The sequence below is a fragment of the Onychostoma macrolepis genome, chromosome 23 (genome assembly GCF_012432095.1).
Source record: "Onychostoma macrolepis isolate SWU-2019 chromosome 23, ASM1243209v1, whole genome shotgun sequence".
Lineage (NCBI taxonomy): Eukaryota > Metazoa > Chordata > Actinopteri > Cypriniformes > Cyprinidae > Onychostoma > Onychostoma macrolepis.
In genome coordinates, this window is record NC_081177.1 from 4773436 (window position 1) to 4900545 (window position 127110).

Sequence of the window (127110 nt, forward strand, 5' to 3'; positions counted from 1 at the left end):
CATGAAAGCATCCTAGAGCTTTTCACAGTGAAATGACTGTTAAAAGCCCTGTTTCTCTGCAGGCATTGCATTGTATCCCATGTTTCTCAACAACTTTCACTTTGAAATAGTTTTCTTGTAGCTTCTTTTCCTGGGAGCTGAACTCTAAGCATCAAATTCACCTTTCATGAACTCATTGGTATTCAAATTGTGTCCTGTTTTCTAAACTTCAGAGGAGAGATAAGCTAAAAAGAAGGGAAATCGAGTTTCAGATTGGCTTGCCAGCGTGTGCTGTAGGTCTCATCTGTTGTCTGACCTCAGGGAGTGTTCGCCGGTCAGACTGACGGAGCGTTGCGCTTCTCCAGGAAGAGTTTGAGGCAATACATTTCTAGGCCATCAATTTTATTGTCTGTTTCCTCATGTCCGACATAACAGCCACCAGACACAGAGGAATAAAAAGGAAAGTGAATTTTATTAAACTGCGGCTTTGAGCAGGTGTTTGGCCACCTGAAATGCTTAAAGCTGAAGAGTGTCGTTTTCCTTCTGTGTTGAAATACTATTCTATCCTAGTTTAAAAGCATAGTTCACCCAGAAATGAAAAAATTGCTAAACATTTACTCACTTTCAGGCCATCCAAGATGTAGATGAGTTTGTTTCTTCATCAGATTTGGAGAAGTTTAGCATTTCATCACTTGATCACCAATGGATCCACTGCAGTGAATGGGTGCCGTCAGAATGAGTCCAAACAATGATAAAAATATCACAATAATCCACACGTAATCCACACCACTCCAGTCCATCAGTTAACATCTTGTGGAGGCGAAAAGCTGCGTGTTTGAAAGAAACAAATCCATCAATAAGATTATTTATTTATTTTTTAATCTTAACTGATCTTAATCTTAAACCATTGCTTTTGGCCAAAATATGATTCCATAATCCATAATAACACTTCTCTGTTGTTTTCTCATTAAAAATTGACAAACACATTCGTTTAGAACTGGTTTGGACTGGTTTCACTTGTAAACGGTGCTTGATCTGTGTATGTTTCTTTAATTCTTTTTCAATAATAAAAAAAAAAAATCCATATTATGGATAGATGACTCATTTTAGCCTGAAAAATTGCTTTAAGGGTAAAAATATCTTAATGAAGGATTTGTTTCTTAGAAACACACAGCTTTTGACTTCTCTGGACATTAATGGATGGACTGGAGTGGTGTGGATTACTTGTGAATTATTGTGATGTTTTTATCAGTTGTTTGGACTCTCATTCTGATGGCACCCATTCACTGCAGAGGATCCATTGGTGAGCAAGTGATGCAATGCTGAATTTCTTCAAATCTGATTAAGAAACAAACTCATCTACATCTCGGATGGCCTGAGAAATGACGCACTTCAATGACGCATTTTCAGCATCACAGGAATTAGGACTCTATAGTGCCTCAGAAATGACGCACTTCAATTTTAAGAATCAAGACCACAAAAAAGTAAATATACTGTATGTTTAGAATGACATGAGGGTGAGTAAATGATGGCAAAATTGTCTTTTTTTTTTTTTTTTTTTCAGGTGAACTATCCTTTTAAATCTTTTAAATTGGGGCCGAGAGGAAACATTTGTTAAACTCTGCAGTCATAATTCATGTTTATTGTAAATTCATCTTTACTGTGTGAGGGTCACAGATGATCCGCAGAACAAATGCAGCTGGTTTCAGTCCAGTTTATTGGGCTGAGAGAAAAATGTGTCTAGATTGGGCGGAGGCGGTTAGGTGAGTATGCTCACCGGTTTCATTAGTTTTCATTAGAGGTTTGAAGTGCGAGTCTGACTCATTGTAACATGCTCTCAAATATGTATTAATGATTTTTCCACCATCAATGGTCTTTTCTGGATGTGCAGTGTTTAATTAGTGATGCTTGGATTGCAAGACCCATGTAACGTGAGGGATCTTCATCCACAGTTAATGATGCTCTGCCCTTGACGAGACAGCAAATCATAACGAGGTGATCATGTTTCTATCTATCTATCTATCTATCTATCTATCTATCTATCTATCTATCGATCATTCTATCGATCATTCTATCATTCTGTCGTTCTATATTTTATAAATATTATGGATAATAACTTATATAAAGCATAACTATATGATACGAATATGATTATTAGAAACTATAACAGATTTAAAAGTAAATGACATCTACAAGCTGAGTTTACTCGAAATAATGCCATTGAATAGGAACAATGATTCAATTTGTTGCATTTAGTTAAACTTGTAAGTTGTAAATATCCTGTTTGTTGTAGATGCATGCCTTAGATTTGCACTTACATTTATCCGGTTAGCAGACATTTAATCTGAATGAGGAACATAAGCAATTTGTCATCAGTATTCATAGCATACAATCTTAGGTTTATTTAAAAGCCAGATTAGGAAGCAAGCTGTGAAATTCATAAAATAAAGTGTGTGTGTTTGTAAGTGCCTTTTTCAGTTTTTCAGGTTGTGGTTAAGTGCCTTTTCCTCCTGCACAAATCAGAACATCAGACTGAAGCTGAACCGCAGTGACTCTCATCTTGCCCATTGTCTCATTTTGTAGCCATTAAGGAAACATTTCAGTGCATTGAAAAGGTCTGCAAGCGCAACAGTCTAAGATAATGACTGTGAAATGTGTTTACATGAGAGACGCTCCCCGTCTTTAACATTAGAGTTTGTCCTTGGCGGGATCAGGAGTTCTCTATCCGCTCTTGTTTTCTGTGTACTTCTGCAGTTTTAGAGTTCTAATGCTTGTCTCTACATGTGACAGTTTTTTGTACATTAATACACAAAATACCTCAATATGAAATAAAAATGAGTCCTATTTGCTTTCTAACAGCACAATCTTGGTGTTATTATGCATGCTACTTCAAAAAAAAAGTTTCTATTTTGTCATCTGCCAATTTTGAACTTTTCATAAAATATTATTGTCACAACACAGGCAAGGGACACAGAGGTAAATGATCAAACACAGAGATTTATTGACAGATGAGCGAGGATGAATCTGGTGCAGACGAGAGGTGAGTATGGTACTGAGTGTTAATGTCCGAATGGCTTAGCTTGCAGTAATGGATCTTTGCTTTGTGGTAGGAGGATCGAGCATGAGCCGGAGCGGAGGAGAACTGGAACATCTAAGCTGAGTAAACACAGGTAGAGAGTCTGGTTTGGGTCAGGGTGTGAACGGTAGACCGGATGAGGAAGGAGTGTAGAGAGTGTGCAGATAAAGGGGACCTTGATGAGCAGCAGCAGGTACGGGTGATTAATAAACAGGTGATTGAGATCTGGTGAACATGGGTGCTGATGACTGTTGTGACTGTGATGACATTAACTCCCTGACATTACCCCCTCCCCCAGGGGTGGCTCCCGACGCCCTTTCACGACGATGGGGACGGCCATGTCCTCTGGGTGTGGGACGATCGGGCTGATTACGATGGAAGTCCTCCAGAAGCAAGGGATCAAGGTTCCGTGGGTCCTGTGGTGGAGGGAGTGACAGGTTTAAGGAGTGAAACGTGGGGTGAATGCGGTACCTGGCTGGGAGCTGGAGCTGGTAAGGGACACCGTTGATCTGCCGAAGATTCTGGTTTCCGGGATGGTAGGTGATGGTGAAATTGAACCGTGTGAAGAATAGAGCCCAGCGGGCTTGAAAGGGGGTTGAGGCGTTTGGCATCTCTCAGATACTGTAGATTCTTGTGGTCGGTGATCACTGTAAACAGGGATGATACTCCCTCCAGCCAGTGACGCCACTCTTCAAGGGCTAACTTGATGGCCAGCAACTCCCGGTTTCCAATGTCTTAATTTTGCTCCACAGGGGTCAGTTTCGGGAGAATCAAGCGCAAGGATGGAGGCGGGAAGGCTCACCATGGTATTGTGACAGCACGGCCCCAACACCGGTAGTGGCGTCCACTTCGACAACAAAAGGAACTTGTGGATCTAGGTGGTGAAGGATGGGGGCCATGCTGAAGCCCATAGACTTGGGTTGGCCACGCAGCATGGTCGGCCAGGTTCCGGGAGTATATGAGGATGTCATCAATGTAAACAATCACAAAGCAATGGAAGAACTCCCGGAACACCTCATTCATAAAGCTCTGGAAGACAGACGGGGAGTTGGCAAGGCCATGCGGTATTTGTAGTGCCATGCTGGTGTGATGAAAGCTGTCTTCCACTCATCACCTTCCCGGATATGAACAAGGTTGTAGGCGCTCCGCAGTTCCAGCTTGGAAAATATGCGGGCTCCACGGAGTTCCTCGAGGGTGGCAGGTACCAGGGGAAGTGGATATGGCAGTTTCACGGTTTGCGAATTCAGAGCTCGGTAATCAATGCACGGGCTCATTCCTCCGTCCTTCTTGCCCACAAAAAAGAAGCTCAAGGCGGCAGGAGATGTGGAAGTTCGGATGAATTCCTGATTAAGAGCCTCCTGAATGTACTCCTCCATTACCTTACGCTCCGGAATGGACAGAGGGTATAATCTACCCTTGGGGAGCTTGGCCCCAGGCAGCAGGTCGATGGCGCAGTCCCATGGCCTATGCGGTGGAAGACAGGTGGCAGCCTGCTTACTAAATACATCCTGGAATGCCTGGTAGTCAGATGGGATGCGATGTTCCTCCTGTGGTTCAGGGCTTTCCACAAGGGTGGAGCATACTTGGAACTGAGGTGTCTTCGTGACCTGCTTGGATACCTTGGAGAGACAGTTGTGAAAGCAAGCCTCGCTCCAGCGAGTAATCTCACAGGGATCCCATCTGACCTTTGGAGAATGTTGGTTTAGGCAGGGGCATCCCAGGATGATGTCCACCGTGGGTCCCTCCAGTACCAGAAAAGAGATGGTCTCCTCATACAGGCATCCAATCCTCAGTGTCATCGGTGGAGCGCGATATTGAACCCTTCCACGCCCAAGTGGTTTTCCCTGGATCGTCTCGACTCGGAACTCTCAAGGCTGACATTTTCTGGGTAAGTTGAGCTGATTCAGATGAAGTTCCAAATCGACGAGTGAGGATACTGCAACGGAGGAATCTGGGGTCAATAGTTGGACAGAGAGGAGAGATAACGAGGAGATTTCAGGTTCAACTTGAATAGTACTCACCACTGGGCGTGGTGCACGGACGAGACAGGTCCTGATGTAATGGTCGGATGCTACACAGTACAGACATAGTCCAGCCACAAGGCGGCGAGCACGCTTCATGCGTGATAACTGGGCGGAGTTTACCTGCATGGGTTCTGGTACTGGGGAACTAATTTTTTAATTTTTTGCATATTTGTCACACTTAAAAGATTCAGATCATCAAACAAATTTTAATATCACACAAAGATAACCTGAGTAAATACATAATGCAGTTTTGAAATAATGATTTCATTTATTAAGGGAAAAAAGCTGTCCAAACCTGCCTGGCCCTACGTGAAAAAGTAATTGCCCCCTAAATCTAATAACTGGTTGTGCCACCCTTTGCAGCAACAACTGCAATCAAGCGTTTGCGATAACTGGCAATGAGTCTTTCACACTGCTGTGGAGGAATTTTGGCCCATTCTTCTTTGCAGAATTGTTTTAATTCAGCAACATTGGAGGGTTTTCGAGCATGAATGGACTGTTTAAGGTCATGCCACAGCATCTCAATTGGATTTAAGTCCAGACTTTGACTTGACCACTCCAAAACCTTAATTTAAATTTTCTTGAGCCATTCAGAGGTGGACTTGTTGGTGTGTTTGGAATCATTGTCCTGCTGCATAATCCAAGTGCGCTTGAGCTTGAGGTCACAAACTGATGGCCGGACATTCTCCTTCAGGATTTTCTGATAGAGCGTAGAATTCATGGTTCCATCAATTATGGCAAGTCGTCCAGGTCCTGAAGCTGCAAAGCAGCCCCAGACCATCACACTACCATCACCATGTTTGACTGTTGGTATGATGTTCTATTTATGAAATGCTGTGTTGGTTTTACGCCAGATGTAACGGGACACACACCTTCTAAAAAGTTCAAATTTGTCTCATCAGTCCACAAAATATTTGTTCAAAAGTCTTGGGGATAATTAAGATATTTTTTTGGCAAATGTGAGACGAGCCTTTGTGTTCTTTTTTGTCAGCAGTGGCTTTTGCCTTGGAACTCTCCCATGGATGCTGTTTTTGCCCAGTCTCTTTCTTATTGTTGAATCATGAACACTGACCTTAATTGAGGCAAGTGAGGCCTGCAGTTCTTTAGATGTTCTGGGTTCTTTTATGACCTCCTGGATGAGTCGTTGTCGAGTAATTTTGGTAGGTCGGCCACTCCTGGGAAGGTTCACCACTGTTCCAGGTTTTTTCCATTTGTGGATAATGGCTCTGACCGTGGTTCGCTGGAGTCCCAATGACTTAGAAATGGCTTTATAACCCTTTCCAGACTGATACATGTAAACTATTTTGTTTCTCATCTGTTCTTGAATTTCTTTAGATCACGACATTATGTGTTGCTCTTTAAGCATGCTTCACTTTGTCAGACAGGTTCTATTTAAGTGATTTCTTGATTCAAGGGGTCTGGCAGTAATCAGGCCTGCTTGTGGCTAGTGAAATTTAACTCAGCTTTCTAAAATAATGTGGTTAAAGGAACACTCCACTTTTTTTGGAAATAGGCTCATTCTCCAACTCCCCCAGAGTTAATAAGTTGAGTTTTACCGTTTTGAATCCATTCAGCCGATCTCCGGATCTGGCGATAGCACTTTAGCATAACAGCATAGATCATTGAATCCTATTAGACCAGTAGCATCGCGTTCAAAAATGACCAAGAGTTTCGATAGTTTTCCTATTTAAAACTTGACTCTTCTGTAGTTATATAGTGTACTAAGACCGGCGAAAATGAAAAGTTGCGATTTTCTGGGCCGATATGATTAGAACTATACTCCCAGTCCGGCGTAATAATCAAGGAACTTTGCTGCGGCAGCAGGCGCAGTGATATTACGCAGCGTCTGAAAGTAGTCCCCAGCTATATTATAACTGGGTACCTGGCTGGGGACTGCTTTCAGGCGCTGCGTATCACTGCGCCTGCTGCGCCATGTTACGGCAGCAAAGTTCCTTGATTATTACGCCGGAATGAGAGTATAGTTCCTAGCAAAATCGGACTAGAAAATCGCAACTTTTCATTTTCCGCCGGTCTTAGTACACGATGTAACTACAGAAGAGTCAAGTTTTAAATAAGAAAACTATCGAAACTCTTTGGTCATTTTTGAACGCGATGCTACTGGTCTAATAGGATTCAATGATCTATGCTAAGCTATGCTAAAAGTGCTATCGCCAGATCCGGAGATCGGCTGAATGGATTCAAAAACGGTAAAAGTCAACTTATTAACTCTGGGGGAGTTGGAGAATGAGCCTATTTCCAAAAAAAGTGGAGTGTTCCTTTAATCAATTTTTCACATAGGGCCAGGTAGGTTTGGACAGCTTTTTTCACCATTAAAAAACTGCATTTTGTATTTACTTGCATTGTCTTTGTGTAATATTAAAATTTGTTTGATGATCTGAATCTTTTAAGTGTGACAAGTATGCAAAAATTGTAAAAAGGGGACAAAAACCTTTTCATGGTACTGTAGACTAAACTGTATGGGCTCATATTTTAGCCTGAAAGCAAATGTTTGAGGTTAAAAATATCTTAATGATGGACTTATTTCTTACAAACACACAGCTTTTGGCTTCACAAGACATTAACTGATGGACTGGAGTGGTGTGGATTACGTGTAGATTATTGTGATGTTTTTATCAGCTGTTTGGACTCTCATTCTGACGGCACCCATTCACTGCAGAGGATCCATTGCTGACATTTTACAAATAACAGTGAAATTTCAGTTGGCAATGAATAAAAACAACAACATGCAGTTGGATTTACTGAGATCTACAGAGGCATGTGTATGATAAGTGATGCAGTTCAATCCCAAGAGACAAATAAAAACCACATGTTCCTCTGGGTTGACCTATTTGTTTCCTAAAGGCTCAGGAATTTTCTTAATGTGAATGTCAAACTTATAATATTGTTTATAGAGTAAAGTGAGAACATTTCTCAACCAGCTACTTACAGTGTGTGCAAAATTACTGTGTTTCCCAGAATAAGAAAAAATCCATACCAGCCTCATATTTCAACTACAATCATGGAAAAGTTTGTTTTCAAGAGGAACAGAAGTAAGACGTTAATTTTTTGGCGACACCACTTTCCTCTTTCCTCTTCTGCGTTCTCTCCCTCTCTGGCTCTTCACACATCTGGAAGGTAATACGGCTGACCGTGTCTCTCCAGCGCTGCTGGTCTTATGATGCGTTTGGGCTGTTTTAGGAAGCTTTCATACACTGGACTTTGGCTTTAACTCTGTTGGATACTTTCAGAAGAAGCGGAGGTATGAATTTATACTTTTATACTTTGCATACATGTTGTTTCCCTTACGATCCATTCAGTTTCCATAGCATGTGAACTGATTCCAGTTGTTTTTGATGTTAAACAGGTGTGCCAGAGGTTATCTAGAGTCATGTGTTTTTCATAGTACCATATGTTTTAGTAGATGACCTGAGGATGATGTTCTTGAGTTACAGTCAGTGTTGCATAACAGTGAACTTTATGGAAACCGTGAACAGATGGTCTGTTTTGTTTTAGAAACAACATTTTATGCATTAATATGAGACTTTTATTGTTTGGCAAAGAATTCGAGCATTAAATTTGCATAGTGTGGTCCAAACGTTTATTAAAAAAGCTTCCTTTTTGTATTCTTTTTGAGCTTTTCTTAACAAATTGATAATAGTTTGAGTGATTTTGAGAACGTCTTAGTATTTGGTGTCTCTTTTGCTTGATTATGTTCTCCAGCATGATTTGAGATGTTCAAAAGAGCTTCAGGGGAAGAAAGGGAATCACATGGTTAATGTCTTCATGATCAATTTGTTATTTACAATCCTAAAAAAAGGGCGATGTTTCCCCAAAAACCTTTTAGTGAGAAAAAAAAAAAAAAAAGTTTTTATGAAGGACATTTTAAAAATCTAAATAACTTTTGGTAACACTTTATTTTAAGGTATCCTTGTTTCTCATGTTGCATGTACTTACTATTATAATAACAATAAATTAAGTATAATTACATGCAAGTAACCCTAAACCAAACCCTAACCATATAAGTACATGTAGTTACCGTAATTAATATTACTCAGTACTTAAGTGTATAATTACATTGTAACAGGGACACCTTAAAATAAAGTGTAACCTAGGATTTTCCAAATAACTTTTTGTGAAATGTAGAGATCCTATGGATGTTAAAGGTTCTTTATGGAGTGGATTTTACATCACCAAATTTCCTTATTTTAATTTATAATGATCTCTTTTGGACCTCACAGTATATAAACTGCCTCCTGTGCATGTGATGAGTCACTGAAATTGATATTTCAGTATGCTAAATGTGATTTTGCCAAGTAGAACATGTTCCTGGATCAACATCCTTGTTGTTACTGGAATAACATTCCTGTCAGATTTTAAGGTCAAGATTGACCGATGTTCACATCAAGCTATCATTTCCCTTGGTTTTAGTTAATGGTTGCAGTTGGGAATACAGTTACAACTATGCTGTTTGACTAGAATGTTGTAAACAAATGATGTTGTAACATGGACTATTTGCAAAACGATGGTCATGAGAGGGTTGGAGCAGTGTTATTATTGTTAAATAAAACTGAAACATTGAAATATTTTTAATGAACAAACTTTATGTTGGCTAGAGAAAGCCATAGATAGATAGATAGATAGATAGATGGATAGACAGATAGAGTCTAAATAATTTTTCAGATATTTAATTGTCATTTTTAAGAAAATGGTAAGTCCGATCAGTTAGAAAAGATAATAATACTAAAATAAATAACACTGGAGCTGCTGTAAGAATATTCTTTCCTCACTGGTTATTAGACTGAGATTTTTCTAGAAGTGTTTTTCCCCAGGCGCCCACTTCAGTCGATCTCTTCCAGCTCTCGTGGCGACGTGAACCGTGTTTATGTTAGACACCTGTTTGTGATTGTTGGAACTCATTCCAGAATTTTTTCCCGGCTCATTTTCCTTCCAATTTCTTAGTAGGACTTTGGGAAACTGGGCTTCAGGCGTGGAATGCTAGGGTTTGTATGAACATGTTGGAGACGACTGCTCTCAGATCAGGGGTTTGGTGGTGTTTTCATGTGCTGGATGAACCCAGAGCTGTGTTTAGTTACTGAGGCGAAATAAACCACTTTATCATTTGGAGCACCACAGTAATTTCTGTTGTATATGGCTGTTCGCTAATGTCCAAATATAATCACAATCTGTCCTGTATCAACCCAATTTAAACTGCAGATATACAAATAAATACTCTTGTCTGAGAAACTAAAGGAATAGTTCACCCAAAAATGAAAATTTGGTGGCAGCGGTGGGATTTGAACCCACGCCTCCGAAGAGACTGGAGCCTCAATCCAGGCTCCAGTTGGGGGCTTGTTCACCAAGTCAAAGCAAGCGTGCTACTGCGGTGCCGTGAGCTGAAAGCCCTATTTGGTATAGTGTGAATACTTTTGTTTGTTGTTGTTGGGACTGTTCACTTGTAAATGATTCTCCACAGTTGGACTATTGGACTTTCGGTGCACCTGTAAATAAACATCACCATACTCTAAAGAGTACTTGCGGGTTGAGCCATCCTTTTTTCCCCCCTTTTTGGGCCTTAACACGCCCGCAGTAGACCCTGCCAAAAATCTACTGCATCACATTAAATTTAATTTACTTACCTTCAGGCCACCTAAGATGCAGTTTGTTTCTTCATGGGAAGAGATTTAGAGAAATGTATCCTTACATCCTCTGCAATGAATGGGTGCCGTCAGAAAACAGCTGATAAAAACATCACAATAATCCACACCACTCCAGTCCATCAGTTAATGTCTTGTGAAGAGAAAAGCTGCATGTTTATAAGAAAAAAAACAAACAAAAAAAAACATTATTAATGTGTTTTAACATTAAACTGTCACTTCTGGCCAGCATATGGCAAACAAACCTGGAAAATTATATTGCTCAGAAGTTGCTGTAAACTTTTGACTAAAAATAAGAGTATAAACATATAAATTGAATTATGATAGTGTAAGTAATTTGTTCTTGGATATATCTGATCTGGAAAGCTTTTGTCATTTTATTTTTTAACATATAGAGAAAAGTCACTCAGTGAATCCAGAAAGCATTAATTATTTTGAATCACAGGTCACAAGTTACTAGCTGGATCTGTAAAAACCATTCAGAGTCAGACGAGGGTTTTCAGATCTCGTTTGGCCCGAGTGAAAGCACTGAAGCCCGGAAGCGATGGGTCAGCGGCGCAGCCTGCTGGAGCTGCTGTGTTTGGTTCTGCTGGGCTGGACTCTGGTTCGAGGTCAGGTGGAAACAACGGACCTAAAGCTGGATGACGAGGATGGAGAAGCGGAGGACCTACCCGTAAAAGTGAAAAATGTGGAGCTGCAGATATCTTGTCCGGAGAAATGCAGCTGCAGCGAGGAGGGAGCGGTGGACTGTAATGGAGTCAGTCTCACTGAATTCCCACAGGATTTATCCGAACAGACCCGTCAGCTGTCCCTGCAGGTGCGTGGGTTTGTTTGCAGATTCTGATTGCTTCCCCATGCACACTTTTCCTGAATATTTTGCTTCTTGTTTATTTGGTGATAATATCTGACAGAGATCATCAACTCAGCTGTAAGCATCTGAAATGCTTGGGAAGAGTTGTAAGATTTGGGAGGTCTGCTCCTCTTCAACTGATCAATTTATTCCTAAATCAAAATGTGTTTAATTTATAAACAAATTTTATCTTGATTTTTTTAATGTTTTTGAAAGGTCTCTTATGCTCAGTAATGCTGCATTTATTTGAACAAAAACACTGTAAAAACTAATATTGTGAAATATAATTGCAATGTAAAATAACTTTTTTTTCTTCTATTTGAATATGTTAAAATATAATTTATTCCTGTGATCAAAGTTGAATTTTCAGCATCATTACTCCAGTCTTCAGTGTCACATGATCCTTCAGAAATCATTCTAATACAGGTGCATCTCAATGAATTAGAATGTCGTGGAAAAGTTCATTTATTTCAGTAATTCAACTCAGATTGTGAAACTCGTGTATTAAATAAATTCAATGCACACAGACTGAAGTAGTTTAAGTCTTTGGTTCTTTTAATTGTGATGATTTTGGCTCATATTTAACAAAAACCCACCAATTCACTATCTCAACAAATTAGAATATTTCATAAGACCAATAAAAAACCTTTATGACCTTCTGTGATTTACCCTCTTTGTGGAGGGTGTCAATGTTCGTCTTCTGGATCATTGCCAAGTCAGCAGTCTTCCCTCTTATTGTGGTTTCAAAGAACAAGAGATACCTAGAATTTATACTGTAGGGATGGTAATTTACTGAAACTCAAATGTAAATATTCTAATATTTTGACATACTGATTTTTGACTTTCATGAGCTGTAAGCTCTAATCATCAAAATTAAAACAAAACAAAACTTTTGAAATGTTTTACTTTACATGCAATGAATCTAAAATATATGAAAGTTTCACTTTTTGAAATAAGTTACAAGAAAAAATTTACTTTTTCACGACATTCTAATTTATTGAGATGCACCTGTATGCTGATGTGCTGCTCAAGAAACATTTATGATTATAATATTATCAAGGAACAACATTTATTTGAATGAAATAGAATATAAATCCTTTGTAACATTATAAATGTCTGTTCAGTCTCATGCTGAGTAAATAAATACATTTTAATTATTGTATATTTTAAATTGCATTAATATTTGACATTATTACTGTTTTTACTGTATTTTTAAGAAATAAAAAGAATGCAGCCTTGATGAACAGAAGAGACATCTTTCAAAAACATTAAACAAATCTAAATTCTGAATTCCGAAACAAATTAATACATATTTTTCAACACATTAAAGGAATAGATCACCTAAAAATGTCCCTCACCTCATGTTATTTCAAACCTGTATGCTTTTTTTGTTTCAAGAAATACAAATGAAGACTGCAGAATGTCCAGATTATTTTTAATTACAAGGCACTATATTTCAGTCCTTCGGATGCCATATGATAGCTTTTTATGATAAACATAAAAATCATATCAATGTTCACTGAGAATATATTATGGGTGCTTGTATTGTAACTAGGCCTTTCAATTTAATGGTTATTTTAGGGTAATTAATAATAAAAACACTAATAATTATCATACTTTGTGATGTTTTATAATTTATAAGTTGCTTTGTATAATAAGGTCTGCTTAATTAACAATTTACATGTAATTAAAAACAAACTTTATGTAATTAATCATTAGATTTGCACAACAATTCTGTATTAAGGGATCCTTCTGCTGTTTAAGCAACTGACACTTCAACTCAGTCAAACTCTTTTGTAATTGTTTACATAAATAACTCATTTAAAAAAAATTATAATAATAATTGACAGTCTGATAACTGATAATGATGCACTAGTTTGAATATGGAAATGCAATTAAGATTGGAAAGCAGACTAAATTATTTTATGGCTCCAGAAGACTTAAACATAGCGTATAAACAACTTTTATGGTGCTTTTTTTGTCCTTTTGGAACTTGAAAGCATCCATTCCCATTCATATAACTTTTATTATTGTATAGAAAACAGCAGCTGGGACGTTCTGCTAAACTTCTCCATTTGTGTTTCACAGAAGAAAGAAAGTTGTACGGGTTTGGAACAACATGAAGGTGAGTAAATTATGACAGACTATCTCTTCAACCCTTTGAAAGCCTGACATATGAAATAATAATCCGAAAAATTACATTTATTGAAATGAAACAGTTTATCAAAACTTTAGCAAAATATCTGAAAGAAAAGTTTGCATATGTGTTTTTTTGTTGAGTATCATTTGATCCATCGTGCTTTTAGGTCTCATATAATATAATATAGTAAGAATATGGAAGGGAAAAAGTATTCAGAGCAAAAATACGCAATTTGGTGCAGATACTGATATTTATATGGACAAAAAGTAAGATGAAATTCTGATAGCTTGTAATGTAAATCAATGAGATGTATATCAGTATAGCAGATATTTACATAAAATGACAGTCATCACTCTATATCTGCCAATAATATGTCTTAGTAAGATGATATTTAAATGCTTACTTTTATGATCAAAACATAATGCAATGCATTATGCAATACAATGATGATTGATGTATGTATAATCAAGTAAACCCAAGTTGCTATAAAAGTTATTCTTACATTTACTTTATAATCATCAGTATAGATTTGACAGCAAAAAGACATGTGAAGCCTGAGCTAAATGTGGTTGTTTGTACAATTATACTAAAAGGCCTTTTACTTGCTAAAAAAAGTAAGAGCTACCAATCAGACGTCAGAAGGCATGTGGTAGATTGTGTGCAACAGGTTTTTCAGCAATGGTTTGATCATGTTGATATGTGGCTTTACTGGCGTCACAGGGTTAAATGTGATTTATTTTTCTGTTCTGCCCCAGAATAACCAAATCACTGAGGTCACGCTGGAGCATCTGTCACGTCTTCAGCAGCTGGAGACCCTAAACCTACAGAACAACCGGCTCACGACACAAGGTACGGCTGATGAAAGGGTCAGCGGAGGACAGCAGCTGAAAACAGCACAGAATAATCTGTTACAGAGGGTCAGGATGAGAGAGAGAGAGAGAGAGAGAGCAGGATGGAGGGATGCAGAAGGGAAGGGTGCTGAAAGAGCTGCTGGCTTTGGATCGCACTCTTTCCTGCATGTGTGGTCAACATGACTGTTTGAAGTGGAAATGCTTTTCTTTAAATAAATCGGCAGAAACATCAGATTTCTTTTGTTTAAAGCATAAGTGTGGCCAATAATTAAATTCCTGATATTATTTACTCCCTCTCAAGTTGTTCAAACACAGTTCTATACATGGACACAAGGATGCATTAAATTGATCAAAAGTGACAGTGAAGACATTTATGATGTAACAAAATGTGTAGTTCTTTTAAACTTTCTATTCATCAAAGAATCCTAAAAAAATATGAAGAGGCACAACTGTTTTCAACATTGATAATAATCAGAAATGTTGATTGAGCAGCAAATCAGCATATTATTAGAATGATTTCTGAAGGATCATGTGACACTGAAGACTGGAGTAATGATGCAGAAAATTCAGCTTTGATCACAGCAATCATTTACATTTTACAATATAAACAAAAAGAAAACAGTTATTTGAAAGTGTAATAATATTTCACAATATTGCTGTTTTTACTGTATCTTTGATCAAATAAATGCAGCCTTGGTGAACATAAGAGACGTTTAAAAAATGTCCAAACTTTTGAATGGTAGAGTGTGTTTATGTATGTATAGCTTATATAAACATTAATAATTCTTGAATACGTGTGTGCGCGCGCGCGCGTGTGTGTGTGTGTGTGTGTGTGTGCCTGCAGGCCTTGACGATGAAGGGTTTCATATTCTGGAAAGGCTGAGTTATTTATACTTGGCAAATAATAAGGTGAGTCATCGATATTTATTCTCAAACTCTCATCTCTCCCTCCCTCTCTCTCTCTCTCTCTCTCTCTCCCCTTTATTCACTAACTTGAATGCAGATCACAGGCTCAGATGTGAAGTTGTCATGGCTTGAGTTTAATGAGGCATATATCCTACATTTTCTCCCTGAACACATATCATTTTAAGAAAAGGTTTTGCACCAAATCAATTGTAATTTAGTTTTCCATCACTGTTTTTCCATGCTTAGAATTAGTTGTTTTTGCTACTCTACCTTTAAGACTTTATGCAAATGACCTCTGTTATGATTGACCTCGCATTCCAGCATAATTCACTCCTTCCTTCATCATTTTGTAGACTGCATAGCTGTTCACATGTAAATGTGGCCGGTCATATGTTAATGAGCTAATGATTGTGGAATGATGACCACAAGTATTTTTGCAACCAAATGTTGACTTTTATATCTCCTCATTTTCTCATTGCCGTGAGGCTAGAGTAGTTGGCAGGGCATTGCTTTGTGGTTGCTAATGTGTTCACAGCGTGTATCAGCATAATGCTACCCAGATAACAGGGAACATTCTCAGTACTTTGGTTAACGTTCTGGCAAGGTTATGAACAAACATTTTTCCAGTAACATTAATAGAATTTTTGTTCAGTTTAAATGGAATTTCTACATCATGGAACTTTTTCATGAAATGTTTTAGTTGGACGTTTGTCTAACGCTTTTTAAATGTTCCTACTTGTTTTAGAATGTTCATAGAACATTCAAAAGTAGCATTCCAATAATGTTTGCAAAATTTGAATTTTAACGCTCACATGACCCAGAAAACATGTTTTCAAGACATTTAAAAAAAACTGGACATTTTGAACAAAAAACTAAATCTGTATTGCTATTTATCATGTAATCAGGCTTACTGTGGTATGATTTAATTGTGAAATTTTTGTTGGCAAAGTGCACGCTTTTCACAGCAAACTAAAAACAGAATTAGATAAGTCTCTACAAATAAAACCTCTAAAATGTAGAGTTTCGTTTAATGCCAGGGGTTTCGGTCACGGCCCCTGAGAGTGACTCACTAACATTAGTTTTCCAAGACCGAAGCCTTTTCCCAGGTCTGTTTAACGCTGACTGGTGGGAACTGGAGTTTGATGTTTATGTTGGTCATGAGACAGTCGGTCGTGTTCTGATATTGGCAGCCAGTTTGGCATGAGCATCTCCCCTCAATCCCTCGTTCCGTCAGTGCTGTGGATTGTTCTTATGCCAGCTGGTAACAGCGATGGCAAGGCTTTAACGCGCACACATGCTCTCTGGATGTACCGTGCCAGATTTCCCCGTTAATCACCCAGCTGTGCGCGCCAGGCGGTGGGAGCTAAAGCAGTCCCGGCGACCTCCAGAGTGTGCGCTGGACAGATTTGTAGCTGATGGACTTAAAAAAGGATAACGGCAAGAGAAAGAGATCCTACTGAGATTTTATCTGACACTGGCCAGTGTAATCTCACAGTCCTGCTGGAAAAGCAAGACACCAATGAAAGCATGTGCGCCAATGTGAATGTTTGCCGTTGATTGCGTTGGACGTGTAACATTCATTCTTGCCATACTGAGTCAGTGAATTTGGCAAAGTTTGCTAGCTTTGTGGCTTAAAATAAATGCAAGGTATTCAGACTTGTTCGAGGCTCTTAATAACATGTTTGTGAGCAGAAGTATATTTATTATCCAAGAAATAATCTGTACTTTTTTACTTTTGTGCATATTTTGACCAAGCCTATATTTTCAAAAAAAATTATTATTTTTTTTTTTCTGTACAAACTGCTACCCCAGTCTATTAAAGGAATAGTTCAGGCAAAGATTTACTCCCCCTCAGACCACCCAAGATGTAGATGAGTTTGTTCTTCATAAGAACAGATTTGGAGAAATTTAGCATTTCGTCACTTGCTCACCAATGGATCCTCTGCAGTGAATGGGTGCCGTCAGAATGAGAGTCAAAACAGCTGATAAAAACATCACAATAATCCACAAGTGATCCACACCACTCCAGTCCATTAATTAAGAGTATTTTGAAGCCAAAAGCCAAATTGTTTGTAAGAAACAAATTCATTGTTTTCACTTCAAACTATTGCTTTTGGCTAAAATATGAGTCTATAATCCATAATAACACTTCCTTCAGTGAAAAAGTCCATCTCCTGATGTCCTCTCATATCAAAATACACCCATATATTTGTTTAGAACGTGTTTTGCTTGTAAACGGTGCTTGATCTGTGCATATTTCTCTCCTGATTCAGATGAGACAACTTTTCACTGGAGAAAACAATATTATGGATAGAAGACTCTATAGTTTGAAGTTAAAAACGTCTAAATGATTAATTTATTTCAAACACATAGCTTTTGGCTTCACAAGACATTAATTGATGTACTGAGGGTGAGTGCATTTTCAGTGAAAAATCCAGAATAACCTGCTCTGGTTCATGACTTCCTTGAGCTCTGAATGGAATATTTATTTTGCACACATAACTTTAACATAAATAAAACTTCTTCTTTTTTCTTTTTAAAAAAAAAAAAAAAAAAGACATAAACTTGAAGAATGTTAGAGTTGCATGACAATACATTATTTATTTATTTATTTTTATGGTGCCTGGGTGCATTAAAAAAAACTCTTGAAACAAAAAAATCATCAAAATCTCATGGGAAATCTGTATCTCAAGGTATTGCTATATTTCACCTCACAATGCTGTATTGATATCCTTTTTTGTGACTTTTTTTCATATATTATTTTGTGAGGAAGGAGTACCAACAAAAATAGAGCTTTGAATTAGTAAAAAAGAAAAGAAAAAGAAATTAATACTTTTATTCAGCATTGTCCTTTCTTACAAAAATATAATAATAATAATAATAATTTGTTACCCTGGTTTCCACAAAAATTTAAAGCAGAACAATTGTTTTCAACATTGATAATAATAATAAAATGTTTCTTGAGCATCAAATCTGCATATTTGATCATATGAGTTCTGAAGACTGGAGTAATGATGCTGAAAATTCAGCTTTGCATCACAGGAATACATTTCATTTTAAAATATATTCAGATTACCCTATTTTAAACTGCAATATATTTTACAATATTACTGTTTTTACTGTATTTTTATTCAAATAAATGCAGCTTTGGTGAGCAGAAGTAATGACTTTTAAAAACATTCAAAAATCTTGCCAACTGTAAACTGTAGTTTAGCTCTCTTTCTTCTCACATAATGAAATAATTTCAACCCAAATAAATCTTTCATGTCCATTTATTTATCTATTTGGTAACAATCCATATATATATATATATATATATATATATATATATAAAAAAACATTCCACTACATTGTGTTCATTTTGCCATAATGACTGACTTGTTTTGACATTGTTCTTTAAACTTGTTCACAGCTCACAGCAGCTCCCAGACACCTCCCTCCCTCTTTGGTCAGCGCTGATTTTGCTGCTAACCAGCTCACTAAAATCTACCCCAACACATTCGGCCAGAAGCCGGCTCTGAAGTAAGCCCGAAGCGCTCTCTCGACGGGGTTTGTGTGTTGCTTTCTGACTCTGTGTTAACGGTCTGTGTGCTGTGCTTCAGGTCAGTGTATCTCCATAACAACAAGCTAACAGATGCCGGTCTGCCAGAGAGCATGTTTAATGGATCAGACAACCTCGAGATCCTCATTATGTCCAGTAATTTCCTCCGTTATGTCCCTAAGGGTCTGCCCACCGCCCTTTACCGCCTACACCTGAAGGTAAGACCACTGCGAGGCTCATTAAATGGCAAAAAAATGAGTTCAGTCATCATGTACTCAGTCTTATGTCATTTTAAACCACTTACCTTCTCCTAAGAAATGCAAATATGCATTGTACAAGGTCTAAAGTGGTATTTTCTCACAAAAAGCACCATAAAAGTGGTGGAAATATAGCACTATATTTCAAATCTTATGAAGCTATAGATAGTTTAGTGTGAGGAACAGAGAGTTTTGAACTGAAAAGAGCAGCAGCTATTGGAATGAGAGACTGATTGCGCTCTTACATTTAATAGTTCTTGTGTCTCCGCCCCCTCATTCTCCTCCACCAATCAGAATCCTCGGCTACTCATTGGTACTGTTCTTCCAGTATTGTTTATGGAACATTTGTTCAGCGTTTCATCTGTTCTCAAAACGTTAGTGCAAAAAATTATATTTATACATTGTACATGGAATGTTTCATTTCTGAAACATAGAATGTTTAGTTAGATGTTTTGCTAACGTTATTTAAATGTTTCAAAACATTCAGAGAACATTCAAATTAAAACATAAAAAAATAATATTCCCATAATGTTTGCATGTGCCCTTAATGTCTATATAAGCAATAAATAAATAAATGCTTAAAGAACTGGACATTTTGAACGTTCAGAGACTATTCAGAAATAACGTTTTTATAACTTAATGAAACGTTAGCAAAACATTCATAGAACATATTTTTTGTTCGCTGGGGAGTTGTCTAGTCTAATAATGTTCTCAAAATGTTAGCACAAAAACGTTATTTAAACATTGTTCATGAAATGTTTTAGTTGGATGTTCATCTGATGCTTTTTAAAAAAAAATGTTACTGCTTGTTTCAAAACGTTCAGAGAACATTTGAAATTTTAAAATGGAATGTTTCCTTAATGTTAAAAAAATATTTTAAAACGTTTAAAAAAAGAATTTTTGAATGTTCACAGAACATTCAGAGAAAACATTTTCAAAACTTTCTTAGAACATATTTTTTTTATCAACTAGTAGTTCCATCTTTTGAACTTGATCTTTTGGTTTAGGCCTCTATTTAGAGGGTGTTTAGTGTCTCTTCGACACCTTTGAGAAAACCATTGTGTTTTAAATGGGAATAAAAACCAAGGTGGTTTACTGTCGCATTACTATGAATAGGAGAAATTGGAGCTCACAATATGGCCAAATAAGTCCCGCCTCCTGCATAAAAGAGCCAATCACCAACTGGTAAATTCGCTGCATCACTGCAACTGCCGTTAGAAGCTCCGGATCCCATAGAAAGTGACCAACCTGAAATAAGCTTTTTAATGCCGTTATAGCATATTAAACAACACTTATGAGATGTTCATTTAAAATTTGATTGAAATATGTTATTGAGATTTGACTTTGGCAAGTAGTTTTTGAGCTTGAGATTCTTTCGTTGGTCCAGCATGAACTAAAAAGCTGTCTGGATGCATTGCACATATGGCCGCCAGGTAAACCATCTTTTTGTTTAATTCCAGATGGTTTCCTTTTGTTCAGCGTGCTAGAATGACCTGAATGCAGGTTGTAAATGAAGGACTTGGATCTTTTGAATTTTCTTTCAGCCAAATGAACTAATATTTATTCATGTCATTTTGTACATTTGCAGAGTTAAATTAAAATGTTGTATTTTCAATTGCCAAATTCCCCAAGCACATCCCCATATGCAATCTTTGATAATAGTCTGAAGTAGGTAGTCATTGCAGTGCAGCCAAAAATAAATTAAAAAAAAATTATGAGTTCCCCTCCTGATTCCCTAATGCAGCTTCTGGTTCAGATCTCACATCTCATTCATGCTCAACACTGACAACACTGCCTCATGATGTGGTTGTCTCATTGTTAATGTCAAACTTGCGTGCTTTGTCTTGACTAGGGTTTCATAATATGTCACCACCATCAAATGTGAGCCAATATCTACCTTTAAGAAATAACTTTATGATAAAAAACTGAGTAAGAAATTGTTTTAGCTTATTTTAAAATTAAAATTTATTCTTGCATCATTTAGTACTGAATTAAAAGGAAAACTATATATTATGGCAAAGTTTAACCATTTTAAGAACACATGTTGGGTGGAGCATTTTTTGTGCACTAATAAGAATCTCTTTTATGTTGCACATTTCAAAAGAAGCATTTATACATGTTTTATTCTATAATACTAATGATGGTAATGAATATAGTGATAAATTTGCTTGTGCAGTATCTTGCAGTTAAGGTTTACTTTGCTTTACTATTTTTATTTATTTTTTTATTTATTTATTTTTTTTAAGTTGTAGAATTAAAATATTAGAAATTGTTTAGTTATCAGTCATGACATAGAAGTAATTATCTATTGAAAATTTAAATTTTTTATTTTATGAAAGTCCTTAATTTCTCTTTTCAATTTGAGATATTCTTCAAAATTTCAGCATTGATGCATTGCTAGTCTTGATGCACCATATTTGAATTAAACAAGATTGTCAATAATGGCAAATGTCATTGGTTTATTGACATTGGCATGCTATGTTTTGATGCAATTTGTTAATTTGGGTTAACAAACTAACTAAAACCTCCTTCCGACAACAAGAGAAATGCAGCAGGACATCAAAAAAAAAAAGCAAATATAAAAATATATATAATGGCATCATTGCATAAATGCCTCAAATGAAGTTATGATGATTGTTTTTTTTTTCTTGTCTGTTTCTATGCAGAACAACAAGCTGGAAAAGATTCCCATAGGTGCGTTCGATAATTTGTTCCATCTTCGAGAACTTTACCTGCAAAACAACTTCCTGAGTAATGACGGCATGGACAACGAGACCTTCAGGTCAGCATGACTGAACAAACCAAGAAAAACATAATTTACGCACTTTTGTTGTTCTGCACAGCTCTCTCCTTCCTAACCTTCTTGTAAAAGCCCTACCTGAGCTGTAACTGATGAAAACTCTCCTGCCTTCTCTCATCAGTCACTTGAACAGTCTGGAGTATCTGGATTTGTCCAATAACAACCTGACCACGGTTCCTCTCGGGCTTCCTCGAAATCTCATCCTGCTTCACTTGGAGAAGAATTCAATCCAAAGCATCACAGTGAATGCATTGACATCCATCCGAAATCTGGAATACCTGCTCCTCCACAACAACCATCTCCGCTCCCGCTCCATCCATCCGGCCGCCTTCCTGGGTCTCAAACGTCTCCACACCGTCCACATGTACAACAACCTTCTGGAGCGGGTTCCCCGCGGCCTTCCTCGCCGCGCCAAGACCCTCATGCTGCTCCACAACCTCATCAGCGAGATCGGACGCAACGATCTGATCACTCTCTACACCCTGACGGAGCTCAACCTCAGCTACAACCGCCTCACAAGCGCCAAGCTCCACAGAGAGGCCTTCAGGAAGCTCCGCATCCTGGAGACCTTGGATCTGTCGGGAAACAAGCTGCAGACGCTGCCGTTGGGTCTTCCCAAGAGCCTCCAGGTTTTGAAGGTGAAGGACAATCAGATGACAGAGGTACCGGAAGGAGCTCTGAAGGGAATGAGTTCACTGAGGGAGCTCTACCTGACCAACAACCAGCTGAAGCTGAACTCCATCTACCAAGGAGCCTGGCAGGAGCTGAGTGCACTCATGGTGAGAGATCATCAGTCACTCAAGAAATTTTATAATTGTACTTTAATGATTAGAACAAAATGTGGCAACCATGTACTGTATGAATGAAAATGTGTGAATGTATATTCTTCTTACGCATGGGCTTGTGGTGGTGCTTGAGACATCCTGGTAATTCAGTTTTTATGTAAAATAATACTACAAATAATATGAAACATGATCAATTCTGACAGACTGCTGGGCTCATGAATAATAAATGGGTAGAAAAAATGAGGTTTCTTAAGTGATCACCTAGATTACATGATTTTTGTGCATTATAAATAGACCTCATGAAAATAAATGCTTTTTTATTTTGTTATATATTAGTGCTGTCAAATGATTAATCGTGATTAATCGCATCCAAAATAAAAGTTTTTATTTACGTAATATATATGTGTGTACTCTGTATATTTATTATGCATATATAAATATACACACATGCATGTATATATTTAAGAAAAATATGTTACGTTTATATATTAAATATATTTATATATGATATAAATTATATGAATATAAATATATACATGTAAATATTTTCTAAATATATGCTGTATGTGTGTGTATTTATATATACATAATACATATACACAACACACATATTATGTAAACAATATTTTTTGGATGCGATTAATCGTTTGACAGCACTATTATATATATATATATATATATATATATATATATATATATATATATATATATATACAGGTGCTGGTCATATAATTAGAATATCATCAAAAGTTGATTTATTTCACTAATTCCATTCAAAAGTGAAACTTGTATATTATATTCATTCATTACACACAGACTGATATATTTCAAATGTTTATTTCTTTTAATTTTGATGATTAGAGCTTACAGCTCATGAAAGTCAAAAATCAGTATCTCAAAATATTAGAATATTACTTAAGACCAATACAAAGAAAGGATTTTTAGAAATCTTGGCCAACTGAAAAGTATGAAAATGAAAAGTATAAGCATGTACAGCACTCAATACTTAGTTGGGGCTCCTTTTGCCTGAATTACTGCAGCAATGTGGCGTGGCATGGAGTCGATCAGTCTGTGGCACTGCTCAGGTGTTATGAGAGCCCAGGTTGCTCTGATAGTGGCCTTCAGCTCTTCTGCATTGTTGGGTCTGGTGTCTCTCATCTTCCTCTTGACAATACCCCATAGATTCTCTATGGGGTTCAGGTCAGGCGAGTTTGCTGGCCAATCAAGCACAGTAACACTATGGTCATTGAACCAGCTTTTGGTACCTTTGGCAGTGTGGGCAGGTGCCAAGTCCTGCTGGAAAATGAAATCAGCATCTCCATAAAGCTTGTCAACAGAAGGAAGCATGAAGTGCTCTAAAATTTCCTGGTAGATGGCTGCGTTGACTGTGGACTTCAGAAAACACAGTGGACCAACACCAGCAGATGACATGGCAGCCCAAATCATCACTGACTGTGGAAACTTCACACTGGACTTCAAGCAACATGGATTCTGTGCCTCTCCACTCTTCCTTCAGACTCTGGGACCTTGATTTCCAAATGAAATGTAAAATTTACTTTCATCTGAAAAGAGGACTTTGGACCACTGAGCAACAGTCCAGTTCTTTTTCTCCACAGCCCAGGTAAGATGCTTCTGACGTTGTCTCTGGTTCAGAAGTGGCTTGGTAGCCCTTTTCCTGAAGACGTCTGAGCGTGGTGACTCTTGATGCACTGACTCCAGCTTCAGTTCTCTCCTTGTGAAGCTCTCACAAGTGTTTGAATCGGCTTTGCTTGACTGTATTCTCAAGCTTGCGGTCATCCCTGTTGCTTGTGCACCTTTTCCTACCCAAATTCTTCCTTCCAGTCAACTTTGCATTTAATATGCTTTGATACAGCACTCTGTAAACAGCCACACCTTTCAGTAATGACCTTCTGTGACTTACCCTCTTTGTGGAGGGTGTCAATGTTCGTCTTCTGGATCATTGCCAAGTCAGCAGTCTTCCCCATTATTGTGGTTTCAAAGAACAAGAGATACCCAGAGTTTATACTGTATGGATGGTCATTTATTCAAACTCAAATGTAAATATTCTAATATTTTGAGATACTGATTTTTAACTTTCATGAGCTGTAAGCTCTAATCATCAAAATTAAAAGAAATAAACATTTGAAATATATCAGTCTGTGTGTAATGAATGAATATAATATACAAGTTTCACTTTTTGAATGGAATTAGTGAAATAAATCAACTTTTTGATGATATTCTAATTATATGACCAGCACCTGTGTATATATACAGTCATGGCCAAAAATATCGGCACCCTTGGTAAATATGATCAAAGAAGGCTGTGAAAATTAATCCTTTTGATCTGTTATTTTGATCTGGGGGGGGGGATCATTATGAAATAAATGTTTTTCTCTAATACACATTGGCCACAAATAACGGCACCCTTTTATTCAATACTTTTTGAAACCTCCATTTGCCAGTTTAACAGCTCAAAATTTTCTCCTATAATGCCTGATGAGGTTAGAGAACACCTGACAAGAAATCGGAGATCATTCCTTCATCCAGAATCACTCCAGACCCTTTAGATTCACAGCTCCATGTTGGTGGTGCTTCTCTTCAGTTCACTCATTTTCTATAGGGTTCAGGTCAGAGGACTGGAATGGTCAGCAGAAGCTTGGTTTTGTGCTCAGTGACCCATTTTTGTGTTGTTTTTGAGGTTTGTGTTTGGATTATTGTACGGTTGGAAGATCCAAACATGGCCCATTATAAGATTTCTAACAGAGTCAGTCACTTATTGATTTTTTATCTATTGGTATTTGATAGAATCCATGATGCCATGTGTCTAAACAAGTTGTCCAGGACCTCCAGCAGAAATATAGCTTTCCTGTAGCTCAAATAGTAGAGCATGGCGCTAGCAACGTCAAGATCATGGGTTCGATTCCCAAGGAAAGCAAGAGCTGATAAAATGTAGAAGCTGTAACTTGAATGCAATGTAAGTCGCTTTGGATAAAAGCGTCTGCTAAATGCATAAATGTAAATGTAAATGTAAATATAGGCCCACAACATCAAAAATACAGCAGTGTATTTCATTGTACACATGGGGTACTTTTTATCCCTGTGTTCACCAAACCCATCTTGAGTGTTTGCTGCTAAAAAGCTAATTTTTTAGTTTCATCTGACCATAGAAGCCAGTCCCATTTGAAGTTCCAGTCGTGTCTGATAACTGAATATGCTGGAGTTTGTTTTTGGATGAGCGAGGAGAATTTTTCTTGAAACCCTCCCAAACAACATGTGGTGATGTAGGTGCTGTTTGACAAAATTTTTTTAAGGTTTTCTGACCCCGAGATTAAACTATTTTCTGCAATTCTCCAGCTGTGGTCCTTGGAGAGTCTTCAGCCACTCAAACTCTCCTTCTCACTATGCATGAGGACAATATAGACACACGTCCTCTTCCAGGCAGTTTCCTAACATTTTATGTTGATTGGAAATTCTTAATTATTGCCCTGATGGTGGAAATGGGAATTCTCACTGCTCTAGCTCTTTTCTTAAAGCCACTTCACTAATTTGTGATGCTCAATTATCTTTTGCTGCACATCTGAAATATATTATTTGTTTTTTCCCATTGTGATGGATGATTAAGGGAATTTGGGCTTTGTTTTCACTCCTATTTATATTTCTGTGAAACAGGAAGCCATGGCTGGATAATTTCATGTTCATAATCACCCTGGAGTGCTCAAAATTGTGAATATGAATGGGAATATACTTGAGAGATATTTTGCTCATTAAAATTTCTAGGGGTGCCAATAATTGTGTCCAACGTGTATTAGAGAAAAACATTTATTTCATAATGATATTTCCCCCCATTTTAAATTCTTCTTATCCAATGAAAGGTTAGATTTTTGTGATTTCTTTTTTAAAATAAAAGATCAAAAGGATTAACAATGCAGATTAATTTTCACAGCCTTCTTTGGTCATATTTACCAAGGGTGCCGATATTTTTGGCCATGACTGTGTATATATATAATAGTTCTTCCACCTCATTTTATATTTAATTTTATATTTTATTACTTTGTTTTATTTTGCCTGTGGGGTATGCTTTTTTTTTCTTTTTTATTTTTGTTATCAGCTGCATAAGAAAAGCAGACTCTACGCTCTTAATAAATAATAAATATATATAAAAATGAGGTAAAGTTTGTCATGTGATCAACTAGATTGCAGCTGTTTTTGTGCAAGTAACCTTGACTAATGTAAGTGGACCTCATGAAAAGAAGTAATTTTTATTTTTGTAATATTTTATTTCATATTATTTTATATAATTCTTTATGTAGTTTTAATATATATATATATATATATATATATATTTCCTATTTGTATAGTTTATTTCTTTTCAGTTTTTATTTCATTTTGTTTTGCCTGTAGGTAAGCTTGTTTTTCTGTTATCAGCTGGAAAGGAAAAGCAGACTCTACACTCTTAATAAATAATAAATATAAAAATATAGAAAAATGGGGTAAAGTTTGTCAAGTGATCAACTAGATCACTGTTTATGTTATATGTGGTAAGATTTTATTTTATTTTATTATTATTTTGTTTTGTTTTGTTGCCTGTGGAGTAAGTAATCACAGAAAGAGCTTGTTTTCTGTTATCAGCCGGATGGGAAAAGCAGACCCTCTGCTCTTACATGAGGAAAAAAGATAAGATATTAAAAGAAGAATGCATGTTTTCCTAAGAGCTGTTTCCAGCCAAGGAAAGATTCAAGTCCAATTACACGTTTCAAAGGCTTGGCCGAATCCCCCTTTGATATATGGAGAAAGAGGATGATTGAACTTGTTTTATGTGTGTTTCAGACGCTGGATCTCTCCGGTAACATGTTGTCACATGTTCCTCCTGACCTGCCCGAGTCTCTTGAGTTCCTTCACCTGCAGAACAACAAAATCAGCTCTGTTTCTGCCACAGCCTTCCTCAACACACCCAACATCAAAGGGATCTTCCTCAGGTGACTCACTGATCATTTCCTTTTTGTCTTTTCACTCATGTTTCTGTGTCTTTTGCGTCCTTTAGGTAAAAGTCATAAACAGTTTTAGCAAAACCTGATCAGCATATACAGTATAGACTTTTGTCTATTATCCTGATTTTGCAAACACATTTTAGACGTGCAGAAACACATGCAGACACTGAATGGTTATATTTTGGTGTCAAAACTGACGAGTTCAAACTCTCATATAAACATGGTTTTCTCGCACGTTGGGTTTTATAATGAGCTCATTTTAATAGCTATCAGCATTTTGTTGTACATATAAACACACTCACTGCAAGCAGATCATTTGTGTGCTCAGATCTGGGTTTTATTGTGTGTTTTTTCTGAAACTGCTTGGATCTGCTCTGCTGTAATGAACTCAGTATTGAAGCATTCACAGCTGCACTTACTGCCACAATAATGTGAGGCGAGAATATTTCCCATAAAATCATACAGTAACAGCGTTCAGACTGTAAAGAAAGACTGAGAGGATGTGGCGCGAATGAAAGAAAAGACAAAATAGTTTTCTCATCTTGACCTGATTATCAGTTTCAGAAACATGTGGAACAGAGATTTGGACTGGTTTAAGTGCTGGTTGCATGTTTTCAAAACCAGCAGGTGCCACTGCAGAAGAACAAAATTACTTTCTATATGGTAGTTATTTGGGGGTTAAATGCAAAATTGTTTAATAGAATATATGTATATTAAAAAGATAAACACTCTATTTATGTGACATTTGAAAACTTTTCAGCAAATAGGTCACTATGTTAGAACAATAAATTTTGTCTAGCACATAATAAAATAATATAAACAATATGTATATTTCAGACACCAGTATGGTGCAATAAAAATCATAATGAAAAACAAATAAAAAAATTGAGTCTTAGTGAAAATATTTACTATGACGAAAACATTTATCATTAAAATAATAATTCATACTTGTAATAAAGCCACCATATGGTTGCATAATTTTCAATTGTACTGAACTGTGTTATGTATTACAATAATGCATTTCGAAGATGTATTTTTATGTAGAATGACTGAAAAAAATTTAATTTATATTTTAAAGTAATTTATTATTATTACATTTTATTTATATATTTCACACTCAAGGTCATCTTACAAATAAGAACAATAAAAACAATTATTATTATTATTATTAAACAGTTTTACTGAGAAAAAAAACAAAAAACATTACCTGATTGTTTTGGTCTTTCAACTTTGTCACTTTTTCTTCATGAAAAGAGCTTTATTGAAAGAAAGTGATGAAAATATCATGTCATTTCAATTTACAATTAAATGGATAGAATTTTATGTTACTACACTGTACAAAATCTGTAAAACAGGGCACAATATACTGTATTAATATGAAGGAATTTTCCATATTTCTTTTTTTACCAGAATTTTTAATTTTGCATTTCATTGCATTGTGCATTGTTTTAGAGTTACTAGAAATGTCCATAAAATTATTGGATAATGTCCTGGAAGAAAAATTAACAGTACATTTTTTTTACACCAGTGTAGACCTACATTGTTCTTTATTCTGTTAAACGTTTTGGGACTTTTATAATATTCAAGAGAGAAAATAATTAATAAAGCAATACAGCTTTCCAGGAGCAATATGAAACTCAGATGTTCAAGAAGCATTAACAGAAGTGAACATAATGAAAACTGTATAAATGCGACATTTGATTCCAAACCTAATGTTCCTGTGGGAGAGGCGGATTCCTCTCGCACATCGTGTCCTCAGCTCTCTACAGTCTCCATCAACAAAAATATGGAGGTTAATGAAAAAGATGGATTCATGTGCGTCAATAAAACACTCTGTGCTCAGTCTCAAGTGGACGAACATGAACTCAATGGACGTTTCTTAATGGACATGCCTGAGCCATTACAACTCATGTCAGTGTAACTTTTTGGCAATTTAGCTAGTCTATTTATAACAGTACAGGCTTGAGCGCTTCTCTTCCTCACTGAACTTCCATTTGATTTGAGAACATGTGACGTTTCAGGATGAAGCCACTCATCTTTTCTGAGAAATCGCTCCACTCTCCGTTTAAAACAGAATAAGACTGCATGCTTGAAAATGTCTTCCTAATTGCATTTGATTTGCAGGTTTCACTTGTGATGTTTCTGATAAGTTGCTTTTAAATCGGCCTTGATGTGATGACTCCTTTGCATTAACTCCTTCTCTGCCTCTCATTCTCTTTCTCCCTCAGATTTAATCGTCTCTCAGTTCATTCGGTGGCTGAAGAGTCTTTTTCTCACCTGTCCAAGCTTCAGGTGTTGGACATTGGCCACGGTAACATCTCTCCCAACCGAGGCCAAGCCGGAGAGCAGGTGGAGGAGGAAGAGGAGGAGTTACCGTATGAAGAAGAAGAGGCGAAACATTCATGAGTCACGGATGGAAAAAAACAGTAAAAAAAAGAAAAAATCGTGCCCTGAACTTTCCCTCACTCAAAAATAAAATAAAAATGACAACCAGTTTGAGATTATAAATGCTTTGTGGCTGCTGACAGAAAGTGATTATTTTCAAACGCAGTGTTTGATTACATCTGAGTGCATTGGGAGATATTTTTAAACATGAGAAAGAAAAATACTAATTGTGCTACTACTAATGTCTGTCTACTAATTTCAAAAATTTTGCTTTATATTGTAATAGGATGCAATTGTAAGAAAACCAAAGTCATATACATTAGTATCTGGTGCAGGATGCCGGAAAATTGTATTGGTTGTCTTTTATTTTTGTTTTTGTGGTGTTTGCTCAGTCATGGCTCATTGCTCATTTTGTTTACAAGAGTAAACTCTTTTGTGCTATGAAATTATAATTTCTTTCTCCAGAGAAAAGGCTCTGGGTTATTTTTTTCTGAAGTCATAATATTTTTGTGAATTTAAGTAGAAATGCTCTTACATCTTACATAGAACAATGTGCTAAAAAAGGAAATGTTGTTCCATTCCAAACTTTTGCCAGCATCCAGACAATGTTGGCAAATTATCCCTGTTCACACGGATCCGCAAAAATAACTTAAAATGCTGGCAATGCAAGCCAGACCAGTAGTTGGCAATATCAATTTGTAAAGAAACACTATGCGAACATGTAATACGCATGCACATAACATCTCCATTTTCACAAATTTGTGTTTTTGTAATTTACAAAAAAGTTCAGAAAGTCTTGAAATTTGAATATTTTGTAGGCCTTAAAGACAGATTTATAAGCTGAAGGGTTGAAAAACACTTCATTCCCCAGAATGCACCCACAATTGGCATTTCTTTCAATTAAATGAAAATTCCACTTGCTGTCATTTCAATTCAAACTCTGGTTGAACTTCTTGTCAGGTTACACCGATTTTATTCAAATCAAAAACGTTTTTGGTCGTTATCTAGAGAAGACCTGCACCTGCGAGATTCTTCAAAAATTCTCCTTTTTTTTTTTGGACTCACTGGAAAACGGGAACGATATGAGTGTGAGTAAAAAATAATGACAGAATTTTCACTTTTAGGTGAATCAACAGTTTGACAGCCGTTATCGTCATGTTCAGGAAGATTTGAGCACTATTCATTTTGTTCAGACACATCTAGGCTGTTCTTCAGTGTTATTCATCAGGTTATTTTCTTGGAAAATCTTTTGCAGAGCTTAACGAACGGAAAGTTCTTTTGAATGTACTGGCAGTCGTTTCCTAGAAATATCTTAATTATTTTCATTTCCTGTCTGAACTAATGAACGTAAAGCGGCGGGTAACTGTTTATGACATGCAACGCAAACACGTAGACAAACACATCCTGTGAAGACAGAAATCTCACAATTTGCTCTATTTATTCCCTTCTACTAAAAGCTCAAGATTGTAAGCCTGGACATTTCATTTAACATGTTTTGAACAGGGTAAAGGTTTGATTTTGACAGCAACATTACAGCAGCAGTTTTAAAGATGTTTTCTTTGACTACTCAAAAGAGAATATAGCAAAATATAACTTAATTTGTGTTTCCTGCTAGCTAAACTTCACATAAATAAACAAAAATCTGTCTCTAAACATCTTTTCTTTATTCGAAGTTGATCGAGACAAGTATATGGAAACTATTCAAAGCTCTGTTAATCCTAAAGCAGTCTCTCTTAAATTTACTCTTAAGGTGTAAATTTATTATTACATTTACATTTATTAATTTAGCAGACGCTTTTATCCACAGCGACATACAATTGAGGAATACAATAAGCAATTCATCATAAAGAGGCATATAAATGCGAGAAGTGCTTGCAATATGGGCTTGCAATGTGGCTGTTCTATATGCAAGCATCAATGTCTTGAACTTGATGCGAGCTGCAACTGTCGTGTCTTTTCTTCCTTAACAAGCAGTAATGACCACTGACGACTTGATTTGAAATAAAACGAACTGTTTACTGAAGTTTACGAACAGGATTACACAGAGACAGCGCACACACATGTAGTCATTCACTTTTCTTTCGTCTCTCTATGTTTTTTTCTTTTTCGCGCTCTCGCTCCCTATGCATTATGGGAGCACTTTTCTTAAAGCTGAACAACCTTGTAAATAACAAAACTTTTTCTGTTATTATTAAAGATAATTAATTAAACATTTCTAATCTAATTAATTCACAACATCCTCCCCCCATGAACAAATGTTCATCAACTTAAATCTCTAATGCATAAAGCAATTGAATGGGTCTCTTTAACACAGTCCCTGTGGATGTGCGAACAGCACAGGATCTAACTTTGCCATCTCGGCCTGGAAACAGCTCTTCCATTTTTCCTAATTGGCATGGCATGTTAGCATCTCCTATAAGAACAATGTCACCCATCTTCAACTCGGTAGGTTTCTGTGTGTTGCAGGAATGTGCAGATTTCAGGTCCAGTAGATAGTCCTTCCTCCAGCGATTCCACAGGTTGGTCATGAGTCGGTTCCTGTATCTCCATATTTTTGTCATACCTTCTTTACTCACAGTGGGATGATCATAGTCTGCCGGAAATGGTTTTGGAGGCAGTGAAATGAGTTGTTCACCAACCAGGAAGTGTGCTGGTGTTAGTGGCTGTGGCTCGTCGAGCTCATTGTGGGCAAAGGTGAGGGGTCTGGAATTCAGTGTGGCCTCTACTTCTGCAAGGAGTGTAGACATTTCTTCAAAGGTGAGTGATGCCTTTCCTAGCACCTTCCTCAGGCTCGTTTTCACAGACCTTACAAGCCTCTCCCAAAATCCGCCCCACCAGGCTGCTCGTTCTACAATGAAACGCCAAGTGATTCCCTTCCCTAAGAAGTACTCCAGAATTTGTGGATCTTTGATGGCTTTCCACAGCTCACTAAGGTCTTGGTTTGCTCTCTTAAAGGTTTTGGCATTGTCCGAATAGATGACTTTGCACAACCCTCTTCTGGAAACAAATCGCTTGAGTGCTAACAAGAAACATTCTGTTGACTGACTTGAAACCAGCTCCAAATGCACTGCTCTAGTGACCGCACATGTGAACAGAGCAACATAAGCCTTGCATGGTGCACGATCAGTCTTCACATACAGTGGACCTGCAAAGTCTATGCCAGTTACTTCAAATGGAGGGGTCTCTGATATTCTGTCTCGTGGTAATGGAGCAGTGTCCTGCTGTGCTGGCTTTGCTTTAAATCTTTTGCACACAGTACATTTTGCCAGAATACTTTTCACAATTTGTCTGGCTCGCAAAATCCAGTATCTACTTCTAATTTGTACTAGTGTGTCTCTTAGACCAGAATGCATGATAAATTCATGATTGTGCTGAACCACCAGCTCACAATATCTGTCTTTGTTGGGCAGAATCCATGTATGTTTTTCTCTGTAACTAAAGTCTGACTGTTGCAATCTGCCTCCAACACAGAGCAATTCATCTTCATCAAGGAAAGGTTTTAGGTCTCTGATTTTTTAATCTGCGTTCAGTGTCTTACCAGCTTTCAGCAAATTGATTTCATGACTAAAGCTGCTATTTTGTGTCACCTTTATCCAGTACTTCTCGGCCTCAAACAGTTCATCAGCAGTCAACTCACCTCGCATCTTGGAGCTTGATCTTGCATTGTGCACAAACCGCTTGATCCAAGCAGTGACTCGCAGAACTCGCTTCAGCTTACTGTACTTCAGTAAATCCAGCACAGGCTCCATTCCCCTTTCGTCACTGCCGCTACTGAGTTGCACGATGATTGACTGACCTTGCTTTAGCTCACTAGTCACATCTTCATCGCCTTGATCTTCATCGCTTTGATCTTCATCGCTCTCTTCCACTAGATTCAGTGCAGTCAGAAATGAAGGTCCTTTCCACCACAGTTCACTTTCCTTCAGGTTAGCTGCAGTCTGACCTCTGGTGGGCAGGTTTGCAGGATTGAACTTGCCTTTACAGTGAGACCACATTGCAGGATTGGTTAAAGACTGGATTTCTGACACTCGGTTTGACACAAACTGTTTCCATTTGTGAGCTGGACTGCGAATCCACTGCAGCACAATCATCGAATCTGTCCACATATGAACTTTATCCTAGTCTTGCTCCAATCACTGCTCCCATCAGCTCAAGACGAGGCAGAGAGATCTTCTTCAGGTGGGCTACTCTGGACTTTGAAGCAACAAGGCATGTGGTCTTTGCTCCATCATCAGCTACTCGCAGCAGGTAAGCGACAGTACTATACGCTTTCTCGCTTGCATCACAAAAGACGTGGAGTTGATGTGCGTCGTGTCTGTGCACTGATTTTATTCCATACCAACGAGGAATGTGTATGTGGTGGATCTGTGGAAGTTCTTAACACCATCCTTTCCATTCTTGTGCGAGATCTGTGGGCAGCTCCTCATCCCAGCCGAGACCTCGTATCCACATCTCTTGGAAAAGGCATTTCACTCGCTCAGTGAATGGGGTAAGAAAGCCTATCGGGTCAAATATGCGAGCAGAGAGCTTTAGAACAATTCTTTTAGTATTCTCTCTTTTCGCTACAGCATCCAGCAATGCAGTCAAGACAAAGAAAGTTGTTGCCGTATGCCTCTGACGCAACACCCAGCGATTCTAAGCTACGGATCTGAACTTCACATTCATCATAAAGTTGTCTCAGAGCACTGACATCGTGTGATTTCTTTACTGGGCAGAGATTCAACAACTTGGTCATATGCGCATTAATGAGCAGATCCTTTCTTCTGAACCGGTTCTGAAGCAGATCGATCGCGTGATTGTAATTGCCCTCTGTCATCATCAGTCCCGCTATTGCCTTTGAAGCTGCGCCGGTTACATATGTCTTCAAGTAATTAAACTTTTCTGTTTTGCTCAGCGCGTCGTTTCTGTGAATAGCGGTTTCAAACTGATTCCAAAAGTCTTGCCACAAGCTAATTTCACAGCTGAACTTGCTGATAATTAACTTTGGTAACTTAACTGTTTGTCCGCGCTGCAATGGCACTGTGTCACACGGCCTGCTGTTAGTGCTTTCCCGGATTCTCTGCATCACGCGCTGACGACTCGCTCTCTATACTCCTCCGCATTAGCAAATTTTCCAAATCCTCAATTTCTGTACACTCCTCTGTTTCGCGATCTAACTTCAGCAGCGTTTCCTCTTTTGCAGATAACAGGGCTAACAGTTCACATAATCTGTAAAGTTCTCATAATTCGTAAAGGTTTGACAGTGCATGATGGAAGTCCTGCCAGAATAGCATTGCAGTAGTCCAGTCTAGAAATGACAAGGGCCTGGACAAGAAGTTGTGCAACATGCTCCGTTAGGAAGGGCCTGAACTTTCTGATGTGCAATGCAAACCTGCAAGATCAAGCAGTTTTGTGGTCTTTGAAAGTCAGCTTTTCATTGAAGATTACAACAAGATTTCTGACCGAACTTGAGGGGGTAATTGTTGATGAACATAACTGGATGGTGAAATCATGCTGTAGAGTTGAAGTGGCAGGAAAGACAAGAAGCTCAGTCTTTGCCAGGTTGAGCTATATGTTTTCATCCATGCCGAGATGTCCGCCAGGCAGTCTGAAATCCATGCAGCTACCGTTGGATCATCTGGTTGAAATGAAAGATGGTAATGGCAGGTGGTAGGTAGGAGGTAGGAGAAGCCATGTGCTTGTATGATGGGACCCAATGATGTAGTGTATTTGGAGAAGAGGAGGGGTCCAAGAACTGATCCATGAGGAACTCCAGTGAGCAGCTGATGTGCTTTGGAATCCTCCTCTCCTCAGGTCACCTTGAAAGACCTATCAGGTCTACTGCCTACCATTATTATTATTATTATTATTATTATTATTATTATTATTTAACAATAGTTAAACCATATATATATATATATATATATATAATAGTTGAACTATGATAACCACAAATTAACCATGGATTTGCTACACTAATCATCGTTTAACCATGGAATTTGCATAAAACGGTTACACAAATGGTAATACACTAACAAAACCATGGCTACTACGCTTTTACTATAAAAACCATGGTTAATTTTCGTATGGGATTTGTGTGTATCCTGTCTTTCTTTTTTCATTTATTTGTTTTTTATAACTGTAGGCCTACTGCCTTAATGGTTTGATGTTTTGTACTGTTTCCTAAAAAAAGAAAGAAAAAAAAAGGAAATAAGATTCACGATACGCTCCAAAGTCCTGGTCTGAATCAACTGATTCACGAACCCACTGTGAAATCCTGATCTAAATCAAATGATTCGCGATACGCGCTCCGAAGTTCCGATCTGAACAAAATGTTCGCGAACCTGCTCCATTCCGATATGAATCAAAAGATTTGCGAACCCACTCAGAAGTTTTGATCTAAATCAAATTATTCACTATCCTGCTCCAAATCCCAATCTGAATAATGATTCGCGAACCATCATTTCAGATCGGGACTTCGAAGTGCATATCATAAATCTTTCAATTCGCGAAATGATTCACGAACCCGCTCGATCCGAAGTTCCGACATGAATCAAAAGATTCGTCCCAATCTGAAAGTCCCAATCTGAAATAATTTGCGATATGCACTTCAAGTCCCCATCTGAATCAAATGATTCGCACTACGTGATCCGATTGGAGTGCTTTGAAAGAGTGAATCATTTTGCGACACAAACTGATTCGGAGTTTCAAAAAGCAGTTTCGCCCATTTTAAAACACATAGCCCCTCTTTATATGTACAGTATATATTTTTTGCTATTGAATCGATTTAGAGTTTGAATCAATCGGAGCATTCCATGACTCACTCAACTGAATCGGTTTGCCTGTTTCTCTGCTTTTTGCGGCTTTAGCCATGTCTATATGACACTGTCAGTATTACTGGCTAAAGCTAGTTTTATAACATTATCTGAAATTAGCGAAAAAGGCTGATGTTTACAAATAGACATACAACACAAATCTACGAACATATTCAGGTGAGGTAAGTGGTTTACTGATAATAGTGAATAGTAAATTGTTTTGAACCAAACTGTAGTAAAGTACTTGAATTAATTTGTTGTGGTAATTCTATAGTTGTTGTGGTAATATAAAAACTATAGTAATATAAACAAATTTCTTTACCCAATACTGTACTAAGTTTTCTACCACTATAGGGTAGCCTATATTATACCACAATACACTACAGTTTACTGTAGTGAAAACTAAAGTAGGCTATACTACAGTATGTATTAGTTCACTATAGTTAATGCTACAATATGCTGTAGCATTCATTAACAAAGTGTTGTAAATACGTACTATAATATATACAGTATAATGCACTTTACTATAGTATGGTTCAAAAACACTATAGTATTTACTATAAATGACTATAGTATTTTTTAATATGGGTTAATATGACGAGCTGGACCTCAAAATGCATTTAGATGGAAACATTGTACATTATCGAGATTGTAGCTTAATTCACTATATTTTAAATAGTTTGACCGCAGTTCAGTTGGTGACAGCTCGATAGGAAATAAGTTGAAAGCATCCAGTCATCTCTTACCACAGCGAATGTTCAATTTATCAGGATTTATTATATATAATTTAATGGTATGAGATGACTGGATAAATATATTGTAATAAATATGAGAAATTACTGTTGTATCTGATTGTATTAGGGTGATAGTCAATGTGAAAAGATCAAATGGGAGAAGCAGATGAACACAGTATTGTACCTTGTCTTTCTCTTCAACAGCATAGGCCATTAGGCCTACATTTTGCAGTTTTAATTGTAATAAAATCACTTAAGAAATAACAGCTGAGTGAAGCAACATTAATATGCATTAAAAACAAATGAGAAACCTTTTAGAGTTGATTGTCAAGAATGTTTTGATTGTTTTATTATTGGTTTCTATTTTTTAATTTAAATTGAATAATTCCTCCTCTCAGCTAATAATTAAATGCACAAAAATATGTATCCTTTACACAAATTAACGTTTATTTAATTTAGTCTAGGTATATTTTATTTTACTGGCATGTTTTCAGGATGCATTAGCCATTAGCATCTAATTTCGCAAGTTGCAAACAAGTGACAGATAAATACTTGTCAAGATGTTGTGTTTGTTTGGACAAAACCTTTGACACCACCAACAAAAGGTAAGTAAATTTTGAAATTTAAAATTGTAATAATCCTCCCTCTAAATTTATTTTGCAATCCCATCTGTGCATAATTATATGTTTGTGTTTAGCATAGCAGCCCTGCTATTTTTCCTTCAACAGGTCACATATTTGAGCTATGGTTCTTGTTTTTGTCATCATGTGCATACTTGAGGTTAGTGGTTTGTTCAGATCCCCAGAATTGTGTGAATACTGCTACTAACTTATCATATTGTGTAAGTAAGGTTTGGGCATTACCACACATTTATCAGTGATGTTTATTAAACAAGGATACATTATTTGAAAGGAAAGAAACATGGAGTCCACTGCATTATTGCCCAATTAATCACAAACAAAATATTGTATATAAAATGCTTTATTGATGCATTATTTTCCACAGTATTAACAAAATATTGGCCCATGAATTCTATCATTAATACTTTACATAATTTTTATTGGTTCACAGATGTTCCATAATGCACCATACCCAGGGTCCAAAAACAACACTCGCTAAACAGCAAAATGCCAGTAAATATTGGATTTGGTGACTAAATTAAAAATGCATTTCCTGTTTTTTTGTAGGAACTTCAATGCAGCAAAATATTGTGCTTATACCATATGAACTGAGCAAAAGTCATTTTAAATATATTGTCTTCAGTATTATCATGGTCTAGAGGTAAATAATGATGTTTCTTAGCTCAATGTATCTACGCAAGCAGAAACCATGTCTTTTAGTGATGCACATCCACATCAGTGTCCAAAACTTCAATTTTATCACCAACAATCTCTCTCTTTAATCTGCATGATTAAATGCAGCAGATCAGAAATGGTGAGTGATGAACTATTTAATTTATTTCCTTATGAAAAAGTTGATATCACAAAATAAGACAGAAAAAAAAAATAAAAAATTCCATCGCTTCTTTAATTGCGCCGTTTACACGTTTCCAATAAAGCACCCTACATAGTTGAAGCAGAATTGAAGCATTTTTCTCTGTGCATGGAAATCCTGTCTGCGTTTATCCATGGAGAACAGATTCTGTACCTGTGCATCAATGTCAAATGCTGAGAGAGGGATTTCAGCCTAATTCAGTTAATCACAAAGAGCACATGGAGCACTCTATATATGTCAATGAGAAAAGCTGTGAGTACAGCTGAGCGCTTTAATCAGCTCTGAGAGAAGACAGCAGCCGGCCATGAACCGCCCTGCGTGTCACGGCTTTACTGAGATGGGCCTTCGTAATCAGCACAAATGAGAGTGGGCCGCGCTTCAGCAGAGATTAGAGACCATAACGGACCACGACCCACACGTTTGACCACAGGGCGAAGCCTGAAATATACTTAACGCAAAGTATTTGAGCACAACGGTTGGTTTTTCATTGGGCAATGAAATGTGTAGGTTCCATATTCAGTATTTCCACAAGGGGTGCTATAGTTGGTACTATCTTATGGTGCAGTTTTTGCCCATCTACTTTATTATTTTCTCTGAAGTAGTAACAATATAGTTTTGCATTTCTTTTTTAAGTCATTTAGACCTTATGTATAAATTCCTCTGTTTGTAAATATACAGACTTAACCACAGTAAAAATTGGTAGAAATTGGTTCTCTAGTAATGACCCTGCTGAGTTCCCAGAATTACGCGGTGCGAAAGACCCTTATGTATTTGGGCCAGATTGCCATGATCTAGTGAAAAACGAAAAATTAGTCCTGTTATATACTCATTTGTTCAGTTTGCATATCTGAAAATAGTTTTGAAGCACTCAGCATCACTTGCTCAGCAATGGATCCTCTGCAGTGAATGGGTGCCGTCAGAATGAGAGTTCAAACAGCTGATAAAAACATCACAATAATCCATAAGTAATCCACACCACTCCAGTCCATCAATTAACATATTGTAAAGCGAAAAGCTGTGTGTTTGTAAGACAAGACATTTTTAACTTCAAAATGCTGCTCCTGGCCTGAAATACAAGTCTTCTATGAATCCATAATATTGATTCTTTAGCTCATTTCAATCAGCAGAGAAATATGCACAGATCAAACAGTGTTTACAAGCAAAAACGGTTCTAAACAAATATGTTGGTGGATTTTGATGTGAGAGTACAACAGGGGATGCACTTTTTCACTAGAAAAAGCGTTATTATGAATTATGGATTTATGGAATTATTTTGACCAGAAGCAATGGTTTGAACTTAAAAACCTTGATTTATTTCTTACACACACGCAGCTTTTGGCTTCACAAGATGTTAATTGATGGACTGGAGTGGTGTGGATTATTTGTGGATTATTGCAATGTTTTTATCATCTGTTTGGACTCTCATTCTGACGGCACCCATTCACTGCAGAGGATCCACTGGTGAGCAAGTGACGTAATGCTACATTTCTATAAATCTGATGAAGAAACAAACTCGTCTACATCTTGGATGGCCTGAGGGTGTTAATTTTCAGCAAATTTTCATTTTTGGGTGAACTACTCTTTACATAAAGATTGATGTATCCAGTTTTCCAGGCGAGCACCTCTTACCTTGAGTGGTTTTATGAGAACGGGTTTAACAGAACAGGGACAGGAGAATAAAACATTCAATATCACAGTCAACGTTGATCTCCACGCACACCTGCGAGCTATACAATATATTTTACACGGCCTGCTTAAAAAGACAAGACATAAGGTATAAAATTATATATAAACTTGAGAAATAAAAAAAAAACACATTAGAGTACATAGCTATGTTGTATTTACAGTTCACTCATGCTTTTTGACAGTCTTGCATTACGCTACAGGAAATGTTTCGCCCTCAAGGCCTTGAATGCATCACACTACGACCCTTGAAACAGGCTGGCTTGGTGTTGTGGACCTTGACCTGGTTTCTCATCCCATCCTGGCATTATCTAATGCACTGAATGGGTCAAATGGGATGTGCTGCCAACAATGGCATTACTGGGGCAGTGGCCCATATGTGCAGGGTCAGACCATGTGTTGCCTGTTAGAGAAAAACGGAAAGGAAATAATACATGTCCCGTCATCTGTTCTCATGCAAGTGGATTTGTTTTGTCCGATTGATTTCAGTCTGCAATTTCAATGGTCGCTATACGTTAGTCTCCAGACCGTTCATGTCGATGGCACAATGGTCCTTGTCTCTGTGTTTCAGGTGCCGTGGTGGTACAGGTGGCTTTTTCCGATCGGGAGGCGGCGGACGGACCCCTTCCTCAAGCTGCATGAGACGGGCCACATCTGGAGGGATGTGCTCAGGTTTGCCCCCTGGTGGCGGGGACTGGAAATTACCATTGTTCTGCTGACAGTTCGGCAAACCCTGGTTAGTCAAGGGCTTTGTTTCGCAGATGAGAGGGACCTATGGAGAAACGGGGAAATGCTAATTCAGTATTTATTTTTATGCACCGTTTAACTGAAATCTCTTTTTGAGTGATTTGGATTGTCAGAATACCAGGGCTGTATTGTTATCGATAACTATATTTATTAAAGAAGATTGTTGTTAATTGAAATAAAGCTAAAATAAAATATAAATAGTAGTTGAAAAACTAAATGGAATTGGGAAAAGTTGCCTTGGCAAGTAACTGAAATAAGTTTAAATGAAAATGCTCCTATTTTGCATTTATCATTATTCAGTATATTACTAGCATAACATATTGTGCAACCATTTCAAATCGAAAAATTAAACATTCCTTTTAGATTAATAATAAATCGGCAATATATAAAATATACATTTAAGTAGTGATCTAGAAATAGCGAAGATATTATATTTTATATCTATTTGATGAAGGAACGAAGGTCTCTCTAGCACTGTCAGAATACAAAACAGTGTTGTTATCATTGACAAAAATATTTAAGAGCATTTTTGTTAATTTAAATAAAATATAAATGTTAGATAATCAAAGTGCTAAAATTACTAACTGAAATAAAAATGAAAATGGAAAACAAATGAAATAAAAATAAGTTTAAACAATTTAGATTTTTTTCGTAAAATTAATAAAAATCACATAACAAAATGATCAAAAATTAAGCTAAAATATATTAAAAAATAATAATAATGAAACATTTACATTACATTACAGTCTTTGTTCATTTTCTGTCGTGTTTTTGTCCTAACAGCTGTACAATAAAGTACAAGGTGCACAATTTACTGTTTTTCTCACATACATGTACATGAGAAACATTGAGAGCTTGGCTGAAATAAGCAGCTGGTTATTCAAATATGTGTCCCAAATTATCTTTTTATGAAGCGGAAATTTTCTGGTCCAATTTTTACTTTGAGTGTATATTTTCTTTAATAGCAATATATTATATTCTCAAAATTAATGTTTGATTACACCATTATTTAAGCTATCAATACACAATAAACAAACATGCTTCACATCTTTTGGTGGTGTGGTGTGGTGTGATGTAGGGGTTAAATCTCTTATGTCGTAATCAAGATTCATGGTCTGTAATGAGAAAGCCATAAGATATCATCATTTTGCTCTTGAGCTAATTTGTCAGTTGAATAGTCCCTAAAGTAAGTGTTCTACAATTGCTTCTTGGATTAAATTGTCTGCTGAATAACCACTTAATTACTAAGAGTGGAAAAAAAAAATTAAGATTGTCACAGAAGCACTCACATGTCCTGAAGAATAATTAGAAACGGCCATCAGCATATGGTGTACATATGCCTTCAAGATAAATATGTTTTCCAAGCCATTTCTCCATAAATTGGATGCCTGTGTGTCTATTTTGGATCCGTTTGTTACATTTGTACATACATTTTTCTCACGAAACCATGTTTTTCCCCTTGTCGTGACTATCCTGTCTCTCTGTTTGTCGATATCTACATGTAATAGTCACGATCTCTCCTCTCATCACTAAGTTTGTCCTGATGTACAAAACCTCAATATCCTTGAGATGTCTTTGTGATTATTGCACACAGTCTTAAAGGTACCATTTAAATGACCTGTCCTGTTTGTTAAGGAAAAAAACATTGAAACCAACTATAGTTTTCTGTGTTTTGGAGAATTGCGTTCATTGATTACTTAACATGCTTGTTTTCCATTCACATGTGCATCTGCCTTTATTCATCTGTGTAAAAACCTGTGGAAATTAAGTTTACACTTATACAGTGTATGTCTTCATGAGACAATGACAAAGACATGAAATATCATTCACCGTGGTCTGTGTCCATGCAACTTGCAATTTTAGGTTCAAATGAGTTCAGTGAAAACTTTATTGTGTGTAATGCTTTGCACTATTCATAATATTTCCAAAGCAGCTTTATAAAGAATAGCACTTCACAAACACCACAGAGAAGACATGATGGGAGGGAAAAACTCCTTAAGATGTTTAAGAAATAACCTTGGGAGGACCAAACTCAGTCTTTGTTTTTGTGTGTAATTGTGTAAATATTAATATATGCAGGTGTAAGTGTGTTTTACTCAGTAAAAGTTTCCATGAGGCCATTCTGTTGCATTTAAATCCAATACATTAAATTATCATTGGACATGCATTCAATTTACAGATGGATTTTGGTTATTACATGAAATTTCAAGCAGTGTGACATGCTGGTCTGTATTGTATATATCAGGATTTCCCAAATTAGGGTTTGCAAAGTTGATGAAAAGCTAATAAATAAATAAATAAATAATAAAAATGTAAAATAAATAAATGCATTTTTTTTTAAATCAATCAAAATAACACCAAAAAATTTGAAATATTTTGTTAACCTGCATGTCTTGTGAGTATTAACTGACATTGTGAATGTATTGTTAAATTCCTGAAATATTAATATAAAATTTCAATAAATACTTCAAGTAAATATTCAAAGTCAAAGGGGTTCAGCTGACAAAAAAGGTTGTAAATCCCTGTTATATATTATCCTTTAAAAAAATGCATTTTCACACTGCAATATTATTCATGTGTACTACCAAAAAGCTAAAAGTCCAATAAAAATTGTGAGGGTAAAAAAACAACATGGATATGGTAAACTTTTATAGCAGCAAAATACTTGTGCCTTCACTGGCATATACAGTCCAAAAGTCTGAAATTGATATATAATTTTGATAGATTCATTATCATTACCCATTTTGCATTATTGTTATATTATGAGTATAATATTTTGAACAATAATTTCAAACTAAGAAATTAAACTTTTTGGTTTAAGCACTTGAAGCTAACATCAACAAAGCTTACAATTCACATTAAAGTAGTGACTACAGATATTTTTAAATGATTAAAATAATTTATTTAATATTTTAAAAAATAGTAATGAAAAAATATATTTTGGTCACTACTATAGATATACAATTTATCTTCATTTCAAATAAAAACATGTTAACATGCTCCGTAACTCACCCCATCTCCTTCTTTAATGAAGTCTTTTCTGCAGATATGGGCCATGATTCCCGTGGCCAGAGCATCTCCCATCACATTGACCATGGTGCGGAATCGGTCTCTGAAGAGGTGAGGACAGACATGATGAACAGAGTTAAATTAATGCTTTTTAAAAACAGCGGTGGATAAAACATAGTCAGGATAAATACAGATGATAGATAAAAATAGATCTTGATGGGAAATCTACAACAAGGTCCAAGAATGACTGATTGTTTGTCTTGCAACCTTTGTGTCAAACTCTAATTTTTAAAAACTCTGATCTGTGTGACACTAGTAAACTCACTTTCATGATAATAGTGACCATTAAAGAGTGAAATGCATTTTTGTGAGTTCATTTCCTGTCTAAGAGGCCATTCACACAGAGCATGTTTTTGCATTTACAAGCGCAGCATACAGGGCAGCGTAATGAAAAAATGCAAGGTCTTGAGAAAAGTTGAACTTGTAACTCAACACATTGTTTCAAATATGAAGCATTCTTGCAGCTAAAGAGTGCAATGCTCAAATATGTGCACCTAGTGCATTTTTAAGTAGAAAAACAATGGAAAAACAGCACAGCAGAATGCAAAAACACATTGTGTGTGAACAGCCTCCAACGGTGCACTGACAAAAAGTGTTTTCTACCTAAATGTCCAAAAATATCAAGCACATGTCGATACTTACAGGGCCCAATCAACAGCGATAATGAGAGTAATGTCATCAGTGGGCAGTCCGACAGATGTCAACACTATTACCATGGTGACCAGGCCGGCCTGTGGGATCCCAGCAGCACCGATGCTCGCTGCTGTTGCTGTAATACTGGGAAACATGGAAAACTAATCATTGCACAGCAAGCAGAATGTTACGAAGGACAAACAACCTCTGTCGCATCTAGAATTCACGATGTAATTTTCATTTGAGAAGAGCTTTTTCTTTAAAAAGCTAATTTAGGTTGGCAGATCAGGCTGGATACATTTGCAAAAAATGCATATGCATCTCATGCACCCTCGCAGGTATAGAAGAACATCAGTATTGTAAGCTTGTTTGGGGTTTAATGCGCGCTCCTTTCTGATGCTGCATAAATGTGCAGTGAATTCTGTAAACTGTTAATACAGACCTTACATGCTGCTGCTGCAATGCTTACATGTGCTAAGTGAATTCTGTAACCTGTTAATATAAGCACTGTAATAAATGCATTCTGCTGTTGCACTGCACAGGTGTGCAGAGTAAATTCTGAAATAGATGTCGCAATAAATGCATGCAGCAAATACACTGCTTACATGGGCTGAGTCAATTCTGGAACCTATTAATATAGGTGTTGCATTAAATGCATGCTGCTGTTGCACTGTGTAAATGTGCAGTAAATTCTGTTACCTGTTAATATAGGTGTCTCAGTAAGTGCATGCTACTACTGCCCTGCCTAAGTGTGTTGAGTGAATTTTGAAACTTGTTATGATAAGCCCCACTATAAATGCATGCTGCTTTTGGACTGTTTACATTTGCTGAGAGAATTCTCTAGCCTGTCATTAAAGCCGTTGCAATAAATGCATGCTGCCATTGCACCGCTTGTGTGTTCTGAGTGAATTCTGTAACTGCTAAATACAGGTGTTGTAATAAATGCATGCTGCTATTGCCCTGCTTACACATGTGATTTGAAACGCACTCGTTCAACCCCAACACTGGCAACAGAGCATATGAAAGCTAGAGATGAGAGACAGAAATGGCTGATGGATTTTGGGAAGACCGAGGCGGGGGGGCACAATTGAAAATTGCATAATAATCCTGCTGTAAGACAGCCATGTGACAGCGGCGTTTATCCCTGTAACAGCGCTGCCCAAATGCTCTCTGGCTCTCCATCCCTGTCTATATCTCTACACCCTCCATTTCTTCATCTGACCTTCCATTTGCAAAATTGTGAGGTCTTCGCATCACTCTGTGATGTAGTGCACATAGTGAACTATGAAGTATGTGTGTTGATTTATGCGCTTGATGTTGCTTTTAGTCGAGACGGGCTGACAGGAACATTTATGACTGTGGCATTCCAGATCTGAGGACACCAAAGCTCTGAGATAACGCTGCATGCCAAATAATCTCTTGCATGATGGTTCTGTCAGGCACGCATCGCCACATCTGTACAGTGGCGGATGTCTTGTGCATGCATAAATACACCACACGAGCCTGTGCACGCGCTCACATGGATGGAAGAAATGGAAAGTAAACGATTTAAAAAAAAAAATTGAATAGAAAATAAAAATTTCTAAACGGTTCAGTAAATATTATATTGTATTCTATTCTTTACACCTTTTACATTTCTTAAGCTGGTACAGTAAATGCATATTTGTAGCTTTTCACAGTCAGCACTTTTGCGGGGAACTTGCATCAAGCTTGACAAATGTCTTCAAACAATGGCTGAGTAGTTCACTTCAACAGTATATATTGCTTCATGAAGAGTTTCTGATATGCATTGCACTTTCAACATGTTTTCTGCTGATTTCAGCAAAAACAGTCACCGAAACTCTGCTATGCATTAGCATTCTGCTTAAACAAGCAGTGTGATTATTTTAAACTGGTAATACAGGTATAGCAAAATAAATACACACAAGTGTAAAACCAGGAAAGATCAAATATGGCAATTTGACTGATGAAATTACCATGTGCAGATGCATAGACTAATTACTTGTATTATGTGTTATTTATCTCACAAATTTTATTAATGTTAACATGTGTCTGATTTACACAAGATGCAACGGAAAAAATAACGCGGGCTTCTAACACCTGCAAACACTAGAGCGTTAGATTATAGAGTATGAGAATGCATGGCAGAAACACTTTACTTTTGTTTACAATGAAAATGTTTCCATTAATGTCATGAGATGATTCTATTGCGCATACATTCAGATCCATCGGATCCTTAAGAGGTCTTGAGTTCTTTTCATGTGAATATCAACAGCATCTCTTTGTACAGTAGCTCAGAATGAGATGTATGAAATATGAAACTTTGGTATGTTAATGAAATACAGTGGGTACGGAAAGTATTCAGACCCCCTTAAATTTTTCACTCTTTGTTATATTGCAGCCATTTGCTAAAATCATTCAAGTTAATTTTTTTTTCTCATTAATTTACACACAGCACCCCATATTGACAGAAAAACACACAATTGTTGACATTTTTGCAGATTTATTAAAAAAGAAAAACTGAAATATCACATGGTCCTAAGTATTCAGACCCTTTGCTCAGTATTTAGTAGAAGCACCCTTTTGATCTAATACAGCCATGAGTCTTTTTGGGAAAGATGCAACAAGTTTTTCACACCTGGATTTGGGGATCCTCTGCCATTCCTCCTTGCAGATCCTCTCCAGTTCTGTCAGGTTGGATGGTAAACGTTGGTGGACAGCCATTTTTAGGTCTCTCCAGAGATGCTCAATTGGGTTTAAGTCAGGGCTCTGGCTGGGCCATTCAAGAACAGTCACGGAGTTGTTGTGAAGCCACTCCTTCGTTATTTTAGCTGTGTGCTTAGGGTCATTGTCTTGTTGGAAGGTAAACCTTGGCCCAGTCTGAGGTCCTGAGCACTCTGGAGAAGGTTTTCGTCCAGGATATTCCTGTACTTGGCCACATTCATCTTTCCCTCGATTGCAACCAGTCGTCCTGTCCCTGCAGCTGAAAAACACCCCACAGCATGATGCTGCCACCACCATGCTTCACTGTTGGGACTGTATTGGACAGGTGATGAGCAGTGCCTGGTTTTCTCCACACATACCGCGTAGAATTAAGGCCAAAAAGTTCTATCTTGGTCTCATCAGACCAGAGAATCTTATTCAGGTGTTTTTTAGCAAACTCCATGCGGGCTTTCATGTGTCTTGCACTGAGGAGAGGCTTCAGTCGGGCCACTCTGCCATAAAGCCCCGACTGGTGGAGGGCTGCAGTGATGGTTGACTTTCTACAACTTTCTCTCATCTCCCGACTGCATCTCTGGAGCTCAGCCACAGTGATCTTTGGGTTCTTCTTTACCTCTCTCACCAAGGCTCTTCTCCCCCGATAGCTCAGTTTGGCCGGGCGGCCAGCTCTAGGAATGGTTCTGGTCGTCCCAAACGTCTTCCATTTAAGGATTATGGAGGCCACTGTGCTCTTAGGAACCTTAAGTGCAGCAGAATTTTTTTTTTAACCTTGGCCAGATCTGTGCCTTGCCACAATTCTGTCTCTGAGCTCTTCAGGCAGTTCCTTTGACCTCATTTGCTCTGACATGCACTGTGAGCTGTAAGGTCTTATATAGACAGGTGTGTGGCTTTCCTAATCAAGTCCAATCAGTATAATCAAACACAGCTGGACTCAAATGAAGGTGTAGAACCATCTCAAGGATGATCAGAAGAAATGGACAGCACCTGAGTTAAATATATGAGTGTCACAGCAAAGGGTCTGAATACTTAGGACCATGTGATATTTCAGTTTTTCTTTTTTAATAAATCTGCAAAAATGTCAACAATTCTGTGTTTTTCTGTCAATATGGGGTGCTGTGTGTACATTAATGAGGAAAAAAAATTAACTTAAATGATTTTAGCAAAAGGCTGCAATATAACAAAGAGTGAAAAAATTTAAGGGGGTCTGAATACTTTCCGTACCCACTGTATGTATTATAGGTAGAGGTTAAATATTTTTTATTAAATATGCATCATAATGATTTTACATTTGCAAATTCATTAGACTGTCATATCATTCCTACGGTAATGCAGTTTGAAATTGCAAACAAATTAAATTCATAATACACACACACACACACACATATATATATATATATATATATATATATATATAAATTATAATATACATAAATTAAATTAAACTAACATAAATTAAATCAAAGCAATTGAACTTGTTTCCTTCTTTAACAGGGTCACGCCAACGTGGAAAAAGTTTTGAATTGGTAAAAAAGAGATATTTGTTGTTATTTATAAATCTTTATTTTATTGTATTATTTATTATTAATTTGTTTACTTTTAGTGATTATTTTAGCATTTTTGTTAGTTTTGTTGAAACATTATTTGTTTTAAACTATTATTTTTATTAATAAAAAAATATATTATTTGTTTTTATAATTTTTTTAAATTTAAATTTTAGTTTTAGTTTTTTTACAGTGCATGAAATCGAAATGAAAATAAAATAAAATAAAATAAAATAAAATAAAATAAAATACTGTTTATTTAAAATTATTTCTATAAAAAAAATTCCTTCAAGTAACAAAAATTTTAATCAAATGTAAATGAACTATATTTACACTACTAAATGTCTGTCTCATACGGTCAATACATGAGCATTTCATTATGTGTGCAATTAATAACTAAAAAAACCAACCAAAAAAAAAACCAAAGAGGTCAAATGTTTTTAAAATTTAAATTACTTACATTTTCAAACTTAGTCATTGAGACATGTTTCGTACCTGATAGTGATGATTTGGCCGAAGTCAAGCTCGTAGTTGTTGACCTGGGCGATAAAAATGGCTGCCACAGCCTCATACAGCGCAGTGCCGTCCATGTTGATTGTGGCTCCGACAGGCAGCACGAAACGAATGATCCGCCGGTCTATGTGATTGTTCTCCAGCAGGCACTTGAAGGTGATAGGCAGAGTGGCAGAACTGCAAATGAAAAATAATCTTTTGTTAAAACTCCCAAAAGTGTCTCAGACGGGTCTCAGTTTTACCCAAATACCAAAAACTGCAATCAAAAAGTCCAAGATTTCAATATGAATTCAAACATTTCCCATTATATTCAAACCCTTTCAGACTGGTTTATTCAATATTATTTCCAGAATATTAACAGAATTTGCAACACATTTAACTGTGAAAATCCCCATATTTATCATTATCATCAGTGTAAAAAATGCTAATCATGACGGAGTGCAAATTCTGCAAATATGCAAACACTTATATGATGCAACTACTGCAAGAAAGACTGAAGTAAGACATCATTGTTGTGAATAAATGACAGATGAGTGTTGTGCTGTGGAGCTGTGTTTTCAAGGAGAAAATATCCACCATTATGCATTGTGTGTCTGTGTGTGTCTGCATTTTTCTTTTAAGCAGACGCAGTGTTAACTGTAGCTACTGGCGGAGTGAGTTTACAAAAGGGTAAAGTATTGATGAAATTCCTCATGTTGTTTTCCCTTTCTCTCTCTATACTGTATTTTCCTGAGGCAGGAACCATGGGATGGGAGAAAACATATTGTTTGTCAAGTCATTATGAGTGGTAAATAAAATAAATGTATTGTAATTTAAATAAAAAATCTAGCTTGGTTACTTGCGCAAAGGCAAGAAAATGAACAGGATGGAAACTGTTTTAAGCTGAGGTTTTTAATATTTACACTACCGTTCAAAGGTTTGGGGTCAGTAAAATGTTTTAATTGATTGATCAAAATTAATAGTAAATTTACCAAATTCTAATTTTAATTTTAAATAAATGCTGTTCTTTTGAACGTTCTATTCATCAAAGAATCCTGAACTAAATTGTATCACAATTTCCACAAAAATTGTCAACACTGATAATAATCAGAAGTGTTTCATGAGCAGCAAATCAGCATACTAGAATGATTTCTGAAGGATCATGTGACACTGAAGACTGCAGTAATATGATGCTGAAAATTCAGCTTTGATCACAGAAATAAATAGCATTTTAACATATATTCAAATAGAAAACATTTACTTCAAATTGTAATAATATTTCACAACTTTTCTGTTTTTACTGTATTTTTTGATCAAATAAATGCAGCCTTACTGAGACTTATTTCAAAAGTATTAAAAAATCTTAAACTTTTGAACACTAGTGTGTGTATATATCTTGAAAAATGTTTTGCAATCAATTAAACCAGGAAATAAATCAAAACACCAGAAAATCCATCAAATTTGTTACCGCCAAAAATGATGTCACTTCTTTGAGGATGATGTCATTGAAGAACTGGCTTTTGTTAGTTAAAGGGATTTTGCAGGAAGAATATGAAGGTTTTGTGTGTTTCAGATGGTGTTGTACCTGGAGGACGTGGCCAGTGAGATGAGCAGGGCCTGCAGGATTCCTCGGATGTAGACGATGGGGCTCTTCTTGGTGATGAAGAAGTACATGCTGGGCAGGATGAAGAGGCCGTGCAGAATGAGGCCCATCACCACAGTGATGGCGTAAAAGCCCAGCTTCTTCCCCATCGCAGATGGGTCGCTCATCTCCAGGATCTTTCCGGCCACCAGAAACACGATGCCGAACGGGAAGTACCTGCACAGTAAACTAGCTGTAAGTATATTCACAAAATATCCTCTCATACTTTATTACTTGACCCTATAAAGCCTATCAAATTTGATCAATATTTTGCAGAAAAACCTGTTGCACACAATCTACTACATGACTTCTGTCTTCTAAATGATAGTTTATACTTTTTATTTCATTTTAAGACTTTCAAACAATTACTGGACTGAACTTAGGCTTACTTGATTATCCATCATTTTTTAGAAAAATCATGTTCAAATGTGAGTATCAAATATGGTCAGGCTTTTGAGGAGCGTTTATTGTTTATCTCTCAATCGTCATTGGATTGCATTGGATTATATGTTTTGATTATCAAACTAGGCATTTAAATATCATTTTACTGAGACATTATTGGAGATATAGAGTGACGTCTGATATTTATATCATTATATGTTAATATCTGCTACACTTTACTGATTTACATTACAAGCAATCAGAATTTCATTACTTTTTGTCCATATAAATATTAGTATCTGCACCAAATTATGTATTTTTGCTCATTTTGAGTCTCTATTCAAAACTTAATGCTTTTTTCATCTGAATTTAAGCTCCATATTGTTAATATATCATACTATATGAGTCATAAAAGCCTGAATTAAGTTTTTACATAAAAGGTTAAATATAAAATATATTTATACACTGAGGCATATACAGTATATATATATATAAATATATATTTATGACTATTATTATTTTATTACTTAATATGTCTGGATCTAGAGGCTTAAGTAGATAAAGTTGTATCATTTATTTATGAGTTAAATTAATAAATTATTTACTTATAAAATTTAATTATAAAAAGAATTTAAAAATATATATATACAAAATAAATGTATTGTGTATTTTGTATGTATGTGTGTATATATATATATATAAATATAAAATATATATATAAAAACATGATAGTCTTACCAGATGACAATAGCAACGATTTTCAGCACTGCTTCATTGAGACTTTGGCAGAAGTTCACCAGAGCGCTGCCGTTAGGGCCCATCCTGCCTAACATTATGCCTGCGCAAAAATGAGCAGCGATATGCAAATGTGAGGTGTGATATGAAAACATTAACACATTTATCATCCAATGTGGGGTTTTTTTGTCTCTGTGCCAGTGTTCGCACCCATGGTGGCAGAGAAAATGACGATCCCCAGGACGTTCATGCCCTCGCTGGTGCCAGGAAGTGTCCGCATTACCACGTCAGGAGGCGGCGTCAGATCCAGCTGGAAGTTCTGGATGTCCGTCCCGTTATCGTCCTGAATCCCGTAGATGAGAGCACGCCGAGTGGTGGTTTCTGTCAGACTGGTGGCCACTGTCGTCTTGGGGGTCTTCATTATGGGCACACTGTTGGTACGATACTACAGAGAAGAAGCACAAAATTAATCTTGAATGAATGAAAATTGGCTAAAAATGTCCTCACCCTCAGGCCATCCAAGATGTAGATGAGTTTGTTTCTTCATCAGAACAGATTTGTAGAAATGTAGCATTCCATCACTTGCTCAGCAATGGATCCTCTGCAGTGAATGGGTGCCGTCAGAATGAGAGTCCAAACAGCTGATAAAAACATCACAATAATCCACAAGTAATCCACACCACTCCAGTCCAGCAATTAACATCTTGTAAAGCAAAAAGCTGTGCTTTTGTAAGAAACAAATCCATAATTAAGACGTTTTTAACTTCAAACCATTGCTTCTGGCTAAAATATATTCTACCCATAATATTCTACCCCAGGAGATGGACTTTTCCACTGGAGGAAGTGTTATCATTGATTATGAATGATATTTTGGTCACTGGTTTGAAGTTAAAAAAAAGTCTTAATGAAGGATTTGCACAGCTCTTTGCTTCACAAGATGTTAACTGATGGACTGGAGTGGTGTGGATTATTGTGATGTTTTTATCAGTTGTTTGGACTCTCATTCTGATGGCATCCATTCACTGCAGAGGAGCCATTGAAAGTGAAAGTGACATGACATGTGGCCAAGTATGGTTACCCATACTCGGAATTTGTGCTCTGCATTTAACCCATCCAAAGTGCACACACAAAGCAGTGAACACACACACCGTGAACACACACCCGGAGCAGTGGGCAGCCATTTATGCTGCGGCGCCCGGGAAGCAGTTGAGGGTTCGGTGCCTTGCTCAAGGGCACCTCAGTCGTAGTATTGAGGGTGGAGAGAGTGCAGTACATTCACTCCCCCTACCTACAATCCCCGCTGAGACTCGAACTCGCAACCTTGAAAATGATGAAAAGCTACATTTGTATAAGTCTGTTCTGATGAATAAACAAACTCATCTACATCTTGGATGGCCTGAGGAGGAGTTGTTTTTTCAGAAAATATTCAGTTTTGTATTAATTATTCCTTTAAAAATTGCATCTAAACACATCATTAAATAAAAAAGATCAAATGTCACGAAGTCTTGAAAAATCAGACTAATAAACATAATCCATAAGCAGATTGCCATATCTTAAATGGTAAAACACAGCATTATATACCAGAGACGATGAATTCTTGATTTTTTAATCGGCTGGCAAATATTCCTAGTGATTCATTTTATAAATCTATGGAAATGAAGTTATTCCTGTTTCAACTAAATTTTTTCCAGACACTTTTGAACTAGTAGAAGCATGTTGGGTTGTTTCTAAGCAATATACTTAACCAGCAGTTTTGCATACAAAATAATACAATAATAATTTAATCTGGACTGTTCCGTTATTGAATAAAATTAATTAATTCAGTGGTTCATTGTCCTTTCTTCCTTATGTATAAGGAGAGTGACTAATAATTCATGGCTATCTGTGGATTCTTACCTGTTGAAATGTGGCTTGAACGAGGTTGGCTGGAAACATGTTTCTGTGTGGAGACAGAAAATATTTCACAGTTATACACATGCATAGAGTAGCATTGAACTGCTCTGAATACTTTCAATAGGACTTTCTTGAAAACATATATTGTACACAACTTGTAGTAACCTTCATACAACCATCCTTGCCAGTTCCTTGGTGTGTGTAACTATTTTTTTATATATTTTTAAAATCATTTTACATTGTCACGAGGACAGAATACAACCACATCAATAAAAGAAAAAAAGACTGGAAGGCCAAAAAATACCTAATGAAAAATACATTTTCTGCTGTTGAAGGATGTTGACATTTTCAAAGATGGACAAAAAAAGAAATAATTCATTATTCATTATGGGGTCAATTCAATCTTGTGCCTGTTTTGTGAGGTACTTCAGTGCAAAAAAAAAAAAATGCATCCTATTCACAAATAATAATGTTTTCAAGAAACCTATTATCTATTGTTTTATGGAATAATGTTGGTGCAACTTATAACTTATAAATAATCATATTTAATTTAATTTGATTTAATATTAATATTTATATATTTATATATAAAATACATATTATCAAATATTTATTTCGTTGTTTTTAATTTTTTAGCATTTTCACACAAAACAGGAAAGAAAAAAAATGTTATCTATTTTTGAGGCTATTTGTTTTTTTGAGGATTAACATTATAATTATTTCTGATCTATTTCAGATCTTTAGGATATGGACCCCAGAAGCAAGTGTTGATTCTAATGGCAACAAATGCAGTGAGTACAAACAAAAACTCTTTTAATAATACACTACAAGCTTTTCCAAAGCCAGAGTCTGGGATTCCTTTAAAATCACGCATGATTTTTTTCTAAAGAAAGATGATGTGCGATTAGTATCTGAACGTATAAAAGGGAGAATCTACAACACATAACATTTGTACTTTTAGATATGCAATGTATACAGATTCTTAGATTTCAAAGATTTTATTTGTTTTATAATAAATGAGGTTCAACATTGAATGTTTACTACCATTAAATTTAACATACACTGACTTGATTTATTATTTTAAAAATATCCAATAGGCATAAGAACCTTTATAAAAACACACACAAGACAAAAAGCAGTAAATAAGTATGGTGTATACTTCAGATACAAATACCTGTGAAAACTAATGAGACTAGCCTGGATTGGAAGTATAGTCATATTGTGCTGTATGAAAGGATGAGATTCATTCATTAGCATCCAAACACAATCTGTGCATGTGAGAGCCGCTGGAGCAGGACCAGATGTGCTATATGATGCCAGCACACTATTCACATCAAGACAATGTCCTGTGTCAATATCTGGTTGAGTTTCCTGCAGGTGGATGCTGTAATAAATCAATATGCTGTTAGTTTGGGTCTACATAAATAAAGCTGGCCCGGCTCCTGTGGCCTTTTCACACTGAGGCATAAGGCAACGGTATTGTTGCAGGAAAATAGCTGAACCCAGAGAGTTTTTCCTCTTATGCTTTAATGGAATTTAAGTAAAATGTTTATAACCAACTCTCAGTTCCACACTCCAAGACTGTCAGTATACTGCACATCTGAAAATATAAATATTTTAATGGAAAATATTTGCGTGAATGCATTTTGCATCTGTTTGTGTGTTTGTGCGACCTTTCTTTTTTTTCCGTGTAAGTTCTTACTACTTAATGGAAAATAGCTTTGTTTGTGCATTATGCATCTGTTTGTGTGTTCGTGCATGAGTGTTTTTTTGGGGGGGGGGTTGCACATGCAAGTTGTTATCTCCCCGTGTGAAAATAGCATTTTGCATTTGTTCGTGCACAAGTTTTCTTTGTGCATGCAAGTTCTTATTTCTCAATGAAAAATAGCTTTGCTTTTGCATTATGCCTCTGTATGTTAATTCGGTGCACAAGATTTTTTTCATGCATGCAAGATTCATTTCCAAAAGAAAAGTAGCTGCACATGCATTTTGCATTTGTTTGCTAATTCTGTGCATTACTTTTTTTTTTTGTGCATGCAATTTGTTTTTATTTCATAATGGAAAATATTTGTTTGTATGCATCTTGCATCAGTTTATGTTCATTCGTTCTGTGCATTATGGAGGTTTGTTTTGTGCACGTATGTTTTTATTTCTTTGTTTTGCTTTTTTAGTGCAACGATATAAAGACCAACATGTGCATGTTAGACGTGTACTTGACATTTTCATTTTCATGCTTCTCTCGCAATTAAAATGAGTATGTAGTGTTTTTGGCAAGCTTTGTAGCTTTTCTTCATCATTAGAGCACAAAATATGTACCAACTACACTAAATAATCAATACTCAGAATCAATGAGTTCACTAATAATTTATTTTCCTTTCTTTTCCTTTCCTTTTCTTTTCCTTTCCTTTCCTTTCCTTTTTTGTTTGCAAACTTTCTGACATATTTTCTGTCAAGTAACCTGCAATTAAATATCGGTGTCTCTAACCGAGTCCAATATCTCATCTTGAGGTGGTTTGAGTCATTCTCTGCTCTCAGTCAAGCAGTTTCATCAGTGCACATGCTAATGTCTTCAGTCAGCACACATATTCTCTGGGTAATAAGGGCTCATTTGAAAGCTTTTAGAGGAAGTGAGGGATAGTAGATGTTATTATTAAGCTGGTCTTCGGTCTAATGAACTCACTGGTCTATGAGGTCATGAAGCATGAGATGTTGCACTAAATTTAGAATCAGTGAACATGAACATCCATAGCGCTTTTTGAGGTTGAGTGTTAATAATGGTGATTGTACTTACAAAGGCATGGACTAACATCTGTTAGCTGTGCAATTACTGAATGAGCACTGCGATTCACTCTAAAGCAACCGTAAAACATGATTTTATTTATTTATTTTTTGAAGTTGTCAATAAAACAAAAAATAATGGCACACATACTATTACTATTTTCTTTTCTAATTTATTTTACAATTAAAATGTATTTAAAATTGAATTCAATTGGCAAACATTTTAAAAGAAAATACTATTTCAGTCTTTCTTCTTCAAAATGTCATGTTTTATTTGTTTGTTCTAATTATTTCTGTATAAAAGATTTTAGAGTAATCATACACCAAATATTTTTCAGTATCATTTGCGTATTCTTCTTTTATTCTTATGTTTTTAATACATTTAATTTTTAGAGATTTTTATATTTTATTGTTAATACTGTTTTCCTATACAACTGTTTTGATTATTTCAAGATTATTTTTTCAGACGCTCAAGTGCTCTCAGATAGGTCATGTGAGATTATGACGGCAATGCCTTCAATCTAAACACAATCAGCTCGGCTGGAGATTGTGTTCGTGATGATGGTTCATTGGTTCACTGATAGTTACAAGTAATTCATAAATCAAAATCAGTTTTTATTGGCATATATTATTTATGATGAAAAAGACACTAATATCATGAGCTGTGTTGAATGACTGACACAAACACACAAACTCCTTTTTTTTACATTTACTGTTAATTTGTTTCTTATGCATCTGTTTTGATTATGATTTTTAATAACCATTTGAACCACTCTGAATATATTTTTAGACTCATTGAGATACTATTATAGTTTTATCAAATTTTAACATTTTTAATCATTATTAAAATCATATAAATCTTTACTTTTATTGCTATTTTCTTATACAGTTTTCGTATACACCTATTTTGATTGATTATTGAATGTGAAATTTGATGAAATTTCAAGTTTTGTTTCAGTATCATTTAGATACTATTATAGTTGTCGTTCATATAAAGTAAATAAAAAGAAAACAGAATAGTTTTTGATTTTCATTTAGTTTTGATTATTATTATTTTTTAATTTGATGAAATTTTATTTTAGAATAACTGAGATGCCATTACATTTTTTTGTTAACACTTTTAATTTGATTTTATTTAGGTATTTTTGTCTTTTGAATCCTTATTTGTTTTTAAGGCATTTAAAATTGATCATTATTAAAAACATATAATTTATTGCTATTTATATTCTTATATACTGGTTTTGTTTATGATTATTTCTAATAACTATTTGTCCACTTAATCATTGTGTATAAAATATGACAATGAAATGAAATTAAAATGAGTTCAAATTAAAATGTTTTTTTTTTAATGTTTTTTTTTTTTAGTGTCACTGAGATATTTTATTTTTTCTTAATGTTTGTTTGTATATTTTCAGTTTTCACTTTAATTGTAATTAAATTTAGTTAAGGTTTTAGTGATTTGTTGTGTTTTATAATTTTTATTAGTTTTTCTTCTAAATATCTTGATTTTTATTAATTTTATTTTCTAGTTTTAGTTTATAATGAAAAATGTTGCTTTAGATTTTATATTTTAGTTTATTTCAATTAAATTTTACTTTATTTTAAGAAACAAATTTAATTAATTGATTAATGTATTTATTTATTTATTTGTTTTAGTTTTAGTTAACTATAATAAGCCTGTTTGTAAGACGAGGGTGAGTAATATGACTCATTTCTAGTGTTTGTGTGAGTTATCCCTTTAACCCGTGTTTCTGTTTTCTCTCTGTGTTGTCTATAGGAGGATGATGAGGACCGTCTGACCGTATGAGATCCAGGAGAGCGTCAGCCGAGCTCATGATGGGTTTCCCGCTGTCCTCAGAGTCCTCTTTCTGTGCCATTCCGCCCGGATGGATGATTAACACCATGACGATCCCCACCACCACGGCCAGGAAAGTGGTCCACAGGTAGTAAGAAACGGTGATGAGACCCAGCCGACTGGAGCACTTGGCATCCAGCGCAGCCAGACCTGACATCAGACTGACGGACAGCAGACAGACACAAGTTTGTGTGTTAGATACGGGCCAAAGATGATTAGACAAAATGTTTTCAAGCATCGGAACAATAAAAGTTTAATAGAGCTTAAATTTGAGTTTTTCCCCATACATTAGAAAGTGTCCTGGTTAATTGTATTATATCTGAGCAAAAAGTAATGACTATCATACATTTTTGACCATGATTTACAGAACAAAATGTAATTCAGTGTAATAATAGCTCATATACAAAAAAAAAAAAAAAAAAACTAGTCAGGAATATTTAAACAAGAATCATTAGATGACATTGAAAGACTCTATTAAGGATCACAGTGCAGCCCCAAAAACTCATTAAATGTTTACCAATTTACCAAACTTTGCCGCTATCCTTCAAATCCTTAGGTTTTACCCATTTGTCAGCAAGAAGTTTTAATAATTTAAAATGTAATAAAATTATTTTTATATATATATATATATATATATATATATATATTTACATATTTAAGCATTTTTATATTACATATAAAATATTGTTATATACTGTGTGTGTGTATATATATATATATATATAATATAAAATAATTTTATTACATTCCAAATTTACCAAACTTTGCCGCTATCCTTCAAATCCTTAGGTTTTACCCATTTGTCAGCAAGACGTTTTAATAATTTAAAATGTAATAAAATGTATTATATATATATATATATATATATATATATATATATATATATATACACACATATTTAAGCTTTTTATATTACATATAAAATATTGTTATATACTGTGTGTATATATATATATATATATATATATACATAGTTGTGGCCAAAAATATCGGTACCCTTGGTAAATATGATCAAAGAAGGCTGTGAAAATTAATCTGCATTGTTAATCCTTTTGATATTTTATTTTAAAAATTCACAAAAATCTAACCTTTGATTGGATAAGAAGAATTTAAAATGGGGGGAAATATCATTATGAAATAAATGTTTTTCTCAAATACACTTTGGACACAATTACTGGCACCCCTAGAAATTCTTATGAGTAAAATATCTCTGAAGTATATTCCCATTCATATTCACAATTTTGAGCACTCCAGGGTGATTATGAACATGAAATTATCCAGCCATGGCTTCCTGTTTCACAGAAATATAAATAGGAGGGAAAACAAAACCCAAATTCCCTTAATTATCCACCACAATGAGAAAAACCAAAGAATATATTTCTGATGTGCAGCAAAATATATTTGAGCTTCACAAATTAGTGAAGTGGCTTTAAGAAAAGAGCTAGAGCAGTGAGAATTCCCATTTCCACCATCAGGGCAATAATTAAGAATTTCCAATCAACATAAAATGTTAGGAAACTGCCTGCAAGAGGACGTGTGTCTATATTGTCCTCATGCATAGTGAGAAGGAGAGTATGAGTGGCTGAAGACTCTCCAAAGACCACAGCTGGAGAATTGCAGAAAATAGTTGAGTCTCGGGTTCAGAAAACCTTAAAACAAATGTTGTTTGGGAGGGTTTCAAGAAAAATTATCCTAGCTCATCCAAAAACAAACTCCAGCATATTCAGTTATCAGACACGACTGGAACTTCAAATGGGACTGGCTTCTATGGTCAGATGAAACTAAAAAATGAGCTTTTTAGCAGCAAACACTCAAGATGGGTTTGGTGAACACAGGGATAAAAATTACCCCATGTGTACAATGAAATATACTGCTGTATTTTTGATTTTGTGGGCCTATATTTCTGCTGGAGGTCCTGGACATCTTGTTTAGACACATGGCATCATGGATTCTATCAAATACCAACAGATAAAAAATCAATAAGTGACTGACTCTGTTAGAAATCTTATAATAGGCCATGTTAGGATGTTCCAACCGTACAATAATCCAAACACAAACCTCAAAAACAACACAAAAATGGATCACTGAGCACAAAACCATGCTTCTGCTGGCCATTCCAGTCCTCTGACCTGAACCCTATAGAAAATGAGTGATGAACTGAAGAGAAGAAGCAGCAACATGGAGCTGTGAATCTAAAGGGTCTGGAATGATGAAGGATGAAGGAATGGTCTCTGATCTCTTGTCAGGTGTTCTCTAACCTCATCAGGCATTATAGGAGAACATTTGGAGCTGTTAAACTGGCAAATGGAGGTTTCAAAAAGTACTGAATAAAAGGGTGTCGTTAATTGTGGCCAATGTGTATTAGAGAAAAACATTTATTTCATAATGATATTTCCCCCATTTTAAATTCTTATTATCCAATGAAAGGTTAGATTTTTGTGAATTTTTAAATAAAAGATCAAAAGGATTAACAATGCAGATTAATTTTCACAGCCTTCTTTGATCATATTTACCAAGGGTGCCGATATTTTTGGGCATGACTGTATATGTATGTAACCATTTAGACAAAAAGGTTCTTCTATGGCATATATATATAAGTCTTGTGCTCACCAAGGCATTTATTTGATCAAAAATACAGCTTAAACAGTAATACTGTGGAATATTATTGCAATTTCAAATATGTTTTTGAATATATGTTAATATGTAATTTAATGCTGTGATCAAAGCTGAATTTTCAGCATAATTACTCCAGTCACATGATCCTTCAGAAATTCATACTAATATGCTGATTTGCTGCTCAAGAAACGTTTCTGATTATTATCAGTGTTGAAAACAGATGTGCTGCTTTATGTTCTTGTGGAAACCATGATACATTTTTGATACAAGTTCAAAAGAACAGTATTTATTTTTATAAATTTTAAATGAATTTATAGGAATTTTTTGTTACATTATAAATGCCCTTACTGCCACTTTTGATCAATTTGATGCATCCTAGCTAGGCAAGGCAAGGCACATTTTATTTATAGAGCACAAGTTTAACACAACCGTAGTTGATCCAAAGCGCTTTATAATAAAAATTTAAAAGAGAAAGGAGGGGGAGAACAGAAAATAAAACAAGTATCAAAAACAATTAAAATGTAATTTCATAAAACACCAATTAAACTATTCAAAGCACTTACACAGCATCACTCAAATGCTAAAGAGTAAAAATAAGTCTTTAAACTAGATTTAAAAGCATCCAATAATGGAGAAGCTCTGATGTTCAAAGGTAGACTGTTCCACAGCTTTGGGGCCACTACTGAGAAAGCTCGATCACCTTTTGTTTTACATCGTGAACGGGGGATGGATAAAAGTAACTGATCACTAGATCTTAATGACCTAGAGGCTGTATATGGCCTAATGAGGTCACAAATATAATCCGGGGCAGAATTATGCAATGCCTTGTATGCAAAAAGAAGGATCTTAAAGTCGACTCTAAGTTTTATAGGGAGCCAGTGCAATGAGGCAAGGACAGGGGAGATATGATCCCTTTTCTTAGTTCCTGTTAAGAATCTGGATGCTGCATTTTGAATCATCTGTAATTGAGACAGTGTAGATTGAGGTATAGGCCAATGCACAAAGAGTTACAGTAATCCAAACGAGAAGAAATTAGTGCATGAATTACTATTTCAAGGTGTTTACTAGAAAGAAAGTGTTTCACCTTAGCCACAGATCTGAGATGAAAAAAGCTACTCTTTACAACTGCATTTACATGCTTGTCAAATTGGAGAAGAGGATCAAAATGGACTCCAAGATTTTTTGCATGATTGTGTAGGTTATTACCTAGAAAACCTAACTGTGTTTTAATGGAGTTGTTAGTAGCAGCAGGGCCCAGTAGAAGCACTTCGGTTTTATTTTCATTCAAATGTAGAGAGTTTTTTGTCATCAAGGTCTTGACTTCATTAAGGCATAAGAAAAGATGATCTAATGAAAAGTCATTTCCTGGTTTGATTGGAAGATTGGAGGTCATCAGCGTAACAATGATAATTAATATTATGTTTCTGGAGTATTGAGCCCAAGTGGAGCATGCAAATGGAAAACAAAAGAGAATGGATCCCTGTGGAACACAACAATGGATAGGCGCAGGCGGTGAAGTAAATGACCCGATATTTACAGAAAAAGTCCTCCCCTTTAAGTATGAGGCGAACCACTCTAAAGCTAGGCCCTGAACCCCAACAAAACACTCAAGTCGTTTCAGAAGTATATCGTGGTCAACAGTATCAAATGCGGCACTTAAATCTAAAAGTATCAGGATAGCAGATGACCCAGGATCAATGGACAACAGAATGTCATTTGTAACCTTCAGCAATGCCGACTCAGTGCTATGAAGTGCTCTAAAACCAGATTGAAACGGGTCTAAAATATTAAAAGTATCCAGGTACGAAGTAAACTGTGAGAGTGCAACTTTTTCCAAAACCTATGAAATGAATGAGAGTTTAGACAGTGTTTAGCACAGTGGGGTCAAGATGAGGGCCTTTCAATAGGGGTGGTAAGATAGCATGTTTAAAACTTTCCGGAAATATCCCATTTATTAAAGAGCTGTTTATGATAGCTAAAAGGGTGGGGCTGACTGTGTCTAAAACCTCTCTAAACAGACCACCAGGCAATACATCGGATTGACAAAATGTAAATTTCATCCGAGAAATTATTTTGAGTAATTGAGATGAAGACACTGGCTGAAAGTTTGTAAAGCTACTGGATAAATGAACCAGATGAGAGTGATCTAAGTCAAAAGGAGAGAGGTGTGATCTAATATCTTGGATTTTCTGAAAAATACAAGATATTAGATGATACAAGCTAAAAATTAATGAATTATTTTTAATATATACTAATTATTCATTTAATACATTTTAAAATGTGATCTCTCAGGGCCTTTAAAGTAGACTTCTTCAGGAGCCTATAAAAACCCCAGCGTTGTGGTCCACACGCGCTCATCTCTCTGCGAACAGAGCTAAATCTCACTACAACACGAGCAGTCAGTCAGTCAGTCAGTCATCCACACAAAAGCTGCCAGATTAACGTGAAAGAGAGAGAGCGAGAGAAGGTGCCCTCTAAACAGCTGCTCCATTAGCCACAGATTACATATTAATGACTGCAGCTGAAATATTGCTTTTTCTCATTCACGTGATTTCCTTTCTCAGTGAATGGCTTCAGGTTTGATGATTTTGAGTACAGTAATTTTTTGATACAGTCATACAGTTACAGATGCGGATGTTGAACTGTGAAGAGAAAGTGACATTGATATTCTGGTCTCGCCTTTAATATTTATATTTTATATTTTATCCTTTGACTTGGACTGGTAAGAAAGCACCTAGCAACTGCACAGCAACATCTTGACATCTGCATGACCAGATGATGCTCTTTCAACCTTAGTACACATCTCACTTATGTTTCATTTTAATATATATTTTGTCCTGCATTGCTTAATTACTAAATATAGTCACACACGAGTCAATAGTTGTCATACAGTATAATATTGAGATATAAATGAATGTGGATTGCAGGGATGGGACAGTCCTAAATAGACACCATTTTTTGCCTTTTTCTGTGTATTGCAGCTGCAGTCGAGTGTTTGTGTCAGACATAAAACACACATGCAAACAAAAGAGCAACTGAATAACAGAACAGCAAAAACTAATCTCTGATGTAAAATTGAACCTAAACTATTTCAATGCTCTATATCCACTTTTTAATGGCCTTGGTTCCATATGTATTTTACACATTAATCCTTCAGTAAAAAAATCAAAGCCATAAGCAAAACCAACCAGCTCCGAGAAGAATCGCTGCATAACAAACTTTGATTTAAAACACAATGTATCTGAAAATCAAAAGTAAAGAGAAAGGTACAAGTCTTTTATGGAAGGAATGAAATTCTCATCCCATGAATCACTGTGAGCGATGTACACTATTGATCAAAAGTTTGGAATAATTAAGATTTTTTAAAGCATATGTCTCATATGTCCACCAAGGCTGCATTTATTTGACATTCTTTTTTTCCTTTTTTTATAAAGAAATGAATACTTCTGTTCAGCTAGGATGCATTCAACTGCTCAAACGTGACAGTAAAATTTCTGTATTGCAAAATATTACTTTTTCAAAAAATGCTGTTCTTAAATTTAGATTCATCAAAAAATCCTAAAAAATATATCAGTTTCCACAAAATATGAAGCAGTACAACTGTCGTCAACATTGATAATAATCAGAAATGTTTCTTGAGCAGCAAATGAGCGTAGTAGAATGATTCTGAAGGATCATGTGACACTTAAGACTGGAGTAATGATGCTAAAATTTAAACTTTGATCACAGGAATAAGTGGCATTTTCAAATACATTCACATAGAAAACTGTTAATTTAAACTGTAATAATATTTCATAATATTACTGTTTTTAATTTTGGTTAAATAGGGAATGTAGGGAAAAAATAAAGAATTATGAGAGATAAATTAGTAATTGCGAGAAAAAAGTCAGAATTGGAAGATACGTTTTCTTCTTATTATTATTCCTCGCAGGAAATAACTCTCAATTTTAAAATTTGACTTGAGAGATATAAACTGAATTGCAAGGGAAATGTCAGAATTGTGAGAAAAAGTCCCAATTGACATTTTTATTTTTATTTTTTTTTATGGCAGAATAGGATTCCATAACAGACTTCTGTGTTTTATAAGTATAAATTAACATTGCATTTGAAATTCCTGTAGGATCAGTGCTGAGACCATGACCTTCTCATTCTGACGTTAACATGGCACAGCTGATGTCAGGTCAGTGTAAATGGGCATGTTTGCATGCGGTCCATCCTCTTGTTCAAGGTTGTGACCCTGATGAGCATTGTGGGTAATCCGTATCCAGCCGCAGTGACGTTTCAATCTGGACTTGCGTGCTGATGGATTTATTAAGGAAATATCAAATCTCTTTCTCTTGCTCTTTATCCGCTCCTGTTTACAGCGTGAGTTTAGACACTCACTGACCCTTATCAGTGAAGAGGAAACAATCGTCATCAGAAATAGGAGGCATATGTTCATTTTATTCTTAATATCAGAACTAGCATCGTAATCTCCATGAATGGATGCACAATACACTGTAGTGCCAAAAATGGTTTGGGCACTTAAGCCACACTTCAAAATGCATGAATGTCAGTGCATTAGATGATAACATGTTAAAATGAGAGGCATTTATTTTAATGGAACATTGTGCAAGCACTTTTTAAGCAAAACAATTATCAAAAAGAAATTTTTAATTTCATAAAACTACAAATGTAGTGTACAAAACGCAATGCGATGATGTTCCATCATTTTTAAGTCTCTTCAAACAATTGCTCCGGCATAACAAAAGTAGGAGGTGAGTCTTGCAGCAATGAGAAGAATGTCACGCAAATCGCCGTATACATTGTTGAACAAAACAATAGCTAAATTAAATGAATTTGCATAGATAGAAGTGTTTGTGGACTTGTATAAAGTTATGTTCTGGGCCTAAGTTTTGATGCATTGCAACATTCCACTTTCAAGGTCTAAAACAATACAGTTATACTGTAACACTTGATGGCTGCTCTGTCAATTTTTCGTCATCAGTTAGGAACCTAGGTGTGTTATTTGATAGCAATCTTGATAGCCACGTTTCTAACATTTGTAAAACCCCATTTTTCCTTCTCAAACATACAGTATATCTTAATTACGATCTATGCTCTCAATGGCAAATGCAGAAACTTTAATTCATGCATTCTTGACTTCAAGGTTAGATTATTGTAATGCTTTATTGGGTGGCTGTTCTGCATGCTTAATAAACAAACTCCAGCTGGTCCAAAATGCAGCAGCTAGAGTTCTTACTAGAACCAGGAAGTATGACCATATTAGCCCGGTTCTGTCAACACTGCACTGGCTCCCTATTAAACATCGTATACATTTTAAAATCTTTGCTAATTACCTATAAAGCCCTGTATGGCCACCTAGAGATGACCTCTACAGCCCTGAATGTGAGCGGAGACCATCATAACTATCCCCAGAGACAGATCTCCAGTGAAGACGGCCTTCGGGACAAGACCGCAGGAACCAGATAAGTCCTCTGCACAATCTGACTTTGTTGCAGCCTAGAATTAAACTGCTGCTTTTGTCTGGCCAGAGGAGAATGGCACACTATTTCGACACACTATTTCCCTGTTTAATACTGTAAAGCTGCTTTGTCACAATCTGCATTGTAAAAATCACTATATAAATAATGGTGACTTGACTTGACTTGACTTAACCCATTAAAATTGAGTTCCTTGCACAGGTCTACTTACACATAATGTACTTTGTGCTTGCAAACACCTTGTGCGGCTGCATGGCATAACTGACAGCATTTATATATATCTTTGCATGTTTCTGATAGATAAAAGGATTTTTTTTTTTTTTTTTTGTGTATTATATTTATTATGGTATTTTTGAATTTTCAGACACATAAACAGTACAATCACAAGACAGGACAAAACACAACTACATAAACAATAAGAAAAAAAAACATCACCAAGTAAAGGCAAAGGGGGATCAAAGCCACTTTTTGCACAATAGCACATCATAGACGAGGCAAAATAATTTTGTAATAATAACAATTATAAAATAATAATAGGTAACAACCTAAGCCTTTTTACCTCACAAGGACGTTACTTAAGGAAAATGACCATAGTAACAGAGAGCGAACAGATTTGCAACAGTGTCAGCATTGTCACTAGTTTTGACAAATAATTGAGGAAAAGAAAAAGTCAAATATTAAAATGAATTTTAGAAAGAAAAAACCTGAGCATATTAAGATTGACACGGAGGTTAAAGAAGATAGCAATTACAATAGAAAATTAAATTTCAAATAGTATCAACATTATTAGAAGTTTTTAACAGGTGATTGAAAAGAGGCATCCAAGAGGCATCAAGCTGATCTATATTTCCAGAAATACTATATATAAGTCTTTCCACATGCAGGGTGGAGGAGAGTTCTGACAACCAAATTCTGAAAAGTGGCTTCGACTTTTTCTTCCACACGCAAAGAATACATTTTTTTTGCAATCATCATACCATACTGTATAGGCAGTCGGAAAGCATGCCTAAGACGCTGCAAGGATGCTGACCAGCCAAGAACAGCAGTCACAGGGTCTAAAGGAAGCTCACATGCATAAGCATCAGAGAGAAATTTAAAGACTTCTGACCAGAATTCACAGAGTTTTGGGCATGCCCAAAAAAGATGACCAAGAGAGCCCTCCGCAGATTCACACTTATTGCAGAGAGGGGTAATAGTAGAATAAAAAGTGTTCAGTTTGACCCTTGAGTAATGTAATCTATGTTGCACCTTGTACTGAATAAGCTGGTGTCTGGCATTAATAGAGCAGGTGTATATATTTTTAAGACATTTTGCCCAGTCCTCCTCAGAAACCTGAATTGATGGATAAAAGGATTTAAGAGAAGATAAGACATTCACATGTACTTTTAGGGCAAAAAAGATGCTTTTCATGTTTCCTGTAAATGTCACATCCCACAAATCTCCACAGAGAGCAATGCACAAGGCCTCTTTCTTGTAAGAGGGAAGAAAGCCTGGCACACCTTCATCAGCATCATCTCGCAGTCAGCGGCTGATCGTACGCCTCAGTGGGTCGACTTCAAAACAACAAATCCCCTCTGAATCCCTGAGCCGCCTGTCAGCCAGATCAGCGGCGTGACGTGACCCGAGATTTAGCTTCCACAAATATCTGCATACTCACTCAAATGAAGCATGTGGCTGGAAAGACAGCCAGACAAACAGGACAGCTGCCTTTATTTACTTCCCTATAAATTGTTTTGAGAACTGTGTTTAAGGTATTTCACTTTATTTATTTATGTGTGTGTGTGTGTGTATTGACTGGCAGTGTTGGCAGTATATATATAATTAAAAATCATTACTTGTTAGATCATGTTTTGAATAAAAATTAGGAAGTTACTGAGCTACACATAATTATCACATTTTATTGGAATGTGTCACTAAAACTGTCAGCTTTACAAAATAAGATTTCATACTGGACCAACATAAGGGTGAGTGATTGTGAACTGTGAATATATATATATATATATATATATATATATATTACAATATTACTGCATTTCTGATTAAATAAATGCAGCCTTGGTTAGCAGAAAAGACTTCTTTCAAAAACATAAAAAAATATTAATGTTTTTAAGCATTGCAATATTTCATTATTTTATAGTGTCAGCACAATCACTGTGAATATATCATAATAAATACTCAATATATGTGTATTGTCCTATCGATAAGCTCAGCCTTGGTTGCAAATCCAGTGAGAATTAAACTTTGAACAACATATGATTCTTCTTTTGAGTTAGATCAGTCCATTGATCCAGTTAACAGTCAGAATGCTTCGTTTATTACTTCTCACAGACTCAGTGACCAATAATTTTAATTGAAAAATGACATACATATTGGTCTGCTCCTCACATAAAGCCATCATATAATGAATGAGTTGCATGTGCCATTATGATGATACTCTGAGCGTTTTGCTATGAGCTTATGGGTCTTATTTAAAGCTTAAAAGAATCAATTGCGTGGAAAATACTAACCTACAAATAGTATTCTGTGTGTGTGTATGTATGTATTGCACAGAAGAAATCTTAGATCAACATGAGGATGAAAAAAAACGTTACAGATCTCATTTTTATGTGCAACTCTCCCTGTGGTATAACTGTAGTGTGAACTGACCCGTGCAAACGTTCAGTTTTCAAAAGTTTTCATTGTGAATCACAGTAGTGAGTGACAGAAGATCTACAGCATGTCATCATTGTACAATCAAACTTGATTACATTTATCAATACCAAACAACACAGATGCAACACATACCATTTACATACATCGCTCAAGGCAGTGACTGAACTGAGGTTCACTGCAGTGTCAAACCGGATCTATAGATGAATGGAATGATTCTGAATTTGTTCTCAATGGCTCCAAAGCATCTCCTCTCATTGTTAAGGGGGTCACACTCTCATATACAGAATCATTCGTAAGGTTTATCATATGCGCTTCTAAAGTAAGGCTTTGTGTGTTGAATAGTTGACATGATTGGTGTAAATAACATAGAACAAAGAAAAATGATTTAGTATCTTTTTATGTTGTTTACAGACACTATCGGATCAAACCTTGAACTGAACTGAGCTGTATTAAGGACACTTGTGTCTTCATATATATATATATATATATATATATATAATTCATTGCCATGCAAATAAATAAGTATATTCAATATATTACATTTTTATTTTGTTTTATTTTATGTTTTGTGCCAAATAGGCCTACATTTCACTTTTAAGAACAAGCGACTGCATTAGCATCTGCTGTACTGAATGGAGTAAGACTGCCTGTTAAACAGTTTACAAGACCAAAAGCCACTAGATTATGGAAATGCGTCATATCTGCATGTTTTGATTAGACATGCTCAACTGCCAAGAAGTTGAAATCAGATTTACCGACAAGAGTTACTGGCTTTCACAACGCCTTGGAAGATATTCATCAATACCACTCAGAAAGAAATAATAAGAGAGCTGAAATGTACTGCAGAATTTTCCAGATAAGGTTCTTGTAATCTGATACTTGTGTACCTTACAGTGCACTATTAAAATACATTACATTCAGTTATAAGTTCAGAATGGAAATCTACAATACTGCATTCGATTTTTTAAAAATGAAAGTGTACAAAAGCACACATTTCAAATACTGTGACCTCACATAAAGTTATGATCTTGTTAATCATGGTTATTTAAAATCTAATTTTGTGTAAATTTGTCTTACCTTCTGCCACATGATCGAATAATCATGTTAAAAGTCAAGCCTGACATTATTTCTGATTCATCCATTACAATGGAAAGTAAAGGTCATGTGCTTTTTTATATTTGGATACATAATGTAGTTTTTATATTTCTGCCTGTGTCTTTTTCTATTTACAGTTTTCAGAGAAAACTAATTAAATTTTAGCTGTAAAGCATCTGCATAAGACGCCATTATTCAGCTCAATTTAGTTGTTTCAATTCATTTCAATACAGATAATCAGTTAAGAAATGGTTTCAATTCAGCAGTACACAGCTTGACAGAAGACAATAGTGTTGTTATTCAGCTCAAATCAGTTCAGTGTTGATTCAATTCAGTTTAAATTTCATTCTCATCTAGTGTCAGTTCTGTCAGATCAATGACATTACTGAATATTAATTGTCTTTTAAGAGAGAGAATTGTAAATTGAGCACACAAATTGCAATCTGAAGACTTGTAATGCTTATTTAAAAGTAATCTGTGAAAACTTTCCTACTAATTAAAGCCCTCGAGCATTCGGTATTCCTTACAGGCGGGTAATTGACAGGATCTTGCTTCATTACTGAGGCCAGACATTTGGTAAATAGCCTGTATTATAAAAACGATCTGTTCTTGTTGATCCATAATGTCAATTACTCACCAAATCCAAAGCTGAAAGTTCATCAAGCTGCCATGAACAACATGTGCAACCGCAACATGGATCATAAAGGCAAAGGTAATTACGCTCAATCTGACAAGTTTTTATGCAAACAAATGCATAAATGATGGGCATTTTGGTCTCAAGACTTCAAGTGCACTTGTGGTTTACAACAAAGACTTACTACATGTCAGAAGCTCAAATGAAAGAGAGAGTTTCAGTCCATTCGTGCAAGCTGCATCAAACAACATATCATTTTGTTTCTTAGAGTCTTCACATTGATTTTATAATTCATCTAATGCATCTGACAAATGTTCAGATGGGTAAAAATAATCTGGTTGGTTTCCTTCCATCCCTGTTTCATAACAGACAAACAGAACAAGACAAAAGTCATGGACAAAGTGATGCAAAATTGACGTAAACCAATTGAAAACACAGATGCTAATGGAAGCCTGGCTACCAAATCTTCCGGAGACATTTTAAGGTCATTAAATTGTACATTCTGTGACTGAGACAGAAAATTAGCAATTCAAACTCAGGGCACATATTGTACAGTTTAATGAAAGGTTTGATGGTAAAGGGTCAAATGTCAAAATGTTCTCAACCTTTAGTTGCATGCATAGAGCATCACTTTTCTACATATTGATAATTCTGGTAAAAGTGCCTTCATACTCACACTACTAACATTTGCAAATCAGTTAATTTGGACAAATTATGTAAATTTATACATATTATAGCCTAGTTAATTTAATTTAATATAATTTAATTTAATTTAATTGGCTCCATTTAAACACTTTAATGCTCGAACACTAACAAACTATTTCCCAGCTGATTGATTATATTAAAAAAAGACACATTTTTGTATTACACATTTTTACAAATTCTATGCTTAAACATGCAAATGAGGCATTATCTAATTAAATATGAACTCTTCTTTAGAACATAAATGTGAATGTTGGATAAAGCCAGGTCAAAAATGATTGTTTCTTTTTCCTTTTTTTTTTTTTTTTTTTGACATAATAGAGTTAAAGTTTTTTCATATGGAATTTTGGATATCTCTTTCTATCACTCTATAAATTGGAAGGCAGTCCACATCCAAGTAAATGAATGAATGAATGAATGAATGAATGAATCAATGAATCAATCAATCAATCAATCAATCAATCAATCAATTAATCAATCAGTGTCAATCATGTATGAACAAACCCCTTTGTAAAACCTTCAGAGTAGATAGGAATACAATTGTTAAGATCAAATCTAACCTTAAAATAAATAACACAGAGATTACTGGAGTACATTTTACAAGAAAATACTATTTAATTTTTTCTACTTCAAAATTCAAAATGTTTAATGCAATGTTACTTGCTGTTCCTTTGCAACTGTTTTTAAAATGCATTAGCAATTTCTGAGTGAAAATTGTTTCTATATACCATTTTTTTCAGTACTCAGCTTTAAATGTATCTATTGTAATTGTATTGTAAACACTTAAAAGTGCATTTTATTTTTATATTCTTCACTAGTCTGAAACAACACTTGAAAATGCATGAAAAGCCAAATAATCCAAAATCTAAAAATTGACCAATGCATGTTTTTGCCTGTAATATATTGCCCTAAAAACAATATTCTTCCCATGACTGCTGCAGTGCTGTTTTGTTAACAGATTGAATCTACACAGATTGTACTGTAGCTCTCCAAACTGTGGTTCTAGCAGGTTTATTAGCACATCAAGTATTAAAAATTAACCAGACTAAAATTACACAAATCTACACACTACAGTAAGCTAAACATCAGAAATATTTTAGAAAAGCTAGACTGAAAGAAGAGAACAAAAGGGTGTTCATTTACAACCCGGATTCAGGAAAATTTCGGACGTTTTTTTAATTTTATTAAAATTATAACTAAAAGACTTTCAAATCACATGAGCCAATATTTTATTCACAATAGAGCATAGAGAACATAACAAATGTTTAAACGGAGAAATGTTACAATTTTATCCACTAAATGAGCTCATTTCAAATTTGATGCCTGCTACAGGTCTCAAAAAGGTTGACACGGGGGCAACAAAGGGCTGAAAAAGCAAGAAATTTTGAAAAAGCAAGGATCCCATTCCCTCTGCCCCTTCATCCTCTTTCTACTCTTCCCCAACACTCCGTTCAACTATTTCATAGCTCGTTTGTGGCGTGGTCCTAGTTAGTGAAATTTAGCTTATTGTCAATAATTTCCATTCTGATGTAAAACACAATTTTTTTTTATTTCTCTTGTTGCATATTGTTGTAGTCAGAAATACATTCATTATGGAAATAAAACTGGTTAGGAATGCGTTTCATGTTGATTTTAAAGTCAGACACTTTTGTGTCCTGCTTGGCAAACTGTTTTGTCCCACATACTGGAACAAGAACATTACACTTTTTAATAACGGTTCCTCAATTTAGGACAGAAACTTTTCAGACACTGATTAATTAACATCAAACCATAAGTTTTTAATGAGTTCTTCTCAGAAGATGTGAAATGAATGTCTGTATGAACATGAGGCGTCCAGTACAAGACCTAGATCTAATTGAACTAGTCATACTGGCACTTTTTAATTTGAGGCTCATCAGGAGAAAAGGAAGAAAATCCTAGAGAACTATTATACAAGTACATTCTGATCAAATACAGTGTTCTGACTGCATGATTAAAACATTTCATAAGCTGAAGAGAATGCTGCACATAATTAAATTAAATTTCAGACAATAGAAACTGAATGTGTTAAACAATGTTTATGGCTCTCCACATTATTTCTCTTTGACACATTAAAAGGTCATATATCATGGAAAAAAAAAAAAAAAAACGTGTGGGTGTGTGTTTAAAAGGGTTCATTCACTGAAGTCCGTGGGCAGATGGATGTGCTCTTCTTCTTACGTACGCAAGACACTCAAAGGAAATTGGCTAACATATTGAAGGAAATATAGGCTGACATGTTAAGAGCTCTGTGCTTCCAGGAACTGAATGGGATGTTCTCAGAAATGGTGTGGAAGGACTAGCTCCTCTTTACATTGATGCCAGACCCTTCAAGCCACTGCTGTGCAATTCACACTCCTCTCTGCATCAAATTGGCCAATGCTTATGTTTTTGAATTGGACGTTTCAAGTTTATGGCTGTTTTAAAGGGGTCATGAACTGAGAAATCAAAATTTACTTGATCTTATGACATATAAGAGGTCACTGTACTATATATACATATATATATATATATATATATAAGCATCCTCAGAACTCTAAAAACAGCTTTTATTGAAGCTGATCTTCCAATACAACAGCTTATGGAATGTACCACTCTATGATGTAATAGCGTGGCTAAACACCGCCTCCACAGAAGAAGATCAACGCCTGCTTCTTCATCACTGCCTGTTTAGCCCCATCCACCAATTCTACATCATTGCCTGTCTAGCCCCGCCCACCGATTCATGTACGTAGTGTAAATAACGAGAGGCGAACGCAGATCCACACAGAAACCAAATGATAAAGATGGCTCCAAAGACAAAAAGATGCTGTGCAGTGCCAGGTTATGTAAAAACAGTCTTTGCATTGCCTTCCTACTGATCCCAATGTTAGTAAAGAGTGGATGAACTTTGAGACCATGTTTGAGAACATGAATAAAGTCCTCTTTCGCAAAGTCAAGGATGAAAATGAGAAGGCTAAAAAGAGATAACCTTTCCTGAACTCTTCAGCATTATATGATGTTAGCCGTGTGCCCTCACCTTAAATGCTTTTCAACAAACTCTCATGTCAGATTCTCAGAGTATCTGCTGATATGAAAACCAATGCAGACTTCAAATCTATCACTGATTTCAGTTTTAAATGTTCAAATGAGGACTTTGGGATGAAATCTACATCCCAGCTGAGCATTTTTTATTTATTTTATTTTACAGTGGAATTTGCATGCATATCTGTCTGTATCTTGATATAATGTGCTACTGCAAAAGAAAAGAAAAAAAAACCATGCACATGTTTTTTGTTTTTAAGAATGTATATTTAAGTCAACATGACATTAAAATTCACCCTAGTTACTTTCTTAATTCATGTTCCTGGTCCATACCGTGTCAGTAAGAACTTGGTTCTTTGTTCACTTCATTTTACTGTGATTTGTTTACAAACAAGGCACAATTCAACGCAGGATTTTCAGAAAGACTGAAACTAAAAGACAATGCTTTGCTGACTATATTGAATCCAACAGAAATGTCGCAACATCCATCCATCTGTGAAGGATGTATGCTGTCAAACATGCACAACTGTTAGCCAATCATAGCAGTGGGCGTTTACTTCGGAGTCTACAATCCGCCACACCTATTCAAAGAGAGTGTTCTGATGAGGGGGTTAAAAACAGGACAGAACATAGCTTATTACCTCTAAACTGTTTTTTTTTTTTTTTGATGTACAAATCTTGATAACATTGTAAGTGGCTTAGAGAACAGTACAAAATAAAAATAAAAACAACAACGGCAGTTCATGACCCCTTTAAACACAACATCAAATAATCTTTTTCCATTTTTTCTTTTAAGATCTTTGCTTTCAAAATTTCCTAAGAAGGGCAGCCATATCGCACTAAAACCATTGCACAAAAACTAGTGGCTGCTTATTTTTGCTGGTTTTAGTGTGGAATGTTGTTTATTTTTTGGCTTGTTTTGTCAGATCAGGTTGCTTACTTTTTTAGGCCCTGTCTACACAGAGACACATTTAGCTGTATACGCAAAAAATTTGTATCGGATTGCCGTTTCGTCCAGACGGATCCGGCGTTTTGGGAGAGTGAAACTGCAAATTTTTTAAACCGGGTCCCAGAGTGGATAAATCTGAAAATGACACCCTTGCGTTTTCGTTTGGACAGCGAATCCGTATATTTTCTGAAACAACGATGTCATCACCCCAAGTCTTGCCCCTATTTAGACAACGCTATGTCACGTAACGTAACAGCAACAACAACATGAATAAACACTGAACAATTGTCTTTTTATTAACATTAACACAGATTAATAAATGTATTGTTCCATGTTCGTTTGTGTACCGCGCGCAAGGTTTATGCGCATAGTCCAAGTCTTCTTCTCCGTTTTTAGTGTATCTCTGTGGCAGAATTACAGCGTCACATACTGGTCTGGCATGTATACTATCGTTTTGTGTCAGTTTCGTGTGTACGCAGATATTTCTTGAGACGAGGAGGAAAAAAAGATTGGATGGGGAAAGCTCTGGCTTCGTGTGGACGCAGCCTTAGTGAGATGGCAGATACAGTAATTACAATGCAGTGTTTGTGAGCGATGCGCATGGCTAAATCAAGAAAGTCTCTTTATTTAGCACAGCTGGGCGAATTTCTTTAATGACATAGAAATTGGTGTATTAAAATGAGTTGATGGCAGGCATGTGAGATGAAGAAAGGACTACTAGGTTTGTTACTATTCATAATGATATGAATTCATATGAAAGCTACCATTTATATAACTTGATATTTATATGAATAAGTTAATGAATGTGGGTGAGGAATCCCCAAATGTGATTAAACATGGATCGTATCAGCCTCAGACATCACACCCAAAGATCGCTGACTGAACGTCTTATTCATACGGCACACTTAGCTGGAAACCCTTCAGGAGTTTCGAAATCGTCATCAGATTGGTTAGTTTATACAGGATTTCCGGGAGACGTGTGTTGGTTTCTTTAAAGTTCCACCTGGAAACAAAAATACTGTGGTGCCAAACCCTCACGAAAAAAGAAAGCCGTCATGTATACAACATATACAACTGTATGTGAAAAATTTTGTTTGTGGCATAGAATCTTAAAATATGATTGGATGTTCAGTTTAGTGAAAGAGTCTGTGCCTGAGAATTAAAGTGAAAGTCATAAAAACAATAAGTAAATGCAGGCGGCACAGACAGAGGGCTTTTCTAATGTTACGTGATCTTACCCAAGCATTCCAATATGCAAATATTTTCATAACAACATGAGCCGCTTAAAATGAAGAAAGTTATCTGCGTATATCTCATATATCCTTGTTTTGGTTTCTCCTTTTAAATGATGAATATATTCTATTGATTGCAGCTGTTGTAGACAGCTAATTCCTCTCATGCAGTCGCAGAACGTATGTGTTAGTTTGCAGTTGGCTGTAATCTGTGCGGTGTATTCAAGCGCAACTTTTTGGTCCAGACGCTGACAAACGTGAAATGACAACAACATCGGCTTTTGTCGCCGCTAGTTCTTTGGGGTCGGCTTGGTGTGTCCCACCCTTTTAACAGGCACTCAAGGTCGAACAGACAGTGGCATTCATCTCAGAGCGCAGCTGAGCCCAGGACTGTAATAGTGGACAACTCCATAATCAGAAACATCAGTAGCAGGACTACAACTACATGCTGCTTTCCTCAAGCAACCGTTTCTGATGTGAACAGGGAACTTCGGAACATTCTAATGAAGCACAAGACTGCAAATCGAATCATCATCCATGTGGGGAAGAATGATATTCGTAAAGAGCAGTCAGAACTGCTCCGGGTGTGTGTTTACTGTGTGTGTGCACTGTTGTGTGTGTGCACTTTGGATGGGTTAAATGCAGAGCACAAATTCCGAGTATGGGTCACCATACTTGGCCGTATGTCACTTTCACTTTCAACTCCTTAAGAAGGATTTCGGTGAACTCCTTGAAACACTTAGAAGACTTAAAGTTCAGTCGTTCATCAGTGAACCACTCCCAGCAAGGGAAACTAACGTTTTCATGGTTGCTTGGGCTAAATACATGGCTACAAAGAACCTGCAATATAAAAGATGTGAACTTCATTGACAACTTTATTCTTTTCTGAGACCATAGACTGTTTAAACTGGATGGCCTCCACTCAAACAAACTTGGTGCAAGTGTGCTAAAGGACAATATCTACTTCTCCCTCCATCATCCTTCAGTAGTGTGTGCCAATCCACTCAAACTGAATGGCACACATACACCTGGACAAAGTATGAATGGCCACAAGACTTCACATCAGCTCCCAAATCGTAATGTGGTTGACACATCCCACAAGGACTCTGATAACACCACACAGCCACAACAAGCACTGCTCATGGACACCATCCAGACTGAGCCCTGCCCACAGATCTCATCACAGACAGACTGTGACGTATCAGAACAGCTCCAAGACTCAACACCCGAAGACGACTTTCTGGAAAACAGCCAGGGAAGCCAGGACAACATATCACAACCACCAGAAACACCAGAGCCACAGCCCCTCTCACCAGACACATTATCCCTTCTCTCCAGCATATCTGCTTCTAAGCTTCTCAGAGAAAATGGAGGAACGTGTATGCTGGGCCCAAACTCTCCCACTCTATTACTGCAAGCCTCCAGATATCAACAACAAAAAATGGCGGGCCCCACAACCACCAAAACAAAAACAACTGATAACGGCTCTCAGTGATATTTGTTGGGTCTCCACTATGATAGCAGCAACATTCACAAATGTTTACAGAACAAGTGCCTGTAGCTTTCTCTATTTCTGTTTTATCATGTGCCTTCTCAAACTGTACAGCTGACCCATCTAATCTGTGGCCTATTATGAGTCAATATAAGATTGCTGTGGGAACAAAAAGTAATGCCATCAAGTTAGCATTTTTAAACATTTGCTCACTAAAAAATAAATAATTTCTGATTTAATAACCACAAACAACCTGGATTTTATGTTTCTAAATGAAAAATGGCTCGAAGACAGCTGCAGTGCAACAGTCCTCAATGAAACAGCCCCTCCTAACTTTTATGAGTGTCTGCAGAGCTGTTAGGAGAGGTGGAGGTGTAGCTGCTCTGTTTAAAGGGGTCATATGATGCAATTTCTTGTTTTCCTTTTTAGTGTGTTACGTAGCTGTTTGTGCATGCAGTGGCGCCTGCAGGTGTACGGCTGTATGCACTGTTTGTACCATGAGCGCTAAGACTGACTTGAGATTTGTCCCGCAAACATTTCAGCAGTAAATTATAGGCCCGTGTGTCCCATATTTCTGTCGACTGAACCAGCCATACCATTAATAATAAATGTATAAGTCTTTTGCATACCAAAGTCAATTTCTGCTTATGAACATTACGTCAAATAGAAAGAGAAAATCGTGCTACACGCACTTTCGTGAGATCGGGTTAGACTGCAACAATTAATTTGTAGCCTATTTTACAAATGGGAATACAACAAATTCATGACAATGTTTTACATTCAAGCTACCGTAAAATTTATAGTGAAACGTTCTTTAAAATCATCTGGAATGCAATAAAGTAATTTTTAAAGCTGTTTTTAAAGCATTTGCTGCATGGATTACAAAATAGGCTAATAAATAATTCACATATCAGACAAAATTGTGTTGCAGAAAATCCTTTAAATTTTAAGGAATTCAGAGCAGAGCAACATAAAAATCAGAAAAAATATAATCGGCCTGTTTTAGGCTTTTCCTTATTTTTATATTTTAGACGGTGATGAAAAATGACTCGCCATCTCCTCATTGGACGTGCCTTTAGAGAGAAATGCATCTTTACGGATTACATAATGAAAGAGTTCATTTAAAATTTCATTTTAAAGTAGTAATTTAAAGCAATCTATAGATATATTTATCATATTTGTGACTCAATTCGTTGAGTTTCAGTTCATCATTGTGAAGCGCTCCTATTCAAGATGAGACGGCAAGCGTATCTTCTGTTTTCCTATTTATTTTATAAAAGCACAACATTTTGTTGATATTGTGAATGCACACAAATAAAAGTAGACCCTTTACAGTTACAAATGATGTATTACTCTTACCTTTATGAGCAAAAATTACGGCATATTTGAAGTTGTTTCCACTATCAAGAAAAAAATGCAAGTTAGCCTGGCGCCTCCATGTCCTGCAAAGTGCGCTTCAGCTTCCACTCTTCACACAAACGATTAGATATGCACCTAGTGCACATTTATATAGTTCAAACATTTAAACTAACATTGTGATATGCTTGAACTGTTTATATCCATAGATTTTATTTTAGGCCAGTCGTGATGATTTGAGAAGGCTAAATTGATCAAACACATAGGCTATGATCAGCTCACTGTCTGCCGCTGGCCGCTTGGATATTACTTTAAAAAAAAAAAAAAAACGTACATTTAACGAACAAAAAGTGCTCCAAACGTTTTTATAAATTAACTTTATAAAAAACGAAGCGAAATATAATCACTTTACCATTACATACGACCCCCTACAAAAAAAATAAAAATAAAATAAAACTGTGCGTACCCTCTGAAGAAATCCTGCAGGCGCCCCTGTGTGCATGTATATGATCTGCAGAGTTACAAAGTTCAAAGTCTCTCACAAAAGGATTTATTCTATCTAAAAGAGAAGGCTGATCCAGACCAGGCTAAAACGCCTCATAAAAACACACCCTCACAATGTCGATTATGGTAAGGGGCATTACATTTCCGACGCGTGCTTGTGGTGTTCGGCCAATCACAATGCATTGTGTCAGCTGGCCAATCAGAGCAGACTGTACTTGTCGGAAGGAGGGGCTTTGTAGAAAATGACACGTTTGAGAGAGGCGGGGCATAGAGGAACTACAATAATGTACAGTATTTTAAAAATAATGTGTTTTTTGAACATTGAAGCATGTCAGCATATTCTGTTACACCAAATACACAAAATAATGATATTTAAAATGGCATCATATGACCCCTTTAAAGATGTCTATCAATGCAAGCAAATGTAATTTGGTTAGTATTGTCTTTTGAATACCTAGGTATTGTGCTGAAAGGTGCTCCACGCATTCTGTTTATCATTATTTACAGGCCTCCAAAATACTCTCCAGCCTTTGTTGGAGAGTTTACAAAACTGTTATCAATGATTTCCCTAAGAGTTTGACTGTTTTGCTATTGCAGGGGATTTTAATATTCACATAGATAATGCAGAAATCAATACTATAAAATAAATTATAACTGTACAATTTTTTTGACCTGATTCAGCATGTGCATGGACCCACACACAATCGTGGACACACTCTAGATTTACTCATCAGTAGGGGTCTAAACATTTCATCCATTGTTATTAAGGTATTTTCTTTGATATATTGACCTTTGCTACCACTGAATCTAGATCTGTCTCTGTCAGAAAGAGATGCATTAACGAGAACACTAGTGTGCTATTTATGAAGGCTATATCTTTAACACCAATTAGACTCCATTGTTCTTCTCCTTGATTCCTTTATCTCAAAAGTTAAGAATGTTATTGATGATATCACTCCTGTGAAAGTCAGTAAGAAGACTGGTTCGGACTTTCTGGGATGGTCCTCAAACGGTTCAGGTCATACTTAGAAGGGAGAGGTTATTATGTGAGTATAGCAGAGCATAGGTCTAAGTAGACATCCATGACATGCGGAGTCCCACAAGGCTTAATTCTTGCACCACTCTTGTTTAGCCTGTATAAGCTCCCATTGAGTCAAATAATGAGAGAGAACCAAATTGCCTATCACAGCTATGCAGATGATACCCAGGTTTACCTAGCCTTATCGCCAAAAGACTACAGCCGCATTGACTCCCTCTGCCAATGCATTGATGAAATTAACAGTTGGACGTGCCATAACTTTATTTAGTTAAACAAAGAGAAAACTGAAGTCATTGCATTTGGAAACAAATACTGAGTTCTCAAGGTGAATGCATACCTTGACTCTAGGTGTCAAACAACTAAAAACCAAGTCAAAAATCTTGGGGTGATTCTGGAGACAGACCTTAGTTTTAGTAGTCATGTCAAAGCAGTAATCAAATCAGCATACTATCATCTCAAAAACATTGCAAGAATTAGATGTTTTGTTCCCAGTCAAGACTTGGAGAAACTTTGTTCATGCCTTTATCACCAGCAGGGTGGATTATTGTAATGGTCTCCTCACCGACCTTCCCAAGAAGACCATTAGACAGCTGCAGCTCATCCAGAACACTGCTGCCAGGATTCTGACTAGAACCAGAAAATCTGAGCATATCACACCAGTCCTGTGCTATGTCTGAACTCATTGCACTGTATTTTATGAATAATCATTTTTATTTTTAAATGTTTTAATTCATTAACTAAATCATTTTTAAACCAAAGATTTAAATTCCTTGTTTTTATTGTTGTAATTATTTTTTTTATGATTATTTTAATTCCTTTTATGTAAAGCACTTGGAATTGCCATTGTGTATGAAATGTGCTATAGAAATTAACTTGCCTTGCCTCTGAAGATTGGAGTAATGATGCTGAAAATTCAGCTTTGCATCACAGGAATAAATTATATTTTACAATATATTGAAATAGAAAACAGTTATTTTAATTTGTTAAAAATATTTCACAATATTACTGCTTGTACTGTATTTATAATCAAATAAGTGCAGCCTTGATGAGCGTAAGACACTTCTTTCTAAAACATTACAAAAATCTTACAGACCCCAAACTTTTGAACAGTAGTTTCAAACATTTTTCGAGCAGAGAATGAAGATATACAGACATAAAATTAGCTTGTTATCAATCAAGAGCAATATCAAGTCTTACCTGGACACAACCAGAGGCAAAATCAACATCTTCAACATCCTCATCAGCAGCTCTCCAGGAAACTGGAAGTATTTCACTTCCTAAGGTAGAAAAGAGACACGGAAATCAACAAAACACTGACCAGTCTCTACTTTCAAAGAGAGAAATGTTGAAGATTAACATGTGAGAGAATTTCTGATATGGATTTGGCCTTTAGGCCTCTTTACCAGTTTTTTGGAAAATATGATTTTGTAAAAGCCCTCAGGCTTTCTTTGGTTTAAAGTTGCCTGACAGTGCAGTTCAGTGGTCAGGGCTTGTTTTAAGAGCATCAGGTTTTGCTTTAATAGGAATTAAATGGCTGTCGGACATCATGCTGAGGTTTTGACTTTTATCATTCTCAGAAATTAATTCTCACAAAAGCAATAAGGTTCCCACACAGGTTCCCATAACTGAGAAATTATGTTATGGCACAAATAGTCAAATCAGGCCGCTCTGCTTTTGTGTTGAGGTCAGTTAAAATTGTCACACTCAATTTTCAAACTGTTTGAATACTGATTAAACTGTTTATTTCTTATTGATATTTTGGGAATATTTATATTTTCGGGTGCCAAAATCAACACTTTAAAAAACAGCAAACTTGGGTAAAAAACTGAAAACATTTATTGTTGCTTGTTAAACACTAAAATATGAAATGCATGAGAAATTATAAAAATTTAAGACTTGTTTTAGTTTACTGGAAATTAAAGACTAATCTTAGGATTTATTATCCAAAATATTGCTGTTTCTTTTTCTACTTTAGTTTCACAGTAGTAGTTGGTAGTTTTTTTTGGATCTCACTTACTAGTCTGTTTCAGCACTGAAAAGAAGTGTGGGAAACACATTTCATCCTAGCAAGACACAACATTTCACTCTAACTAGATGTAAAAAGGCAGAGGATGTGCAACAAGCAATACATATTTACACTATAGGTACAAATGATGCTAGAGACTGTTTCATGGTTTCGTGGTTTCTTTTGTAAAGGTAGAATTGAGGTTTTTAAGACCTTTAAGTCAAAGTAAAGAAAATTTGTAAGGGGACACAAAGAAATTCCAGACTTTATGATTAAAACAAGAACAAATATCTGCCAATAGGTTTAGAAAAATTACCTTATTTGTTTATTACACACATTTGTTCTTGTTTTAAGCAAAAAAAATTATTTATTTTTTATTTATTTTATTTTTATTTTTTTGCTGCATTGTATGCAATAATTAATGCTATGACCGTATGACTTTCAGCTCAGATTTAAGACCTTTTTAAGGCCTTAATTTGTGGAAGGGCAAATTAAGACTTTTAAAGTCCTTTTTTAAAATACGAAGAACTTACCTATTTTGTGTCTGTGCTGCTAATTCTGAACATAAAAATATCTGGGTCAAATTGAGCAATAACACGATATAAATAACACAATAAAAACAAACGGGAAGTACTAAATTCCTCACATATTTTATATTTTTAATCTCTGACAGGTCTTTTGTTTATACATGAGTCTTTGGTGTTTTCATAGTACAGATTTTTGGCAAATTGCATGGAAACCAATGTTTTAAAGTTTCTAGTTTCTGAACACAACAAGAAGGTTAACTTCAGAAGCTCCAGAGAACAGCTGAAATTAGCAGATCTTATTGAGTTTGCCGCAACACATCCCTTCATCTGCCCTCAGCAGTGACCTCAGTCCGAAACTAAAGAAACTGCCCAGTGATAACGCCCAAATCTCTCTCTCTCTCAGTGGTTGGATGCTTGGCCTGCAGTCAGGACTCTGAGAAAGCCTCTTTGCTATAAGCTCTGCTGGTTTTGTGTCGCGCTATGAGAGCAGAGGACTGCCAGAGCCGAGAAAATAATCATCTTAAAACTCAGAGCACCACACAGACTCATACACAGTTATAAAAATATTTCAGACTATTATAAATTCTGTTTGGATGCTGGCTGAGAAATGCAAATGTTTAAATATCTAAATGTAAATAATTGTTGTGCATACAATTCACACAAAGGTTTAAGTGCAAATATGCATACCACAAACTGGCAAAGTGGAAAGGGAATGTATTTAATCAATGCAAATGGAGTTCTTAATAAAAATAATATAATTTTGCATTTGAAAGCAATAATTTGTCCTAAAGAATCTCCCTGTTAGATACACATACTGTATTGTTGCATGTGTGAAAATTGGATTTTATAATCAATGCATTCCTGTTTCCTTTCCATTTCAATTTAAGTACAAAAATACAATATCCCTCCACAACACAACTTAATTTCAAAATGCTCTCTTTAAAGAATTGATTTAGTCTTGCAGGCTGTTGCACCAATTTGTGTGGTATATTTGGTCCCACTTTACATTAGGTGGATTTAACTTAATTTAAATTAATGATTTGTCACAGTGCACTTATTGTGTACATGTTTTACATTGTACTTATATAAAAATAAAATAAAAATACCTGCATGTAATTACATCTGTAAATAATTTCTGTAGCTACATTTATAATTACACTGTTGACCCATCCTTTGCACCAACTCCACCAACTCGAGATCCAACTTCTCCCACTTTACATATCACTTTACGTTACACATTTGTACTTACACATACCATTTTGAGGGTTGTTACATGTGTGTAGTTACAGAAATATTAGAGCTGTAGATACTATGTACCAATGTGTACCAACACTGTGTACTAGTAGTACTGTATGTAAGTACTGTAGTACTTACATACTACGTACACATCTAGTTACTATGTAAGTACACAGGTATTAGGGACACAATATAAAGTGAGACCGCACATAGTAGTTAAGGCCACCTAATATAAAGTTGGACCGTATTTTTTTTTTTTTGATTTTTTTAGATGTGCATGCCATAAAAATGGCATGGATGAGGACGCGAAAATACAACCCGAATTCCGGAAATGTTGGGACTTTTTTTTTTTTATTTGAATAAAATGAAAACTAAAAGACTTTCAAATCACATGAGCCAATATTTTATTCACAACAGGACATAGAGAACATAACACGTTTAAACGGAGACATTTTACACTTTTATTCCGGAAATGTTGGGACTTTTTTTTTTTAATTTGAATAAAATGAAAACTAAAAGACTTTCAAATCACATGAGCCAATATTTTATTCACAACAGGACATAGAGAACATAACACGTTTAAACGGAGACATTTTACACTTTTATCCACTAAATAAGCTCATTTCAAATTTGATGCCTGCTACAGGTCTCAAAAAAGTTGGCACAGGGCAACAAAGAAATTTTGAAAAGATTCAGCTGGGAGAACATCGAGCAACTAATTAAGTTAATTGACATCAGGTCTGTAACATGATTAGCTATAAAAGGGATGTCTTAGAGAGGCAGAGTCTCTCAGATGTAAAGATGGGCAGATGCTCTCCAATCTGTGAAAGAGTGTGTAAAAACCAGAGGTGGGACCAAGCCATTGTTTTGCAAGTCACAAGAAAGTCTTGAGTCTTTGCATTCAAGTCTCGAGTCAAGTCCCGAGTCAAGACAGACAAGTTCCAAGTCAAGTCCCGAGTCAAGATAGGCAAGTCCATGTCAAGTTGCAAGTCCTCAACTTTTAGCTTCAAGTCTTAAACAAGTCATTAGTGCTCTTTGCCCAAATCAGTGTCTCCGTATTAATTACCACATCAAATTTATAGTAATTTATATCAGGATGTCGGGTAGAATATGTTTTACATAGTTTAATTTCATGTGAGATGGGTGCCCTTAGTAAAACTATTCAAGTTCAATTTAGGGATTGTGCCAAAATACAAGCAGTGAAAAAAACTATTTTATTAATTACAGAATTTCATAGAAATAACAGCTGCACTACTTTGCATGTGTGCATAAGAAGAATATATGCTTCTAGGTGTTATATCTAAGCCAATGAGCCATTATTTGGAACCTCAATGAAACAGATTTAAGAGCGGAAATGCAGAAAGAACTGCTTTAAAACAGCTAGAAGAAATAACTGCTACCATACTTTACAAGTGAGAGGAAACATGCAATATGGATGCACACAAACTCATGAAGACAGTCATTCAAAAATGATGTGCTACCATCCTTTATAACTAAGAGTAACAAAGACAAAATATTGTACGTTAGAATGTTAAGTTTATAATATGCATAGTTGATCGCTAAATTTAGGGGCTATGCATGTGCGCTATATACAGACTGATTTGCCACATGTGAATTCAGTTATTTATCCCGAAAGAAATAAAAGTGAAATGAGTGCCTGGTGAAGAGGCAGAAAAATTGAGTATATTTTATAGCTATATATTGCCATTTTTTGCCCTTCAAATTATAGCTAAATTGTTTGCAATGATTAATTTTAAATCTAGATTAAATCAAGGTTTATCTAATAATTCTGTTGCACCAAACTTTACATCTTTAAAAAATAAGCAGGTTTACATTTTAACCCATCATTTTGATCCTGGATTTAAGTAATATTTAAGATTAACTTTAATCCTGTTGCACCATAACTTTAAACTCAGATTTAAATCTCGATTATGGATTAACTTTAAATTTAATGGAGGTTTAAATAAAATAAAATGCAAATGCAATCAAAATATGCAACTGACTGAACAAAAACAGTGGAGATCTGACAAAAAAAAAGGTTCTCAGAGAGGTGTTTATTACAAATAAAAATGAAAATTAAAGCACATCAAATTGGCAGACTGCGAGGGTCGTGGCGGGATGCCTGGGATGAGGATCCTTCACTCATGATGCACTTCGTTGTCGGACAAACAAAAGAAGTGAGGAATATGTTTAGCATTTCACAGCAGTGGTCACGGTGATGATAAGGCGAGGACCAGTGATCGCGGCAGCGCCTCGCGTTTCTCATGCCCGCTCCGTGTGTCTGCTGGGCGGCGATCAAACGGGCAGGACAGTGCTTTTTACGAGCAGAGATATAGCTACTAGACAAATCATATTCATTTTTTTCCTTTTTCTTTTTCTTATATCTGTTCTTTTGTCGTAAGTTATGCTATTACTACATTAATTTATACTAGCATACTGTATATCAAGCGCTCCCTGAACGCAGTCTCTGGCTTACTGCCAGTCAAGCCCAAGCACGCTGCACCCGTCTAGAGTGATAACGACCCTGATCTGATCATAAAGTCTTTCCGAGTCACAGGGCTCAAGTCCAAGTCAAGTCTCGAGTCATTGCTGTCAAAGTCTAAGTCAAGTCTCAAGTCTTCTTTAATTATGTTGTGTCGAGTCTCAAATCATCAAATTTCTCGAGTCTCGAGTCATGTGACTCGACTCCACACCCCTGGTAAAAACATTGTGGAATACTTTAAAAACATCGTTCCTCAATGTAAAATTGCAAAGGCTTTGCAAATCTCATCATCTACAGTGCATAACATCATCAAAAGATTCAGAGAAACTGGAGAAATCTCTGTGCGTAAGGGACAAGGCCGAAGACCTTTGTTGGATGCCCGTGGTCTTCGGGCCCTCAGACAACACTGCATCACTCATCGGCATGATTCTGTCATTGAAATTACTAAATGGGCCCAGGAATACTTCCAGAAACCACTGTCGGTAAACACAATCCACCGTGCCATCTGCAGATGCCAACTAAAGCTCTATCATGCAAAAAGGAAGCCATATGTGAACATGGTCTAGAAGCACTGTCGTGTCCTGTGGGCCAAGGCTCATTTAAAATGTCTGTTTCAAAGTGGAAAAGTGTTCTATGGTCAGACGAGTCCAAATTTGACATTCTTGTAGGAAATCATGGACGCTGTGTCCTCCGGGCTAAAGAGGAGAGAGACCTTCCAGCGTGTTATCAGCATTCAGTTCAAAAGCCAGCATCTCTGATGGTATGGGGGTGCATAAGTGCAGGGCCAAATGGGTACCCTAAGCAGGATTGTATTGTTGTGCCCCCCTCCCTTAAGTAAAAAAACACCTACTATAGGGGTCAAAATAGAACTTTAATAAAATATAAAAGTAAATAAATAAATAAATTGTAATTAAATTATTATTTACAAATTACAATTGTAGCTCTAGACAGTTACTAGACAGTTATGGCTATTATTTTATTAATACAGTTGTCTGATTCATTTTATGGTCTCAAGAATTCAGAAATCACGCAAGAAATTTACTACGAAAACCATGGTTAATTTTTGTAAGGGTTGTGATGTCCACATGTTTTTGTTGAAGAAATTCTAGAGGCTGTGTCATCTATAGCAAAAAGGTGGCCAAAAATGAAAGATTTAGTGGATATTTTAATGAAATGTTTGGTCAATAGCATATTAAACAAGGATACAAATCTATGATTGTCCTGTAAGTATAACAGCAGCAATTATCAGGCCTTTGGCTCCCTTTGCAGGCATTTGTAATAACATGTAATGTTGAAAAAAACATACAAAAAAAAAAAAAAACAACAGACACCATCACAAAATTTGTAATGGTTTAACTGATTATGATGGGACTTGTGTTGGTTTTAATGGAAACTGGTCTCTACTGGTAATTTGTCACCTTCTAAATCCTAATGGAATATGTCCCAAAACACACTACAGAAAACTATTTTTAATGGTTTTAATGGTTAAAAGTTGATGGTTTGTAATTTTTGTAATGGTATTTGTGATTTATTTGTTATTCATTTGTGATGGTATTAGAATTTTCTGTGATGGTTCTTGTAACGAAGCCGACGAGACGTGAGACGTGCAGATCCATGTGCAGAACTTTTATTCAAAGACGTGGTCACAAAACAAGCAAGGGTCAAACAATGGCAAACAGGTGTATCGTGGGCAAGACACAAGAGCAGTCCAGTGAACAGACGGGGTCGATCGGTGGAAAACGTAATCCAGGGGGGCAAAACAAAGAGAGGTAATCCAGGTATATGATAATAATCCAGGCAGGGGCAAACAGAGTCCAAACGACAAGATGAGAAAGAAATATCCAAGGCAGACTATAAACTTCAGGTCAGGCGGAGATAAGACAAGAAACGAGATACACAGGCTAGGATCAAGACATGAATGTCTCAGATAATAAACAGGATTAAACTAGATTTAGACTAAGAAAACTTAGAATGGCTCCGTAAAGCAGCTATCACCAGGTGAGTGATAAACGCAGAACAATACTCGGCGATCAGAACGAGGAAGTCCAAGACTCATAAAGCGTGTCTCATTGGTTACAGCTGTGTGTGTAATCAGTGCAATGGATGATGGGAACTGTAGTCCAGAGTGACATGTAACAGTAGTGTGAGAGTCTATCGGTGCGTTCCAAATGGGATATATCGCTCTCCGAAGGGCACTTCGAAGTGAAAACAATCATGGCCGCCATATTGAAGGGTCGTTCCAAACCGAATCGCTCAAAACTAGCCACTTCAAAGGGCCCTTCGGAATGAAGGATTTCGAAGGGTACAACCGATGGACACTTCGGGCTCCCATGATCCTTTGCGCAGATTCTTTGCATGATGACAGCGCCTCAAGCGAACTTCAAGAAACAGTTGTTTGGTCCTCTACACCCTTCAACCCTTCGAAGCTCTCACAACGGAGGGTAAACTCTTTGAAGGGATTAGGGCATAGTGATGAGCCCTTCAAAATGGAATGAACCGAAGGGTATGTGGTGAGCAGGTGATCTCTGGTGGTGAGTGAACGGAAGGGCAGACATAGGATTCGTGACATACCGACGGTACTGCATAAGTGCATACGGTATGGGCAGCTTGCATGTTTTGGAAGGCACTATGAATGCTGAAAGGTATATAAAGGTTTTAGAGCAACATATGCTCCCCTCCAGATGACGTCTATTTCAGGGAAGGCCTTGTGTTTTTCAGCAGGACAATGCGAAACCACATACTGCAGCTATTACAACAGCATGACTTCGTAGTAGAAGAGTCGGGGTGCTTAATTGGCCTGCCAGCAGTCCAGATCTTTCACCTATAGAGAACATTTGGAGCATCTTTAAACGAAAAATACGTCAAAGATGACCACAAACTCTTCAGCAGCTGGAAACCTATATCAGGCAAGAATGGGACCAAATTACAACACGAAAACTCCAGAAACTCATAACGTCGATGCCCAGACGTCTTCAAACTGTTTTGAAAAGAAGAGGAGATGCTACACCATGGTAAACATGCCTCCATCCCAACTATTTTGAGACCTGTAGCAGGCATCAAATTTGAAATGAGCTCATTTTGTGTATAAAATTGTAAAATTTCTCAGTTTAAACATTTATGTTATCTATGTTCTATTGTGAATAAAATATTGGCTCATGTGATTTGAAATTCTTTTAGTTTTCATTTTATTCAAATTTAAAAAAAAAAACATCCCAACTTTTCTGGAATTCGGGTTGTATCTCAGGGAAAAAATGCATAGCTCATAAGTTGATCACTTGATTGTTGAGATGAAATCCCAGAAGAGACATGATCCAGGGGTATTTTTCTAAGCAGTAGGAGCTTTAAATGTCTCCATTTTCTCTCTATTTAACATCATTGGCATCTAGGAGAAGCAATAAAGATATTACTGAGATATGATTTATGGGAAGTGGAGAAAATGTAAGAGAAAGCTTTTATCGGAAAGGCCAAAAAAAAAAAAATTTCAAGATTTCAGAATAAATATCAACAGTGTCTCAAACTGTGTTTAAAAAAAAAAAAATGTAGTTTTAGTTTAGTTTTGACATTTTGATCGAATGACATGCATGCATTTTCACTTTTTTCAAATGCTGTATATAGGGCTTCTCAGATAATTACTCTCAGAATACAGAAAAAAATGTATGTCAATGTGCTGTAAATAAATGTCAAAATGACCTCGCCCCGGTACAAAAGACTCTGTAATTACCATGAACCCTTTCGATGTAATTTCTCCTTATAGAAGCCAATCATTTCTTAAGAGGAACCTCTGGGAAAGTACATGGCAAATTATCTCATTGAAAATTTCCTATCTGCTTGTTGCAATATCAAAAACAAAGTTATCTTCCTACTTGCATGGATTACTTTAAATATAGTGGGAAGCCACTTCATTGCAGGTCTTACTGTAGAAATTATGAAAGCACTGGTTCGAATATTGTTGTTTTTTCTCATGTTGCAAGATGTACAGACCCATAATTTACAATAGAACAATGATTGCCATTACTTCTTTAAGAACATCTCATGCTTTGTTTTTGAATGCTCAATTTTTTCTGTAGATTTGTAAGGATATGCCTTTGTTCCTTCACTCTGAGAAGAATTACAAAGCAGTTGTTTAAAAATTAGCCATTGATTTGTGCATAAGTGGCTCATCAGTGTGCGATAGCAGAGGCACACATGTATAAAAAGGAACATTGTGTGTATTTTTAATGATTAAATAGGGCTGGGCGACATACTAAACAACAAATACAAATGCATCCTGCAAGATGTTGAAATACTGTTTACAAACTGCCTAGAGACAGACAATAAAGGTGAATATAAACTAATAAATATTACTATACTTTTCCTGGTTGATTAATCACAGTACATTAAAAAAATGTTCACCCAAAAATGAAAATTTGCTGAAAATGTCCTCTCCCACAGACTGTCCAAGATGTAAATGAGTTTGTTTCTTAATTGTAAGAGATTTGGAGAAATGTAGCATTGCATCACTTGCTCACCAATGGATCCTCTGCAGTGAATCGGTGCCGTCAGAATGAGAGTCCAAACAACTGATAAAAACATCACAATAATCCATAAGTAATCCACACCACTCCAGTCCATCAATTAAAATCTTGTGAAGTGAAAAAGCTGCATGTTTGTAAGAAACAAATCCATCATTCGGATGTTTTTAACTTCAAACTGTTGCTTCCGGTAAAAAATACAAGTCCTCTATCCATAATATAACTTTCTCCAGTGAAAAAGTCATCTCACCTGAATAAGGAGAGAAATATGCACAAGCCAAAACAGTTCAAAACTGATCTGAACAAATATGTGGGTAGATTTTGATGTGAGAGGACAACAGGAGATGGACTGTTTCACTGGAGGAAGCATTTTATTTAGCAAGAAGATAGATTTGTTACTTACACTGTACAACTTTACTGTAAATTTACAGGCATTTTCTAACAGTATTATACTGTATTTTTATAAAACAGTAAGATGCTGTATATTTTACAGAATATCTGTAAATATACAGCAGTTTTCTGTTTTCAGCCCGCTAAATTTGTAATACAGTATCATACTGTAAATGCATTGCATTGTGGGATAGATTTATTTTACGCTCTCAATTCAAATGTGATGTGAGGTGAACAGTGTACTATAGGCAAACTAGATTCGTCAGCGGGATTTAATTGAACAGAATAATCTTTCGCGTTATTAAGATAAGCCAGTGGTTTGTGAATCTGTGAGTAGTTTTTAAGCTTTGTGAGCTTTGTTTCGCGTTTCAAGCGTTAGCTGCCTGTGACTAGTCTGTGAAATAGTCTGTCATCTGAATCATCAAACCTGTGCCTGAGACGATTTTGAAGCATGAGAAGATGGATTATTGTTAGTCTGAGTATCGATACGGTAAGATTTTTTTCGTTCACATTTCTACATTGTTTCCACGAATGGTTTGATTTTGGGAACGTTAAACTTTTGCTAATTTAAATCCCGAGTAAACAATTCTCACCTCTTTACCAAGTAACTTTGATACTTCATATAATATGGCAACATTGACCATGTCATTCTGTTACAGCCCATAACCAAGTTATATCTAGCTTGCTAAATTATATCTAAGTTAGCTCGTTAAAACACATAACACATTCACATGACCTGTAACTGATTTTTATTTATTTTTTTTCTGTTTGTTTGTTTCAGGCTGAACAATGTGATGACAGTTAGCCTGCTCCTGACCAGGTTAGTTTCTCAGCATAAGTTGCCACAGTGACTGAGCTTGAGCTATGGTAATTTTGCTTTCAGAAACCAAATCAAGTGAAAATAAGTCAGAATTACTGAAATAAGCCTGGCTTATTTGGTAAACTAGTTTTATGAAACAGGCCCCAGGTTAGTTTCCCAGCATAAGTTGCCATAGTGACTAAACTTGATCTAGGCCTATGTTAAATTTGCTTTATGGAACCAAATCATTTGACAATGAGTCAGACTAACTGAAATAAGCCTGGCTTATTTGGTTAACTTGTTTTATGAAACAGGCCTCAAGGCATTAAAAGTGATGATATTTCTGCATTGCATCGTATTGCATTGAATCGCATTGTGTTGAATCGAATCGAAATCGGATCACACTGCATCATAATAGGGGTGAATCGTATCGCATCGTATCAGTAGCTGCTTCATATGTATCTATAATGTATCGTATTGATGGCTATGCATCGAGATGTGTATCTGTCTCAGTCACAGAGATGGAAACTCGAGTCTGGGACTTGGACTTGAGTCGCACTTAAGTCGCATAAATAAAGACTTGGGACTTGACTTGGACTCGTGAACAGCTGACTCGAGACTTGACTTGGACTCGTGAGAATCGTAAAAATTTAATTTGTTATGGGAGTTTATATGAATGTATCTCTGAGGGGAACTGGCTGTCTTTAGAAAAAGTTTAGATGGTATTTTCTTCTCATCTTGCCTCTGTATAATGCGTATTAAAGTAGTGTTCATAACCACAGCACTGCTTTGTTTACAGCAGCAACCAAGGAAACAATGTTTAATTGTTGTTCAAGCACCACCTGCTGGCAGAGAGTGAATTTGCTTTCTAATTCAGCCCGTCTGCTGTTTTGTTTCGTGCAGATGTTTTATGTATAATAGTTTCACAAAACTAAATTCAGACCATTTTGTTTTTGCTTCAAATTTCGAAATTATGCAATCCAATTTAGATTAAAAACTGCTCATGCTGCATGTATGCAGCTTCTTTGTTTGGATTGTGTTGTGTTTAAAATACAGTGGTTGCTTCTAATTTTAAATTGAAAAAGAGCAAAAGCCTTAGTTTGTTTATATGAGATTTATTTTGTGTTATTTATTTGATTGATTGGGGTTTGTTTTCAAATTTAAATTTATTTTTGTTGTTTGACACATTTCAATTTTAAAAAGAAATGTGCAGCATTTTGTCTGACAATAAATTGACACCTTTTCATTTCTAATTTGTCTTAAATTTTGTTAAAGTTTTTTTTCTACAAAAATCATATTGTGAAATCAGTATTTCAAAACGGATTTAGCCTCAATTACTAGCTGAAAGAACTGTTGCTAATAAATAGAACAAAGACTTGAGACGTGACTTGGACTCCAACTCAAAGACTTGAGACTTGACTTAGACTCGATCTCAAAGACTTGAGACTTGACTTGAACCTCAGAGACTTGTGAACATGTCTGCTCAGTCATGAGACGCACATCCCAAGTCTGCTGTGCTTTAAAAGCCACTCCATGTAAGTTTAAGAGCACAGTGTTTCTTTGTCAGACTCTCAAAAGCAATTTAGGCATGAGTGCTCCAGTGTCCTTGCTGAGTGGAACATATTAGTGGATGTTTCAGAGCAAAATCTCATGGAGGCTGAACACTGAGCATCAGAACCCTCATCGAAGAGCCTCATTCAGACCAATGCAGAACCGCTGTAGGTCAAACTAATGAATTTCACCTGGTTCAGGTTTTTGACCAGTATTTCTGGTACCTTTAGAGATGGCCTTTAAAATGTCACAAAAGTCTATGAGTGTTTTCTGAGTTTGTTTGGTGTATGTTTTGTTTCTTGTTACTCTTCACCGTTCAGACTCTTTAACAGTTGCATTAATGATTCATTAATGCATTTTGATTAATTGCATTAATGAAACATTAATCTATCTGTCTATGTATTTATTTAGGCCTATTATTATTACTTTGAAAACAGCACATTTCATTATTAAAAACGACTCCTAAAAGTCAGTTGTTGTTGAATCGTCATGCTGTAGGCTTTTGATTTTTTTATCAGATTATTTTTTTATTCTATCAGACTTATCAGACTCATTCGAATCATTCGTTCGGGAAACGGACTGCAGTGGCTGCGGTGTTTTCATTCATTCATTCATTCAAAAACAAAACAAAACAAAACAAAAAAACCTGACTCATAAAATTCATATTTTGGGGAGTCATACACTAGTCGCAAGAATGTTTTTGATCCACTAAAGTTATTTGTTCTGTAACAACCCTGGTCGCACTTTATGCATTTGACACACTAAAAAAAGAGTCATTCTTTCGGGGAATCGACCTGCAGTGGTTGTGGTGTGAGCTTTTACATTCATTAAAAAAACCCGACTCATGATAGTTGTACTACACTTGTCTTTTCACACTGTAGTTTTTAATTCACTAAAAATAACTTAACAGTTATATTTTCTGTAGCCTAATCCAACAACATTGTTGGCTACACTTAAAAAAAACACTCATGAGATCATTCATTCGTTTGCGCATTATGCTTTGGATTCACTAAATAGATGGTTTCAACGGCAACAACAAAAACAAACATTACTGCGCATGCACACTTTTGTGGCCCAAACTTAACTTCTGGTAGACATCCACAAAAACAGCAAAGTCCGTGAAGAGTAGATTATTTCTGATAACAAGTAAAATATGTTTGCAGAGTAAATCAGACGGGCTTATTGAACATGCAAATTCATTCTCTGCCAGCAGGAGGCGCTTTTGGAGCGGCAGAGATAGAGGTTTCCCTGGTAACAGCTGAACACAAAGCAGGCAAGCTTGCATTACAGGCAAGATGAAATGAAAATGACACTGAATTTTTTTTAAAGACAGTTGGTTTCCTTCAGAGATACAGTGATATTAAAACACCCGCACCACGTTTTGATGTGCAGTGCTCATGTTTATTTAACAAAGTCAAAACCTTTTGCAAAATCTATTTGAGGTGCTAAGTTTTGATATTGTGGCAGGTCGCCGCTGACTGTCGTATGCTGAAGCCGTTTCTGCGGATGATGTAGGCGTCGTGCATGCGCCTCTGAGATATGCAGGAGCAAAGGAAACAAAGTTTCCCTACTTTAGCAAAGGAAAACCAGTCTCCTCTTGGCTTATATCGAAATCCTCCAACATTTTTCTTTACAAATCCTTGTTTTGTGCTTCTAATTTGTGACCTGCATTTTGTTTTGTTCTCTCTCCGCGTTCGTCACTAATAACGCAACGCCAAAGTCCTACGTCATCTGCCTGGACGGCTTCCGCGTACGACGGTTAGTGGAAGTGAGAAAAAAGTGTTTATTACATTTGAAATATGGATATTTATCTTACAAAAACGCATGGATTCGCTACAGGAGGGCTTTATTCACCCCCGTGTGAGCATAGGCGTAAATCTCAGGGGGGGCAGCACCCCCACTGTCTGAGGGTTGTCCCCCCTAAAAATATCATTACAGGCGACTCTGTGTGTTGAAAATAATATAATGGACATATACTTAAAATAATTGTGTAAGTAGTAAAACAAAATAAATGCAAAAAAGCATTTTAAGTTCAGAAATATTTTGATTCCCCCCTCCCTTGCCTCATAGTGGTTTGGTCCACTGCCTGCTTTCCTCCTTTACTGATACACACACGGTGGGAAAGAGCAAAGTTCCTCAGTAGTTATGTGTAAGTAACTTAGGCTGACAAGGCTATTTTATTCTCTTTAAACATCAGGTGAAATGATTCTTTCTCTTATAAGAACATGCAAGAACCGTTAACGGAACAGATGTCAAATGGACTCGTCTACTAGGCTAGTATGAAAAAAAGGAGATGGTCCTCACTGCAGAGCACAAGATCCAGAGGGTGTGGTTGGATCTAGATCCAACTCCTCCCACCTTACATTTACCTAAACCTACCCGTTTCCACCCCCTGATCCCTAAACCCACCCATCCCCACCCCTAAACCTACCCATCTCCACCCCTAAACCTACCAATCTCCACCCCCTGGATGTGGATCCAACCCCGCCCCCTGGATCTTTTGTTCTGCAGTGAGGGGCTACTGAAAAAAAGGGTCTTTGTAACATCTGGCATTGTCATTTATTGCAGTATTTCAAGTAGAGGTCTTCACGAGTGGGTTCGGGTCCAAAGCTTCTACCAGTGCCTCGGACACGGGTTAAGTTTGGTATTAGCAGCCTCGGGTCTCAGGTAATTAAAATAAATGTGCTTTTCCCAAATGGACCCGATTAGACCCAAATTCTTTTAAACTTTCCTGGCCTACTTGTGCGTTCATGTTAAGTTCATTTTTTGAGAAACGCACGTAAAAAAGGAACATACGTTTGTAACCTCAGAAATCCATCTTAAAGATATGAGATCCATCAGGAAATCCACTCACTTCATTACGCTGCATGTCAATGCAAGGCTTTTCTTTTTCGCGTGCAGAAGCCCTTCACCAGAGATGAGGTAAATAACGTTGCAGACAAAACTAGCAAATCCATGATTTATTAACCTATCGATTGAATTTTTATAAAACTATCATGTTTATATTTCAAATCCACTGGTTATTGAAAGCCAAACTCAGAAATAACATGTATCCATCAGGCAGGCAAAAATATAAAGTAATAGGCTAATAAGTAAATAAACTGAATGAAAGTAATGGAGCAGCGGCCAAATCAGTCAGCAGGACTGCTGTTTATGTTCGGGTCCAGTCAGGTTCGAAAATAAATGTGGTCGGGTAAGACTCGGGTCTAATTTCATCGGGTCTGTCTTGTGGTCTGGTTTTTCTTTAAAAAAAATTTATTTATGCACGTCGGGTCCGGGTAAGAAGTGATTTGGGTCGATTCGGGTTGGGTACGGATTTTAGGACCCAAGAAGACCTCTAATTTCAAACATTTCATCTATCTATCTATCTATCTATCTATCTATCTATCTATCTATCTATCTATCTATCTATCTATCTGTCTGTCTATCTATCTATCTATCTATCTATCTGTCTGTCTATCTGTCTGTCTATCTGTCCATCCATCCATCCATCCGTTTCTTTGTTTTATTTTGGAGGATTTGACTAAATTTTGATGAAAATTTTTACTAAATAAAAAGTACATTGTATAGCCAGCTTTCACATATTAAAATACTAACATCTTGGTAAACACTAATTTCAGAGTACAACATCACAAAGCTTTCCAATCAAGTGCTTCCTCAAGACCTCAGGACACCTGCTTGAATCCTGCCATCTAGAGGAACACACGTCCAGTAATTACTCATCAGAGGAATTGAGCTGAAGATCAGCTGTTAATCAGATAATACTGAATCAAAGAATATATTTCCTCACAGAACTTTGTAGTGGACTCATTTTAAAGCCCACTAAGTTTTTTTGAAATCATACAATAGCATTGCATGACGAACAGATTGAATTCTAAGTTGATAATGACTTTGGATACAAAGCTATGGATAAATAAGATCATTAAACTTTTCAAGTTCAAGTTGAGCTTTATTGTCATTCCGCTACATACGGGGGCATACAGTGGAACGAAATGTCGTGCCTCACAGGACCACGGTGCTACATAAATACAGGCATACAGCAATGAAGTAAAACAATATAAACCTATACACAACTATCCTACTGAAAGATTTTGACTATAAATATACTATATATATATTTTTTTTACCTATACATAAACTAAAAAATACAAACTATACAGACTATACGAGTGCTTCAGATAAATACTGTATATGTTGCGAAGAGAAACATTGTGAGTCAGCAGCTGGCTGGGGAACAGTGCAGGATGATTTGTAGTGCATGAGCATGTAAACATACATACAGTATATTACTGAGTCTTTTTGTGGGATTTGTATACAAACAGCAGTGTGTGTGAAAAGTGACTAGTGCGCATAGAGGAGGAGAGTGTGCTACTACAGGTGGTTTGTACAGGCCCACTCACCTGTGTGTAGCACACTTCGATTGCACAAAAAAAGTTCCATAAGTTTCAGATGGTCCATATTTCAGGAGGTAGGGGGTTTGTATGGGGTTTCAGAGAGGGGCGGGGTGATTTGAGTTCAGGGCTCTCACAGCCTAGGGGAAAAAGCTGTTGAGCAGTCTGGCAGAGCGGGCTCTGATGCTCCGGTACCGTCTTCCTGATGGTAGGAGCTGGAAGAGACTGTGGGAGGGGTGTGTGGAGTCCTTCACGATACTATCGGCTTTGCTGGAGCATCGTGTGAGGAAAATGTACAGGATGGAGGGGAGAGGGGCACCGATGATCCTTGCAGCTGTGTTCACTGTCCGCTGGAGGGTCTTGCGGTCTGCTGCAGTACAGTTCCCGTACCAGACAGTGATGCAGCGGGTCAGCACACTCTCAATGGTGCCCCTGTAGAAAGTGGTGAGGATGAGTGGAGGGAGACTTTCTCTTTTCAGCCGGCGGAGAAAGTGTAGGCGCTGTTGTGCCTTCTTTGGAGAGTGACATAGTGTTGGTGGTCCAGGTGAGAACCTCTGTGATGTGCACCCCCAGGAATTTAGTGCTGCTGACTCTCTCCACAGTCGAGCTGTCGATGGTCAGCGGGGGGTGATCACCGGAGTTTCTTCTGAAGTCCATCACAACCTCCTTTGTCTTACTCACATTGAGGGACAGGTTGTTAGTGCCACACCATTTCACCAGCTGTGCCACTTCCTCTCTGTAGTGCGTTTCATCATTGTTGCTGATGAGACCTACCACTGTTGTGTCATCAGTGAACTTGATGATGTGGTTGGAGCTGAACTTGGCAGTGCAGTCGTGGGTCAGCAGCGTGAAGAGCAGCGGGCTGAGCACACAGCCTTGTGGGGCACCTGTGCTCAGTGTGGTAGTGCTCGAGGTGTTGTGGCCGACACGGACTGACTGAGGTCTTCCGGTTAGAAAGTCCAGAATCCAATTAGAGAGGGAATTGTTAAGGCCCAGCAGGTTTAGTTTGTTGATGAGCTGTTGTGGGATTATTGTGTTGAATGCTGAGCTGAAGTTAATGAACAGCATTCTAACATAAGAGTCTTCGTTTTCTAGGTTGGTAAGAGCCAGGTGGAGGGTGGAGGAGATTGCATCGTCTGTAGAGCAGTTTGGATGGTATGCAAACTGGAGCGGGTCGAGTGTGTTGGGGAGGCTGGTTTTGATGTTGTGCATGACTAACCTCTCAAAACACTTCATTATGAATGGAGTCAGTGCTATGGGACGGTAGTCATTTAGTCATTCAGACCCTGACAGATGTGTTATTATCTGTTGCTACATGGAAAAGAGCATTATGCGTATACTTCAAAACATCTAATTTTGTTTTACCTGGGTAAAAAGAGTGATACAGGTTTGGAAACAACTTGAGTGTGAATAAATGCATTTTTTTAATTGAACTGCTTCTTTAAAGGTGCCATAGAATGCATTGAAACAATATTTTAAATTGTTCTCTGATATCTACATAGAAGGTATGTGGCTTAGGTAAGGGCAAAAAATCTCCAGAAACAGTTTTACATGTCCATTTACAACACTAGGATTTGTCCCTAGAATGAAATGGTCTGTAATTACCTTATTTGGAAGGGTCATGAATAATAATGTTGAGCTCTGCTCTGATTGGCTGTTTCACAGTGCGGCTCATTTCAGTAGCTCACACAGCAGGAAGGAAACACAGAGAGGAAAATATATATTTCAATACTTTCTCTTGCAGTTATATCGTTGGGTAATAATACTGTATATAAAATGCGGGCATATGCGGGGCATTGAATGCACGATCGCTTTTTACTTTCACTTTCGAGATTTGCGATCGCACATGCTTTGTGTAAATTACAGTAGCAGTACTTACCACACATTTTGCAAGATCAGATGCTTGTCAGTGGTGCTCAGGATCTGTAAATCATTCGTCATCATCCTCTGTCATCTCTCCTTACTCTATTTATGTGGTAAGTGAAATCTTATGTACTGTAATGTAACAGGCTACCGCTAGCAGCTAACCATGTCCCTTTAGTGGCTTGCGTTATTTTATAAGAATGCGTTATTTACTTTCCGTGACTTTCTGAATACAGACACCAACCCATCCCTGCACTTCACATCCCCTGCACAGCCCGGAACATAACATTTATTTCCATGATCTGCCATTTTCGCTGTTGTCCTCGCTTGTTTCTTCACAATACCTGCAGAACTTCTGATGATTCAGCTGTGCAGGTCCAGCTGGCCTAGAACATGGTTGAGGGCTTACATATTGAGGGCTTACATATTAGTGATCTCGACTGTAATGTCACAGTCGGTATTATGTTCTGATTCGCCTGATTTTTAGTGGTCTTTTACATGCACGAGATTTACATAAGAAGGAGGAAACAATGGTGTTTGAGGCTCACGGTATGTAATTTCCATGTACAGAACTCTTATTATTCAACTATGCCAAGGTAAATACAGTGTTCCATTCTATGGCACCTTTAAATTCTGAATTTGTTTCCTGGAATCTACACAACACTGAGGCCTTGGTGTCTGATGTGGCCAAAAAATAGATGAGTATTCAAATTTCCTGCAGGCTTTTGTATGTTTCCCATCTGGAGATGTGGTGACGTCTGTACTTTATCTTGCTGTCAAATCTCATTAATTCTTCCAGACATTCAGACCAGCTAGTTTAGTGTCATTGAATACTATTATTTAGGATTTTTGCTATATTTTCCTAAAATATGTCTATATTTTATTTTATTTTATTTTTATTTTCAGTTTTAATTATGTAGTACATCAAATTAAAATAAATGATTGATTAGTTTTTTTTTAAAATTAATATTGTGAAGTACTTTTTATTTGAACTGCTTTCATTTTAATTTTAGTTACTTTTAGTAATTTTGTACTTTTTTTTTTTTAAATGCCTATAGTTTTTATGATTTATATATATATATATATATATATATATATATATATATATATTTATGGAAGCCTGTTTCAGCCACAGAACAAAATATAATAAAATAAATAAATAATCATTATTTTTTGTGAGATAAAATCTTCCATAGAGTTATTTTAGTATATTAGTTAAATCAGAGAAAAAGTTAGTTTTTTCAAAAGCCTTGGCAACTATTGAAATGAAATAAGTTTAAGTTATTTTTATATTTTACTTTATTTCAGTTAATTTTTTTCTTCCCAAGTTTTTTCTTTTTCTTTTATTAATTCAGTCCTGGCACATTCATGATACTCAAGTTTAAGTGCAGTTTGAAGGTTCAGGTGTGTAGATTTGGCCCGTTCCTCACACAAATACATTGTATTGCCTTTAACAGTGCATTTTATATGTTGTTGAGTATTGTTCTATAGTGTTAAGTGCAGGTAAATGGACCACTTTCATGATGCTCTTAAGGTGCTTTTAGTTCTTTATGAAGCATGACAGCTCCCATACATTGTATAACTCCACAAAAAATGTTTGTTCATGTCACTCCTTCCAGTATCTTGCTCAAGCACAGAATTGCAGCAGGATCTCATTAAGGGCCACACAAACTGCAGCCTTCAAAAGCTCCTGCTGGCTTTCTGAATGTGTGAGATACTCCCAGTCACTTCACAGGCATCACACCATACACTGCAGGATTCATTTTATACCAGTATTTTGAAAAACACACAACAGAATCCAGCTGAGCTTCAGTGAGAGTTTGCATTTCTGCTCACGCTCAGCTGCTTTGACACTGAGATATGAGTCCCAGTAAGCACTTTCTCTTGGAACACAGAAAACGAAAAGCCTCCCAAATCTGTTTTGGTGTTGAGCTACACAAATAAAGGTAATATTTTGAGGGTATTACAAAGGTTTTTATTAGTACAATGTGGGTTTTCACCAGCCGTACAAAACACATTTAGTAAATATCAGAAATCAAACAATTATCCATCATCTGGAAATTTTTGTCCATCTAATGTATTTTTGTGTAGTATCTCTAGTGTATGTCACTGCAAAGAAAATAAGTGCACTTGTAATGTACTTAAAATCTTAAAAGTATACTTTAAAAAGACTGTACGTGCAGATAATAACTTGCAGATAATATAATATTAATGGCAATTTAAGTGTTTAAATTTATATCAGTTTACATATTTATATTTACAGTTTCGATAGAAATGACATTACATATTTTAGTTTAGCATAAATGCTTGTCAGTGCACTCGGTAGTACACTTAAACCATATTTCAAAGACAACAAAATTATGAAATTACATTTAATGATGTACTGTAAGACCTACTGAACTGGGTCAGAACATTGCATTGCAATTTGAATTTTAACTATAATAAATTTTCATTTAATTGCAAATAACATTTAATTGTCTGAAAAAATTATATTCAGCTTGCACGTGAATTGCTTTAAAGATTTAAAAGAATTTTTTTTTTCATCAATTTTCATAAAAATAAAATAAAAATAAAGTATGTAAAAATATGCTTCTTTTTAACAAGGGAGCTTATAGTATAGTCAAACTGGGTTTTGGTGTTTTCCTGATCCAATTTTGTCTGTTAGGTGATCTAACAGACCCAACATCTGGTAGTCCAGCTGGTCAACTATATAAATCAGCCAGGTTAAACCATGACTAATGACCACAAAATACCTTCTTGGACCAACTAGAAACGATGTAAAACCAGCAACAACTATTAGTTCAAAGGTCTTTCCAAACTTTGGTTTTTCAGTTCTGTTGAAAGAAAAATTCATTTTTTTTCTCCTTTTAGAGTATTTGCATGGCTCTTTTCTATATACTGAACAAGAATGAGTATTACTGAGCTCAAGAAATGACAAAAATAACATTTAAGTATCATTGATGACATCTGCATGATTGCTCTGTGATTCAAGCCATTATTTGTCCCCATTATTCATCCCAAAATATCCCCAAGAAGTGCACATATTCGAATGAACTATTAAACAGATTTTCAGTGAACAGCTTAAATTTTCTGTCTCTTCCTTACACAACTCTAAAAGAACATGGATAATGTTGCACAAATTGTAGGGACTGCTTTTTATCATTTATGCTTTATGACTATTATTGACTTTCATCATTTCCATGAAAGAAAGAAAAATAGGGATAATGAACATTATCTTTTTTTTTTTTTCACCATTTCCTTTAAAGTGGATTTGGCCAGATTTCCCAGCATGGTGAAGACTATGTATACATGCACACATTTTTGTGATCATCTGTGACTATCACTCTTAACACATGTAGGCTTTCTCAATGCAACTGTTGAACATGGTTCAATTCAGCACAGCAAGGCAAACCCAAAAAGTCTCACATCTGAAAGAAAATGAAGAAACATTGCTGTGATGATTGAACTAACCGCATACACAATATAATACTTATGAAACAACAACCTCACTAACAAAAAAGCCTCTTCAAAGTGACCGTAAACACTTTTGTGTCCAAATGGAAGTGTTTGGTCTTCCATTTGCTTTTCCAAAAAAAATCAAAATTGAAACGGTAAAGACAGAAGTGCTTCAGACTAATGTGATGCATGACTCATGGTCACCTCTTCGCGGCCCGCAGCATCTTTTCGGTGCCAGGGCTGAGATTACATGGAGTCATTACATCGCTATCGCTGAGCTTTACACACAAACACAAAGCCACTCCAACAGATGTAGCGCTCAGCTTCTGCTCTTCACAATACAAACAACAAAAGAGCAAGTGTGAGAGTCTGTATTGTGAGACAGCTTTGTGAAATAAATTTGCAAATCTGTCTAGGAGAAGGACAGCAGGTTTTTGCATTTATCAAAACAGCTAGGCAAAGTTGAATGTGTATTGTAGGAAAACACATAAATGTCCAATGGCTCTGAGAAAAAAAAAAAAAAAAACTGATGTCAAAGTCAGAAAAAACAAACTGACAAAAAAAAAAAAAAAAAAAAAATAGTTTGCTTATAAAAACACACCATACATTATACACATAAACAGATCAATTATGATATTTTCATGATTACACACACACACATGCAGTACTGCAAATTTTAAAGGTACACTCAATTTTTTAAAAAATGTTTTTCAAATAAGTATTTTCTGCTCAGCAAGACTGCATTTATTTGATCAAAATACAGTAAAAATAGTAATATTGTGAAAATGTAACTTATTTCTGTGATGCAAAACTGAGTTTTCAGCATCATTACTCCAGTCTTCAGTGTCACATTTCCTTCAGAAATCATTTTAATGTGTTGATTTTCTGCTCAGTTATTCAATTATTCAATTATTATTGGTGCTAAATTGTTAATAATGGTTCTTATTTTTATCAGTGTTGAACATTATCAAAGTTTTTTTCTGCTTAATACTTTTGTGTAAACTGAAGACAGAAATGTCAGAAATCTTTTGCAACATTGTGAATGTCACAATTAAATTTTTTTCAATGTAATAGTTCACAATTTTGCAGTTTTTTTGATCAATGGTGCAATGTGATTTTAGTATGGCAGAAATACGTCAAAAAGTCAATTTTTCCTACATTTATATAAATGAGATTGCTATGTTCCTGTAGTTCAACTTATAGAACTTAACCAGCAATGTGAAGGTCATGAGTTTAGTTCCCAGTGAATTCATGGACTGACAAACCATAAGTCTCTCTGGATAAAAGTGGATGCCAAATGCATTAATGCACATAATATTTTCTTTTGTTTTTAGGTCCAAACTGTTTTTCTCTTGTAAAATAAGCCAAAATTAGTTTTTTCAACAGCCAGTTGCAATTTAGCTGAAATGGCAGATAGAATCACCGACCTGCTTTAAACGCCACGAAGCTAAGCAGCACTTGCTTAATGTACAATTACTAAGAGCATTTGTATGATTGGACAGTAATCCCTGGCCGTCACAGCAAATGGCCTGTGGAGGTTTTATTTTTAGGTGTATTTGAGAATCATATCTGAGGTTTTAGTTGAAGCGGACATTAAATGAAAAAGGGAGAAACGGCATCTTTTGTTCGCCAATTGCCATTCATTCAGTCTCTGTTGTTTTAATCTAATGAAGAACTAGAATATACCACACTGTAAAAAAAGAAAAAAGAAAAATACTTATAAAAATATCTAATCATTATTAAATCAGAATTTAGTTGAGAACCAAAATGAAAAATATATCCAATGTTTTTTGTTTTTTTTAAATAAGGGAAATTTATGCTTAAAACAAGACAAAATATCTGTCAGTGGGGCCAGAAAAATAATCTAAATGTATATTAAATTAAGAACGTGTAATTATTTGTACCAGAAAACAAGACAAAAAACAGTATCCTAATATCTATCCTAATATAATAAAAAATTTCAATCAGTTCACATGTTAAATCAGTTGCATTATTGTGATCGATTAAAAAGGGATATTCAGGAAAAAAGTCTTAAAACTAAGACATAACAAGATATAACATTTAACCAAATGGTTTAAGTCATAGTATAATCGAAAAACCATGGTTGATCAACCAATAAAAAAGCCCAGATTTTAGGGTTTTCACTGGGATGTCATCCATAAAAAAGGAAACCCAGAGGTGATGTGGACCAAATGAGACCATAGTCATAAAAAACAAATAAAAAAAAAACCTATTGATCCACCGATAATCATAAGTCAATGATTTTAGCCTTCTACTGGAAAGCCATTCAAATGAAAGAAAACCCAAAGGTAATTTGGACCAAATGAGACCATAATAGTTTAATGGAAAAGCCCTTATTGATCAGTCAATAATCATAAAAAAAATCAGTGATTTTAGCTTTCTACTGGAAAGTCATCCAAAGAAAAGGAAACCCCAGAGGTCATTTGGACCAAATGAGACCATAATAGTTAAATCGTAAAACCATATTGATCAACCAACAATCATAGAAAATCCCTGATTTTAGGCTTTTACTGAAAAGTCATGCAAAATAAATAAATAAATAAATGAAACCCAAAGGTCATTTGGACCAAATGAGACCATGAGACTATAATAATTTCATTGAAATCCCATATTGATCAACCAATAATTATAAAAAGCCCATATTTTAGGCTTCTACTGAAACGTCATCCAAAAAAAAAAGGGAAACCTAAAGGTCATTTGGAGCAAATGAGACCACCAGGAGAAGTTTGGATCATACTGACACTGTAGGTGGGATAGGAGAAGGTTTTATGGGAGGTTTGGTGACATCTGGTGCAGCCGTTCATTGTAGTACATATACGGGTCTACAGGGAGACTAACCTGCTCCGAGAGGTTTTTGGAGCGCAGGAAGAAGCCGAGCAGACATCCGATAACAACGGCCAACACCGAGAGGATGAGCAGGCCGTTCTGCTTACAGACCCCTTTCACTCGCACCCACACTGCATCCAGCGCTACGGCCATCGTGTGTCCCACGTCCACAAAACACCAGCCACACTAGCAGATCTCCATATATCCACCACTCAGATCCAGATGGGAGAACGACCCACAGAGATGGATGAGAAAAATGGACTGATGGATAACAACGTGCAGATAATAAGTGCAGGTTTTGCTCAGGATCTGGAGAAAACACTCATACTCTCTTTCTTGTCTTCACCATGCAGCGATGGACTAAGAAGATCATCGCACTTTTCAAGCATCCACTGTTTTCAGCCCATTCGGGACATATCAGCCCCACCCACCTTCTAGCTCAGCCAATAGAAAGCAAGCGACAGTTGGTGTTGTGCACAGTGCGGACAGCATCAATCCTATTAGCGAAAGCACGCTGTGTAAAGGGGTCTGTGGCCTGGATTACACGCACAGAGCATCAAATGAAGATAAAACTGGCTGGATCTGTTCATAAATTATGTTGAATGAAGGGAAATGGTTTAATTTATGGGTGTGTGGATGTTTACAGGTGCATTCTGGGATTTGGGGGTTAAAGTGCAACAATTTTGTGCCTTTATTTGTACAGATTCTCAACTGATTCAGAAAGAATACACCTTTTTTTAGCGGCATGACCATTTTGAGAGTAAAACATGCAAGCGGAAGATGATTTTTAGTTCCAATTCTTAAGAAATCTGCAGAAGAAATTTAGATATGTCAAAAAATATTGAGAACAGTCATGATGCACATATGAACCAAAAACATGGACATGAAAAATATGTAAACTACTGTTTAAAAACATTGTCAGTAAGATTTATTTTTTTGTATTAATACTTTTATTCAGCAAAAGTGCATTTAATTAATCAAAAGTGACAGTAAAGCCATTTTTATATATTACATAAATATTAAGCACCATAACAGTTTTCAACATTGATAACAATACATTTTTTAAGCAGTAAATCAGCATAGTAGAATGATTTCTGACAGATCATGACACTGAAGACTTGAGTACTGATGTTAAAACATTCAGCTTTGCATCGCAGAAATAAATATTTTCATATTTTCAAATCAAATAAATGTAAAATAATAGAGACCTCTCTCAAAAATATAAAAAAAATCATACAGACCTTAAGCTTTTTAACAGTAGTGTAAATCAATAAAACAGAAGTAAAATGCCAGGCTAAATAATATGTATTATGAAAAGCAATGTGTACAATCTGCACAGTCAGTGATTTTTTTTTTTTTTTTCATATGAGATCAGAGAATCACAGGAGCGTTAGATGACATAATCCCAACACACCACACACATCTCCACTCCTCATTCACAATTAATCCAAAGCACCGAAGACTAAGCGTGGCTCTCCAGCTGTCTTACTCATCAATGACTCTCAGAAGATGCACAAGCACTGGGTCAGTTGCTACACAGAGCAAACAAATAAAGAGCTTTTAATGCAGCACGAGCTGGAGGAAATCTGCTAGAGTAATGCGCGCCTGTCAGATGCTTCATTAAAACCCTTCATTGAACCCCTGCGAGGGAAGACTTGTATATGCCCTAGCCTCTCGTTATTCATGATGTTCATGGTGTTAAAGTGACAGCTAAAGGTCCATTAGTGGTCAAAATAAACAGCACTGCACTCCAACTGCATCTTTGAAACTGGTAATGATTCAACACCAGAAAAATACAGAATGCATATTTATTTTGCTATACAAGTGTAATTACAAGTGCTATACAAGACATAATTTGACATAACAAGACATCTTTATATTATTGATTTTTTTTTTTTGAAACAATATAAAGATGACAAATCTGTGCTGTCCTTGGCAGGTCAGGTGAAGCAGTGCTAAGAGAAAGCTATTAATCTATGGAAGCCCATCTCTGTGACTGAATAAAAATGTTTTTTTTTTAAAGTAATTGCAATATAAAACCTTTGCGATTATAAAGTATTTTTTTCCCCCTCAGAATTGAACATTAAAACTCACAATTGCAATTTTATATCACAATTCTGAGAAAAGAAGATAGAATTGTGAGATATAAACTCACAATTGTGAGAAAAATGTCAGAATTTCAAGATATAAACTCACAATTGCATGAAAAGTCCGGATTGTGAGAAAAAGTCAGAATTGTGAGATAAAAAGTTGCAATTACCTTTTTTATTTTGTATTCATTGGAGGAAAATGGCTTCCATAGTTAAACACATCTGTACAGGCCTGTGGTCAAAGCAGTAAACCTTAAACAATTTAACTGTAACTGCAGAATGTCTGCCATCAACTAGAAATTAGTTAATCATCGGGGAATATAAAAAAATAAAATACATATGAAATACATATATTTTGGAATAAATGGCTTGAAAACACACTGACAGACAGCCATAGATCGCAGTAAACATGCCCTAGATCATTCTCGTAGTGTATATTTATCTACTGGAATAGCTCATAAGGTCAGAGCCTTCAAACCATAAATCAAAAGCTACTGCTCAGCCCAGAGAGCCATTAAGTTGTGTATTCTTGTAAAGAAAAGATGAAAAGTGTGGTGAGTATGGTTATATTCAGCTCAAAATATGTTCTAAAATGGTGTGCTTGAAACTCCATAAACTTTGGATAATAAAAGGTTGAAGTGTTATTTCTGCACCATTAGTAGCACCAAATAATAATAATAATAATAATAATAAAATGTTTCTAAACAGGTTGCTCAAGCACATGTTGAATGTGCACCAACAATGCTTCTGTTGCGTAACAGAATTATGGATCTAAACAGAGTCTGGGTTACTACACCAGTATGTCTTTTGATAATTGCCAGTTGTTCACTCCACTATTTTAGGTCGCTTATGAATGAATAAATTATGTTAATTATTTCTCCCCCCGATTTTTTAAAACTGAACATCATGAAAGCTTCTGTTCGGTGTAGTTCACTCAGAAATGAACATCTGTTCTCTCTCATGTCAAACCTGTATGACTTTCTTTCATCGGTTGTACATAAAAGGGTGCGTTTGGCAGGATGTTCACATTGCTCTTTTTATTCATTGAAAGCAGTCTCCAAAATGCTCCAAAAAAAAAAAAAAAAAAAGCATTTCTGAAATGCAAAAAAAAAAAAAAAAACTTTTTTGGGTTTTCTATAGTGATTAGCTTTATTCCAAAACAACAAAAGTCTAATGATATGTCCTCATTTAGATGTGGACGCCTTTGTTTGTGTGCCAAGTTTCCACTATTATGATCCATAATAAAGAACAGAATGAAACAGAAATGTCAGATTTGGTAAATACATGTTAAAGCTGATGCAATGGGAAAAGGGAGATGAATGTGATTGGTGATTGGGAGATGAAAGCTCGAACTTTTCGAGCTTCTTTATTCATTTTATCTGGCTCAACCAGTCAATGGTAGTGCAAACGGCCTTTACCAATAAAATGGGCTATTTGCACTCAGTGCAAATAGACACTCCGAATCCTAAATTGCAAAATATTATATTGAGAAAACAGTGAGTTGAAGCCCAGCACTGTTCTGCCCTGCACATTTTTGTGCATTTTAAACTCAAAAGTCAAAAACTATACCGGCTATATGTATTTAGGTTTGACAAACTGTTGCCTGAAATCTACATATATGGAAGAGACTGATGTTTTTGTTTGATGAAAGGCACAGAGGGAAAGATTTTCAGGGCATGGAGAAAACTCTGATATGAGACTTGTGCGTCATGCGTCGTGTTTTAGTCAGGACAGCCGCCAGCGGATGTTTACCAGTAGAGTAATCCGACTCAGTCTGGCCGTCCCACATGCACACACACTGAGATAGACCTATCCTTACCTCTGCATCTACCCACCATTGTGACACGCAATGGACATGACCTCTTTAACAGCCTTCTATCTGTGTTTCAGAGTTATCTCGCAAGTAAAGCAAAACAATATCACCGCGTGTGCAAGGTTGCTTGTGCACATGTGATTATTTGTGCAATTTTGTGTGTTAGGGTTGTCTCGTCATCCCTCACGTCACATGTTTGCCTAGACTCCATGCTCAGTAATCCCACTCTTTTGCCAATATTTCTGCTCAATCTGGTTTCATCAGGTCAGGATTAGCAGAGATTAGTCAGATGCCCAGCCGCTGACATGCACATTCACTCATTCATTAATGATCATGTTAATGTTTCTGTCATCAGAATGGCAGCACATCACGTTTGTTTTGCTATATTTTTCAGTTCAAAACCATACATATTAAACTTCGGCGTGTAATTTAACATGCACCGTTTGTGCTCCAGATGCGAACAGAACTTTGACTTGGTGGGGGAAAAAAATGTAGTAAATCCCATTGATTTATATTGAAATAGGGATTCAAGCCATACAGTATCTAGAGACTAGAATAGACTTGGTTTGTTAAGACACCACCTGGAAAATTAATATTTTTCATTTTAAAATTGTGCTGACGCTGTCTGAATATGTATCTGGCTTTTGGGAAATAATAGCCATAACAGCTGAAGTATTAACTGTCATTCTAGCAGAGAATTTTGAATGACAGGCAGTGAGTCAAAATAAACTTACCACAGGAGGAGGTTGCAACACGGGATTGGACACTATTGTTCATCGTCAAAGCTAATTCTTCAGCTTGAAAAGAGGCTTAGTCTGGACAGCGTGGCGAGTAGGAAACCGATTCTCAAAATGACCCCACTTTTCTGGTCCATATTAACACTACAATCATTACCACATGCCTCAGGAGAACAAAGGAGTGACAGGAAACTACAAGGGAGAGACAATGGGTTTGGGAACTAATCTAACATAAGGCTACTGAATTTGAATTTAATCAAGCAGATGCAGAATTGACATTCTCAGGATGTAGCATTAATATGAAATGGAATGGCCCTATATAGTGCTTAAATGTAGTAATTATTTTAGCTTAGTCACAAAACTTGCATTGGACTAATTAAATTCCTCTGTTGTGTGACTGTGTTCACTTTCTTTGAAGTGCAAGTCAGTAAATTCTTCTTCCTCTCATTGTGTGTGCATGGCCAATTCAATCCATTCAAATATTTGCCCACCCTTGATGAGCACTACAGCTCAGTATTTCAGTAATTTATGGATTAACCACTTTGCCTCCTAGAGTCATCTGAAACAACAGGACAGCTTGTTTGGACATCAGGGGGAAAAAATGGCACTGACATCAATTACAAGGTAGTTCATCATACACAACCAACAATCTATATCACCACTTAAGTTTTGGACATTCTCAAACTAAAAGAAATTTAAGACTACTTGTAAGGTACTGCAAAAATTTTGATTTTCCCATGCTGGTTCTATGCAAATCAAAGTCACACTGTTAATCTAATTTAGCCCACTGCAAAAAGATTGGAAGGACATTATTTTCTCAAAAGATTTATTTTTGGTCTTTGGATAGGACTATTTAACAGTGACAGGAAGAGAAATGGGAGCGAAAGAGTGGGGCAGGATCAGGAAAGGTCCACAAACCGGGACTCGAACTCAGGACACCTGGTGAGCAGGGCTATCAGTGCCGACAATGTGACAGATTTTAATGAACCTTTAATTTCATCCAGATTCTGAGCATTTAAACCACTTAAACTATTTTTCAGTCCTGCATGTGAAAGAATCAAATAAAAAAATGTGTTATAACTGAAGAGTAATGATCTGGAATCCAGTTACTTTGGTTGAGATTCTAATACTAAATGTTTGAAAAGCAAACACGTTATTCCAGTAACTCCAGAAACAATTGGTTGCATGTGCATTTGATATAAAATAACTGAAATAGGCTGCTAGAGAATTACATGTCTAAAGGAGGGATATGTAATGGTGGATATTCATATGAAATGACCTGAGATTACCTTGAACAGGTGGCAGCACTTTGAATAGCTCTGCGACACACTGTAACATATCGTGGAGTCCACTAACTGATGCTTACCTGTGTGTATCTGTTTAAGTGCTTGGTGAAAAGCATGAAGCAATGATCATTATGGCCAATCAGAGGTGTTTAAGAATCCGCTCACCTGCACTCAAAATGCTTGCGGCAATGTATCATCACATTTTTTCAATTTCATTACCGACTGGTAAGTCAGGAGAAGACTGTTTCTGCTGTCAGAGAAGACAATGCACACGTGATTACGATGGCACAAGGACATGTTGAATATTTGTATCCCCTTCCGTCAGTTTATGCGTTCCCGGACATGTCACACATACACAATGCACTTTGTGTGATGTTTAGTCTTGGTTGTTTTGTTTTGCGTCAGCATGTTAGTCAGCTTTCTGGGTTGAGATGCACCCGGAGGCCGGCGAAACCATTGTTTGTCATTTATAGGGGTTTCTGTGTATGTCAATGTGTCGATATTAACTGTTAAATGGATTACTTGATGAAGATTATATTTATTAATGTATTATATGTGAATTATATATATAAATATATATATATTTATATATAGTTTATATATGTTTAAATGTTATTTGTTTGAGTTTTGTTTCAATTTAAACTGTTAATTATGAAAGACGTTTGTGTAATTTGTAAACATCATCAAGGGTGTAGTAATGAATTAGACGGCAATACGCTGGGAGAAATGTAGTGGGTCAGACACAATTAAATACTTTTTATTTGTGGAAAATTCCATCATGAATGAATTTCATTTTGTATAATTTGTATAATTTGAATACATATTTTTTGTTGATAAACTATGAAAATAAAATAAATAAGAACAAAGAGAATCGTATTGTGGAATGAAGTGTGTTAACAAGACCAAACCCACTACCACGCTTCCGCTGTCACGGGGTCGTCGAAGCCAGGGATACGCGGAGACGTGGAGACGAGGAATAGCAGACTTTATTACGATAATTAACTAACATTACAACTCCACAGACATTACCATGATGAAACATTGACATACAAAATGACAATACAAGACCGAACGCAGGGGCAAGGAAACACAGGGCTTAAGAAGGCTGGGGAAACTAGATAATTAACAAAACACAGCTGAGGACTAATTAACTAATGATAACTACAAACTAGGACAGGAACAGGAACTCCAAATAAGGGCACGAGAGGAGGGGGAAACACAACACACTGAGACAAAGTCTGACAGTACTCCCCCCTCCCGTAAGGCGCGTCCCGCACCGTACAACATCCAACGGGGAGGGGTGGGTGGGCGCTCTGGAGTCCTCAGGGGGCAGAGTACAGGGACGGACGGCCTCCAGGGCGGATCCAGGAACTCGGGGGGCCATGGCGGGTCAGTGGACTCGGGAGGCCATGGCGGGTCAGCGGACTCGGAAGGCCATGGCGGATCTGCCTCCGAGACCTCGGCCCCAGCCCCCACCTCGGCCTCTACGGCATGGGCCCTACTAGCCCCCCCCAAAATTAGGGAAATTAGAAATTAGGGAAATTAGGAGTCATTTTAGGCTGGCATTCAGGGGGAGCGGGCTCTTGGCGGCACTCTGGCAGCACGGACTCTTGGCGGCGCTCTGGCAGCGCGGAGCTAGGGATACGCCTTTGTGGCTTAGGCACTGGGGGGCGCTCTGGAAGCGCAGAGATAGGGAGGCGCCTTCGTGGTGCAGGCACTGGGGGGCGCTCTGGAAGTGCGGACTCTTGGGGGAGCTCTGGAAATGCGGACTCTTGGGGGCGCTCTGGAAGTGCGGAGATAGGGAGGCGCCTTCATGGCGCAGGCACTGGGGGGCGTTCTGGAAGCGCGGACACTTGGGGAGATAGGGAGGCGCCTTCGTAGCGCAGGCACTGGGAGGCTCTCTGGAAGTGCGGACTCTTGGGGGCATTCTGGAAGCGTGGACTCTTGGGGGCGCTCTGGAAGCGCGGAGATAGGGAGGCGCCTTCGTGGCGCAGGCACTGGGGGGCGTTCTGGAAGCACGGACACTTGGGGAGATAGGGAGGCGCCTTCGTAGCGCAGGCACTGGGAGGCGCTCTGGAAGCGCAGACTCTTGGGGGCACTCTGGAAGCGCGGAGATAGGGAGGCGCCTTCGTGGCGCAGGCACTGGGAGGCTCTCTGGAATCGCGGACTCTTGGGGGCGCTCTGGAAGCGCGGAGATAGGGAGGCGCCTTCGTGGCGCAGGCACTGGGAGGCTCTCTGGAAGAGCGGAGCTGGACGGGACCAGCGGAGACGCAGGAGGGCTGGACGGGACCAGTGGAGACGCAGGAGGGTTCTTGTAAGGAGCAGGCACTGACAGGCACTTGCGAGGAGCAAGCACTGGCGGGCACTTGCGAGGAGCAGGCACTGGCGGGCACTTGAGATTCTCCGGCGGGCTTGCCGCAGACGGCGGCGGCCCGGAATCAGCAGCAGCAGGCTGGTGCGGGTGACAACTTCCATCTTCGGTTTTGGTTCGGTCTTTTGTCACGGGGTCGTCGAGGCCACGGAAACGCGGAGACATGGAGACGAGGAATAGCAGACTTTATTACGACAATTAACTAACATTACAAGTCTACAGACATTATCATGACGAAACATTGACATACAAAATGACAATACAAGACCAAACACAGGGGCAAGGAAACACAGGGCTTAAGAAGGCTGGGGAAACTAGATAATTAACAAAACACAGCTAGGGACTAATTGACTAATGATAACTACAAACTAGGACAGGAACAGGAACTCCAAATAAGGGCACGAGAGGAGTGGGAAACACAAGACACTGAGACAAAGTATGACATCAGCAGCCTGAAGAAAAGGCCAAAACAATGAGAGTAAAACTATGAAAAGTATATGAAGTACTTGAGTTTTAACCTGTTATACTTACCTGTGAGTGGGATGGTCCTAGAAGGGGGAGGAGCCTGCCTTATAAAAGGGGGGACCGGGGGCCCGTTCTTTGTACATTGCTAACTCAGTCAGCTGGATTTGATTGTTGACGATTTCACTTTATCTTGGATTATTTGGTTCTTCGAAGCTTATCCTGGACTTGTTGTCATAGCAACAGGTCCGTAAGCTTAAACCTGCTCGGGAGCAGCTTATTTCATGTAAACAGATTGCATCTTTTTAAGCAGAATTGATACTTAAAATCTGTCCCAGCCACCGCTACTTTATTACAAGAGTACCCTACTGGTCCAGGGACAATAATTTAAAATAATAATAATTTAAAAAGTCCAAACATACCTGTAAAAACAGATAATGTACAATACAAAGGGCGTCCAAAAGGTAATGCTAATCGAAGCATACAATCAAACGACAAAACAGTGCTGATAATTACTGTACATAACTTTCAAAAGATTAATTCACTTAATGATTAATTCGATTTAAAAAAAGCAGCCAACATTTATTAGATCAAAATGCCAACATTACCATAATAACAAACCTTACGCGCCGAGCAGCGCCTAGAGTGCCACAATAATGAGTGTCCCACCAGAAACAAACCCTACATACTGTAGTCCCATTTATTCGAAAATATTAAATTATTGCTCGTTGAAAGTATTAGTGCCATTAATTAAACAGATCCGTTAGATCAAACATGGAAAACAGACTAATAACTATAACTAATATTTTATATTATTCTTTTATGTTTAGTCATAACGTCAGTATTTAGGGTTTGTTTCTGGTGGGACACTTATTAGTGTCACACTCTAGGCGTTCGCGGTTTGCTGGCATTTCAATCTAATAAAGGTTGGCTGCTATTGTAAACCGATTTAATAACTAAATTCATGTTTGCATCTGTGCATCTTATTGGAAGTTATGTACAGTTATTAATGGTATTATTTTGACACTGTCAATCATCAGATACTCCTGTCCACCCTCTCATCACTGGGCATCTCTGGCATTCCACTTCGCTGGTTTGAATCCTATCTCACTGGTAGGTCTTTCAGGGTGGCCTGGGAGGTGAGGTATCCAAAGCACATACACTGGTCACTGGGGTTCCTCAGGGATCAGTTCTTGACCCTCCTCTTCTCCACATACACTACATCACTGGGTCCCATCATACAGGCACATGGATTCTCATACCATTGCTACGCTGATGACACACAGCTCTACCTCTCTTTTCAACCAGATGATCCAACGGTAACTGCAAGGATCTCAGGTTGCCTGGCGGACATCTCGGCATGGATGAAAGAACATCACCTGCAGCTCAACCTGGCAAAGACTGAGCTTCTTGTCCTCCCTGCCACTCCGACTCTACAGCATGACTTCACGATCCAGTTAGGTTCATCAACAATAACCCCATCAACTTCGGTCAGAAATCTTGGTGTAATCTTTGATGATCAGCTGACCTTCAAAGACCACATTACAAAAACTGCTCGATCTTGCAGGTTTGCACTATATAACATCAGAAAGATCAGGCCCTTTCTGACAGAGCATGCTGCACAACTTCTTGTCCAGGCCCTTGTCATTTCTAGGCTGGACTACTGCAATGCTCTTCTGGCTGGACTTCCGTCTAATACAGTCAAACCTCTACAAATGATTCAGAATGCAGCGGCACGACTGGTCTTCAACGAGCCCAAAAGAGCCCATGTTACACCTCTCTTTATCTCCCTGCACTGGCTACCAATCACGGCTCGCATCAAGTTCAAGACACTGATGCTTGCATATAGAACAACCACTGGCTCAGCACCCGTTTACTTGCACTCTCTATTAACAAACTACATCCCCTCCAGAAATCTGAGATCTGCTAGTGAGCGACGCCTCGTGATACCATCACAGAGAGGCGCAAAATCACTCTCTAGATCATTCTCATTCACCATTCCTGGCTGGTGGAACGATCTTCCCACCTCTATCCGGAATGCTGGATCCCTGTCAATCTTCAAGCAACAACTGAAAACTCATCTCTTTCGACAGCACTTGACTTCATCCTAAACTTAAAAAAAAAAAAAAAAAAATTATCTTTACTTATTCCTTCCTTTGGTAGTTTGTATTTATTTGAACAATGTCTGAGACTTGGTGTTGCAAGCACTTCGTATGTCTGATTGCCTCTTCAAGATTAATCGCTCGATGTATTCCCCAATTGTAAGTCGCTTTGGATAAAAGCGTCTGCTAAATGACTAAATGTAAATGTAAATGTAAATGTGTATGCTTTGGTTAGCATTAGCTTCTGGAGGTGCAATACTTTAACGTTACATTATGTGTGTTTTTACAGGTATGTTTGGATTTTCTTTTGAGTCCATATATGATGTAAATAAATAATAAAAGGACTATAAATAACCTTTATCGTTGTTTGTTGTACTAGCGGTGTAAAGGAATAAAGATGACTCTTACAGCATGTTTAATGGTTTTTATTTGATGATTTGTTAATGCATTATTGTGTCATGAGTTTATTTTGAGGGACACATCATAACTAACTCATTATTAACTACCCATACACTAACATTAACGTATGGCTTGTTAATGCATTATTTTGACATGACTTTACTTGAGGGGGCCCAATCATAATTCATTCACTGTTAACTACCTACTAAACTAAACTCAGCTCATGATTTATTTTATATCTTACTATCAAATACACATGTACTAACACAGTGAGTATTTAGCCTGGTTAAGAGATGTGGTGTGGATTTTGAAGAAGTCAGAGAGTGAAGGTACAGGATCATCACGGCCTGCGTCTGGATGGACAGTGAACTGTTTCCGGGCATTTCTTCAGGATTGTTCTACAAATATTCTTTGTGGATTTCGAAGTTTTATTTTTATTGAGCTGTTTATAAATCACAGCAGGGTGACTTTAAAGGGAAAGACACAAAACAGACAAGATCAATCATAAAGCTGAAGATGTCAAATTTCAAAAGCTCAAATTATGATATTAAATTATTTTAATTTATTTCAAAGTCGTTGTTGTTATTCATGCGTGAGTCCATATGACTCCAGTTGTAGTTAAGGATAGCTCTTCATTAATTCATGATTAGTTAACAACTTTAATAATCATTAGTACTTTATGAATTAAGTATTAATTTAGGCATTAGTACATGATTATTCATGTACCCTTATTGTAAAGTGTTACCCATTCATGTAGTTTTGTGCGCTTCGCTTTTTCCTTATAAAAGTCCAGATTTTTTTTTTTTTTTTTAATTATTATATGATGTCATTACGTTGCTGTCTGCCACCAGCCAATCGCTGCATTGCTGATCGCGGTTTCAAGTATCAATACATCTGCCCTTTTCGGGGAACACGAGAACGTGCAGTAATCTTAGACAACTTAATCCAGATATTTTAATCAAATACGCAAATTCGTTTGAAGAATCAAATTAGCCAGAGATCAGAGTTATCAGGATTAGAAGATTGGTATAAATTGGTATTTTGGCTTTATATATGATCAGACACTTGCGCATAACATTTACTGAAAATCTTGCTTAAATGATCTTCTGATCTCACAGAATTCAGTGTAATGACCACGGACTCTTAACCCCCGATTCTGTGGTGGTATCACGGAATCGCCAAAAATTCCGTGATGGGTTCACAGAAGTGATATCAATGCATAGTCAGTGACAGGCATCAGCCGTGGTCCACACACGGATCCATTACACGGAATTATGTGAGACCAGGTTGCAAATTATATATTGGGTAATAACATTGCCATTATTGCATATATGTTGGGGTGTGATTTTTCAATGTAAACAGTTTTATTTATATTACATTATTTACACATTTATGAGCACGTAACCCAACCCCTGCCCCTAAACCTACCATTTGTAAATAAAACACAAGATATAACAGACAGACACAACTACCGTCATAATTTATTCAAAAAGTATTAATATTCCAAGTCTTTCGAGGCAAAACGATTGATTTGTGAGAGGAATAGACGCGATCGCCGTCTCCGACCGCTGTGCTGCAGTCTGTGCGTAAATGATACCACCACAGATTCGGGGGTTAAGAGTCCGTGGTCATTACACGGATTTCTGTGAGATCAGGTTGACAGATGAACACTACCCAGAAAATGCTGCTTTGGCAAAATAAATGAAATGGTGAACCCTGTAAATGGGATTTCCCTGCACAAATTTCAGAGTTAGTTTAATAGTTATGTTGAACTATGTATAGACAACTAAACAGAACCACAATGGAACCGACAATAGTTTATTTGAAGTATTTTCTTTTTTTTTTTTCAGGTCAATCTCTAAGTAACCAGCGGTAGATGTTGAGCAGCCCAACTTTGTCTCTGGCCTTGCAGTGCTGTTTGTATAATTGTATGATTTCAACCTCCAGTATCAGGAAGAGGTGGCATGCACCCCTATGATTGAGGTTAGACATTAGCATATTTGCCATTGATATGATAGTGAATTGTCACTAACTTGTCTTGACAGTATTTGTAAAGTACTTAACTATTTTTTCACAAACATTTTATACAGTTGATTATAGAGCTGAATGATATATTGCCTATTTAACATTATCATGTAGTCATGTAATCACATCGCAAGTGTTGCAATTCTCTGTGCTGTCTATATATATATATATATATATATATATATATACATAATGTTCACTTGTTTTTTTTCTTTTCTTTTCAGCCTTTTAGATGCTTTCTCGACATCAACCCTGAATGTGCATCAAAAACCAAGAAAGGAAAAGTGACTTAAAAGAAGACTGGACATGTTGTGTACAAAAAGAACAGTACTGTAAACCCACAGGTTTCCTCTCTTCTGAAAAACTTCAAAACTTTTAAAAATATATTTCTGAAAAACCTTTCCATTCTTTAAAAGTAAATAAGATTACTGTATTTTGAATTACTTGCTAATTGTTAATTGCATTTTACATGTTTTATATATATATATATACATATATATATATATTTAAAAAAACTAAAGCTGGCATTTCATCCAATATATTCATATAAGGCAATGTTCTGGTCTTTTCTTCTAAATAAATAAATAAATGTTTTAAAACTCAGAGAATGTTGTTTTAAATGTTGTATTGGAACAGTGAGGCCAATTCCTTTATTTTTTGCTGTAGACTGAAAACATTTGGGTTTGACATCAAAAGATGAATATGAGACGAGAGATCAGCATCTCAGCTTTTATTTACAGGTATTTATATCTGGATCTGATATACAACTTAGAAGATATCACCTTTTGTTTGAACCCACCCATTTTTCATATGAGCAAAAGTATCGGAACAGATTGACTTAAACTAGATTAAAGTGAATAAGACTTAATATTTAGCTGCAAATCCTTTGCTTTCAATAACTGCATCAAGTCTGTGACCCATTGACATCACCAAACTTTTGCATTCTTCTTTTGTGATGCTTTTCCAGGCTTTCACCGCAGCCTCTTTCAGTTTGGGGGGGTTACTCCCTTCAGTCTCTTCTTTAGCAGATAAAATGCATACTCTACAGGGTTTAAGTGGGGAGATTGACTTGGCCAGTCTAAAACCTTCCACTTCTTGCCCTGATGAACTCCTTTGTTGTTTTGCTGCAGGATGGAGGATCTCCCAATCAGTTTGGTTGCATCTTTCTGTAAATTGTCAGGCAAAATATTTCTGAAGACTTCTGAGTTAATTTTGCTGTCATGTGTTACATCATTAATGAAGATTACTGAGCCTGTCCCAGAAGAAGCAATGAAACTATAACGTACACCTATTTACACTGTGTTTCAGATGAGCTTGTATTTTTGGGATCATGAGCAGATCCTTTCTTTCGCCAAACTTTAGCCTTTCCATCACTTTGGTCCATATAATCAGTCCAGAGGCTCGTCTCCTATTCTTTTCGCTAATGAGTGGTTTGCATCTTCTGGTGTAGCCTCTGTACTTTTGTTCATGAAGTCTTCTGCGAACAGTAGATTGTGATACCTTCACTCCTGCCCACTGGAGGTTGTTGCTGATGTCACTAACAGTTGTTTTAGGGTCTTTCCTTACAGCTGTCACAATGTTTCTGTCGTCAACTGCTGATGTTTTCCTTGATCTACCCGTTCGAGGTGTGTTACTTAGTACACCAGTGGTTTCTTTCTACCTCAGGAGATTCCAAATGGTTGTACTTGTTATTGCCAGTGTTTGTGCAATGGTTTGATTGATTTTTCATCTTCTTTCAACTTCACAATTGCTCTTTTTCACCCATATACACCTCTCTGGTTTTCATGTTGGTTACACGTCTAACTAACTATAAATGCAGTCTGCATGGATCTGAAACTGAGCGCAGACATTCAGTGCTATTTATTGTTTGAATAATCAATTATTAGGACACACCAGGGCAACAAAACACACCTGTCAGTCACATGTTCCAATTCACATGTTTGGTAACATGAAAAATGGATGGGTTCAAACAAAAGGTGATATCTTGTAAAAATTGTGTATCAGATCCAGATGAAAATACCTGTAAATAAAAGCTGAAATGCTGATCTCTCGTCTCATATTCATCTTTTGATGTCAAACCCAAATGTTTTCAGTCTACAGCAAAAATAAAGGAATTGGCCTCACTGTTCCAATACTTTTGGAGGGCACTGTACATATATATATATATATATATATATATATATATGTGTGTGTGTGTGTGTGTGTGTGTGTGTGTGTATAGTCCTCTGTATCAATCTCAGCTCATATATTTTATGTTTTACTCAAGGAACACATTAATTAAACACAATCTGGAATTGACAACCATACATTTTTGCTTGTCTTTAGTTGTGTCTTACTTTGTTTAATAATTATTACACAAATACTATTATAAACCTGTAGTTTTCACTATTATTTAATTTACTTTATAATTTATTCTTCATTATTGTCTATTTTGTATTATTCCACCTTTGATATTACATATTCTACTTGTTATTGTCTTGTATAATCTATTGTTTTTTTTTATTATGGTATTATACATATAATTGTTGCTATTATAAATCTATTATATCACTTATGTCATTGTACTATTGCACTTGCTATTTTATTATATTATTCACTTCACTACAACTTGTACTACATATACTGTACTTTTTAAATATTACATATCAGTTTTACTATATTTTTACTGTGCACTGTATCAGTGCATAATATTTTACCACTGTAACTGTAAGTTTTACTGGATCTTTAAAGGATTATCAGTTACATTTGTTATTGTTCGTTTTGGAGTTTATATCTGTATAGAGTGAAACTAGGAAGCAGACAAACAGTCTGTCACTTTTTGATTTGTATTCGCTGATTTTATTCCATTTTCTCAATTGTGGTAAATTATTAGTACTTAAAGATGTATTATTTTGATTTTTTTCCAGTATTTCAAAGGGAAAGAGCTGTGTTCTTACCTGAGGCACAAGAAAAGCTGAAATATTGGGGTCGAAGACAAAGAAAGCAATGAAAAAACTTAATTTCATTTAATGTACATTAAAATTACATTACATGTATATAACACAGTTATACTACATTAAAGGTGCAATAGGTGACTGTCTTCAGAAACATTTTTTGTTATGCTGGTTGAAAGTCTCTTCACATCCCGATAGCAATCATTAAGTTGTCTAAATGTATTTATCTGTATTTATATATTCTGTGGAAGGCATAGGACCAAGAAATGTTTGTTCAATCAAAACGCTGGGTCCGAGCGTTTTAATTGGCTTTCCTACCTGCCTGTCAACGTATGTATTTGCATACCTCTAAGCACCCAGTTCGTGCAGACAGGATACGTCATCAGCGCGTTCACGTACGCTATTGCAGACAGAGCGAGAATGGCATGCAAACATCAACAACCTGATCTTCCTTCCTGGTATTGTAGTACTTTTACTAACTGTACTATAAAGTTTTCTCACTGGTGAATGACACATGATGTAGCCAAGCGGTTCCCAATTCCAGTCCTTGCACCCCCTGCTCTGCATGTTTCGCTTAGTTAACACACCCGATTCAGATAACCAGCTCGTTAGAAGTGAGCTACATCCGTGAACTGTGTTCCGATCGACATGCTCCCTACATAGTGTTCTTTGCTCCCTAACGTTACTCCCAGAACAGGGGAAATCCGCTGAAGTTTACTTCACTTCGGAAAACATTCATTCACGGATTTGCCCTGCGCAGTGTCTTCACACACAGACTAAACATACTAGAGAAGTGTTAAGTGTGACATAATATACCTCTGTAAATAAATACTATTTAAATTTACGTCTCGCACACTTTAATGCCCTTTGTATAGAACTGGAACTGGAATCATGGCGGAATATCCGGTGATGTCCACTTCGCAGGGCACTTACGGTCGAATAGAACAAACGTTGCACGTGATAAGAGATACATATGAAATGTGCAGAGCGGTGGGCACGAGAACCGCTGATGTAGCCTATTGTAGTAAATTTGTCTCTGGTATTCTGGTCTGTGAGCATATACGCATGCAGGGGGTGTGGCTTTAGACGGCAATTGCAGGGAGGGTGGGACGTTCGCTTTCAGTGCTATCAGGCTAAAGTTAGCATTTTCCAAGATCTCCTACTGCACCTTTAATATTAGAATTGTTAACAGAAAAAAAATCACGGACCGTTGGCTAAACATCTGATGCATATGGCACACAAAAGTGGAAACACTTCAGTTCCACCATGATGCATGTCATTGTGGCGACATTTCCACACCCCGAAATGTGACGCTGAACAAAAGGAACTGTGACTGGTTGTTTGACACGTCGGTCAAATGGCATCATGGGCGGGCCTTGGCCAATAAAAGCTGCCATGGATTCCAGACCTTCAGCCGTCAGTCTGAAGGTCTGGCTACGCGAGACTAAAGGCACCATTCACACAGAATGTGCTTTTGTTTTGACAAAGATGCGACGCGGGCAGTGGAATAGGAAAAACATACAAGAAGATGGGAGTGAACTTCTTTTAACTTGAGTGCTGCGTTTTTAGAATGCAGTTTCATGCAAGAGATGTGAGCACAACAGTCAAACGTGTCCATGTTTACATAAAAAAAAACAATGAATAAAAAACCTGTGAAGAACTACTAGCCTTACTGTATGTCTGATTTTTCATGTTTGCATCATGGTGACAGGCTGAAAGCTGCTGCTGTTTTTACAGAACATTTATAGTTAATAATAGTCTACTTGTGTTATACCTTAAGTCATTTTGAATTTGAATTACCTTGACTTTTGAGATTTTTTTAAGCATTTTCCTCGTATTATTTCTGAACATATAACATGTATAAGACAAGTTTGTACAAGATGTAGTTGTAGTTCATGCATAATTTCTGCAAAGATATTTAACAACTGATTTGTTTAACATTTAGATTATGTTGTCAACTTCATGTGTGGTGCACTTGGGATATAATTTTCTTTACTAGAGGGTTAATAAAGAAAAAGTTATTAAATCTTGTTTTTGCAAGTTGACTAGTTAAAAATTGCAAAAAATCGAGAATTGGTCAAACGTTCTGAAAAAAATCGAGATTTAAATTTTTTTTACCAAATTAGAAGCACCACAAATTAAATTGTGTGACTACTGAAGAGACATTTAGAAGTTGATTTTAAAATGCAAATAATTTAAAATAAAAATAAAGCTATGTAAACACTTACATTTATAGTGTTGTAAAAATGCGTCCCATCAGGTAATGAAAAGGTCGACACACACTTGTGGTCTTCATCCTCACTTGGACACTTGGGCCATATACAGGAAATATGTCATATAAGTAGTCAAGTGGTCAAGTGCAAAGTGTGTGGGTATTTGGACAAGGGGGTTACATATATGTCTATACCCTAACGAAAATTAACCATGGATTTACTGTAGTAAAAGTAACCTTTTTTTTGGTGTATTGATTACCATTTGTATAACCACAGCTGTACTACACATAACGTGATTAAACTATGGTTAGTGTAGCAAAACCATGGTTAATTTGTGGTTTCCATGGTTTAACTATAGTAACCATATTTTTTATTTATTTATTTTGGTTCTATTTGT

General features: G+C 36.5%; 2 protein-coding genes and 1 long non-coding RNA gene across 5 annotated transcripts; 2 read left to right on the forward strand and 1 right to left on the reverse strand.

Annotated features, from left to right (window-relative positions):
• The first annotated feature begins 4607 nt into the window (after window positions 1–4607).
• On the forward strand, window positions 4608–30696 carry podn (podocan). Of its 3 annotated transcripts, none has more exons than XM_058762301.1 (10): window positions 4608–4943; window positions 11179–11550; window positions 14479–14572; window positions 15419–15483; window positions 18893–19002; window positions 19083–19239; window positions 21945–22060; window positions 22200–22857; window positions 27691–27839; window positions 30080–30696. In XM_058762301.1, the coding sequence occupies exons 2-10, from the start codon at window positions 11278–11280 to the stop codon at window positions 30255–30257; spliced, it is 1800 nt and encodes a 599-aa protein (XP_058618284.1). In that variant the 5' UTR covers window positions 4608–4943; window positions 11179–11277; the 3' UTR covers window positions 30258–30696. The 3 variants fall into 3 exon arrangements, with proteins under 3 accessions (XP_058618284.1, XP_058618283.1, XP_058618285.1); XM_058762300.1 differs by lacking the exon at window positions 4608–4943 and adding an exon at window positions 7756–8338; XM_058762302.1 differs by lacking the exon at window positions 4608–4943 and adding an exon at window positions 13672–13708 and having other exon boundaries at window positions 11434–11550.
• A 6225-nt stretch (window positions 30697–36921) lies between these two features.
• Window positions 36922–46264, forward strand: LOC131532082 (uncharacterized). The gene is made up of 4 exons (XR_009268840.1): window positions 36922–37212; window positions 41513–41677; window positions 44735–44808; window positions 45402–46264. It is a non-coding gene; the product is annotated as an uncharacterized LOC131532082 (long non-coding RNA).
• slc1a7b (solute carrier family 1 member 7b) lies at window positions 41450–108435 on the reverse strand. Its single transcript, XM_058763459.1, has 11 exons — window positions 108295–108435; window positions 83422–83501; window positions 59374–59589; window positions 54799–54841; window positions 53113–53347; window positions 52906–53005; window positions 51730–51963; window positions 50148–50342; window positions 45400–45534; window positions 44701–44800; window positions 41450–41713 (listed from the first exon to the last, which is right to left on the reverse strand). Exons 1-11 carry the CDS (start codon window positions 108433–108435, stop codon window positions 41450–41452), a joined length of 1743 nt encoding a protein of 580 aa, XP_058619442.1.
• Between the last annotated feature and the right edge of the window lie 18675 nt (window positions 108436–127110).

Bases quoted from the DNA above. Each gene is read 5' to 3' on its own strand.
- podn (XM_058762301.1), top strand. From the start codon at position 11,278: ATGGGTCAGCGGCGCAGCCTGCTGGAGCTGCTGTGTTTGGTTCTGCTG. The intron at 11,551-14,478 runs GTGCGTGGGTTT...GTTCTGCCCCAG, and splicing joins CCCGTCAGCTGTCCCTGCAG to AATAACCAAATCACTGAGGT. The intron at 22,061-22,199 runs GTCAGCATGACT...TTCTCTCATCAG, and splicing joins ATGGACAACGAGACCTTCAG to TCACTTGAACAGTCTGGAGT.
- slc1a7b (XM_058763459.1), bottom strand. From the start codon at position 108,435: ATGGCCGTAGCGCTGGATGCAGTGTGGGTGCGAGTGAAAGGGGTCTGT. The intron at 50,343-51,729 runs GTACAACACCAT...TTTCATTTGCAG, and splicing joins TCACTGGCCACGTCCTCCAG to TTCTGCCACTCTGCCTATCA. The intron at 44,801-45,399 runs GTAAGTATCGAC...TCACCTCTTCAG, and splicing joins ATCGCTGTTGATTGGGCCCT to AGACCGATTCCGCACCATGG.